Source organism: Culicoides brevitarsis, chromosome 1, assembly GCF_036172545.1.
Source record: "Culicoides brevitarsis isolate CSIRO-B50_1 chromosome 1, AGI_CSIRO_Cbre_v1, whole genome shotgun sequence".
Classification (NCBI taxonomy): Eukaryota; Metazoa; Arthropoda; class Insecta; order Diptera; family Ceratopogonidae; genus Culicoides; species Culicoides brevitarsis.
In genome coordinates this window covers 41,045,059-41,189,237 of record NC_087085.1, presented here as the reverse complement: position 1 = coordinate 41,189,237, position 144,179 = coordinate 41,045,059, and the positions used below count along the sequence as shown (strand labels likewise).

General features: G+C 23.4%; 2 protein-coding genes and 1 long non-coding RNA gene across 5 annotated transcripts in view; 1 reads left to right on the top strand and 2 right to left on the bottom strand.

The window, feature by feature from the left end:
- LOC134837844 (neuroligin-4, Y-linked) overlaps positions 1 to 49,757 on the top strand; it is a 55,688-nt gene extending 5,931 nt beyond the window's left edge. Inside the window, exons 2-8 of the mRNA XM_063853236.1 lie at positions 39,572 to 39,789; positions 41,750 to 41,899; positions 42,887 to 43,955; positions 44,954 to 45,072; positions 45,136 to 45,372; positions 47,358 to 48,227; positions 49,236 to 49,757. Of these exons, the coding sequence (XP_063709306.1) occupies positions 39,572 to 39,789; positions 41,750 to 41,899; positions 42,887 to 43,955; positions 44,954 to 45,072; positions 45,136 to 45,372; positions 47,358 to 48,227; positions 49,236 to 49,504 (2,932 nt within the window). The 3' untranslated portion in view covers positions 49,505 to 49,757. The remainder of the gene's footprint in view (positions 1 to 39,571; positions 39,790 to 41,749; positions 41,900 to 42,886; positions 43,956 to 44,953; positions 45,073 to 45,135; positions 45,373 to 47,357; positions 48,228 to 49,235) is intronic.
- Positions 49,758 to 53,951: 4,194 nt separating this feature from the next.
- Positions 53,952 to 138,815, bottom strand: LOC134827399 (protein TANC2). Of its 2 annotated transcripts, none has more exons than XM_063840020.1 (9): positions 137,890 to 138,815; positions 81,238 to 81,462; positions 73,277 to 73,401; positions 62,275 to 62,518; positions 61,305 to 61,628; positions 56,737 to 59,142; positions 55,223 to 55,574; positions 54,965 to 55,163; positions 53,952 to 54,901 (listed from the first exon to the last, which is right to left on the bottom strand). In XM_063840020.1, exons 1-9 carry the CDS (start codon positions 137,945 to 137,947, stop codon positions 54,644 to 54,646), a joined length of 4,191 nt encoding a protein of 1,396 aa, XP_063696090.1. In that variant the 5' UTR covers positions 137,948 to 138,815; the 3' UTR covers positions 53,952 to 54,643. The 2 variants fall into 2 exon arrangements, with proteins under 2 accessions (XP_063696090.1, XP_063696089.1); XM_063840019.1 differs by lacking the exon at positions 137,890 to 138,815 and adding an exon at positions 129,621 to 129,757.
- On the bottom strand, positions 104,496 to 105,171 carry LOC134827400 (uncharacterized). Of its 2 annotated transcripts, XR_010161785.1 has the most exons (4): positions 105,035 to 105,171; positions 104,858 to 104,976; positions 104,689 to 104,791; positions 104,520 to 104,622 (listed from the first exon to the last, which is right to left on the bottom strand). It is a non-coding gene; the product is annotated as an uncharacterized LOC134827400 (long non-coding RNA). The 2 variants fall into 2 exon arrangements; XR_010161784.1 differs by having other exon boundaries at positions 104,496 to 104,791.
- Positions 138,816 to 144,179: the final 5,364 nt, after the last annotated feature.

Below are 144,179 nucleotides of genomic sequence, written 5' to 3'. Positions count from 1 at the left end.
TTAGCAAGGCAGTTTCCCTTTCAGCAGGAGTTGAAGCATCTTTAGCATCATGAAGGAAAGTTAAATAAGGCATAGCAGAAACGCCATTCACAAATGTCATCGTTGAATTTTTGATTAAATCGACACTTTTTAAGATAAGATCTTGCATATGCTCAACCGTGTCATCTCCAAGAGTTGAATCCAAAGCTCTTGGTAAAAGGTAGTAAAGTCCCGTTGAACCTGCATGAGCAGCTGCCGAAACATTTGCCTTGATTGCATTTACCAAAGCATTCATATTCTCCAATTCTGCTCTCAGTTCATCAGCAACGTGAGGATCAATTAAAGCTGACACGTTGATGGCTTTTTCAACTTCATTCATCAAGTTGTTCAAATGCGTATTGATATTGTTCTTTCCCGTATTTGGGTTAGCTTGTTCCAAACCAGCGTGAAGACCATTGGCAACAACGGAGGGAACTTGAAGAGCTCCATTTAAGATAGCAACAGCATTATTGAACGTATTGGAAGTTGACTGTAACACGTTGCTACTTAAACCAGTCAAAGCATTAACTGTCGACGTCAGCAAAGTCGTTACGCCAGAAACGAGCGACCCAAGTGCATTTAAAACGCCTGAAGTAACTGCCGAAATTGTTGTCCAAAGAAATCCCAAAAGACGAGGGGATGGTTCGACTTCAGCTTGAGGAAGTGTGAATCCAAACGAGGTTTGAATCAGTAAAATGGCACAGAAAATTGCCAAAATTTTCTTCATTTTTATTTCTTTATTTTTTTCCAATTTTTTGATGTGTTTAGGGCTTGACTATTTAGAGATAACTAAATTTCAAATTATGACTAAAATGATCTTAAATACAAAATTTTTTTGTTTGAACAGTTTGAAATCTGTACAAATAAAAAAAAACAAGGAAGTGATAAAATAAAGATCGAAAATATTAAATACAGGGAAATTATTTAAAATTAATAGCAATCTTTTTTTGTCTTAAGTCCTCTTTATTAATTTTTATTAAAATAAATTGACAAAGATTTAAAACATATTAATTTATTCATTATTTTCATTTCAAAAAATAAAGATAAATTTAGAATTTAATTTGAGGCTCATATTTTTGATTTATCTTCAAGAGAAAGCTGCACGGATTTCATCCATGATAATATCTCTTAGTTCTGTATCTACTGGAAAACATTGAGCAAACTCTGTGATAACAACAGCAACTCTGTTAGCTATTATCCCAGCTTGGTCAGCTACTGACTTCAAAACAGTGAATATTCCTCCTTGGTTGGGCTAAAATAAAAAGAAATACAGTTAACGTTAGACAAATAAAAATAAAAAACTTACGATTGTGAACTTAGATAAATCAAGAGCAATTTCATTAAGGTCTTCAACCGCTTTACCTCTGCAACCGGATGATGCCTTAACAAGATATTGATAAATCATAACTAGATTGTCAATTACCAGTGGCAAAAGTTCTGGTCTGTTATCGAAATACCCAAATACTAAATCAGCAGTATCGTGAAGCGTTTTTTCAATTTCCTGAGAGTGTTTGTTTAACTCAGCATAAGCGATTTTCCAAATGCCTTCGATATGTCCCAACAAACCGGTAGGAAGGTTATTTAAATGAGTAGTAACTTCAATCGGAACTTCTTCAATAACTGTCATTTGGTTCTTGATTATTTGATGAACAAGTTCTACAATCATCTGAACACGAACTTTTCCTCTGAAATAATCTATAACATCACCCGTATCACGAAGGAGATATACAACCGTATTAAAATGAGAATTGAGGTTTGCTTCTACGATTAAGTCATCTGCTAAATTATAGATCGTATAGCCACCAGTTGAGATAAGACCTTGCATATGCTCAACCGTATCATCTCCGATAGTATCTTTCAAAGCTTTTGGCAAAAGATAATAAAGTCCCGTTGAACCTGCATGAGCAGCTGCCGAGACATTTGCCTTGATTGCAGTTACCAAATCATTCATGTTCTCCAATTCTGTTCTCAGGTTATTAGCATATAGGGGATTTGTTAATGCTGTAACGTTGATGGCTTGCTCAACAGCATTCAATAAATTGTCCAAATGCGTGTTGATAATGCTCTTTCCCGTATTCGGATTAGCTTGCATCAAACCATCGTGAAGCCCACTGGCGGCAGCTGATGGTACTTGAACAACCTCATTAAAGGTATCAACAGCATCACTGAACGTATTGGAAATTAAATATAACTCGCTGCTACTTAAACCAGCTAAACCGTTAACTGTCGGCGTCAGCAAAGTCGTAACGTCAGAAGCGAGCGACAAAAGTCCATTTAAAACGCCTGAAGTAACTGCGGAAATTGTTGTCCAAAGAAATCCCAAAAGACGAGGGGATGGTTCGACTTCAGCTTGAGGAAGTGTGAATCCAAACGAGGTTTGAATCAGTAAAATGGCACAGAAAATTGCCAAAATTTTCTTCATTTTTTTTTCTTTATTTTTTTACCAATTTTTAGACGTATTTAAGGCTTGACAGTTTAGAGATAACTAAATTTCTAAAAAATTATGATGAAAAATGATAAAACGACCTTAAATATGAAATTTCAATGTTTGAACAGTTTGAAATCTGTACAAACAAAAAAAAAACAAGGAAGTGATAAAGTAAAGTAGGGAAATTTAGTTACAGAGAATATTATTTCAACAAACTCTTAATTTTTTTTAAATTTTTTCGATAAAAAAAATTAAAATATTTTATTATTATTTTAAAATTAAAATTAAAATTATTTAAAATTAATTAATTTTTTTTAATTTTTAAAAATTCGTAATGATAAAATAAATAAAAATTAATAATTTTTAGAAAACAAAAATAAAATATGATGAAATTTTTAAGAATACTCTGTACCTAAAAATTTCTGTATTCTCAAAAAACAAGCCTCGTGTCACCTCGTTACAAAGTAAATTTGCGTCATTGAAAAAATTTGTGTTTATCTGTTTCGGATCTTGATATCACCAAGCACACTATTGTAACAAGCGTACAGCAAGTAAAACGTCACAAGGGTTGCAATTAAGACAAATATGACAAAGGATAATTGCAATAAAATACAGGGAAAATATTAGAAATTCATAGCAATTTTTTTTGTCTTAAGTCCTCTTTATTAATTTTTATTTAATTAAATTGACAAAGATTTAAAATGTATTAATTTATTCATTATTTTCGTTTAAAAAAAATGATAAATTTTGAATTAAATTAGAGGCACAATTTTTTGACTTATTTTGAAGCGATTAAATCCAGTAAGTCCTCTGCAAAATTCCAGATCGTATAGCCACCACCTGAGATAAGACTTTTCATATTCTCAACCGTGTCATCTCCGAGAGTATCTTTCAAAGCTTTTGGCAAAAGATAATAAAGTCCCGTTGAACCTGCATGAGCAGCTGCCGAGACATTTGCCTTGATTGCAGTTACCAAATCATTCATGTTCTCCAATTCTGTTCTCACGTTATTATCAAATAGGGGATTGGTTAATTCTGTAACGTTGATGGCTTGTTCAACAGCATTCAATAAATTGTCCAAATGCGTATTGATAATGCTCTTTCCCGTATTCGGATTAGTTTGCTCCAAACCATTGTGAAGCCCACTGGCAACAACTGATGGAACTTGAACAACCTCATTAAAGATATCTACAGCATCAATGAACGTATTGGAAATTAACTCGCTGCTACTTAAACCAGCTAAAGCGTTAACTGTCGGCGTCATCAAAGTCGTAATGTCAGAAGCGAGCGATAAAAGTCCATTTAAAACGCCAGAAGTAACTGCGGAAATTGTTGTCCAAAGAAATCCTAAAAGACGAGGGGTTGGCTCGACTTCAGCTTGAGGAAGAGTGAATCCAAACGAGGTTTGGATCAGCAAAATGGCACAGAAAATTGCCAAAATTTTCTTCATTTTTTTACCAATTTTTGAAGTCTTAAATACTTGATGATTGAGAGAAAACTAAATTACTAAATTATGATAAAACGACCTTAAATACGAAATTTCAATGTTTGAACAGTTTGAAGTCTGTACAAACAAAAAAAAACAAGGAAGTGAAAAAGTAAAGTAGGGAAATTTAGTCACAGAGGATATTATTTCAACGAACTCTTTTAATTTTTTTTTACCATTTTGTTAAAATATATTTGATTATTATTTTAATTTAAAAAAAATATTGAAATTTCAGCCTTTTTCAAATTTTAAGATAATTTAAAATTTGTTTTTTTTACATTTTTAAAATTTTTTAATAATAAAGTTTAAAAATATTTAATTAAAATTAATAATTTTAATTAATTATTAAAATAATAATTAAAAATTAATAATTTAAAAATAAATAAAAAATATATGATGAAATTTTTAAGAATACTCTGTACCTCAAAAATTCTGTATTCTCAAAAAACAAGCCTCGTGTCACCTCGTTACAAAGTAAATTTGCGTCATTGAAAAAATTTGTGTTTATCTGTTTCGGATCTTGATATCACCAAGCACACTATTGTAACAAGCGTACAGCAAATAAAACGTCACAAGGGTTGCAATTAAGACAAATATGACAAAGGATAATTGCAATTTTATTTCCCATGAGATGTGCTCGTGGCGACATATGAAACGCCAAGTAATATGCAAAAACAACACACATAATTCTCTCTTTTTGAAGTTGCCTTGCTTTTGACGCGTACTTGCCATGCATTCACGTGAAAAGTATGAAAAAGTAATGAAAATTTATGAGAAACACGATGCTAGAGAAGAAATATGCGTTGGAACATATATTATGACAACGACAATGATGATGATGATGATAAAGAGAACGTAGGCAAAGTAATCTACATAAGATGTTCTTATTAAAAGGAGGCAACAACAGAATAGTAAAAAAAATATGTTTTTACATCATAGAATTGGAGCAAAAGTAACTACAATGAATTATTTTCAAAAATTCGAGAAAGAGACCACCCGAGGTGTAATGACATGCCTTTTGACACATTCTTACTTTACAAGTTGTTCTTCCTCCATCCCTCCCATTCGTATCTCATAAAGACTTGTCTCGATTACTTTTAGCTATTATTTCATCTTTTATGTTCTCTTTCCTGTCTTTTTGCTTTTTTTAAACAAAGCAAAACTAAAGAAGAAAGTTTTCAAACATAATATTTTTATTTTAAACCACGTGACCATATTTAAAAAATTTTAAATTTTGGCGGGAAATTACATATTAAATTTTTACTTTTTAAAATTTATTTAAAATTCAGACTCAAAACAGATTTAAATTTTTTATGCCAAGATACATTCATAAATTTTAACGAAACAATTTTTTAAATTTTAACCACGTGACCTTTATACCCAATGCATATTTTTTAATTATTTCACTCAAAATAATTTTTAATTTTTTTTTTCAAATCACATTCTGTATTAAGTAAAATTTATTTTTTTTTTGTTATGAAAAACCAATTAAAATTAAAATTTTTATTTTAAACCACGTGACCAATATTCATATCCCAAAGCAAATTGTAAAGTTTTTGACCCAAAACACATTTTAAATTCATAAATTATTTGAAATTTTGACACAAAATAAATTTTAAAATTTCATCTTAGTTCATTTTAAAATGTTAAAAGTATATATTTTGAAAAATTTAACCACGTGACTAAAAAACCGCATTTTTCATTTACATCAAAAAGTCGTCAAAAACGTCTAATTGATTGGAAAGATGATAGAAGAACATTAACACATGATGTCTTTTCGAACACACAAACATTGTCTTTCATTATTCATTTTATTCGGATGAAGTCATGTAGATGATGGACTTTTCTATACAAGACACCGCATACCGCACACACAAAGCGATCTTTTGTCTTTTCCATCAATATTTGTTCAACGGAAATAAGTTTTCTACTTAAACGAGTGTAAATATTATATTTTATCGACGTTGATGAGCGATGGTTGTTGTCATGAATTGTCGTCGTTGACATTTGACAATTCCTTTGTTTAGAATTAATTTTTCTTCTTTTTTGTTTTTACGTGAGCAAAGAAAAAAATCATGAAGGACACAATAGTTTCCTTGATTATTTCCGAACAATGTTCACTTCCGCGAATTACAAAAATATTTACCGGACCTCATTATTATTTTCTATTTTGAGTCAAATTCAATTGTGTGCTGCGACTTGACCAGAAAACTAAACAAAAGTACAAACTAAACAATACAATTTAATGACCCCCCTATTTTAATGGCAATCCTTTTAATTAAGTATGTGCGTTGAATGGTTGTTTTGTTATTTTTTGTCCATGTTGTAATTGTTGTACGAAAAACGAGTGTAACGGCATTATTTTGTTTGTTGAATAGAAATTGGGCATTATTAGAGATTATCAGTCAATAAATATTTTTCGGGACAAACGTTTCCGTGAATTAATTATACATTAATGAGGATGTTAGTTGTCGTTACAAACAAAGAGCGGAAATTATGTGTTTGACACAAAATTGGAACATGAAAATTAAAAGGAAAATTGGAAAAAAAATTAATTGGTTTTATATGAAGAATGAAAAAAATAAGAATTAGTAATAAATTTAAAATTTTTTTGTTAATTTTTTTTTTATTTTATTTTAAAAATTTTAAAATATATTTTTAAAAATATTTATAAATATTTTAAAAATCCAAAAATATTCAAATTTAATTTTTAATAATTTTAATTTTTTTTTTTCAAAAAATTAAATAAATTTTAATATTTTAGTATATTATTTTTATTTTAAAAAAATAATTAAAAGATTTTTTTTATTTAATAATTTTATTTAATATTTATTTTTTTTCCATTTAATTTTTTTAACTAATAATTTTTTAATTTATTTATTTTTAATTATTTTAGATATTTTTTTAAATTACAATTTTAAGTAAATTTACATGAAAAAAATTAAAATTAAAAAAAAATATTTCGCAATAAATTATACTTTTAAAATTAAATTTTAATTTCTTTTATCTTTTAAAAAAATTAGAAAAGAATTTAAAAAAATAAATAATAATAAAAAATATTAAGTTAAAAATAAATAATAATTTACAAAAAAAATGAGGCTAAAAAAGAATTTAATTTTTTTTTAACTTTTAATTGATATAAAAAAATATTTATTTATTTTTTCTTTTTTTTCTGCAACTTACGTAACTCAAAACGATAAATAATCTAAAAAAAAAAGAAAAAAACTAAATATCTCAATTAAAAAAGTACACAACGTTTAAATAATAAAAAAAACTACAATGTTCAGGCAGAATTTCAGCCGTTATTTCTCATTGCTCTACTTAAACCAAACGAACAATTTATGCAATCTTCTTTTCGCATTACTGCATGCTGCACGAGAATTTTTCTCCGGAACAATGCAGCACTGCAAGAAAAAAATATATAATAGAAAAATAAATAGAAAAAAAAAATAATTATAAAATGATACGTAACACGTACGATCCATTGCATTTTTGCAGCATTTACCGATTGCGATTTTCCCTTTTGTGTGGGTTGGATTAGTCGAGAAATGCTTTCCGAGAAAAAAAATTAAACAAAGTTAAGATCGGAAAAATCCACTCAACATGTACTTTAGTGCGGTTTAACATTTGTTACATTTTTTCTTGCTATTTTGCATGTAAACGTTTCAATTTAATTAATTATTATTCATAGTTTCAAGTGTTTTCCATTTTTCTAATTTTCCTCTTTCCCTCCCCTTTTTTTATTCGGAATTTATTAAAATTTAAAAAAAAACTTAATTTAAGCTGCTAAAATATTTTCTTTAAAAATGCTAATTTTTGATAAATTAATTTTCAATTAAAATTTTAATAAATCACAAAGAAAAATCAATAAAAAATATTTTAAATACAAGTCAAACAAAAAGATTGTCGACAAAAGTTTGAGAGTGACACCATCAACGACAAAAGATAATTTTCAATTGAATAACAAAGTTATTTCGCATGAATTGATGACAGGTATTTTGTTTTTTCATATTTCTCCTTTAACTTTATCTTGAATGCAAATTTTCAACAGAGAATAAATTTTTGAACGAAATTTGAAATAACAATAAATTTTGAAAACAAGCAAAGATATAATGAATTGATGAATCATATTCATTCATTTAAGTTTGAAATTTTCGTGCTGTCTTCCCAAATGTACGTTATTTTGACATAGAAGTGATGATAATAATTGGTTTTATGAAATAAAATATTGTCGCTTTAAGTGAAAAGACAAAGCAATCAAATCAGTTTTGTTATAATGAACGGATATGAAAATCAAGAAGTGCTTGAACTAGTTTTGAAAGTTTATTTTAGTTATGTGAAAGCCAGTCGTCTCCATGTTTTTTTTTTTGTTAAATTTTATTTTATTTGTATTGTAAAATTAAATAAATTTTTAAAAGTTTTAAATAATTTTTTTTTAATAAATCTTAAAATTAATTTATTTAAATTTTTAATTTTTTAAATTAATATTTATTGTAATCTAATAAAATAAATTTTTAATTAAATTAAAAAAATTAAAATTGATTTTTATTATTCATTTTAAATACTTTGCTCTAATAATAAAATTTAATTATTTAACATTTTTAAATTATTTTTTATATTTTTTTTTTGATTTTTAATTAAATATTTTAATTAAATTTAAATTAAATTAATTAATAAATAAAAAATTAAAAATATGTAAAAAAAATATTAATATTTATTTAATTAATTAATTTAATAAAATTTTTAAATACTTTTTAAATTATTTTTTAAATATTTTTGAATAAATTCAAATATTCAGAAAATTTTTAGAATTTAATTTTAAATAAATATTTATTTTAAATATTTTGATAAAATGAAATTTTATTTAAATTTTATTTATTTTTTTTTTGTATTAAATTTTTTTTTACATTAAAATCTTCAGAGTCAAATTAAAAAAATTTAAATTTTTCTGTTTTTGCATTTATTTTTTTTTTGAAAATATTTTAATAAAATTATTAAATTTATTTGAATTAAAAATTAATTAAAGTTTAAAATAAATAAAAATTAATTAATATTTTTTTAAATTATTTTTTTAACTTTTTATGAAATTTTCATATTCTTTAAATTTTTATTTATTTATTTTAAATTATTTATTATTATTAATTTATTTATTTTTATTTGAATATTCAACTAATATTCAACAAATTTATTATTTTATTTTTATTTTCAGAATTTTTTCTCATTTTATTTAATTTTCAACTAATACAAAAATTTTATTTTTTCAACAAATATTTGTTCAGACAGACAAAAATAAACAAAAAACTTACCACATTTTTTGCGGTAATGCGGTAAAAGGAAAAAAATATTAACATAAAGGACATCCTTTGCTGTCTGGTCATTGCCGTCACATCTAAGCTTTATATCTCAAATGCATCGCTAACTAAGGCGTAACACATGTACGAGACTAAAAAGAACGAAACATGTCACAAAATGTTTGTACAAGAAGCTTAGAGAGATTTTCCTCTTGCGATATAGATTCAATGTGATGTGAAAAGCAAAAAAAAATGCACAAAAAATAATAACAATAAAGTTTGCCCGTTTGCTGTATCGTCTGCTTACTCGTCTGCCTGCCGTCAGGGTATTGCTTCAGTTTCTCCGTCAGAGGTGAAAAAAGTTAAACTTATGGCATTTTTGTAGTAGTAAAACTTTTTAGTTTTGCAAAAAGTAGTAAACTCTCGAGATTTCCATTTTTTGCATATACTGAAACTTTTTTTTTCGAATGGATTCTCACACATCACAGATTTTGATTACAGCTTTCTATCTAATGCGCGAGAATAACTTTTGCAGAAGTTGCAGTGCATAGCAAAAAGTAACAACAACAACAAATATTTCAATTGGCATTTGCACCAACGCTTAAATTGTCCGCACAAACTCCGGAGAGACAAGATAACACTTGTCGTATGAAAAAACATAAAAAAGTAACAACATTATTTCTGTTTTTTTGTGCACCTCCATAAAATGATGGAAAAACCGCCACAGAGACACAAACTGCATAACATGTAGAAAAATCATAAATAAAAACAAGCAACAAAATCAATTTGTGCCAATTTTTATCTTCGTCGAATGTTCCGTATGTGAAGCTAACGACATCCCAAGCGAATGTCAGGCAACCAGAAGAAATTTTCCAGACGGCAATTCTGCTGCTGCTGCTTCTTCTTGCCTAAATTGCCAATTATTTTATTTCCAGTGTCACTTCCGTGCCTGCTTCATGTTCACATTTTAAATGAAATAAATACAGGAGAACGAAAAAAAACAACTGCATAAAATATTTAGATATTATTCCGAATGGAAATACATGAACTTTGAACAACAACAAGAAGAAGTAGACGAAGAAGAAGCAAAGTGCGACCAGAACAACTTGTTCTCTCTCGCTGCACCTATCTTGTATCTGCAGAACGAAATGAGAGAAAGAGATAGTTTTGTTGAATTTACATCGTAAATACATTTACGCTACTTGGCTCTGCTGCGTCGAGTCAGTTGGAGAGTTGTATAATAAATTGCAAATGATAAACAAACAACAACTAAGTGCTGTAAAAATATGACTTTCTTGAGTTAGAATTTTTTTATGAATTTTATTAAATTTTATTTTTTGATATTTAAATAAAAAAAAATAAAAAAAGAAACAAATTTAAAAATTAAAAAAAAATAAATAAATAATAAAAAAAATAATTTTTAAAAATATTAATTTTTTGTTTTTTTTAAAAATTTATTTTTATCTAATTTTTAGTTAATTTTTTATTTTAATGAATTTAAAAAAAAATAAATTTTTAATTTGTAAAAAATCCCTAATTGTTGCAAAATAAAAAAAAAATAAAAATAAATATAACAAAATCTATAAAATTAATTTATAGATATTTTATTTTTAAATTAAAAAAATTATTTAATAAAAATTTAATTTTTATATAATTTTGTTTTATTTTCATGAATTTTTAAAAATCAAATTTTATGAAAATCCTGAATAGTTTAAAAAATTGTTAAAAATAATAAATTTTTAATTTTTAAAAAAATCTTTAATAGTTGGAAAATATAAAAATATTGAAAAAAATATTCAAAAATTAAATTTTATCTAATTTTCTTTATTTTTTTTTATATTTTTAAAATTTTATAAAATATAAATAAATTGATTGATAATTATTTTCAATAATTTTTAAATTCAACAAAAAAATCTCAGTCAATTAAAAAAATCAAAAATAATTTTGACAATAACTTTTTAATAATAGATATTGACAAATTCATCTAAATAAATAGAAAAAAATGAATAATAAATAAAGTTTTTTTTTTTAATTTTTATGAAATAAAAATAATTTTAAATAAATAATTTAAAATTATTTTTTTTTAATTAAAATTTATTGAAGAAAATATTCAAATATAAATAAGCATAAAAAAAAGAATCTAAAAAAAAATTAAAAAATATAATTTCTATAAAACTTACGATCAATGACAATGACATAAATTTCAATGAATACAAATATAAATTTAAATTAAATATTTTCTTTAATATATTTCAAATTAAATTTACTTATGTTTTAAATGTCATTTCTGCCATTCAAGGCAATTTTACGTCTGTAAGATTTTTTTAAATTTTTTCAAGGATTTATGAATATTATTAAATATTTAAATTATTAAATTTTCTCACAAAAACAGATTTTTAAAATTCATTTATATTTATTTTCCTTGAAAACAAAAATTTAATGACCTCAAAAAAGTAATTTTTTCAAAAATAAAAAAAAACATCCCACTGTGACCTCAAAATTTGAATATATGACAACAAAAGTGAATTTATATTTTATTCTATGTATCTCTGCTCTTTGGGCAACACAATCATACAAAAAAAAACATAAAAAGCCTTGCTCTTGTTTGTTTGCATTTAAAATAAATACAAATAATAACTACAAACAACCCGAGTACCTACTTGAGTTTGCGTTATAGCGGAATGCTGATAAATGGAGTAAAATGTAAATAATGCGCTCTGACTCTGTTTCTCCTTATTTTTCTCTGCATTCATTGTCATCATATTTTTTTCACAATTTTTTACAACAACAATCATAAAAGGTATTGAGTTGTAAAAAAATATAAAAAAAAATAAGTTTAACGAATGTGTCAGAAAGTAAAGTTTTTTTTTTTTTTGAATCATGACTATGGAAAATATTTCGAAATAACAACCGAGTAATAATAGGTCAAAGGATGTTTTAATATTAAATGGACCATAAATTGTTTATTTCGAGTATGAAATGGAAACGCCCGGTACTTTTTTCCGAAATTTTTTGAAGCAATCTATTTTACGATGACTACGAATATAAACAAAATCTACAAACAAAAATTGATTACTTTTGCTCTACATTGCACTTTTTTGTGTGTTGCTATCAATATTTCAATGCTAGAAAGCTAAATTTATATCTGTTGGTTTCCATCAACTCAAACATTTGCGAACGCAAAAAAAAATGATGACGAAATATAAAAAAAAAATAATATTTTGCCAGAGGAGCATAAAAATGAACATCGTTGATCATAATAATAATAAAAACATAAAAAAATGGTAAACCAAATAAACTTTACTTGAACACGAACATATTTTTTCGTCTTTCATTCATTTACGGATAATAAAAAAATTGTACAACGTAACATTTATTTTGTTTTTTTTTTATATTGAACAAAAAAAAATATAACAAGGGCGGCAATGAAAAATCCAAATATTTGGTAATATTTCACGATAAATTCGTCAACGTAATGGTTTTATGTTAATTATATAATTAAAAGTCTCGAAAAATCTTTATTTCAATTTAAAGCGGAAAATTTTCGTAAATAAATATTTTTTTCGGTAATATCTCTGAAAATGAAATAAAACGAACAAACACACATACACGTCAGTAATAAAATAAAAATCATTGCAGTAAAAAAAAAATTTTTTTTTTGTTGAGGAGAAATAGCGCGTGGATGTGAACAAACACAAGCGGGAGTAATGAGAAAATGCCTTAGCTCTATCATTTCATTATTATACAACGGAACAAAAAAAAAATATAATAAAAACAAAAGGAGCACATTACTGGCTTGAAATATTGAGCTATAAATCTGTGTTCAATAACAATAATAATGAACGCCCCAAATAAATATCAAAAGCAGGCTTTTATATGTAGTTTGTTATTTTTTTTTCTGCTCGTGTGTGTTTCTCCTTCGATCCACCTACGACTCGGAGGCTTTAATATAATAAGGAAAGAGCCATAGAGTCGCGCACGAAAGAAATGAAAAAAAGTACAATAATAATAACAGTAGTAGTAGTAATATGAAACACATTGTTCGACAAACAGTTTCACATCACTTGAGAACGACCAAACTTTCGTCGTTTTAATATTTAGAAAAGAAAAAGATTTTCCGACAAAATGTTTTTTTTTTGTTTGTTGATCAATTACGGTATTGCGAGTAAATTATTACCTCATCCTTGTAAGAAGTTTTATTGAGAATGGACATGGATAATATAATTATGGACTTCATAAAATATTTTTTGGGAATTTTTTTTTTTTTTTTGGGCTCAGATGAAAAATTTTCAATATATTTCGCATTTATTTAATAGATTAATTAAAAAATTAAATTAATAAAATAAATGAATTTGAAAAAAAAATTAATTTTAATAAAAAAAAATAAATAATTTATTGTAATAAAACTTAAGTTAATTACAAAAATTATTTTAATTTAAAAATTGAAAACAGAATTTGATTTAATAAATTTATTTTTTATTATGATTAATTATTTTATTTTTTTATAAAAATTTTCATATTTTTTTTCGAAATTTCATGATCAAAAAATTTTTATTAATCAAAATTGTGACGAATTAAATTTTAAATTTTTTTTTAATAGAAAAAAATTTTAATTGACATTTTATAAAATTTTTTTGAAAAATTAAGTGAAATTTAAAATAATTCAAAAAATATTATATTTAATATTTTTATATTTTTTTTTAAATTTATTTAAATAATTTTAAAATATTTTTAATTAATCATTTTATTTATTTATTTTTTTTTTCATTTTTTTGATAAAACAAATTAATTTTTAAATAATATATTTTAAATAAAAAACAAAATATAAATAAAATTAATATGAATTAAATAATTAAATTAAATAAAATTATATTTTTAACTTATTTTATATTAATTTTTTATTAATTTTATTTTTTTATTATAATATTATTAAAAAAAAATTTAAAAAAAAAAATCCGCCATCTTTAATTTAATATGAGGAGTACGAAATTGTAAAAATCTGAAATTAGTGATCGCCCTAATGCACTAATTACTTCTTTTCCTGATCATCCCAATGAAAATTTAAAAAAATAATTATTTATTGTTAATTACCACGTAATAATAAGCATGTTTGAACAATTATTAATTAAAATTACACATTCATAATTTCACCCTTTTACCGCTCGCAAATTACTAAACAAAAATAAAAAAAAAAATAATTAAATGTCTGATAATAATTATCAACTTTGTCATTATTATTATTATAAAACGTCATTTCGCCTATTGTAATTATTTATTTATTTGTTAATATTACCACAAAACCAATATCGTCGTATAAAATGATTCTACAATAAATTATTGTTATTACAAACTGTAACACAGGTAGAAACATATGTAAATATTTTTAAGCATGTTATTTATTGGTTTTCGTAGGTATTGTGTGTGTGACAAACAAGAATAATAATTATTATTACTATTTATCGAGTTATTCATTAATTTACTACAGCCAGGAAATATGATGAAGTGCGTATCTATGACGAAAACGTGTAATTTGTGGCTTCATTTCTGTCTCTCTTCCTCGCTTGTCTGTTGACAAAAGATGAATTATGGTGCGATGGAGACGTCTGTTTACTTTCAATTTCTCCAATAAAATATAATTTGCATTAGAAGCAGCTTTTAACCATGTTCATATATCATTTGCATGGGCTTGTTACCGTTGCTGCCGGTCCGCTGGCATAAAATAACACACACATAATTACATTAAAACGGAAAATGACGCTTAATCTGATATTATCGGGCAACGGGAGTTTAATTATAATATATATAAGTGGTTGTATATGAAGAGTTAATAGGAAAAATCGCACATATGCATTTTTGACAATCTGAAAATAAAATAAAAACTTAAAATATTAAATAATTTATAAATTAAAAAAAATAAAAAAATTAAACTAATTTAAAAAATTTTAAAAAAATTTTAAAATTTTAAACAGTTAAATATAATAAAATATAAATAAATTTTAAAAAAATAAATAATTTATTTTTTTTAATTAATTAAAATATTTTTTATAATTTATTAAATTAATTTAAAAATATTCTTTTAACTATTTATTCTATAATTAAATTTTTTAAAAGGTTTTTCCGTAAAAAAGAATTTTTTTTCACTCTTTTCTTTATTTTCAAGATCTAAATAATTTTTTTTTTTAAATTTAATTTAAACTTTTAAATTTTTTTACTTTGAATATAATTTAAAAAAAAAAGTTTTAAGATTTTATTTTACAAAAACACCTTTTGAAAAAAAAATTATACAAATTAACTTAAAAAATTAATTAAAATCAAAATAAAAATAAAATTTAATTATTCATCAAATATTTTTTATAACAAAAACATTTAAATATTTAAAAAAAAATATCAAAAAATAATTAAATAAAAATTTATTATATAAAAAAAAATTTCGAAGATTTTCAAAAATTTTTATTTTTTAATTATTTATTTAAATTTTATTATGATTTTATTATTTAAATTTATTTATTTTTTTAATTAACATAATTTTGCTAATTTCTAATAATTGCTAATTTAAATATTTATTTCTTTTAATTATTTTATTTTATTTTTTTGTGTTAAAAAAATTAAAAACATAAAAAAATTGAAAATGTGCAATTTATCCCATTAACTCTTCATATGTACTTCTGTCTATGTGATAAACGAAAAAAGATAATACGGATAATATATAATGCTGCTTTGAATGTCTGATACAATTATAAAACATGCAAAAACGAGGAAACGGCGATAATTTATACCGTATACAAAAAGGCATGGATTTAAAACCTCCCTCTCTATTTTTCCATTAGGCAATTTGACGTTTAGAATATTTCTGCCCGACTCGCACTGCGATGGTCATCGTCACATAAAACGCGATTACTATGATTTGATATGCGATTCAAATTGAGCGTGATATGCATCGGGTATCTAATTAATCTAAAATGCGTACACTATCATCCCGCCAGCGATATTTGTTGTTGTTGTTGTTGTGATTTGAGGTTAGTTTTTTTCGTCCTCGTGCACAAACAACGCGCTGAAAAGTAATTTAATAATATGGCGCAATTGATCTCGTTTGGATGATAAAATTAGTTTTTGCGTCCCTTTTTACGTAAATGACTTTATAACGTTTAATTTGGCTAATTGAGCGTGTTTTTGCACAACACCTACGAAAAACGAGGCACTTTTTGCGTGTGCCTTGATCAAGATAATCAAATGGAACCGATTGCGCCTTGATAGAAAATTTAAATTAACAGAAGCCGCATCTGAGTTTCATGTATCGTGTCGTAATTGTTTATTTTTATTACTTCTATTAATTTTATCATTTCATCTTTTTCCTTCATCTTGGTTTACGTAATTTAACGTCTTCTTGCATGACGGAGCTTTTACTTCATGCAAAAAAAAAATTAGGTCTTCATGTCTTTGTACCAAAAATAAATGGAGACACGAGCCGAAAATGAAGACATGAGCCATGAATCCATGTTTGCACGAAAAGGAAGGAAGATGAACGTTCTTCACTTTGTTTTATATATATTTGCATGTAAATTATGATACACATGTTCATTTGACCGTGTCTTTCTAATCAACTTAGGATTATCAACTTACTCATGAAACTTTGTGTTTTTCCTCTTGTACATCGGCATTTTGTGGGCACAGTCAATTTATAGTTATGTTTAATGGAAATTTTCATTTATTCTTGTGCTTCAGATTTTAATACGATTAAAAATATTACAAGAAGAGCTTCAAAGATATTTTCCAGATATTTTTTAATAAGCTTACAACTTTTTGAGAATTGAAGAAAAGGGAAAAAGACTTTGTTACTTTAAAAGCGTTGAGGCAAAATGAGCTTGTTTTTATTCATGCACATGTATTAAAATTACTTTGAAGAATATTGAAATAGTTTAGTGCATTTTTATTCTGAGAATTTTATATTAGAAAGTTTTTTAGTATTAAAAATATTTTTTTATTAGAATTCTTTTTAAAATAAATTAATTTAAATTAAATAAAATTAATTTATTTAAAAAAATAAAAAAAATAATTTAATTTAAAAAAAATTATATATTTCATTTTTATATTCAATGAAGAATTATAAATAGTAGGTAAAATTGAAAAACAAATAAAAAAATAAATCAAATTAAAGTAATTTTAATTAATTTAATCAATTAATAATTTATTTAAAATTAAAATTTTTTAAATTAAGAAACAATAATTTAATTTCAAAAAATTAAAAAAAAATATTTGATAAAGTAATTATATTACATAAGAAAAAATTAATTTTTTATTTAAAAAAATATTTCGTTTTATAAAAATTTTATTTTAATAATAATTTTATTTTAAATTTAATAAAAAATATTTTTTTGTAAGTAAATAATTATTTTTTAAAACATTAATATTTAAATACCTAATTATAAATTAAAAATAAATAAAAAAAAATAAATAATTGGTATTTAAAATATAAATTTTGAAATAATATAAATGAACATTTATTTAATCGTATTTAAATAAAAATCTTTAAAAAATAATTTAAAAAGAAACAATAAAGATTAAGTTTTTAATTTAAGTTCATTACAAATTAAAAAAAAATAAAAAAATAATTAAAAGGTATATATTTTTTAAATTAAATAATAATGCATTTAATAATATTTATTAAAAATCTATTAAAATTAAAAAAAATATATTAAAAAAATTAAACTAAAAAATATTTTTTAAAATTGATTATTATTGCAATAAATAATATTTTTAAAAATAAATTTAATTTATTTATTAATTTTGATTTAAAAATTTTAATTAATTTTTATTAATTTAATTTAATTAAAAAAAATAATTTTTTCTTATCTTGAAAAATTTTAAATTAAAAAATACCAGACGTTCCCTCGTAACAAAAATTTAAAATGACTCAAATTTTTTACTTACCTACAAGGTTATTTAAGGACATTTTCTGCCCATCCATTAAAAAAATTTTCACGCTATATAACTGTGAACAAAGCAACACAAACGAGGATCAACGACGCGTAGAAACAGTCTCTCTCTGCAAATTCCATTAAAATCAATTTCATTGTTAAAACCTTAATTAAAGATCCGCACCAATTTCGAAAAATGTCAATTTATAGCCGAGCCAGACTTTTTTTTTTGTTTTTTGTTCGTTAAAAAAAATGTGTTGATGGTCGGCATTTTAATATGTTTTTTTTGTTCTCTTTTATAACATTTTATTTTACTGTTTTTTGTTCGGGCGAATGAAATATTATCTGACAATTGAAAACAACAAAAGTCTTATCAACTTTTAATACAAATACAAAGATAAATCGCACGTTTGCTGATATATTATGGTTAAACTCCATCCCCATCTAACTTTTCGTCTTATTCTTCTTCGACGAAGACACAAATTGATTGTCACACCGAAAAAAACATATTGGACATTCCTCAGGCGATAAATTTCGATCCAGGTACCATTTATTTACTCCTTCTTTACCGACTGTTGAAGAGTTGTTTTTATTTTTTTTTATTGTACGTGGGTGACTTTCTGTAATTGTCAGCAGAAAAAAAAAACAAAAATAACGATAAAAAGTTCGAGATAAAGGTAGTGCTAAATGGAAATGTGATAAATAATACAGGCGAATTTTTTTTTTCATCGAAAATCGTCGAGTGCGAGATAAGAGACATTTATTATGAGAAGACAATGGCAATAAGATGAATGGTGCCGAAGAAGACAATATTTTATATATTGACGTTTATATATTTTGTTTTTCGTGTCTCTCGTTTTGTTTTTCATTATTTTTTTTTTGTTTCGAAAAACGGAGAAAAAAGTGTGAAAAATAGATAATTTTGTTTTTGTTGTGTCTGTGCCGTGTAAGAAATGTAAGGAAAAATATGTTAAAATGTTGTCGCTGTCAATAAAATCGATTCGTGTGCCATTTGTCGGGCGAATTGCTTCCATAAAATCAATAAATCACGCAAGTCTTGGCAAAGGCAGGCGAAGGAAAACCCAATTTTCGATGAAAATTTCATAACCCATTATCAAGACTATAATATTTCAACAATTTTAATTAAATTACCCAATATATTTTATTACTCTCTCTATAGTTTTTGTTGATTTTTCTGTTCCGTTTCTAAAAGTTGCGGGAAATTTAAAATAAATGAAATATTTTAAAAAATTATTTTTTTAATTTTTTAAATTTAAAAAAAAATTAATTAAAAAAAAATGTAGAAAAATTTAAAAAAAAATTAGTTTTATTAAATATTTTAAAATTATTTAAAAAAAAAAAAATTTCAAAATTTAAAAATTTAAAAATAATAAAATTATATAATGAAAAATTAAAAAAAAATAAATTATATTTTTTTTAAAATTTCAACTTGAAAATAATTAAAAAAAAATATTTTTGAATTTTTCAAAAAAAATTTAAAATTTTTTTTATTTAAAAATAATTTTAAAATATTTCAAATATAATTTATTTTTTCCGTATTTTTTAAATATTACTTAAATTTTTTAATAAAAATAAATTAAAAAATCTAAATAAAATTTTTATTTTAAATTATAATTAAATAAAAAAAATAAAATTAAAAAAAAAAATAAAATTTAATAATTTTGAAAAAAAAAATAAATAATTAATAAATAAATTTAAATATTAAAATTAAAAATCAAATAAAAATAAAATTTGAATAATTAAAAAAATAAATAAAAAAAAATAAAATTTAAAATTTAAAACAAAAATTTAAAAAAAAATCTAATATATTTTTTTTAAATTTCCCGCAACTTTTTGTTTTTCTACCGTTGCGTTGTTACCAACGCCGTTGCTGAAACTCACCACATCCATAATAAAACACACATTCACGAAAAAACCCTAAAACTTTGTTATTGCAATTATAAATATCTAGCTTGTTACGTATTCGAGTGTGCAATGTAAAACTTCATACCTCAAATTGTTACGAGCGCAAACACTTGAAAATACACAAAAAAAATTAGTTGGAAAATTATTTTGGTGCATCCACAAATGTTTTTTCTCTCCGTGTTCGCAGTAAATGCAGGTTTCCCTATACTTTTTCGTAATTTTTGATGACGACGACGACGCCGGTGCACCATCCAAAGCGCACACAACACTAATGATAATGACAGAATAATATGAAGAACTGAGGTAAGAGCGTAGATAAATAATGAGGCGGGCGGCATTGTAGCAAAAAGTTTTTGGCATCCAAAAAGTGGGGAATTGTTGCAAAGTTTCAATGCAAGTCCCGGGAGAAACGAATGGAGAACATGAAACAAAATTCACCTAAATAGGATGCAACAATTAACTAACTGAAAGTTGGTCGTTTTGAACTTTGTTGTGTGCTTGTGTTTTGTGTTGTTGATCATGTAGCGTTGTTATAGGTGAAATAAAATAATAATTGGCAAGTCATGCTAAATATGCGCACTTTTGGAGTATCTTTAAATGCATGTGAAGTAATGGCGAAATAAATTTAATAATTACAATGAACAAAAGGTTTCATAAATGGGCAGCGAAAAATTTTAAACATGAAAAAAAATTTTGAAAAACATGTTGAGAAATTTAAAAATGTAAAAATATAAAAAAATAAAGTTTTAAAAAAAAAAATCAAGTTTTAAAATATAATTTTAAATTAAATTAAATTAATAATAAATAAAATATTTAATTAATTTTATTTTGATTTTATTTAATTAATTATTTAAAAAATAATTAAATAAAAATAATTATTTAAAATAAAAATTATTAAATCGATAAAAAATAATTAAATAAAAATAATTATTTAAAATAAAAATTATTAAATCGATACAAATAAAAAATAAAACAACAAACGAATTATTAAAAAAATAATTTAAAATTAAATTTATTTAGTTTAATTATAATTTTAAAAAATAAAAAAAATGATAAAAAATAATTTATATAAAAATATAATAATAATTTTAAAAAAATTAATGAATTATCAAAATATTAAAAAAATTAGATTGAATATTTTCTGAATCATTTTTAAGCCAAACATATATTTTTTTAATTTTTGTATTACTTTGAAAATCTTTTTTATTTAAAAAATTATTAATTATTAAAAATTATTATAAATAATTAAAAAAAAATAAATTAAAATATTAGAAAAATCTTGATATTCTCTCGATCAAAAATTATTATTTTATTTCTGCTAATAAATAAATTCAATGAAAATATTAATCTAAAATAAATAAATGACAAAGAATTATTAAATATTTTTTTTAATTAAAAAAAAATTTTTAATTTAAATTATTTTTTAAAAATAAAAATAAAGGAATTTGTGGTTCATTTTAATTTTTTATTATTTTTTTTTTTTTTTTTTATTTTAAATTTAATTATTAAAAAATAAATTTTAAGCAATTAAATAAATATTCAACTTAAAAAATAAAAATAATTTTGTTACCTCATACAAAAATAAAAGTCTCTCCCATAAATAAGAAAAAAAACTTTTTTTTGTAAATATAAAAACCTCTTCAAATTATAATTAATTTAAATATTTTTCTACATTTTTCATTCTAGGTAAGAAAAATATGCAAAAAAAGAACTGTGTCAACATACATCAACCCGTACAACAAAGCAGCATCCGGTCCCGACTCACACACGAAAAAAAAACATTTGACCTGAATCACTCAATTCGTAAGAGTACATTTAAAATGCAAATGTCATTTTTGTACGCGTGGAGCACTTTAAACAAATATCATATTTATTTTATTCAAATAATAATAAAATAATAACAAAAAATAAAGAGAGAGAGCGAATTAATGATAAAATAATAAAAATATATTTAGATAGGACGAATTATGTAGTTTTTTCACAAACTCATATTTTTGAGTGATGCGAGGGGCTGTCAAGATATCATTTGACATGCGGGACATTTTTCCGGGAAAACGACCCTCAAGGACATGCAAAAAAATAAAATTAAACAAATTTAACCAAAATATCCCTAGTTGGTCTGGTTTTGAGCAACTGCATGACGCCACACATTTGCTTCGACATACAAATTCAAATTTTCGGGAAACCGACCGAGAAAACCAACTGTGGCGATAGAAAATGAGAGAGCTAACCCCAATTTTGAATGTGGCTTTCATAAATTTCGTCATGTGTGTGTCATAAACAAGAAGGAGCCTCGTTGGTGTTTTACCGAGGCAAATTTTTGGAAGCGCACAAAAAAAAAGGTAACAGAACACACAAATTTCTGTGCCTTTAAAATATTTAAAGTTTCCTTTTTGTGTTCAACGTATGGAGCAAACATTTTATTATTATTATTATTAACGCTCTTTTGATAAAAACACGTATGCTTTTTCCCCATTTCTCGTGTGCCACAGAGAGAGACAGAGAGATATGGTTTATGTTCGCACAATTGCTGTGCTGATGTAGAAAAGGCCTCGTTTCAGTAAATTTTAATTTCTGAAGCAAACTCTGAAATATTTTATTCACCGAGAATAAATAAAACAAAAGGGATATGTGGAAAATTCGTTCGCTTGTTTGTTCGCTTTTTTCATTGTGCGCCGCTACCTTTGTTAGCGAATTCTTTGCTAATCGCATAAATTAGCTAATGGTCGTGTTGTCATCATCGTTTTTACGATAAAAAATAAATTGTTAGGCGGTTAAATTGAAAATTTTATATTTTTTTTAATTTTTGGGGGAGGAATAATAAAATAATTTGAAAAATTGATAAAATAATTTTAATTAAATAAAATAAAACAATTAAAATATTTTTTTTATTAAGATTTAAAATTTTAAAATAATTAAATTTTTATTTTAATTTTCAATAAAAAAAATAATAATTTTTTATTATTTTAATTTTTTTTAAAAATTATAAAATAATATTTTGAAAAATAAATTAAATATTTTTTTAATTAAAAATAAATTAATAATTTTATTATTAATTAAATAAAAAAAAAAAAGAAAATGAGAAAAATTTTAAATTATATTTATTTTAAATGAAAATTATTTTTTTTAACTTTAAAAGTTAAAACCGAAGTAATAAAAAATTATGAATGTTTTTTTTTATTTAAATAATCATATAAATTAAAAATGTTTTATTTAAAAAATATAAATAATTTAATTTTTTATTTTATTTTATATTTTATTTGAAAATTACCGAGTTGAAAAAAATAAAATAATTAACCAAGTTACATTTTTTTAATTTAAAAATTACAAAAATTCTTTATGATTTTTTTAAAATTAAATTAAATTAATTTTTTGAATAAAATAATTTTTATTCTAATAAATTTTTTGAGCGATTTTTATTTATTTTTTTTCTTTAAAAAATAATTTTTATAAAAAAAATTATAAAAATTGGCAAAAATATTAATTTTTAAATTTATTAAATTATTTATAATTTTTTTTATTTATTTCTTTTAATTTTATTTTAAATTTTAAAATTTTGTCAAAAAAAAAAAATTAAGGGAAAATTACAAAAAAATAAAATAATTAAATTTATCCGCCTAAAATAGTTTGTAATTACAATAGCACACGTGAAAAGAACAAATTTACCAAAAATTACAAAAATTCCTATTCAAATTCGAAGAATTTTGTCTTTTATGTTAAAACGTTTTCAGTTTAAAACGAATGCAAATGGCATCTAAAAACTTATCAAAATGGATGCTTTCACTTAAAATTATTTGTTTTGCAAATGCATTTTCCCCCTTTTTTGTTTCTGTCTCTCTTTCTCGTTTTGCATTTCGTATTTCGTTCATCTCCAAATGTGTTTATTGATGCTGTTGAATCACATCACAATTTCAATTGTTTACAGAACTGTAAATGTAATGGAAAAAGCAAAAAGTGGTTTTTCATTTGCAATGAGTGGAGTTGAGTTGGTACTTTGATGTTCTATTCGTTTTCTGTATTCTGTGCAAAAATTCAAATTGACTGGAATTCAGCAACATACGAGAAAATTGGAGTGGTTTTAGATTAATTGGAGCAAAAATTGTAGCACATCCAGACGAAAATAGTTGAATTTTGGGGCAAAATTGACCAACAAATCGACCAAATTTTCAAATAAATGACGACAAAGCATAACTTACTGCCAACAAATTACAAAATTTAACCCATCTATCAATTTACGGTATCCTCAAAAGGATAAAATTTGCGACGAAAATACGAAAAATCAAGCCGTAAAATCCTTTTCTCCCCCAATTATTTATAATTAATTTACAAAAACACGAACCGAAAATGGATTATTGTTGTTTTTGTCGCAGATTTCATTAAGAGCGCGATCGTTTCAATCAATATTCCATTTGAAATTAATCTCCTCCGTTTTTTTTTTGTCGACATTAATAAATAAACGACATTTTTTTGTCATTAAAGGACGAATTAAAAAACTCGATTGAAAAATGAAAAAAAAAAAGGAAAAAACGAAGGACAAAGCGCTTGATAATCAAAATCGCTTTCACTTCACGTCGCACAAAAAAGAAAAAAAATGAAGAAAAAAGGGTAATTTCATTTTATATTTTCCTGTAATCTTCTCGAACGATATAAAAAAAGAGATACTTGATGATTGTTGGATGGCGATAAGATTTTGTCTGAAAACGATTTTTTCTTATTTTGTAGAAAATTGCTCAAAAGTGGTTCATCAACGATGGACTTGCCGATGGCGGAAAGCCATATGCTTGTAATTTTGCCTTTCATTAACTCATTTTTATTATTTTTCTTTTGCTGCTAAATTTTTATCTTGACGGGAAAAAAATATCATTGAAATTAATTGACGTGAACCCTTTTTTAAGCGATTTTTTTCTTGGCAGATAAAATGTCAAGTTGAGGAGTCAAAATGTGTTTTTTTTGTGAAAGCGATTAATTGTCTTTCTGATAACTTTCGTGTTGACAAAAAATTTTAATTTTTTCTTTAAAAAAAATTTATTCTTAAATTTAGAGGTTTAAAAAAATTGTATGAAGGTAAAATTTAATTTAACTCAAAAAATAAAAGATTAATAATTTTAATTAATTATTAATAATTTTTTTGCTTAAATAATTTTAAGCAAATTTAAATTTAAAAATTTAGTTAAAAAAATAATAAAAATTAAATAATTAAATTTAAATAAATTAATAAAAAAAATCATTAAAACATTAAAAAAAATTAAAAAAATAAAATTTTTTCAAATTTTTGCATTTTTATAAAATTTGCTTAAATTTAATTTTTTAATAATTATTTAACTTAGTAAAAATAATTAAAATTCAATTCAAAAAACTTTAATTTTATATTTATTTTAATTTTTTTTATTAATTTTTCATATTTATTTTAAATAAATTAATAATTTATTTCTATTGACTCATTAATAAATTTTGAAAAAAAATGTAAGATAAATTTAATTAAATTTAAAATAAAATATTTAAAAAAATTAAAAAAAATCAACATAATTAAATAAGAATAAAAAAAGAAGAAAAATTGAAAAAAAAATTATTTAATTTAAATTAAATACCTTAATTCAATAGAAATAAATTATTAATTTATTTAAAATAATTATAAAAAAAAATAATAAGAAATTAAATTAAATATAAAATTAAAAATTTCTTCAATTGAATTTTAATTATTATTTATTAAATAATTTTTTTTTAAACATTTTTTTTTTTATTTTTTTTTTTAATTTTTTTTTAATTTTTCAATTTAATTTTTTAATGTTTTTTAAATATCGCTTTAAAGATAGAAAATATCATAAAAAATACTTTTCGTAATTAAAGACTAAAACATTCTTATTTCTCAGAATTTTTTGATCCAACCTTTTTTTTGACAGCTCATGAAGCCTATAGCAATTTTCGTGTTACAAAAAAAAAATTCCCTAAAAATAATTATTTATAACTTCCTCGAACACACACACACGAACGCCAAAGGAAGCGCTCATGATCGTTGTAATCACTCAGAAACCGACACACAGGGTGTTATTTCGGTAAAAGCTATAATTTAATTTAGCGTTGTTTATTTTAATGAATTCCCTAAAAGCGTGTGAAAGACAATAACTAAATAAATGGGAGTAAAGGGCGGATCATTTACGGTTTCTTTTTTTTTTTTTTTTTTTTGTTTCTCTTAATCCATAATTTTTAGCATGAATATTATTATTACACATTTTACACAAGTCATAAATTCGGGCGAAAATATTACTGATTTATTGCTGTAATTTCATCAAATTATACGGTCTTTAAAAGCGTTCTTTTTTGAGCTTTGAACCGCGCGCGCGATACAAACACACGCCATCATCGTCATAAGTAAGACATTAAAACGTCTTAATTTTTCCTCTGTAGAGTCGTTTTTTATGTGCCATCCTTCTCCTTTTTTTCCTTCTTTCTTTATGTTTCGACTACTTTTATGAATGCTAATCAGAATTTTTTTGCTAAAAAATTCATAGAACTCCCTTTTTTTCCTTTGCTCAGCTCGAATAACGGTAAAAAAAAAAGTTAAACCCAAACCCCGAGAATTGCAATAAATATGAGGTAACAAAAGTAAGACATTAACCAATTTGATTTATGATTTTGTAATTTACTTCATACACATTTAATTCTGTTGTTAAGCATCGTCGTCGGGCGCTATTGTTCACTGAGCCGCATAAAAAGCACACACACAAGAAATAAAACAGAATTAAGGTCCTGGAATGTAGCTGCTACCCCCTTAAAATTTACTCGCACACGCATAAACAAAGCAAACATAAATCTTACTCTCGAGGAAAAGACGAGAGAGCGAGAGGACATCCGTTAAATTATGGCATCCTTTTGGAAAATTTTTGACATACACTTTGGTCTCTCGTAGTCTTTATCATTACTTTTTAACAGACACACTCCGCGCACAATAATAACGGTTAAGCTGATTATTTGTATATTTTGGACGAATAAAAGGGAGTTTAAAAGTGTTTACATTTGATTTAATGAAATTACGTCGTTTTCGCTACCTGAACAACATTTCACGAGCGAACGAACCGAAGACGGAAAAGGCATTTTTCATTATAACATAATTTTTAATAATAGCGAAAAAATGTTGAGGAGGAAGAAGTTTATGACACGTTATCATATTTTAAATACTTTGTCGAAAAGAGAGCCGAAAATTCTTGATAATAAAAAAAAATGTATAATAAAAAAGTTTTAGTACAAAAAATGAATAATTACATTTTTATAAACATCAATTAATTTTTTTTGTTACTATGCGGGGATTATTATTATAGAATAGGGGTGTCGAAATTTTTTATTTATTTTTTATGTGTTTTTATTTATTTTTTTTATTAATGTTTTATTTTTTTAATTTTAGTTTATTTATTTTTTATTTTTTTTTAATTATTTGTTTATAAAATAATTTTTAATTTAAAATTTGGAAAATAAATAAAATTTTATAAATTCAGCTTATTTTAACGATTTAAATTTCATTTTATTAATTTTTAATAATTTTTTTCAAATAAATTTTTTTCAAATTAATTCCTGATTTTTAAAGGCTTCAATTATTTTATTTTAATGGATGAATTAATTCAATTTGATATTTTTATTTTTTCAACTCTGATTGGTTGTAATAAAAATTTTCCGGCTAATAATGACGTACGACAAACCAATAATACCGCATTTTATTGAAATTTTTAAAAATTAATTTTATTTAAAAATTATTTTAACAAATTTAATATTATTAAAAATTTTTAATTTTTAATTTTTTATTTAAAAAAAAATTATTTTAAAAAATTTATAAATTTTATTTAAAATTCTCAATTAATTTATTTAAAAAAAAATATAAATTTAACTTTTAAAAAATTATTATTATTGAATTCAATTTTATTTTTAATTTTAAAATTTATTTTATTTTATATATTTTTTTCAATGCAAAAAATTATTTTTTATAAAAATAATTTATTTTTTAAAATTTGGAATTTTTTATTTTTTATAAAAAATAATTTTAAATATAAAATAAATTATTTTTATGTTCATAAGAAAAAAATTAATTTATTAAATTAATTTTGTATTGAAATTTGTTTTTTCAATACGAAAACATTTTTTTCAAATTTTTTTAATTTTTAAAATTATATTTTTATGAAAAAATTATTTTTTTAAACAAAAAATTAATTATTTTTTTTTCCTTTACAAAATTCTCCCCAAAAATTTATAAATTAATTTTACATGAAACAATATTTTTTTCAATAAAATATTGTTTAATATTTTTTCCTTTAAAAAAGTTAAATTAGTTTAATATAAATATTTTTTTAATTTTTTTTTATATTTTTTTATTTTTATTTTTTTTTTTTGCAAAATAAAAATATTTTTTACAATCCCTAATAAAGGATAAATAATTGCTCTTTTTTTCCAAGAAATACTTTTAAAATAATTTTTGTTTTATAAATTTTTAATAATTAAAACAAAATTAAAATTCTTTCCGGAATATTTTTAAACAAAAAATTATTTTTTCTAACAAAAAAAAAATATTTATTATCAAAACAAGCAAAAACATTAATTAAGCAAACAATCAACGAAATAAAACAATTTTCATACCAAATATTCATTTAACATAAAAAAAAATAATTTCATACCATAAAAGTGCACCTAAATTAAATAGTTTTAGTTTTCATACAAAAACTTGTACAAAAATTAAATAAAATTGATGAAAATGCATTTTATATTGCAATGTAAAACATCATATCAAACTTTTTTTTGTCTGGCATTTAAACATATCAAACTTAATTAAAATAAATATTTTACATACAAAAAATCACTCGAAATATTTTTATGAATGTGAAAAAAAAGTAATTAACTCATGAATGTTTTAAGTGTTAAAAAAACAAAAATCACATCAACGATGACATGTTAATATGAATAAAATGTGTTCATAACTTCCCAAAAAAATTTTTAATGACGATTTAATGTCATATTTTTCATTAAAATGAAATTTTTCACATAAAAAATGTCGCGGTTTTCGATCCTTTGATCCTCGTTTGACATTTTTTTTATTGTATTAACATATTTTTTGCACTTTATTTCGCACTTCAGTCCCGCAAATGGAGAGATACACTTGACTAACATTATAATTAGAACGGCGAAAATTATGTAAAAAAAAATGTAAGAAAAAGGGGGAAAAAGTTGGTCAAACCACTTGATATTAAGTCGCACGAAGAAGAGTCGAGATGAGATAGTAAGAAAGCAAGTGGTACAAGAAACTTTTTTTGTTGTACTCGACGGATGTTGTTTTTTTTTCTTGCTAGATGTTTACTTTGCGATAAAAATATGGATCTTTGTTCTTTATCGCACGAGACGAAGTGAAAGCAGAAGAAAATGTTCAAAAAAAAAATTTGTTTGCGAGAGAAACTTAGCAACGAAGGAAAATATAATTAAAATGGAAGGGGGTTGATTACGACGACGACAACGAAAAAGAAGAAGACGTTGACGGAAAAAAGAACGTAATTGACTTTTCTTTGTTGTTTTCTTCTCTTTTCTGCCTTTGCTCAGTCCAATTTTTCCTTGTATGGGATTCTGTGAAACTAAAATTGTCGTTTTTTGTCGCATTTCGAAGAAACAAAGAACTTCAGACTGAATTTTTTGTGATATTTGAGATTGAGGAGTAAGAATTTGTAAAATGAAGCATATTAAAATCTGAAAAAAAAAATATTTTTTGTCATCAAAAGAATAAAATTTTAGTAAAAAATCAATTGTGGAGTATAAAAATGTAAAAATTTTAAGCTGAGAAGTAAAAAAATGTAAACATTTTTAGCTGAGGAGTATAAAAATGTAAAAATTTTAAGCTGAGAGGTAAAAAAATGTAAAAAAATTTAGCTGAGGAGTATAAAAATGTAAAAATTTTTACCTGAGGAGTATAAAAATGTAAAAATTTTTAGCTGAGGAGTATAAAAATGTAAAAACTTTTAGCTGAGGAGTACAGAAATGTAAAAATTCTTAATTGAGGAGTACAAAAAAGTTAAAATTTCAAAAATTTCTTAATTGAGAACAACAAAAAAAAATAAATATTGGCTTTATGTTAAAAATTTCTTATCTTTTAGGTAAAATTGAATATTAAATCAATTTTTTAAATGATGAGGAGTACTAAATTGTGAAATGAGGAGTACCCAAATGTAAAATCTCAAAATCGTAGAATTAAAATGCGATAAAGCTGAATAAAAAATTTATGACGAATACTATTGATTCTCCTTGCTATTCCAAACACATGTCGTCTCTTGTTGTTGGAATGTGGAAACGCATGGTCTTGCCTTTTAATAAATTTTCTCATATTTTTTTCTGTATTTTGTCGTGCGCTGCGACATGCAATATTATTAGATTGCATAATGATATGTAAATGTTCAACAGAGAGACAACGACGTTATTTTTACTTATTATTAGGAAAGGCAGTAACAAGTTGCTAGACGACCATGACGACGACGACGATGATGATGTCGACAAAACCAACTGACGACAAAATTGTCTTTTTTTGTTGCTTGTTGAACGAATTTCTTTTTTTTTGTGTTTTGACGAGGACGACGAGAATTTTTTTTATTGTCATTTTCAGACAGATATTTATTTTGCTTTTTCTCGTTAAATAATTAATGAATGAAAAATTGATCCTGCGAAGCGTGAAAAATAGCAAGGAGATAATCAGAGCATTAAGGGAACTCGTAACCAAAGGCGGCGGCGAAAAATTTAACGAGTAGCTCTTAATTATTTAAGTACCTTTTGAAACCGTAGTTAATTAAAGTCGTAAAATTTGTAAGGGGCTCCAAGCTCGTTTTATGATATTTTAATATTATTTTAGTTTAAACATTATTAAACCACAGCCGGAAATCACTTTTTTATAGTAGTAAATAACCTTGCCCGGTACCTTCTTCAAAAAAACTTTTTTTTATTTTGTTCTTCAGTTTTAAAGCGAAAGCCTTTTTATTAATAAATGATAATAAATTTTCTTGCTTGCTGGAATTTGTAGCGAGCAAATTTTGTCCCTCATCAAATTCTTACATATATGTAGATATATTTCTATTTTGCATGCATTTGAATGTGAATCTCTCGCAAATGGCATAGAATATTCTCTCTCGGAGACGATGATGATGACGAAAATAATTTATGCGAATTGAAATTTGAATAAATTGTTGCTGTTGCTCGGTCTTGAGATTCGTACGAATAATATTTTCCAGGCAGGCAACAATAGCAAATAACTTTGATTTAGATGAATTTTCTTTCGCTCCGCTTCTTGCATGCTGAGGGAAAGGATGCGAACGAAAATATTTGATGATGATTTACATACAGTCCATAAATAAAGATGAGAACTTCGAAAAATGTGTTGGGAAAATTTAAGATTTCGCACATTTTTTGAAAATTTGAAAAAAAATAATTATTTAAAAATTTTAAACTTCTTGAAAAAAAAAATAATTTAATTCAATTAAAAAAAATTATTCAAATTAATTAATTTAATTTTATTTTATTTTTTTAAATATTATAATTAAATAATTAAATATTATTTTTTAAATTAATTTTAAATAATTTAAAGTTTAATTTTAAAAATAAATTTTTTTTATTTAATTTTTTAAATTAAATTAAATTAAAAATTAAAAATAAAAAATTTTTAAAAATTAAATTAATTTAATTTAAAAAAAAATTTAAAAAAATAATTTTAATAATAATTTTTTTTTCTAAAAATCTTATTTTTTTCAAAATAAAATTTTTTTAGGTTAAAAACTGAATTTAATAAAATAAAATTAAAAAAAAAAATTTTTCTAATTTATTATTTATTTTATTTTTTTATTTAATTTTTATTTATTTTCTTTTTTTTAAATTATTTTATAATTATTTTTTTTCTTAAATTATTAAAAATACTTAATAAAAAAAATATTTTTTTAAAGAATTTTTTGAAAATTGCGAAACATAAATTTCTTCCATTCTTAAAAAGCTAGACAAATATTTTACAAAATATGTATATGTGAGTAATAACGATGTAATGTAGAACAGAAAATGATATTGCATGACAAATTTTTTCATGATTATGTAGGAAAATTGGTGTCATTAGAAGAAACGTCTCAAGGGGCTTCGAGCCTTTTCTTCTTTTTTTTTTCTTCACGCACACAAAAGAAAATTCTTAATAAATAAAAAGGGACGTAAAATTCTTTAGAGATCTTTTGTTCACTTTGGCTTTTTTTCTTCTCCGCATGACAAACTCAAACTTGACTCAATCTATATGCAAACTTGAGTCAACACTTGCTTCCCCTTGCTGCTTGCTGATTGACCCAGATAAATATAATCTTTTGTTGTGTGTTCAATGGACTCGGATTTTCAAGATGCTATATTATTATTTTCCACTCCAACCCAAGATCATTATTATTATTCATGCATCTTTCCGACAAACAAAACATTCTTTTTCCTTTCCATTTAAGCCTTAAAAGGGTGCAGCAGGAAAGGCACATAGAGAGAAAAAAAATCCAATAACTAAAACTTTGATATTGAATTACTTTGCATAAAGTAGAAAGAGGAACGATGGAAGAGCATGCCAAGAGTATGTCATCATCTAATGCACTTTTCAATACATATTTATTTATAATTTATTTTCTATTCTATTTTTTTCCTTGCCTGCAGGACAACCTTCGTTTATAGGAAATATCAGGGATGTACTGCAAAGAATTTTTAAATTAAAAAAAAATTATTTAATTTTTATAAAATAAAAAAAAAATTAAATAAAAAATATTAAAAATTATTCGGAAAAAATGTTGGATTATAAATTAAATTAATAAAAATATTTTTTAAAAAATTTAGTAATTTAAAAAAAAATTAAATTTACAAAAAAAAAAATCAAATAAAAAAATCAATATTACAAATTAAAAAATAATTTATAAAATAATAAAATAAATTAAAATTTATTAAAAAAAAATAATATTAAAAATTAAAATAAAATTCATGTAAAATTAAAATTTAAAAAAAAATAAAGTTAAAAAAAATTTACGTTTTAATTTTTTGTTAACTTCAAAAAATAAACAAATGAAATAAAATAATTAAAAATTAAAATTTAGAGAATTCAATAAATATTTAAAAATTTATCTGAAAAAATTAAAATTTATAAAAACTTTATAAATTATAAAAAATAAAAGTTTAAAGCTTTTAAAAATAATAAAATAAAATTTATTTTAAATATTTTTAAAAATTAAATATTTTTTCAAGCAATTATTTTCTTATGCTTACCTAAAAAATTTTTGTAATTAAATAATAATTAAAATATAATTATATATTAAATTATAATTAAAATTAAAGTTAATTTAATAAAATTTAAATTGATTTAAATAATATTTTTTTTAAATTATTTTTAATTAAATTAAATTAATTTTTAATCAATATTAAATAGCTTAATTTAATTAAAAAAAATTAATTCCAAATTAAAAAAGAAAAATTTTTTTAAAAATATTTAAAAATAATTTTTAATATTTTTTTTTTTAATTTTTTAAGAAAAAAATTTCTGTATCCGTCACTGCCTCATATAATAAACTCAAGTCCGAACAAAAAAAAATTAAATGATATTACTCGTCTTTTGTACTTTGCACAAAAAAAAGCCGAACGAAAAATAATGGAAAAAATCTAAAATGAAAGTTATCAAAGCATAAATGATGTTGATAGGGCAAAAAAAATAAATACAGGAAGAGGAACATTTCTTGGCATTCTCTCGAATCGAACCGAATAGACAAAACGTGACTTCACTTTTATTCAAGCTCTAATTTGATTTATTGCCGTATTATTTGTTGATTTGCGTCGTTGTTGCATGGAGTTGATGATATGACTTCGCATGCATTCGTTGCGAGGATTAAATTTTTGTTGTCTGGAAGGCAAAAAGCATTTTAAAAGAAATTTTATGTGATTTTTTTTGCGTTTGTGTGTTGTTGCGAAGTCATTTGTCGACATCAATAGCAATCAATTCAATTAAGGAAAATCAAGGGAAAGACATAAATTTTCAAACCGTAAAAACCAGACGTCTCCTCGTGGTTTGGCATTTGAACGTTTCCTCAAGATTTACGTTCGCATCGCATGCAACGATGCATTCCTGAGATTAATCTATTTATCTTCCTGTGATTTTGAGCGATATGTTACTACTTTGTGCCCTCTCTTGAAATAATTGCCTTTATTTAATTCCATCGATGTACGTTCGTCGAGAATATGCAGAGAAACAACAATAATAACAGCAACTAAAGGATATAAATTAGATTCTATGCTCAAACAAACGCAGTGGTTTTATGCTTCTGGCAATGCTGTCGGAGTTACTTGCATGGTGTTTATTGAACGATAAATATTAGATTTCTCCGGGAAACGTTCAATAGATTATCGGCATGCATAAAATCTTTGCGGAGCTGCTCTTCGTTCGAATAATACTTGATTATGTTTATTTACAGATTATTTGCTCAGTATAGAAATTTTCGTATGGAATATCCAATCGAATGATAATAATAATGATAATAAAGAGTCTTCTTATACAAATTCTCTCGAAATGTACGAAATATATCGGAAGTTTCGTTATTTACAACAAAAGTAAATAAATTTAGATATGGAATGGAATGTAAATAAATAAAATAAAAAAATATTGCGAGAATATATTGCAAGTAGGAGGAAAAGTAACGAAAAAAGAAGGAAATTCGGGTAGAAAAAAATGGTCGGGTTTTTAAAATAAAAAAAAAAAATATTTTTTTTTACCCTTCAAAATGTTTTTTTTATTGAAAAAAAATCAATATGTTAGATTTTAAGATATTTTTGCATGATAAAAAAAATTTTTATTAAATTAAATTTATATTCGATTTAAATTTAAAATTAAATAAAATAGCTATAAATTTTTTTTTTATTATTTTGGAAAGAAAAAGAGGCATAAAAAAATTAAAATTTAAAAAATTTAAATAAATTAATTATTAAAATAATGAATTATCATAATATCGATCGTTGATATTTTATTTAATAATTCGATATAAAATAAATAAAAATTACAATTAATTTTAATTGAATAAATTTTATTTTATCTGTTATATTTTTTTATTTAATAAAACAATATTTAAATAATATTCATAAACAATAAAAAATTATTAATAATAATTAAATATAAAAAAAATAATTTTATGTTACTTTTTACTTATTTTTACTTACTTACTTTTTTAACCTTATTTTTTGTTATTTTTTTAAATTCAGAAAAAATTTTCTTATAAAATTAATTTAAATTTTTTCTTTCATATTTTTTTAATTAATACAACAATGTTTAATTTAATAATTTTATTTAAAAAAAAATAATTAAAATTAAATAAAAATTTATGTTATTTTTAAAAAAATAGTGCAAATTTATTTAAAAATTTTTGAATTCAGAAAAAGTTTTTAAAAATTAATTTAATTTTTTTTTTACTTTTTTACATTTAATTACATCTAACTAATTCAAAAATAAAACTTTTAATAAAATTATTTTTTTTTAATAACAAGGTTCTCATCATTAAACAGCGGCAATTGAAAAAAATGCTTTTGAATAAAGAGAAATCTTAACATAAGAAAATTTTTAATATTTATTAAATAATTCATTTAACATTGAACATCATTTAAATTAAATAAATAGAACATGAAAATTAAAATTAATTAAAATCAATTTCTTTTAAATTTCAATAAAACCATGAAAAATATTTTTATTACAAATTTCTTTAAACATATTTTCTTGAAAAAAAAAATCCACTTTAAATTTATTGCACACAAAAAAAGTTGCAAAAAAATCAAAGAACATCATTAAAAAATGTTTGAAAAAGTTTATTTTTATTTTTCTTTCAAGGAGTTTTTCTTCGAATTTTTTTATTGATCAAAATTTTTCCTTGTAACAATTTTTTTTTACTTTTTTTTATACTGCTATGTAATAAAAATTTCTTGCAATTATATTAAAAATCTTTTTAAAAAAAATCTTACCTTGAGACACATGAATATTTCCATAAATGAAGGTCAAAAAATTATTATTCACCAATTTTAATTCAAATTCCTCATAAAATCAATTTTGTAATCCGCTCAAGTCTCCGCTTAATAATATTTAATCACATTGTTATAATTCCCTACACAAAAAAAAATAAATAAAATGATTGAAATCCAATTTAAATTCGCAAAAAAAAATAAAAGTTAAACAGAAAATCTACTTAAATGCTCTTCGGCAGCCTCACCTCGTCATCATCATCGTGCGAAATAAGATAAAAAAAAAAGAGAAATATATCGAATCAATCATTCCGAAATAGGATTTGCCACTTTTCAGTCTCGCATTGGCAAAAGGAGAAAGTTTTCCGACATAATGAGGACGACACACACACGAACAAATTGACAATTTGATAACATCAATCAAATATGCAAAGAAACTCTTTTTTTTTTCATCGCATTTTATTTTTTGAATATACATCAAAATTTTTACACGAGCGGCACGAGAGAAAAATCAGAAAAAAAGAAGAATAATCCGATTTGTTATTTGCTTTATTACAACATCTTTTCGTCTACCTGTCGAAACGAATAAAAAAGGAACAACCTTTTTATATTATATTTGATTGTTTTATGTGTCTTGTACAATATGATGACACTCAACGTGGTGCTTTTTTGTTAAATGATCAAAAAAAAATCGATTTAGTGCGAGGAAAAAATGTCAGGCGAAAGGATTTTTCTTTTTTATTATTTGACTTTTGAAGTAAAAAAAATATTCCATATGCGTCTCCCTTTATTTTAATGGCTCTTTTCGGATATTATTATTACACTTTTAGGCACTTTAAAGCACTCTTTTGTCTGTTCCCACACACACTTTCCATTGTTATATTTTTCGTTATTTATATTTACTTCGCCCGCTTTGTGTTTTTTTCTCGTTCTTTCTCTTCGTTCGTGTTGTTATGGAAAACACTCGATTCATTTATTTTTCCTCTTCTTTGTGTGTTTGTTTGTTATTTAAGAGCAGAACTTGTCTTTATCGCTCTTTGAATAATACAACACACACACACACGACCACGTATCGTTGCTTAATTTCGATTCTATCTATATTATTCCCACAAGACAAATAAAAAGAAGACTTTTTTTTTCACTCGACTCACTCCTCTCGTTTAGAGAATGGCAGAACAAACAGGATTATTTACTGCCCGAGTCTTATTTATCGAAGGGCATTTTTGCGTTGTGTGTTCATTATTAGACTCATTTTTACACAATTTGGAGACTCTTGAAATGATAAATAAATAAAATTCCCTTAAAGAGGTTTCGGAATTTTATTTTTGGATAATCCGTGTTTTCATGCAAGACTTTTTTTTTATTTTATTCAAAGAAGGAAAAATATTGGGAGCAAAGAATAAACAAAGAAAGTTTACGCCTAAAGGCTGCTAACCTTTATTCTCTTTAGATGAATGGAATTTTTTAAACGGTTCCTTCCGAATTGTTTTTTTTTCTTCAAAGATCGTCTTTATTTTTAAATTGTGAAAAATTGAAGTTTTTCAAAAAAAAAAAAAAAAGTTAAAGATATAAAAAAATTAAGATTTTGAAATTAAAATAAAATCCAATATGAATTTTATTAAAAATTAACAAAATTTTTTTAATTTAATAAAATTAACTAATTATTTTTTTTTTTTAGTTAATAAATTATTTGAATTTAAAAAAAAATAAAAATTGATTGAAAAAAAATTAAATAAAATTTTTAATTTTAATACCAAATTTTAAAATTTATTTTTAATATTTTATAATTTAATTTTATTTATTTATTTTTTTTATTTTTCTGTTAAAAATAACAAAATTTGAATTTTTTTTTAAATTATATTTTTTTTTAATTATTTGAAATGAATATATCTTAATTTAAATATTCAAATATTTTTCTTTAATTTTTGAATTATTTTCAAATAAATAATTTCATTAAATATAATTTTTTTTAAAATTTTCAATCAACAAATTTTTTTTAATTTTTTAAATTTAATTTAATTTTGAAAATTTTTAACTTTCAACGAATTTTTTTAATTACCTAATTTATCATTATTATTTTATTTTACTTTATGAAATTATTTTTTATTATTTTTTTATTATTTTTATTTATTTTTTCTTAAATAAGATTTCTTTTTTTTGTTATTTAGAAGAATTTTTTTTAATTTTTTATTGTTAAAATTTAAATTCAAATATTTTTGTTTATTTTTTGAACTTTTTTTATAAACCTAAATAATTCCATACGAAAAAATAAAAAAAATTTAGAAAATCGTCAAGTAACAAAATTTCGACAAATCAAGTAATAATTTTTCTTATAGAATTAATAAAAATAAATTTTCAGAAAAATATTCATTATTCAAAAAAAAATTTTTTTTTTTAATTAATTATTTAACTTTTAATTATTTTATATTAAATATTTATTTTTTAATTTTCAGAAAATATTTATTTTTTTTTTAATTAATAATTTAATTAATTTTTTTTGAGGTAATAAAATTTTTTGTCTTCATTAAAAATTAATTTTTTTTTTTTGTAAATTTTATTTTTTAGTTCAAAAAATTAAATTAAAAAAATGAATCTTAAAATATTTTCTTGCAATTTCGAAACACAATTCCTTCACATTGCACACATTGTTTGGTACCCTTTCATCTGGTTTTTACGATTAATTAAACTAAAAGACGGAAAAAAGGGATCTTCATAATTTACACGAGTCATTATCACAAGCACACGCACACAAAAACAATTATTACATCGGGTAACGAAGTTGTTGTTGTTGTTGCTGACTGCCTTGCTGCTTTTTCATGCGAATTGAGCAAAAAGGGCAGTTTTTTCTTCTACTCTTTTTTTTTCTTCTTCGTGTCTAAGACAAAAGCGCCCACATTTCACACAAATGACAAGACAAACGGAACAAAAGGAAGTTCAGGTAACGAAGGAATTTTAGTTTCTGCGAAATTGCTCAGAAATTTTGCTACTTTTGCCCCGTTTTGAGTGATGACGCTCGTATATCAGCGGCTTTGCTCGTGTGCAAAAGACATGAAACAAGAGAGATTTATTGTTGAAGGAAAATTACATTTCCCGACGAAGAATGAGTGTTGGCAATAAAAAAAGGTATTTCACATCATCAACTTTAATTTCTCCGTAGTTCGCTGATGTGACCGTGATTCTTGTGCATTGGCCCATCAAAAGGCGAGAAAATAAAAGTTTTTTCCCTTTTTTGTCAAATATGTGAAAAAATCACTATAATAATAACAATTTATTGAAATTTAAGTGTCTCATTTGATTTTATCTTCTTCAGCTCGTTCAGTTGTAATTTCTGAAAAAAAAAGAAAATAAATAAAAAAAAAGATACAAAAAAATAATAAAATAAAGACGTCGAAAGAAAAAATGTAAAATTCCCATCACATCGACGATCCGATCCTTTTTTCATGCTGCGACTTCTATTTGGTTAAAAAAATATTTTTCTCATTTTTTCGTTTTTTTCTTTCTTTTTTTGCAGATTTGCACCAACACGCGCTGCAGATCCTTGGGATGGCGTGCGAGTCGCCGATAAATTTAGTCCTGTGTGTCCTCAACGACTGCCAAATATCTTAAATGAAACGCTGGCATTAGAGAAAATGCCCAAAGGACGTCTCGAATACCTAAAACGTTTATTGCCTTTTTTACAGAATCAGTCGGAGGACTGTTTATATTTGAATATTTTTTCACCGATGCATGGTAAGTAACTTTTTTTTCCTGTGTCCTTTTCCAACAACAACCTTCGACGTGGCTAAAAAATATTTATTTAAGGCTTGTTAAGCTTTTGCCGGAAATACGCAGCTTAGAAAAAATAAATTGAATTGTAAAACATCCAATTGGGCATTACAATCACGAACATCCGAATGCGTCGTCGTAGTCGTGCCTAATCCTGCAAAAAAAAATGAGAAAAAATATTATTATTATCATCGCCTTACAATGCACTTTTTCGCCCCTTTTTAGACGCTGGAGGAAGAAAGAAAAATACCCGTTTCAATTGTCATTGAGAGACAGAAAAGCGAGTAATTGAAAATTTTTGCAGTAAAAATGTTTACACGAATTGCATTTTAACGAGAAAATCCCTTGGAATCGAATGCGGAACCAATCCGGACAAAACAAAAAAGAGCGAGAAAAACTTTTTTTTTATCCTCGCCATAAAAATAGTTTTGATATAAAAAAAAATCTGAATCTAAGCTGGTAATTTTTTATTTCGCAAACAATTGAAAAAGTTAAGCCTCCTGCATGCATGAGCGAATAAAAGAATAAAAAGCAGGAAATTTTAACTTTCCCTAAACGTTTTTTTTTCCTGCAATACCAACAATAATAATAATGAATCGCATTCAAAATCACGAGTAATAAATATAGGAGAACGCTCTCGCACGTCTCTAATTGAACGATTGTTGAAATCAAATCGGAAAAATAACGGATTTTTATCTGTTTTTTTTTAACGTGACATTAAAATTTTATCGCTTTTTTGTGGAGACGGATGGTAGTTTATTTTTTTTTATCCCTTTGGGAAATTTTTATTTATTTTAGTTTTTTGCGTTTTGAATTTTTGTTGGAATTTTTAAAATAAAAATTTAATTTTTTTAATAAATTTAAAAAATTTAATAATTTTTTTTTTTTAAATTTTTTAATTCATTTAATTTATTTTAATTAATTAAAAATTAAATTATTTTTTAAATAATTTTTTTAAAAAAAAATATTTTAAATTTTTTTTGTTTAATATTTTATTTATGAATTATTAAATTAATGAAAATTATTTGAATTATTTAAAAAAAAATTTAATTTTTAAAAAAATTATTAAATTAACAAATTTTTTTTTTTTTTATTTTAAAAATTTATTTATTTTTATTTAATTAATTTATAAATTTATTTTTTTGAATTTTTAAATATTTAAATTTAAATTAATTATTTAAATTATTTAAAATTTAATTTAATTTGATTAATTTATTTAATATTTTAACATTTAAACATTTTTGAAATATTTTATTTAATTTTTCGAATATATTTATTTTTAAATTCATAAATTTTTGAATAAATTTTGATAATTCAATTTATTTTTTTTTTTTTAATTAATTTTTTTTTAAATTTTTTCAAATAAATTTTTTTTTTTGAAAATAAAATTTTAAAAAAAAAATTAAATTTATTTTTTTGACAAAAAAAATTTTATATTTAAAAAAAATTCTTAAAAGAAGCAAAACACGAAAAGAGATAAATTTCGTCGAAACTTTCAAGGCACGACGAAACTTTTAATCTATTGTGTCGTTAGATAGACCCATTAAATTGACGTCATTTTGAATTGTTCGTTTAGAATTAATTCGATTTATGTAAATTTTTTTGCCATTCAGAAATAATGACAGTTATGACGATGACATTTAACGACAGAACAAAAAAAAAGTTTTAAACGGAAAAATGGGAAAATTTTTATTACCTCGATCAGATAAATTTCCAATTTTTGTCCACCCCGTCGATTGCCAACCAATTTATCAGTAGATTTGATTCTGCTTCAATTCTTACGGAATAGTTTTATTTTTTGTGTCTTCAGTGAAAAAAAAATTATCTGCGCTGATTGCCATGTTCATGTCGAGATTTTCAATAAGACAATTTCAATTGATGGCTCTGCAATAAAATATCTCTTTTCTATCTCATCCATTTGCAGCATCATCGTTAGAACAAAAATTACCAGTAATTGTATTTCTACATGGAGAATCATTTGAATGGAATAGTGGCAATCCATTTGATGGTACAGTATTAGCCAGTTACGGTGAAGTGGTTGTAGTTACTATAAATTATCGTTTAGGTATATTAGGTGAGTATATCCAACGTTGATTAGCTCTGCTTTCATTTAGAAATTGACTCTGTGAGACGAAAAAGAGGGAAATTTGAAACATTTTATTATTTTAAAGTTTTAAACTTTGTCTTAAAAGTTAAATTTTTACCTTAAAATTTTAATTTTAGAATTTCAAAAAATTTTCAGAACTTGAAAAAAAAATTTTTTGATCATAAAAAGATTTAAATTTTTTTTTTTTGCTTTTGAAGCTATTGCAATGCTAATTTTGTACCTATAAAAAAATTAATCAAGACAAAATTTATATTTTATTTTAAAAAAAATAATTCAATTTAAAAATTTTTGAATTTATGAACTGAAAATTGATGAAAATTATTATTTTTACTCAAAAATTAAAAAAAATACTTTTATATTAAAAATAGATTTAAATTCAATTTTTTAAATTATTCTGAGAATAATTTTTTGAAAATATAATTTAAAAAAAATAAAATATTTTAAGTTGAAAAAAAAATTTTTTATAAAATTAATTTTTGAGGTTAATATTAATTAAATTTATTTAAATTAATTAAATTTAATTTTTAAAATTAAAAAAAAAAAATATATTTTGGAAAAAAATCAATTTATTTAATTAAATAAATAAAAATTTCAAATAAAATTAATAAAAAAATAATTAAATTTTTAATAAAAAAAAATTATTTTAAATAATTATTTAAAAATTAATTAATTTTTATTTATGAAATATTTTGAGATAATTTAATTTTAAAAATTAAATTAAATTATTTCATTAAATTTTATTAAAATTAAATTAATTAATAAATTTAAAAATTAAAATACCTGAAAATATTTTATAAACAAAATAAAAGTAAAATTTACCTCTTTTCGCTTCGCAGCGTCGAGTTGTTATTGTAAAAATCGCAAAACGACCGATAATGAAAATCAAATAAATTTATCGGAGAATAGGGAGTAATTAATTGCATGTTTTTCCATTCATTCTCTCTCCTTTATCAGGTTTTTTAAATGCCAATCCAAGCCCGCATATTCGCGCGCGCGTAGCAAATTATGGTCTCATGGATCAAATGGCTGCCTTACATTGGGTCAATCAGAACATCAAGTTGTTCGGCGGAGACCCGTCGATGGTAACACTCGCGGGGCACGGAAGCGGCGCCGCATGCATCAATTTTCTTATGAGTTCGCCAACAATGGTGCCTGGCTTGTTCAATCGCGCAATCCTCCTTTCGGGCTCGTCGCATTCGTCATGGGCGCTGGTCGAGGATCCCGTCATTTATGCCCTCAAGTTGGCAAAGGAACTCAATTGCAGCGTGCCCGACGATCTGTTTCGGCATCACGAGCAAATTGTCGATTGTTTGCGCGACGTCCCGATCGAGAATTTGTTAGCGATCGACATTCAACCACCGAGTTTTTTAAATGCTTTTGGCCCGTCGGTAGATGGCGTTGTGATACGAACGGGGCACGTGAATCAAGAAATGGATGATGCGCCGGCACGAGGTCCCACGAAACGATCGCAAAATCAACCGGGACGCTACGATTTGTTGTTTGGCGTCGTGACGGGCGAAGCGCTGTGGCGTTTTAGTGCGCACGACATCCAAAACGGGTTCGAGGGCGAACGGAGAGACAAAATCCTGAGAACGTATGTGAGGAATGCTTACACGTATCATCTTAGCGAAATTTTTTATACGATAGTCAACGAGTACACAGACTGGGAGCGCACGAATCAGCATCCGATCAATACGCGAGATGCGGCGGTGCAAGCCTTATCTGATGCACAATTTGTGGCGCCGGTTGTTCATACGGGCGACACTTTTGCTCCGACGCCTCCGCAAGGTCCGGGCAGCGAAGACGATGAAAGTCAAAAATGCTTTTTTTATGTCTTCGATTATCAGACGAAAGATGGCGATTATCCGCAACGCATGGGAACTGTGCATGGCGAAGATTTGCCGTATGTCTTTGGAGCGCCTCTCGTCGAAGGTTTCAATCATTTTCCGCATAACTATACGAAATCCGAAGTTGCGTTATCGGAAGCGATGATGATCTATTGGAGTAATTTTGCACGAACTGGGTGAGTTTTTAACTTTTTTTTTACTCAAAATATTTTTTTCGAGATCCAAAATTATTACCAAAAATTTAATTTTATAATTTTTCTACCTAAAAATATTAAAAAAAAATTAATAAGTTTAAATAAATAAATTAATTAAAAATTAAATAAATAAATAGGTTTAAAAAAAATTAATTATTAAATAATTAAAAAATAATTAAATTTTAATAAAAAAATTAAAATTAAATTTTTAAATAAAATAAATTATTGAAATTATTTGACTTTTTAATAAATATTCTAAATAAGAACAATTTTTAAAATAAATTTTAAAAAATTTTTTTTTTAATTTTATTTTTAAAATTTATTTATAAAAAATCTAAAATTTTGAAATTTTATTTTACTGTAATTTTTTTTAATTTTGAACTTTTTTATATTTCAGAAAAAAAAATTATTTTTTTTTAATTTTAATTTTATTTTTATTAAATTTTATTTTTTTTTTTCAAAACATTAAAAAAATTTTTTTTAAATTATAAAAATTTATTTAAAAAAAATAAATTAATTAATTTTTTATTTAATTAATAATTTTGATTTAATTTTTTTTTCATTTAAAATTTTTTATTAAATTTTTTTTAATTTTTTAAAATTATTTTTAAATAATTAATTTTTTTAAATTAATTTTTTTAATTATTTAAATCTTCATTATAGAAAATATTTTAAAATTTAATTTAACTTAAATTATTTAATTTTTTTTTATTTTATTTAATTTTTATTTAATTTAAATTATGATAAATTTTTTTAAATATTTTTTTTTTAAAATAAAAAAAATAATTTTTAATAATAATAAAAATAACTTTAATTTTGAAATTTAAAATAATTAAATTAAAAATATTTCTCAAATATGAGCAAAAAAAAATTATAAAAAAATAATTCTTGACAATTTCTCGGAAAAATATTTTTCATTTTTCCGCAGAAAGATTCGAAACCAAAGAAAATCTAATTTTAAACGAAAATTTCCATTTCAGTAATCCCAATGAGCATCATCGCCAAGACTCTGTGTTGCCCGCATCAAAGGAAAGAAATCGTTACCGAAGCGTCACGTGGGAAGAATACGACCCAGTTCACCAAAAATACTTGGAAATTGGTAATTTTTCTCCTCTCAAACGCAAAAAGAGACAATTTTTAATATTTTTTTCTCTCCTTTCAGGCATGAAGCCACGCATGAAAAATCACTTCCGTGCGCATCAACTCTCCATCTGGCTCAAGCTAATTCCCGAACTACACAAAGCCGGCATGGAAGATGTCATCGCCAGACATAATTTATTCAAGAATCACGACGACATGAACTTGTACGAGGGAATTGTAAAGCCGGATTCACGATTTGCCTTTCTCGACGACAGCTACAAGCGACGCAACAACATCACGGAGCTCGTACTCGGCGCAGGTACGTGTCCATTTATCATCGATTAACGTTCGATTTTGCACGAAGGGAACTTAAATTGACCGATTTTTAATTTTTTTTCTTTGTGTCACGGAGTTTTATGACTTTTTCGCAGCAGAAAAAAAGCTCAAAACGGAGATTTGAAGAATTTTCCATTAAAATAATATTATCGTCATTGTCATCGTGTGCCATTTTATAACGAAAACGTCGACACTAAAAATAGAGAACATGAAAATTAAGCTCAAACGTATTATTACCAATGACCTTTTTCCTCTTAAAATATTCATCATTTTGCATTTATTATGAGAGGAGGCGCGTTTGCTCATGTTTCATTGTCATATTTCATAAGTTTCCAACTGCTGACAATGAAAAGCGAGCGAGGATGAGCAACGTAGAAGAAAAAAAAAGCAGAAATGCAAACAATCCATTAATAATATCTTTAGTAGCTGTACTCTTTGGTATCCCGCTAGAAAATGACGTACTTCGTTACACACGGAGAAGCGAGAATGAGTGAGTGTGTCTGGAGATTGGAGAATAATGATGAAGAATATGCGTGATGATGTTTGTGATTATGCTGACGATGATATTTGTTGGTGCGGTGTGTCGCTTGTCGCTTGTGAAAGATGACAAAAAAGTTTGGTGTCAAATTTTAAAGTTTTAAACTTTTTTTTTGCTCGCATTTGGAGACACTTTTTGTTGGAAACGAACATTTATCGTGATGCCGCAACAATATTTTCATTGGAGATTGCAAATTTCAACATATTTTTTTTTTTTGAGAAAAATATGAAGCTTCTCATTTTGTTCGAATAAAAAAAAACATCTAAAAAATATTTTTTATTATTTTTTTAAATAAAATACCTATTAAAAAAATTATTTCAATTTAATTTAATTTTTTTTTAAATTTTTATTTTTTTTTATAATATTTTTTTTATTTCAATAATTTTTTTTCAAAATTTTATAAAAATAAACTAATTTAAAAAAATTAATTTTGATTAAAAAAAAATTTAAAATTCAATTAGAAACAATTTTAAATTTAGTATTTTCCAATTTTTAATAATTTTTTGAAAGCGTTTGAAAAATTTACATTTTTAATTTTTTAATATATTTTTTTATTTTTTATTTTATTTTATTTTTTTTAATTTTTTAACACTTTTAGACGAAAGAAAAAATTATTTAATTTTTAATATTTTATTTTGAAAAAAAAATTATTGCTTGAAAAAATTTAAAAAAAATATTTTTTTTAAATAATATTTATTAAAAATAATAATTTAAGAATGAAAAACAATTAATTAAACATAAAATTTAATTAAAAACTTAAAATTCAATTAAAAATTTTATGAATTTAGTTTTCTAAAATTTAATTAATTAAATATGAAATTTATTAAATATTTAATTAAATTTAAATATACCTATTTGTGAAAATAGAAAACCTATTGCAAAAAAAAAAATTTTTTTTGAAAAAAAATTAAAAAAGAAATATAAAATTTTATTAAAAATGTTAAACTTATTAAAAAAATTAAATTAAAAAAATTAAAATAAATTAAATTAAATTAAAAACTTATTTAATATGAATTTAAAATAAAAAAATTATAGTTTAAATGAAAAATTAAATAAAAAAATATCGTAAAAATATGAAATTTTGAAAATTAAAAAAAATTATCTGAAAAAAATATTTAAAAAAAAATTAAATGCAAGGATAAATTATAATAAACTTACCAAATTTCATACTCGAACTTTTGAAAAAGTCAACATTTGCAATCTCTTAAAATAATAAAGAAAAAAAAACAAAAACTTTTTAACAATAAAATATGATCAAAATTCACTTTACTCCCTTCGCGCAACGCCGTAATAAATCAAAAGAGAACGTTAACGATTTTTTGAATAAACAGAATTTTGTCATATTATTTGTATTAAATTAAAGGATAGTTGCCAAAAACTTTTTTTTTTCGTTTTTGCTAATATTTATTTTTGTTTCTCTCTCGTTTTAGGAATAACAACGATGGATCCGCTGCCATTTACCACGTGCATCCCATTGGGAAATTATTCGGGTTACGGCGGCGGAAATGCACACGCAACAACCAACATTGCCAATTCCACGCAAGATACTTTAGCGGGATACGAAGCAGCTGGTTACGCTGCCTACTCGACTGCCTTATCGGTAACGATCGCCATCGGTTGTAGTCTTTTAATTTTGAACGTGTTGATATTTGCCGGCGTTTACTACCAACGTGACAAGACGCGTTTAGAGGTAAAAAGTTTGCAAAAGCAGTACGGTCAACAACGCCCGGGCCATCAACAATCATTCGATCCCATTAAACATGCTCATTTTCACCTCGGGCACTCGCAAAGCGCAAATGTCATCGTCGACGTAGAAAATCACGATACCGGCGCACTCATCCTCTCGAGTACGGGGGAGAAATCGCCGCACATTTGTTCCAACTCGATGCAAATTAATGTAATGAAAACAAGTTCGCCGGGGCACGGAGGCATGACAACGGGTTGCATGACCACGACGCAGGCACAAACGAAAATCCCCAATAACGCGTGTTACGCCAAACAGCAGCAGCAGCAGCAACAAAAATCATCGGAAACGCAAATGCCGATCACAGCGGGCGTTACAATCCCCATCAAGACGACGCAGAATTTCAGCGGGAGCAATAATAATCGGAGTATTAATACGAATGAGTCGTCTTTTACGACGTCAGTGCCGAGTGCGGGCATGATGACACTGCCAAAATCGAGTAATTTGTCAATGCAACAACATATGATGACGATGCAATATAGCGGGAATGGCGGGAACACGAATCCTGCGTCGTGCATGACGCTTCCGAGAAATCCAGCGACGTTAAATAATACAGGTAAGGCTCTTGTTTTGACACTCAGGGTGACAAATTACTTTTAAATTTTTCATTAAAACTACAGAAAAATAAATTCTTTAAAAAAAAAATTATAAAAAAATATTTTTAAAATTTTTATAAATTTTTTAAAAATTTTTCATAATTTTAAAGTCGAACTAACTTTATTAAATTTTATTCATAAATTTTAAATTTATAAAATAAAAAATTAAAATAAATTAAAATTAAATTAAATTAAAAATAATCTTGAAAAAATAATTAAAAAATATTTTTCAAAATTTTATCTACAAATAATTTAAAAAATAAAATAAAAAATTATTTTAAATAATATTTTTTAATAAAAACAAAATTAAAAATAATTTAAAAAAAATAAAAAAAATTATTTTAAAATATTCTGAAATAGGTAATTTTAATATATTTTTTTTATTTTAAAATATTTTTTTAAACTTAAATTTACTCTTTTAAAAAAAAAATTAAAAATTTAATATTAAAAATTTATGAAAATGTAAATTGTAAAGCATAATAATATCAAAATTTTTAAAAATTAATTTTAAAAAAATTAAAAGTATAAAAATAATATTTAAACAAATAAATAAAACTGCAAGAAAATAAAAAAAAATTAAACAGCATCAATTTCTTCATTATATTCGTTTAATTTAAAAAAAATTTATTAAAATATTTATTTTTAAAATTTTTCATAAAAATATTAAAAAATCTTAAAAATTATTTTAATTTAAATAAAAAATTAGAATAATTTTTATTTTTTTTAACTCAATAATTTTAATTTTTTTTTTTAAATGAGTTATTTTCATTAAAAATTTACTCATTTTCTTGTTTCAAAATTACTTCTGAAAAAATTATAAAAAATTGTCACCCTGTTTCGCACAACTCGATTTACATTAATTACACCTCTTTGTGTCTCTTTCGCTCGTTTCTCGTTTTTTCTTCCACACACAAACACAAAATTGAACCTTTTCACAGAATTCTGAACAAAAAAAAAATGTTTCACAGATTTGCAGCAGAAACAACCGCCAAATGGAAGTGTCATCGGCGTGCATACGCACACATTGGGACGACATCCGCACTCGCATTCGCGCCCGCAACAAATAATTCACCAATCGAGTAGCTGTAGTCGTAGCAATAGTCCCGCAGATAATCGCCCTCTGTTATCCTCTTCCTCGCAATCGTCGTCGGCGACAACGGCAACGATCTCGTCGCAGCAACAACAACAACAACAAACCCCAATCCCGAAGGCAGCCATGGATGAAATGAGAGTATGATTTGATTTTTAGGCACCATCACCGCCAAAACCAACGATAACAACAACATCGCCATTAACAAACATAAACATTGTTTTGTGGCTTCAACAGGCAAATACGATGATGGTGTTCTTCTATCGCGCTCGCTCCCGACACATTTTGTTATCGTCGCAGGTAAACCATCTCCTCTAACCATCGCACACCGTTCAACTTTATCAAATTTCACTCAATAAAATTTATTTTTCTAACGCGGTGTTGAAATAACACGCGCACATCCACGCAAACCTCTGCAAATAAAAATACTAAAAAAAATTAGGTTGATACAATTATTAAAAATGTTTCAGATTTCATGAACTTTCAATTTAAAAATTTTATAAAATTTAATTTTAATAATTTTGTACATCTAAAAATTAAAAAGGATTTTCTTTCATCCTTTCATCCAATATAATTAATTTTTTTTTATTTTTTTCAGATAAAAGATTTGACTTATTTAATAAAAATTAATTATTTAAAAAAAATATATATTTTTAATAATTTTATAAAAAATTATTTTAATTATTTTTTTTAAATTATTGTTAATTTTAGTTTGTTTATTATATTTATTTTATTAAAAATTATTTATTTTTTATTTAATTTTTTTTTTTGCAGCAAAACTTAATTTTAATAATTTCTATTTAATTAAAATAAAAAAAATTATTTGAATAAAATTTTGCTTCAAAAAAAAAAATAATAAATAAAAATAAAATAAATAAATAAAATAAAATAATTTTGATTAAAATTAATAATATAAAAAAATTAAAAGGAACAATAATGTTTTATAAAATAATTAAAATAAATTTTTATAAAATAATTAAAAAAATATAAATAAGTCGAATAATTCTGAAAAAAATTTTAAAAGTAAAAATATTGAATTAATTTAAATTAATTTTTTTTTTTTCATAATTTTTGGGTCAAAAATTAATTAAAAGTTGAAGATTTTCTTAACTTTTTAATATTTAAAAATTTTTTAAAAATTTCATATAAAAATACGAAACACTTTCAATAATTGTATCAACCTGAATCCATAAATTTTCAGTGTCATCAAGATTTTATTACTCGACACTTCTCTCATGAAAAATACAAAAAACAAAAAAAAACTGATGTCAGATTTGGTCCTTTGATAACACGAATAAAAAAATCTAAACGTCAATAAATTACTTTTGAAATGTTTTTTCATGCATTTTTCGTGTGCGTTTCCATTGAATTGTCAACATTTCTGTGGTTGCCGCTTCAAATCTGAATTCCGGGTCATTTTTAATTAAATTCAAATCAACGGAAATGTAAATAGAGCGTGGTACTAACATGCTGCGATTTTTATTAAATAATTTCATTTCGTTTCAAATTTCGTGTTTATTTTTGCGAACGGTGCAAAATAATTATGGAGACGCCTGCTTCATATTTAATTAGTGAAAAATATTATTTTTTCATTATTTCAAAAAAAGTGAAATAAAAGCCATAAATACATATCAATAAATGCTGTTTATTGTCAGAACTTTTAAAAAAAAATTTTTAAATAAAAATCCTCTCATTAAAAGTTTATTTTGTTTTCGTCAAAAAAAAAAAGACATGAAAAACTGAGTAAATGTAACAATATAATAATTATCAGATTTTTTTCCTGCTCAGTTGACGACCATTAAAAATACAAATATTTTTTTAATTTCCTGACCTACAAAAAAAAAAAAGTTTTTTTTTATTTTTTTAATTAATAACATAAAAAAAATATTATTTCTGTACTTTTGGAACAATCAGTGCGCTTTACAACGCACATTAATAATAATAAAATATTTTCCGTGTCTGTCCTGTGTGACAAAATAGCGCACGTTTAATTTCCATGATGAGAGTAATTTATAAAAAAAAAAGTTTTCTCACATTTATTTTTGTTTTGAAACGAAAACAGGCGTGTGCCGCCATCAAATTAAATGAGTTTCGATTAAATTGAAGGATTTCATTTCATTTTTGCGCACTTTTCGTCAAAAAGAAGTTAATTAAACTTTTTTGTTGTCTGAAACAATAACAGACAGAAATCAAAAGATGTTGCAAAAGTCAAAACCAACGAAAAAATGCGGAGAAAAATGTTTTTTCTCGTGAATATCTCTTTCGTGCTCGTGAAAGAGGAATGTTGTAATTAATGTACAAAATTTCTGAGAACAACAGCATGCCAGTCGGCTTTTCAAGTGAAATTTCACAGTTGATTCTGTAATTTAAGATAAATTACAGTCTTTTTGTAAATAAATATAAATAAATTCAGTAGAAGGAGTCATTTTGTAAATATATATCGTATTGTATTGAAAATGGAAGAAAAATTTTTTTTTAATTTTTTTTTTTCTAAAAATTAACTTTGACTCTTGTTAATTTGATAAATGAACTAAAAAATATCAATAAATTGCTTAAAGCAACTGTAAAAATTTTGTAAAAAAAATTAAATTAAATAAATGATAAAAAATTACAATTAAGAAATCGTCGTCTCTATTACCAAAGAAAACATGAAAATATAAAAAGTAATTATAATGCCTCTTTAGGTACCTAATAAACAAATTTATAGACTAAAAATACAAATAAATAAATTTAAATTGGTTTTTTTGTTATTTTATGATTATTACACAACAACTCCCAAAACAAACAACTTTTTTATCCGAATTTTTGCTCGAACAATTTTTTGTTTGTCAATTAAATTCATACAAAAATAGGAACGTTTCAATCCTAATAAAACATAATCAAAAAGGATATTGATTTTTAAAATTAAATTATAGTCGACTGAAAATTATTATTATTTTTTATGTGAATAATGAAATTGAAAATTGAACATGAATTGAACAATTTGTATTTATTAATAAATAAATGAGAGACAAAAATAAAAATTAAAAAAAGGAATTGATTCCTCTGTTATACAATTTATGCCGATACTTTGTTGACGAATATAAATGAATATTTTGTTGAATTTCTATGAACATATTATTATTATTATAGACGAATGAAGAAATAATTTCTTAGCAAATTGTTATATAATTATTAATTAAATTTGAATATTATATAAAACAAAAATGGAAAATGATGAAAAACGTAAAACGGACGACAATTTATTATTATTAAATTATTGAAATGATTGCATCATATATGTTTAAGTTACTGTTTTTCAATGATGATAAAGTATAAATATAATGAGAAAAAAATTATAAAAAAATTTAATTAAACTTGTTTTATTTTTTAATGAAAAAAAAATTTAAATGATTTTTTCGAAGGTAAGTTATACATTTTTTTCAAAGATATTTTAAATTTAAATTTTAAAAAATTAAAAAATTAAATAAAAAATTTTTTAATAAATAAAATTATAATTATTTAAAGATTTTAAATTTTATTTTATTTGGAATAAATTATTAAAAAAAAAATTAAAAAAAATTATTTAAAAAAATACATTTTTTAATTTTATTTAAAATATTTTTTAATGTTTAATTGTGTTAATAAATTAAAAATATATTTTTTAAATTAATTAAATTAATTTATTAAAATTAAAATATTTTTAAAAGAATTTTTTTTTTAAAATATTTTTTTTCGTAAAAATATTTTTATATTTAAAAAAAAAATTAATTAAAATTTAAAAAAATAATTTATTTCTTATACTTAGGTATTTTTCAAATGAATTTTAATTAATTATAATAAAATAATTTCGATTAAAATATGTATTAAAAAATTATTTTTAAAAATGATTATTTAAAATTTTAAAAATAAAAATTGTTTTATAAACGGAATAAAATAAAAAATAAATTTGCTTTAATTTTAATTTTCAATTAAATAAAATTAGTTAATAATTTACGGAAAAAATTATTTTTTTTAAATTTTTTATTTTAAAAATTAAAATTTTTAATTCTTTAATTTTTAATTAAATAAAATTATTATTAAAAATAGTTTTAATTTTTTTTTCGATAAGTTTATTATTTTTATAATTTTATTTTGCTAAAATTGCGATTAATTACAAAAAATTAATTAAATTTATTAACTAAAATATTTAATTTTTATTTAATTTAATTAAATTAAATTAAAATATAAATTATTTAAAAAAAACTAAATTTATACAAACCTTTAACTCAATTTCTCAACTTTAAAACAAATAAAACTCTCATTTCACTCTATTTAAAAAAGGTTTTCTTTATTTATATATTTACTTTTTGTCTATAAACTATAAAATTTGATTACAAACATTTACTTCATATAATAAAATAATAATAATAATATTTTTCATACACTTTAATTTAATTTTAAATATGTAACATAAGCGCAAAGAGTATTTTTCTTACAATGAATGCAATAAAGAATGGAAGCTCTTCTTACAATTAGATACTTTATTACAAAATTTAATAAAATAATATTTAATATTAAGTTTTACTTTTTTTTCGTGGAAATATAAAAAGGAACAAACATAGCTCTCTGTCTATGTTTAAAAAGAAGGTAAGAACTAAAAATAAAATTTTTACATTTTTTTGTTTAAAACTATCTGAATAATATTTTTAATACAATATAAAAGATATATTCCACATGAGTTTGTAAAGTTTTTGGAAAACTTTTTTGTATACATGTGTTCTCTGCGCGTTACCTGAACAATAAATAATATTTTTAGATGAATTTACGTGTAACGTATTGTACAAGAGATTTTTCGCATAATAATATTATTATTTTAATGGTTTTTCATTCTTTTAAAACTCTTAGGCAAGTTTTTAATAAAATTTCAGAGGAAAGCAGGTGAAGTTTGTTTTTACAAGAAATTCAAGTGTTTGTTTGAAATAAACAAAAGACGCAAAATGTGGCATTTTGCATCGAGATGTGCGTTAATTACAAAGTCAAACTTCGAGTTGGTTCAAACTTTTACGCAATCAGAATAGAAAATCAGGTAAAAAGTAACTTTTACTGCTAAAACATAAGTACTTTGCATTTAAAATGCATCAAATAAGTTATTTTCTCTTAATTAAATATTTATCCTATTCCCACAAGCATCCTAACTTTCAAATAAAAAATTACTTTTAATCACAAATTTCACTAAAAACAAAACTTAAGACAAAAATTTATCTACAACGTCTAAAATACAGACAAGAAAACTTTTTTTTCTCGTTGTAATTCAATTTTAGTACTTTATAAATCTGTCAATTCGGTATAAATGGCATTTCGTTCGAGATTTCGTTTACTCAAGTCTTCGTGCAAACGAATCAGGGCGTCTTTGATTTCGATTGATTGATTTTTGGAGCGTTCCAGCGCGTGTTTGGCGTCTTTTAAGGCATCCGCGGTGTTGTTAACTTCCAAGAGAGCTTTGGCACGAGCGTAATATCCGTCGTAGCTGTTTGGTTTGAGCTCGATTGCTTGCGTCGCTAAGTCAATGGCTTCAGTAGCGTCCTAAAAAATTATAAAAATTTCATTAAAATTGATTTTTTTCAAAAATTTTTGAGAAAAACTTACATCCATCTTACGCTTACACCTTGAAAGATTCAGTAAAAAGTTGAATTTGAGTTGTTGGAATGTTCCAGCGTTCTCAACTTGCTGCTCAGGTACCGGAATTTTCTTCAAAGCATATTGATAGCGGTGTGAAGCTTCCTGCAAACGATTTTTGCGGTACAGGGTGTTGCCGTCTTCGAGTAATTTGTTCAATAGAATTAACCTAAAAAATTATTTTTTATTAAAAATCAATTCAAAAATTAAAATTTTTAAATTTCTTACATAATTTCGGGTTTTCCAGCTGCCATTGCCCATGTTGCGGGTCCCAATTTAGCGCCGCGTTTCAAAAATACTTGCACAACTTGAACATTTCGACATGCGATTGCTCTATCGAGGGGTCTCATGCCGTTAATGTCGACATGTTCAATTAAGGCACCCGTGTCGATCAATAATTGCACCAAAGCAGCTGAACCTTGATACGCAGCCAAGTCGAGAGGAGTTCTTCCTGTGTTGTCGGCATGTTGTTTGTCGGCTTTTTCTTCGAGAAGTCTTTTGGCAGCTTGTAATTTGCCGCGTAAGCAGGCCCAACAGAGAGCTGTTAATCCGTCGTTGTCACTTTTGTCCAATGTTGCTCCTGTGAAAAGGTAAAATATGAGTTAAAATATTAGTCTTAGCACTTTTAATTCAATTTAACAATTTATTTTATTTAAAATTATAATTTTTAAAAAATATCAAAAATCTCTTAATTGCTTATTATACAAAAAAAAAATTTATTTTTTATTTATTTATTTATTTTTTTTTTTTTATTTTATTTTTTTTTTTTTTATTAGTTTATATGAATTTTTATTTTAATCTTATCTTTTGAGTATTTTTTTTTCAAATTTTTATTTTACTTTTTTAATTAAATTTAATTTTCAAAAAAAAAAAATAAATAAAGTTTTAAAAAAATAAAAAAAATTGTTCCAAAAGCCAAAAAGCTAATTAAAAAAAAAAAAATCAATTGAAAACTTAAAATTAATATATTTTTTTTAAACTTAAAAAAAAAAAACTTCATTAAATTAATTTATTTTTTATAATTTTTATTTGTATTAGTTTTTTATTAATTTTTATATTATTTTTTTTTTTTCAATTTTAATTAATTTTTTTTATTAATTTTTTTTAAATATAATTTTTTTTAAATTTTTTTTATTCTTAAATATTTTTAAAAATTTTAAATAAAAAACTTTTTTAAAAATTTTAAATTTAAAATATTTTAAGAATTTAAAATCATTAGAAAAAAATAAAAATCTTAGAATTTTTTTTTTATTTAAATTTATTTTCTTGCACAAAAAGGTAAAATTAAAACAAAAATATAAAAAAATCTTAGGTTTTTATTTTTTTATTGGTATTTTTTAAATATTTTCTTAAAATTTTAGACTTTTCGTGAAAATAAGCAAAAAAAAAAAATAAAAAATTAAATAAAAATAATTTTAAATGAAATAAAAGAAATTTTAAAAAATGTAAATCCAAAAATATTTGATTTTTTTTAAATAAAAGAAAAATTGAACAAAAATTAAAAAGTATTTTTTTCTTTAAAATTTTTTAAATTTTTTTTAAATAAAATTAAATAAAATAAAAAGTAAATTTTTAAAATAAAAAATAAATAATTAAATAAATTTTTTTTATTAAAATAATTCTTTGAAAAATAAAAAAAAATGAGAAATGTACGATTTAAAAAAAAATCTTTTGTCAAAAATATTCAAAATTATTTTTTAAAAAATTATTCTTATAATATTATTTTTTTAATTAAAACTTACCTCTCGAGAGCAGCAACTCAATAATTCCAACATGTCCTTCTTCCGCAGCGATCATCAAAGCAGTTTTCCCATTCATATCGGTTTGCTCAACATTACACGAATTTTGCAGCAATCTTTCTACAATTCCCCAATGACCTTCTTTCACTGCAAGCAACAACGCCGACAGTTCTTTCCTATTTCTCACATCACAATCAGCACCTCGTGAGAGCAAAACCGCCAACGTATCTGTTCTACCATTCATCGCTGCACTCGTAAGCGCCGTTTCTCCCGAAATTTGTCCAACTGCATCAACTTCAACTTCCGGCATATCCAAAAACTCCTCGACAATTTCCGTATGACCTTGACCCGCAGCGACGATACAAGCTTGTTGCGCCGCTTCCTTCAACGTGATATCATTCGAGTTCTGCCGCGTATTCCAATCGCATGCTATGAGATATTTCACGACTTTCAGATGACCAAAAGTGGCGGCATGAACCAAAGCTGAACGTTGCGTGATGTCAACTTGCCCAACGGCACTTCCGGCAGCAACGAGTTGACGAACGACGTCGGTATGCCCCTTCGCCGCCGCGAAAATTAAGGGAGTGCATCCTTGGCTGTTGGTTTTGTGAACATCAGCTTCGTATTCGAGCAACAAATTTACCATGGAAACAACTCCTTCATGGGCTGCGATGCACAAAACTGGAGCATTTCCCAAAAAAGGCGTTATAAAATCAGGAGAAGCTCCTGCGAGAAGCAACAATCTCGAGACTTTTACATTCGGGTTATATACATTTCGTAAAGTGCATAAAGCGGATGACGCACATTTCGTGGCATTGGCAACCCAAAAAGCCTGTAAATCACGCGGCGACTGATTTGGCGGCGCATTTCGATATAAATGAGCTTTCAAGATGTGATGACCCAATTCCAAGGTTTGTTCCGGATCGAGGGGAATTTGTAAACGACACAATCTAAAGGCAATCGCAGCATGTCCCGTTCGGAGATCAATCAAAAATTTCGTAGATTCACTTTCGTCACGTCGAATTAACCACTCCCTGAACGACGGATGGAAAAACATGTAAGTATTGTCGAGCCTTTTGATCAAAAATCCCGTCAAAGTCTTGAAACGATCGAGAAATTCCTCCCATTCCAAAGGCATTTCGCACAATAAGGCATTGACGGAGTAAAATATCTCGACTAACGTCAACGGGTACAACGCCGCCAAGCAAACACTCAAAATTGGCATCACTTTGTCATAAGCCGTGGTCGATGGGAATCTCAAATTAAAGTTTAACAAGTAAATTTGCGCCAATGAAACCGGCAAAACCTTATAACTTGTGGATTTTATGACCAAATTTCGTCGTTCGATCAAGTCTAAAGTGAGTTTTGCGAACAAAAATGATCCTTTAGTGAGACTTAACAGATGTTGGGTGAATTTCAACTGAGCCACACTCGAATCTTTCGAACTGCTTCCGACATTTCCTTGAATTGAGGGACTGTGGTTGACACGAAATGAGATATAATCGAGCATATCTTTCTGTAAACAGTCGTTGGCGGTCCAGGCATCCAAATTTATCTTCGAAAAAGGCAAACATTTCGTGAATTCCATCATTTGGGTGCGAACGGAAGCGATAATTTTCAGCCACGGAGGGAAATGTTCGACAATTCGGGCGAGAAATGAGGCAATTGTGTCGCCGTGATCCGGTTTATGGTATTCCGCTTCACACAAAGCATCGATCAGGATGATGTAATTCTTCGCGGGGATCTTTCCAATGCGTCTTAAAGCTGCCAGGGGTTCTAAAATGCCTTGTTTTATCGCGCGATCGGGATCTGCGATGCATTCTTTCATCGTCAATACATTCTGCAAATGCGCTTCTGACAGCAAAAATTCGTGATATGCCGCCAAAGCGGGTGCTTGACACAGCTGAGCTGCTACCGAATGAATAAAATCCGGAATAAAGCACGTTGTGTTGTACTCGGCTTGGCAAAAGTGATAAGCAACGACTTGCGAAGCCAATAAGCGAATTCGATCGATTGCGACGTTAATTTGGCAGTAAATTCCATCGTTTTCTTGGATATCGGGGATGTCACGACGTCGTCCGAAACACGAGTAATCCACGAGTTGAAGCATTAATGCGGTTTTTCCGGTGCCTAAATTGCCGTTTATCAGAATTCCAGATACTTCGGGAGCAGCAATTGTTGTTGTGAGTTCGCGAATGAGCCATTGACGCCCGATGAACAAAGGATCAGATTCTTGCGAAGGAACTTCGAAGAAAATTGGCTTCAAGTTGATCTGCGGTTGACGAAATTGGGCGAAACGAATGCGGGGGTCGATGGGTCCTTTGACTTGTCCTGAACGAGCGGATCGGCGCGCGGGGATTTTGCGGTTTTTGAAGAGAGATAATTCCTCGACTTGACCTGCTTGGGATGCTGAAATGAAAAAAAATAAAGAAAAAATTAATTTTTAAAATAATTCAAAAATTAAAAAAAAAAAATTGAAAACGTTTTTGATTTTTTAAAAATTAATTTTTTTAAGACAAAATTTTTAAAATAATTTATTTTAATTTAATTAATTATAAAGTTTTTAAATTTAAATTAATTTATAATTGCTTTGACATAGTTTTAGACATAGTTTTGCTCTTGATTTAGTTTTTAAAAAAAACTATGTCAAAGAAAAAATTTTTTTTCAGTTTCAATTTTTTGGCAGTTTTGAGTTATAAAATGATTAAAAATGATAAATTAGAGCCCTCTGACAAATTTTTATTCATTTGGAGCAAGATTTGACAAAATTGGCTTTGACACAGTTTTTGACACAGTTTTTTTGCTCTTGATTTAGTTTTTAAAACAAAACTATGTCAAAGAAAAAATTTTTTTTCAGTTTCAATTTTTTGGCAGTTTTGAGTTATAAAATGATTAAAAATGATAAATTAGAGCCCTCTGACAAATTTTTATTCATTTGGAGCAAGATTTGACAAAATTGGCTTTGACACAGTTTTTGACACAGTTTTTTTGCTCTTGATTTAGTTTTTAAAACAAAACTATGTCAAAGAAAAAATTTTTTTTCAGTTTCAATTTTTTGGCAGTTTTGAGTTATAAAATGATTAAAAATGATAAATTAGAGCCCTCTGACAAATTTTTATCCATTTGGAGCAAGATTTGACAAAATTGGCTTTGACACAGTTTTTGACACAGTTTTTTTGCTCTTGATTTAGTTTTTAAAACAAAACTATGTCAAAGAAAAAATTTTTTTTCAGTTTCAATTTTTTGGCAGTTTTGAGTTATAAAATGATTAAAAATGATAAATTAGAGCCCTCTGACAAATTTTTATCCATTTGGAGCAAGATTTGACAAAAATTACTTTGACACAGTTTTTGACACAGTTTTTTTGCTCTTGATTTAGTTTTTAAAACAAAACTATGTCAAAGAAAAAATTTTTTTTCAGTTTCAATTTTTTGGCAGTTTTGAGTTATAAAATGATTAAAAATGATAAATTAGAGCCCTCTGACAAATTTTTATCCATTTGGAGCAAGATTTGAGCTTTGACAAAATTAGCTTTGACACAGTTTTTGACACAGTTTTTTTGCTCTTGATTTAGTTTTTAAAACAAAACTATGTCAAAGAAAAAATTTTTTTTCAGTTTCAATTTTTTGGCAGTTTTGAGTTATAAAATGATTAAAAATGATAAATTAGAGCCCTCTGACAAATTTTTATCCATTTGGAGCAAGATTTGACAAAAATAGCTTTGACACAGTTTTTGACACAGTTTTTTTGCTCTTGATTTAGTTTTTAAAACAAAACTATGTCAAAGAAAAAATTTTTTTTCAGTTTCAATTTTTTGGCAGTTTTGAGTTATAAAATGATTAAAAATGATAAATTAGAGCCCTCTGACAAATTTTTATCCATTTGGAGCAAGATTTGACAAAATTGGCTTTGACACAGTTTTTGACACAGTTTTTTTGCTCTTGATTTAGTTAATCAAATGAATTCACCCGAAATTTAAAACAAAACTATGTCAAAGAAAAAATTTTTTTTCAGTTTCAATTTTTTGGCAGTTTTGAGTTATAAAATGATTAAAAATGATTTTTCTGACAAATTTTTATCCATTTGGAGCAAGATTTTTAGCTTTGACACAGTTTTTGACACAGTTTTTTTGCTCTTATTTAGTTTTTAAAACAAAACCATGTTCTCAACTTCCTTTCAAAATTTTAATTTAATTAAAAAGTTCTCATGAGAACTCAAGCCCTTTTTTATTTAAAAAAATTTTTAAAAAAATTTTTATTATTTTTTTTTAATAAATTATTTTTTTTAATTTTAAAAAAACAAAAAAAAAATAAATAAAATTTATCAAACAAAAATTAATTAAATTTAAAAAAAAATTTATGAATATTTATTTTTTACTTTAATTTTTTTAATGCAAAAAATTAAGTTAACATGAAAAAATTAAAGGATTAATTAAGAGCAATTTAAATAATAAGATAACATAAGATAATGGAAAAAGTGTAAAATATTTGAAAAAAATTAACATCTTTAACCTCTTTAAAAATTAAAAAAAAACATTTTCAACAATAATTTCTTATTTCTTTAAAACTTACTCGTCACAGAATGTCTCCTACTCAACGGACTCGACGAAGCATTACTCTGCTCCGACACCGAAACCGACATCAACGATCCAATTGAATCGCATCCTTGCCCCGATTCTTGTGTAACTCGCGAGACATCCGCTTCCGAAGATCCCGTCAACGTCGAAATTGGACTAGTATTCGCTGACGTAAGAGAACTACAGGATTGCACAGGCGCTCGCATATTCCTTCTCGGATTATTTTCCAAGAAAAATCCCAAACGCACTTGAAGCTCATCTTGACACGCTTGAGATTTGTTCTGAAGATTAACGGGCTTGACATTTCCGCCTTCGTCATCTGCAAAAAAAGCAAAAAAAAAAATGAAAATCAAGAAAAATGAAGAAGGAAAAAAATTTAATGGATTAAATCACTCAAAAAAATCACACAGGTGTTAAAAATGAAAAAAAAATTCGTGCAAAATGATAAGAAAACCACGGCAAACAAAATAAATCATAAAAAATCACGACAAATTATTTTTTTTTATGAAAAAGAATCATTGCCTGCGAGTAAATTGAGTCCAACGCCCGCAGATGTTTCATCCGCCGACCACAGAGATTTAATTTTGCCAAAAACGAATGACGAGAGTTGGGCTGGCGTGCTAATGGCACCCAAACTTAATCTGTTAAATTTATTCGAGTCCGTTGATGTTGTCGCTGCTTCGCCTGCTTGCGCCTGTTTTCGACGTCGGCGACAATTTACCGCAAGTTCCGTACTATTATTTGTGGTAACACTATTGTTACTGGTTGTCGATGTGTTTAATTCATTCGGTAAACCTTTAATTATTATTATTTTATTTTATGCATATTGCTTAAATGGTGCGTAAAAATATTTATTTTAACCCGCGTCACACATGTGTGGTCTTTAATGATATTATTGAGCGCGGAAAGTGCATGTGAGCGGTAATTGATTTTTTTTTCGCTGCATAAAATTAACAGAAACTCACCTGAAAGTGTCGAATTGTCATGCACTGTGGCAATGTGACGTTTTATGCTGAAGGGATTACGGAGATTTTTCGGAAGGAAAATTCGACGACGCGTTGGAGGCGTTGCGACATTAGATGTGAGCTCAGCTAAACCTCGAGATGGAAGACATCCATGAGATCCGTTGATCATGTCGTTTGATCCTTTGACGGGACGACGTTTTAATTTTCCCAATTCGGGCGATGGGGAAGACATTTCACTTCGACTCTGAAAAGAAAACAAAAAAAATTAATTAAAAAAAAATATTAAAAAAAATTTAATTAAAATTAATTTTTTAAATAAAACGAAAATAAAACAAAAATAATAAAAAAATAAATCTCAAAATAAAATAAAAAAAATAATTGCAAATAATATTTAATTATATAAATTTTATTTTATAGAAAAAAAAATAATTGAAAAAAAAAATTTAATTAAATTTTTCAATAAAAAAGAATAATCAAAGATAAATTTTCAAATAAAAAAAATATTGAAAAAAAAATATTGAAAAAAAATTATCAAAAAAAAAAAATAATAATTTTAAATTTAATTAATTTTTTTTTAACTTTTAAAATAAAAATTTAATAAAAATAAAAAAAAAATAATTACAAAAAGTTATTTTAAAATATTAATAATTTAATTTAATTCAAAAAAATTAATTTAAATAATTAATTTATAAAAATAAACTTATTTTTGTTTTTAATTAATAATACAAAATAATAATAAAATTTAAAAAAAAAATTAATTAAAAAAAATATTTTAAATTAAAACAATTTAAGCATAATTTTTTTTTTGTAGAAACCACACTTGAACGAAGAACACAAAAAAAAAACAGAGCGAAGCCACACATACACATGTCAACCTATTGAATTACTTACGTCAGACATCATCGGTCCAGTGAACAGTTTCAGGAAACTGAAACCACCTGAACGCCAACCAAATATCTGAAACATTCATAGACACGTGAAGATGCGCCGTAAAGAGAGAGAGGAGCAATAAACTATAATAAATGGCATCGTGTAACATCGCACACATTTTTCTGCATCACCTTTTTATATTCGCCCATTCACTCGATTTCGAGAACAAAACAACAGCCATAAAAGTTCATGTTCCGAGAGCAACAACGAGCAACATCGCAACAATGAACGGGCAGAGAAAAAAAGGACGTGCTTTGCCCTTTTGACTGTTCAATTCATTTATTTCGCATGCACGACGACGACGACGAGCGAAAAGTGTGTTATCAAATGAATGCTATCTGTATCAAGACAGCTATAATTTATTATACGCCTGAATGAGCATATGACCTGACCACTTGTGAGCGCTACGAGCATCGATAAGTACCGAGAGACGAACAGCAACGATGATGATGATGTTGATGAGAATTTTTTGCATTGCACGCATTTTTACGTTGTCCAGGGCAAGTGATAAAAAGAATAATAATATTGAAAGGGAGGAAGTGGATTTCACTGATTTTTAATGCATTTTTAAGAGAAAAAGTGCTTTTTGATGGTTTGTTTTGTCTGTCTGTTAATGTTTCAAATTTATTTTTAACTATTTTGAAATATTTAACAAATTACCGTACAGTATATAATTATAAAAGAATTTAAATAATTTGATCTCTTATTATTTTTTTTGTTTATTTCAAATTCATATTTTTGAAATTTTTTTTATTAAAAATTTTGAAATATTAACTTATTTTGTATTTTCATATATGTATTTTATTTTTCATATATTTTAAAAATTAAAAAATTACAAAAAAAAAAAAAATAAAATAAAAATTGTTAAGGTTACTTTTAAGTTTTTGACTTTTTTTTAAATATATTTATTAATTTTTATTTTTTTTTATTTTTTGTATTTTTCAACACTTAAATGATATTTTTAAGATAAAAATGTATGAAAATACAAAATAAGTTAAAATTTCAACGTTTTTAGTTGAAAAATTTCAAAAATATTTTTTTTTCTTTTTGAATTATCTACATTACGGTAATTTACGATTTTTACCGCATTTCGAAAAAAAAACGAAGACTTGTTTTAATTTAAAAAATTATATTTTTAATCGAAATAAAAAAAAAATTGACTTGACTATTTGAATTTAAAATTATGGTTAATTTTTTATCTTTTATTATGAGCAATGAAGATTAATATTTAATTATGTGGTTTTATATTAAGACAACTAAATTAGTAATCTTTAGAAGTTCACTTCAGCTGAAAGTTTGAAATGCAATTTGAACTGCTCAAAATATAAAGTTGTTGCGAAAATTTTGCTCTTCAAACCACAAAATCAAATAGTTTACCAAAGAAGAAACTTTATGGGAATTATGTCGAGTATTTCTTGCGAAAATCTTTTACTACAGCTTAACGATTTAAAGTAATGAAAATTTCTTTGCTACTGTTCTCATCGTTTTTCATCATTTTAGCTTAGGTTCAAAGTCGTATCATGAAACTTTCCTTTCAAGATTTTTTGTGAAGTTCAAACTTGATCTCATTTTATTAAAATTTTTTTAAATTTTCACAGATTTAATGAAATTTTTTTCAACGATATGAAATTTTTTATCTTTCTTTTTGAATTTAAAATTCAAAAACAAAATGGAAAAATTTAAATAAATTAAGAGAAAGCTATTTTCGAAGTTAAAAAATTTTTTGAAGTTTTTTAAAATATATTTTAATTTTTTTTTTATTTTACTTCTTATTTATTTTCATTTTTTTTATTTTATTATTTTTTTTAATATCAATTAAAAATATATAAATAAAAAAAAAGTTGAAATTTTAAAATTTTTAAAAAATTAAAAAATTCAAAAATAAAAACTTAAAACAAAAATTTTAAGAGAACAGATTTTTAAATTCTCTTAAAATTATCTACTTTACGGTAATTTGTAAAAAAATTTTAATTCCCTAAAAAAAACATTAACAAACAGACAAAATCTCATCATTTTTTATCTTCAAAAAAGACAAAATATTCAAAATGCGCTCAATTTACTTTTTTCATCAATTAAAAAAAATATTTTTAAAAAATAGAAACTTTTTCTATGATTCTTTAGAAATGTTTTTAAAAAAGACCAAAGCAAAGCTACACGCAATTGCAAGTTTGAATAGCAAAATTCTTTTCAAAGCAGAAAAAAAAACAGTGAGAAAAAAAAACAATTTCAATTTCGAAATCCATAAGCTAGTTGCCATTAAAAAAAATGCAAACACAAAGTAATTTGATTTAATTAAGATGAAAGGAAGAAGGCGTTGCGAATATATGCACACCATGCAACATTTCTTTTGCGCTTCTCCGACGTCGTCGTCCAAGCAATTATCCATGCATGCTCTTTGCATTTATGATTTTCTATTGCATGCCGAGAGAAGCGAGAATAAGCAACAATAATCCAGTTTGTGTCAATATCAATAGACTCGGTGTGCACACAATTTATATTTATTATGATGAAGAATGTCGGCTTTTGTGCACAGCTCGGCAAATAGTAGATTGCAAAGTTAACGAACAATGAAACAGGTCGTTAATGCATACACGAGCTTCCGTAGATTTATGCTGCAGATTACAACTCGATGCGATAGAAAGTGACAATAAGCTTTAATAACGATCGGAAAACATTTTTTGCCCTGAATTCCCTCTGTTGCTTGACCAAAATGCCATTGACCACCCGTTACTTGCGAAATTTTTCTATAAATTTAATTAGATTTTGATCAATTATCTATTAATTGACATGGCAAAAGCTCAACATAATTTATTGCATCGCAGCCAATTACAATATTGATTGCCGCCGTACGATATTTATTCACTCTTTGTGTGTTTTTATTTATATTTATTTACGAAGAGTATCGGCACTGATGCCAATAATGATGAAGCATCGAGATAATGTGTGCAACGGACAAGAGAATTGCAATGGTCAGAAAATGTTTGTCGGATGTTGCCATCTAGAGTTTTGTCGTTTCTCGAAGTTTAAAAGTAACACGAACCCAATTTCGTGTCATCAACGCCAGCAGCGCGCGATAATTAAATAACATCGTCGATCATAAATGCTAAACGACGACGTAATTATTGTTGACAGTTTGATCGGACTTTTACTATCGAGCTCACATATTGCATTTTTCATCGTAATTGTCGTCGTCAGCATTATCATCATCGGCAGTAAAAAGAAAGTTTAAGCCGTTATTGATGCGAAATAAGTAAGCAAATACCCGCAAAATACTGATTTATGAACTTTGTTTGACAGTTTAAGCAAATTTTATTTATTCTTCTTTTGCTTGATTTCAGAAAATTTCAGGAAGAAGTAGGTTAATTGAAAATACTTAAAGCTTATTTTAAGTAGAAGACGAGAAAAAAAATGCTGTATTTTGAAGCGGTTATTTGTTCAAGTACTAACTAAAAAACGAGATGTTGCTTAACTTCAGTGATTAGACGAGAAATTGTGTTTATAAAATATTTAGTGTGATCGTTGAAAATGATCTGTTTGTTTGTTTTTGTTTATGAATTTACGCGCCAATGTAAAGTGCATTGCATAGATTTGTTTTGACGTTTTGTCAAAAATGTAAACAAAGAGATTTCTAACTAAATTTTGAAGGAAAAGAAATATTTTTTTTTAAAATTAATTAAATCAAATTATTTTTATTAAAAAATTATAAGTTAAAAAAATAATCAAATAAAAATTTAATTTAATTTTTTTTTTTTAAAAAAATTTTTTTAAAAATTAATTAAAAAAATTTAATTTTAATAATTTTTTGGAAAAAATTTTTATTTTTTATTTTAAAAAATCAATTAAACTTAAGTTTGAGAGTTTAATTAATTAATTTTTTTTAATTTCAGACCATTTTAGGGAAAAAAATATTATTTATTAATTTTATTTATTTTTTTTAATTAAATTTTTTTATTATTTTATTTTTTTGTATTTTTATATTTATTTTTTTTTTAACATAGTTAAATTAAATTAATAAAATTAAATTTTTAATAATTATATTTTAAATAATTAAATTTTAGTTACTAAAATAAATGTTTTAAAAAATTTTTCGACTATGAACATTCCAATTATAGGTGAAATTTTTTGTAGATTTAAACATTTTTAATTTAAATTAAATTAAAAATTAAATTAATAAAATAATTATTTAAATCAATACGTAAAAGTATTAAAAATTAATTAAAATATAAATATTTTAAAAAATTAAATAAATTAAAATAACAGATAAGGAATTTTTATTTAACTGTCTTTCAAATTTTAAATATTTTCAATTTTTAATTGGCCAATTTATATTAAACTTTTATTTTGAATAGAATTATTTTTTTATTATTTTTATTTAAAATTATTTTTTGATAATTCCTTTCATAAAATTTAACCTAATTAAAATTAATTAATAAATATTTTATAATTTTTTATTAAAAAAATTTTGTTAATTTAAATTTTATTAAATTAACAAAAATTATTTTAAAAAATTAAAAATCTCAAATTAATTTTTAAAAAATGTTAAATTATTTTAAATTAAATTTCAATATTTTTTATCAACAAAAGCTTAAACATTATTCCCCCCATTGGAAAAAAGTAAATGAAAGTGTCGCGCGAAACCCGCTTTCGAGATCGATAAAGCCAGACATTTCATGTCAACACCTCCATTCAGCGCGAAAAAAACTTTTTCCTGGCACAAAATCAATAAATTGAAATCAGGTAGAAGCAAAAAAAAGAAAGCGCGTATTTTTTCGACACATGTAAGTTGTAAAAAACATTTTATTGTCAATCTTGATTACAAACAAGCAGTCGACGACACTCAGTCTCGCGAAAAATAACAACATTGTAATATTTCATAAATTACATCGCATTCTCATGTGTATTAAATATTAATATTAAATATTCATTCAATGATTAACTTTTGCACAGCACATAATTTTCTTGGGTAAACAAACAACATACCAACAAATTCTCAGGTGACAGTCGACTGGCACGAAAATTGCAATCAATACGTTGTCTGTTATCAGCTTGTTAGCGTTAAGTATTCGCATGTGAGAGAAAAAGAGAGTCTCTGGCAGTAATTTTACACTTTACAACAATAATCATGTAAATATCACATGTCTTACGGTTAATATTTACAAATTTTCCAAAAACGACGAGCAAATAAATTTTCTGTGAACATACGTCAAAGCGTTCAATTTAACACCAATTCCGAAATATATTAACAAAGAGAGTAAATTAACTGTCTGCTTGTTATTGATTCTAGTTGAGATACGGCTGTTTTGCCTGCCAGCGTGCCATTTGTATCGAATTTGTGCAAAACACATGGAATTTACACCAAAAACATTGTACTCATGCTGCTCTCTCTTATCATTTGCGCAAAAAAAAAATTAAATAGTATTTTATTATTTTATTGCACACACACACACACAGTATGAGCGACAACTCACATAAGTCATGTTTAATTTAATGTGGCTTGAAAACTGCAATAATAATCATAACATTGGCAAAAAGTCGCTCAGCTGGTCAGATTGCACTGGAGGGGCTCTCTACTTAGCATTAGACATGAATGCAAATCGACACTTTGTTGGATCGTGGCAAATGCACGTCGTACAAACTTTTAATTAGATTATGTCAGACGTAATCAGGAGGAATGGCAGTTAATGTTTTAAGAAATATTTTCTTGAGGCTAATAATCGCAAGTGTATTATTTGTTCTATCTATGCCGCCCGTTAAGTAGTTTTGTGTGATATTGTGCAATATTTTTACAGTGTGTTTAATTATTTTTTCGTTACTATTTTATTTTTTTTTAATTAAAATATTTTTTTAAAATAATTTAATAATTTTAAAATAATTTTAATAAAATATATTTTATAAAAAATAAATTCTTATAAAATTCTTGAAAAAATTATTAAAATTAAATTATTAAAAAAAATTTAAATATTCATAAAAATTAAATAATTTATTTTTTTTTATAATTTTAATTTTTTTAAAATCTTTCAGAGGTTGATAAATTAACACATAATTTATTTTTTTTAGAATTATAAAAAAATTATTAAAATAATTTTAATAATTTTTAATAAATAATAATTTTTATTAATTAATATTTTTTTTAAACATTTATGCGAATATTTTAAAAAAAAAATATATATATATATATATAAATTTAATAATTAAAATTAAATATTTTTTTTAAATCTTTAGGGTTTAAAGAATTTAAGAAACTAATATTAAAAAAATTAAATTAAAATATTATTTATTTAGGATTTATAAAAATTAAATCAAATTTAAAATATTTTTTTTTTATTTTTTTAATAATTAAAATAAAAAAAATAAATTTATTAAATAGAGGCACAAAAAAAGTTTAAAATAATTTATAATTAACTAAAAATTATTAAAAATTATTTTAATTTTTTTAAATAATTTTTTTTAAATACATTTATTTTTTTTAAAGACAAATTAATTAACAAAACGAAAAATATGAAAAAAAATTGAAAATTTTTTTATAAAAAAAAAATATTTTTTTTTATGAAAAATTAATCAATGTTCAGTTAAACAAGTTTTAAATAAAATTTTAAAAATTAAATTATTTTTTTTATTCTTATTTTATTAATTTAATAATTTATTGTTAATTTTGACAAATATTAAATTTTATTTTAAATTTTGAAAAAATATTTTTTTTAATACCTTTTTTAAATAATTTTTTAATATAAAGTTAAAAAAAATAATTAAAGACACTGTAAAAATATATATTTCAACATAAACAACGGTTTAGTTTTTCGAAACGGAATCACTAAATAAAATACCGTGCAATAAAAGGCATTGAAATCCAAAACTTTTTAATTAAAATTCATTGCGATGCTCTCGATATCGCTCTCTCTGTGTGTGCGAAAATATTTGACCGGACCATTTTCTGGTTAATTGTTATACTAAAAGTTTGTTCCTCCTTTTGTTTTATTATTATTATTATTATTTGCAACAAGCAATCGCACCATTGATTTTTGTCTGGATGTCGCGTATTCGCGAGCACACGACGTAAACAATAATTTTAATTGCTTTTGCATGGAATCACACAACAAAATATAAATTACAATGCATTTGCCGGAGTGCAAGCGATCATATTGTAAATTTTAATATAAAATGAAACATAAAACCTTTGGCACTGTTTTTGTCATTTTTGTCGAGACTCACGTGTGTGTATTGGTTTTTAATTGTAATTGATATGTGTTTTGTAATTATTTATTTGAGCTGGATGTAATTATCCGACCTCTTTTTGTTTCGAGTGTGTCAAAGTGACATAATTGAACAGCGATAATGCACTCCAAATTTCCCAATGGCAAACAATTTGAACTCAAAGTGCTTCATTGTGATTTTTTTTATTTATTTAAAAAAATAAAAAAAAAATTTTTTTCAAACAAAAAAAATTACAAAAATTTTTTTTTTCATATTTTTTTTATTTTTTAATTTTTTTATTATTTTATTTAAAAAAAAATATTTTATTTCTCAAACAAAAAAAAAATATTTAAAAAAAATTTCTTTCATATTTTTATGAAAGTAGCAACAGAAAAGAACATTTTCCACTCGAACACTTTTATGATTTTTATTGCAAATTTACAACTGAATAAAGACATTAAATTTGCAAAAAAACGGAGGTTTGTTATTATTTATTATTTTTAACAGTAGTTTAATTGAATGCCAAAAGAAAGAGTTGAATAAATTTTTTTTTTTGCTCTTATTAAATTTTTTATGAGAAAAAGCCTTTCGTCTCACTCAAAAAACAAAAATTAATGACATTTTTATTAAAATTGAAACCTTTCTTTACAAAAGTGCAATTTGCAACCAAAATCAAAAATCCAACTTCATCAACTTCAATTATTATTATCAACATTCGCAACGTTACCTCATTACGTTAAATTTACTCAGAGATGCGGAATCAAATTTTGCGGTTTACTTTTTGAGTGTTTTTTCAACATTAACTGAACGCAGAAAACGAGACAATCAGCGTTCTACATGTTTTTTTTCGCAAAAAGTCATTAAAAGTTCACTTTTAGCCACAAAGAGCGGTGTCTTTTTTCTCGGGCTTCCTTTTTACAAAAAAAAAAAAAAAAAAAAAAAAAAAAAAACAATTTTTTTTATTGTGCGAAAACTCGGAGAATTAAAATAAATATTAAAATAATTTATAAAAGAAAGGCAGGCAACCACAAGAATTTTTTATTTGGGAGTTCGTCTCGGTTCATTAGTGCGTAATTAAATAATGAAAATACACAACAATTGTTAAGCAGATTATTATTTTTTTTTATTTAATTTTTTTTTTTTTGAGTGTGAAAATCTCGCATGATACGCGGAAGATAAATTTTTATAATTTTTTTTTATTTATGATAAAAAGACACGAAGGAAATGCATCAAGCCACAGATTTTTTTTTTTTTTTTTTTTTTTGAAAAATAACTGGAGCAAGGTAATGATAAAATAATAATAATTGAATGAACGCTTTCGTCGTTCATGGGGATGCTGCTGCTTTTGCTACTGACGCTGCGTAAATAAACGCAATAATATGTTTTAATCATGTGTTCTGCTGTGCAGTTTTATCAAAAGCAACAAAGCCATGCAGATATTTTATAATTTTTTTTTTGCACACACGTTAAAATAATTATAAAGCAAGCGACAAGAGATAATTGTTCATGGTAGGGTTGGCTTTGTGTGCATGTTACATACAATTTTTTATAAAAAAAAATAAAGTTTTATCATAATTACAGACTTTTGCGTAAAATTCACATATTAAAAAAAATAATTTAAATAAAAAACCGCAAAATTTGGGATGCATCTTGTTCGGTGTCGTCGATAAATAATGGGAATGTCACTTCTAATTAAGGTTGTTTATCACAACAAAAAAAAATGCTTGCGAGACGAATTGTATCAAGTGTCGAACCCCTTGCGGCAAGAACGACAAAATAATGACAATAATTTACATTCTTGCACCCTATAACGGTCACTTGCTCACACATTCCTCGTCTTATATAGTACAACCATCCCAAAATTCCTTGACTTAATTAAATTTTTTTAGCAAATTTTTTCCGCTTTAGTGTGAAGAGTTTGTGTGTCGCAATTTTAGTTGCATATTTTTTTTTAAATAAAATTATATTTTTTTATAAATTTAAAATTTTTTTCTTTTTTTTCAAATCAAAGTTTAAATATTTCTTAATTTTTTATATTTTTTTAGAAATTTTTTAATATAATTAATTTAATTAAATTTTTTTTTTTAATAAAAAAATTTTATTAAAAAAAATAAATTAAATAATTTTTATGTAATTTTAAACTATTTTCACAATTTTTAAATACAAAAATAATAAATTGTTTAATATAAAAATAATAAAATTCATTTAAAATAATTACTAATTATTTAATAAAAATTTAAGAAAAAAAATAAATTATTTGAAGAATTTTTTTAAATTTATTTTATTTAAAAATTGTGAAAATAATTTTTAATAACATTAAAACTATTTAATTTAATTTTTTTTTATTTTTTATGTTTTTAAAAAAAGTTAAAAAATTAAAAAAGATCTCAATTTAATTAAATTAATAAAATTTTAAAAAATATAAAAAATTGAGAAATTTAAACTTTAATTAATAAATATTATTTAATTCTTTTCATTAAATAAAAAAAATAATTATTTTTAAGGAAAAAATTAAATTATTCAAAATTTTAAAATTAATATTTTTTTACTTAATTAATATATTTTTTTAAAAAATAAATAAAGCTTAATTTAATAAAATACATAAGAATTTTAAAAAAATTTTAATTTCAAAATGAAATTAATTTATGAAAATTTAAATTTAAAAAAAAATTAAAGAAACATAAAAATTTATAAAAAAAAAAGAATTATAAAAACATTTTTTTTTTAAATTTAAAATTTTTGTATTAAAAAATAAATAAAATTCTTGAAATGAAATAAAAAAATAAATTTTGGTTCTCAAATTTCTAAAAAAAAAAATTATAAAAAATTGCGAAACACAAATTTTTCACAGTGCAAGAAGCACAAAAGAAACATCACTTACCTGCATGTAGGACGAAAAATGCCCGTTCGTTTTAACATGCGACTTGCAAGCTGGTTGCGGTGAACCGATGGGACTCATCAAAGTCGTTGTACTTCCTATGCCGGTATCGTAATCATGTTTCATATCTGAAAGGAAAAAAAATGAAAAAAAAAATTAAAAAGAATGTCATGAAACGGGTAGAAATGCATTGAAATTTGATTTATTACAAAAAGAGGCGAGACTTTTTCACCTACTAATCGAACGGAATGGACAATAACAAAGACTTATTTATTGGTCGAAACAGGTCAATGAATTATTAATAGATTACGAAAAAAAAACGTTGTAAAAAAATATCTTCGTACTTTCATCGAGAGCAGCAAAAAAAAAAGAAAAATAACAAACAACAAAACCAACCTGGAATGGAATGAAACGAAGTTGAAATGTAACTAACACACAACGTGTACAATGGAGGAGCATCGCTCGAAGGTCTTTCGGTGTGAAAGATGAATATGCAAGTATTTCTCTTTTTTTTGTGTGCAAGTTTTAAGTGAGACAAGGTAAAAGGTAGAAAAGCATCGTGAAAGCAATTAAAACTTTTTAACATAATTTAACGCGCGTTCTTTGTTTCTTCTTCTCTCATTCACTCGCTCACTCCGCGCGTTTGTTTATTTACGAAGGTAAACAATTTAAAATAGAACGAATTTACATTTTAAGATAAATTTGAACGAATTTCAACTGATACCGTAACTAATGAGTGTTTAAGGTTTTTTTTTTTCGAGATGCGCACACACAAAAAGTTCATTTTGATAGAGTGATTAATTTAAAATGAGCCCTTTTTACATCAATCATACGTGCATGCATGTTGGGCGAGACACAAAAAACGAGGTACATTACTTAATGTTCATAAATTTAATAGAGCTCTTCTAAATTATGATCTGTAACAAAGTTATTACGACCAATTTTTACAGACTATTAAGCTTATTATCTTCCAAAGTTTATCTTTGGGGGTTTTCAATGTTTTTTGATGGCGATGAACATAAAAATTTTTTGTTTTTAGTAAACAAAGAAAATATTTTTATTTACTGAATTTGTTAATTTTATTTTGTATTGAATGCAAATTTTTAAAAAGCTGAAAATAATTTAGTTCAATATTTATTTATTTTAAGTTTGAATTTAAATTATAAATTAAATAAATAATTTAAAAATTTATTTTTTTTAATGTAATTTTTTAATATTTTAATTTTCTTAATTTTTTTTTAAATTAAATTAAATATTTTTTAAACATAATTTTTAATTTTTTTCATAATTTAATGATTTTACTTAAATTGTGAATAAATTAAAAATTAATAATTTAAAATAATTAAATAATTCATGATTATTAGTTTAAAAATTCTGAGGGAATTACATTTTTTCATAATAAATTAAGTATTCAGAATTAATTATTATTTAAAAATTCAAAAAAAAAAGTATTTAAATTATTAATTATTTTAAATTAATTTTAAAAGACGTATAAAAATTATTATAATTTAAATTTTATTTAAAACAAAAATTATTAAATTAAAAATAAAATTTTAATAATGAATTTTATAAAATAACAATTCAATCTAAAAAATTTAAAATAAAAAGAAAAAAATAAATATATAACATGAATAATTTAATACATGAATAAAATATAAAAAAATAGTTAAAAATTAAATAAAAATTTAACTTATAAAAAATAAATTAATTAAATGACAAATAAAAATTAATCATTTGAATATTTTTTTTAAAATAAAAATTTATTAAATTTTATTAATTTTTTAATTTTCAGACAATTTATGAAAAATAATAATTTTTGTCATAATTAAAAAAAATTAAACATTAATTAGTTAAATTTTTTTTTTAAATAAAATTTAATAAAAATAATAAATCAATTTTAATTATGAATTCAAAAAAAATTTCATCAATATTTTTTAAATAATTCTAAATTAATTGTAATATAAAAATTCATTTCAAAAAAATACATATAAAATTTTCATTTAATAAAATTAATTTTTTTTATTTGAAATTTAGAAAGAAAAAATATTTTTTTATAATTTTTAAAGTTTAAACTAAAATATAAAAATACGAAAAAAAAATAATTAATTAAATGACAGTTCATTGACACTTTCTCAAAAAAAAAATTAATAGTCTCCAATATACTTCTCAGCAGCAAATCCGCAAAAGATGAGTGCAATATGCAAAATAATAAAAAAAAATTAAAATAAAATAAACATTCTACCAACTTCTCGGTATTCCTCTTTTTTTTTCTTCCGTGTGTGCATAATCTCATTAAGTGCCAATATAATATCTTGTGTCTCATCTCGTCTTTCACAATAAAATAATAAAACGATAATGTTTGCATGTGCAACTTAAGGCACAAACTATGTAAATTCCCGAGAAAATGATTATGAGTTTGCATTAATATCCATTTCGCTGTCATCCGCGAATCTTTTGGGCTTGGAAATCGCAGGTGATGACAAAAAAAATTGTTATTGACTGGCGCATGTTAATCGATTGTCATTATTTGATGTAATTTTATTTTATTTCAAACATATTTTTCGCGCAAATGTCATTTTAAGTGCAAATCGATGGCAACAATGTTTTAACGAGTGTCAATATTTTTTAAACTTACACGACGCAAAATGTTTTCCTGATGTTTCTAATAATTTATTTTTATTATTTTTTTACAGAAAAATTTTTGCAGTAAAAAAACAATGAAGACATCATAACCGAGAGTCTCGCAATTAATCACTCTTCTTTCTTGTTCGCTCTCTAATCATCCGTTATTTCTCTATTATTAAATCTGGGATTATTATTTAATAATATCATCATTCCACGCATAGTTTCTGCAAAATTTTCCCATTCATTCATCAACTTGGAGCAGCTTTTGTGTGAAATGGCGCAAAATTATCATAACATGACTTCGTCATCGCAAATCAGAACAAAACTTTTATTCGTTGCAAAAAGAGCTGCAGTCCGTTTGTCTTCTTCCGATCATTAATCATCATCGCAGAAACAAAAAAAAACCCTTTTTTGAGCATTCTCTTTCATTCACTCAACTTCACGTCGTTAAAATAAATAATAAACAGCTCAAAAATCAACATCATCAACTTTTTTTTTGGGTTCGTTGCTTCAATTTTATTTTATTTTTATTTTTTTTTTGCTTTTATGGCCTTTCTTAATGTTTATTTTATTAAAAAAAAAATTTTTTTTGATGAATCTGTATAAATAAAATTTACGAAAAATCCTAATAACTGTCAACGTTTCGGGTTTTGTCTCTTTTGTCTTTTCTTAAATCTTAATTAATGCATCGCTCCGTGGAGAAAATGATTTATTCATTTTTTTTCGCGGAGGGATTTGATGTCTTTATTCCGTCGCTCAATCATTTTTCGCTAATTATCTTTTCGGGTTAAATTTTACCGTTCAACGAAATTGTCTCATGTTTTGATGTCGTCATCACGTCTCACACCTTATTTGTAAAATTTATTAATATTTTGTTCATGTTTAAAAAAAAATTTAAAAAAATAAGGCACGATAAAGGGAAAGTACTTTTTATGGTACAAAACAAAAAAAAAACGTCGAACCTTTTATTATTATTTTTTTTTTAATTTTTTTTTTTAAGAAAAAATGAATAATTTTAAACATCTGCATGAAATTTTTGCGATAAAAATTGCAGATAAAAAAGTGCCAAATGTCCTCTTCCAGCTATTTGTCTTCGTCGAACGTCGTCTTTTCGAATTTATTCGATTAATGTCTCATCATCATTTGTCAAGAAAAGGGTAAAAGGTAAAAAAAAATGCTTGACCCACTTTTTGCTTTTATTTAAAAACACAAAAAAATGATTAAATTTATGCATTTTTCTGTGTTCTACGTCGACGTCGTTGCAGCAAGAAAGAAACCAAGCATGTTAATTTAAAATAAATTTTGACCACTTTATGTAAATATAAAAAAGTGCATGGAGGAGAGAAAAGAAGATAAAAATAAATAAAAGAGGTATCAATTTAAATTAACCGTAGCAAATGGAAATTTAAACAAAGAAATTGTCAATGCGGAGTTCGTTCACTTATGACGAAGGCTCAAAATAAATTTTAAAAAAAATGATACAAAGTGACACGAAATTTAAAGAAACGTGAAAATATAACTGTAAGCCAAATCAATCAATGTCACGATGCACTTTTCTGCATCATCTCACTCTCTTGATAACTGGACTAATTTACAGCATTTTTTTTTTGCATGTCAAATATTTGACATTTGAATCCTTTCACTGAATGATGGGTAAATATGCGAAAAAATAAAATATTATTCATTATTTTTTAAAAATATTTTTTTTTATTATTTAAATGCAAAAAAAAATAATAAATAAAATTGAATAATTTTTTTTACAGATTTTTTTTTCCAACAAATTTGCGGCAGTTCTATTTGTTTGTCGATTACAAACTCTTTTTCCGTTAATAATTCATGGAAATCTGGAATGTTTATTTATCATTTATTTACGTATTGTATATGACGCAGTTTTCGGTAAATATTTTTAATTGTGCATGTTTTCGGACCAAATTTGGCGAAAAAATTGTTGTTTTAAAAATAATAAAAAAATATTTTTTTACACGGTGTGAACATGGAAGCCAATAAGGGCTTTTGTTTTGTTTTTTTTTATTGTTTATTTATTTTTTTTTTATCAATTTATGGAATTTAATGAATTTAATTTTTATTGTAAAAATGCAAAAGTGACATTTTTCTTAATTTTTTTCTTTAAAATATTTTAAAGTAATTTTTGATACTTAAAAAAATTAATTAAATAAAAATTTTTAAAATAATTATTTACATTTTATAATATTTATTAATTTTTTTCAAAATAAATTTTAATATAATTTTATTCATACGAAAATTTTTATAAATAAATTTTATTAAAATTAATTAATCAATAAAATTTATTTGATTAATTTTTAAAATTAAAATTATTTTTTTTTTTATTTAAAATTATTTATTTTAATATTTTTTTTAAATAAAAATTTTTTAAAAATTAAATTAATTAAATTAAATTTAAAAATTTATTTAATTAATTTTTTTAAATTAAAATAAATTTTTTAATTTAAAATTATTTTTTTATTATTAATTAATTTAAAATTTTTAATTAAATCATTTTTTATATTTTTTTTTATTTATTTATTTTTTTTTTTTTTAAATTAATTTTTTTTATTTTTGAAATTAAAAATTTTTATTTTTTAAATAAACTTAATTTTTAAATTAAAATTATTATTTAATTTAAAATTTTTTTAATAATATTAAAAATTAATTTATTAAACCTTTTAAGTTTTATATTAAGTTAGTTTTTGTTTAAATTAATTTTTTTATAAATTTTAAAGAATTTTAATTTTCCCATAATTTTTATTTTCTTCTCTTTTCAGAATCCTTTCACCTTTCCTTTTTATTATCGTGGGTCAAAAAGTTCAAATTTCGCCTTGATATTTGAATCATTAAAATTTCGATCAAAACCCGTTCGAATTTGCATGCGAGCAAGGTGTGTGATCAAGGTTACGATCTCGTAAAAAAAACAAATTTTTGATTATCGGTTGTATTGTAATGGGCCTTAAACATGAAAATATCGAACAAAAAAGAAATTAAAAACACGAACCCGAGTAACGGACCAAATTTATACGCGACAAGCGAGCAAAAACCAGCGAGAACAGGTCAATAAAGTATCCAGTCTCCGTGCGCAGTCAGTAAGTTACAGGTGAAACTTTATTTATTTACGTTACATGACACCGCTCGCGAACGGCTTTTTTTTTATTTATCATGAGTCACAATCTCTCTCTTCTCGAACTCGTATCGATAGATTTTAAAAATTTATGATGGTTTTTAATGATACGTGCTTGTGGCGTCTTTGCCCTTTAATTTTATGGAAATTTTATGCGTCAAATTAAAACTTTACTAATTTAACGCGGGAAGATTCGATGCCGATAATGATGATATGAATGGTGATATTTTAATATTTTATTGGTTGGCAATTAATCTTCTTGTGTTTCATCTTTTTGTTGCTGCTGCTGCTGCCAAACAGTGTCAATAACACAAATCAATATTCTGGTTGTTGTTTTCGATTTAACATCATTATCAGTTTATCAATTATGAATATGCTGCGAGTTTCACTCCGATGAAATTTTTATGTTTTGAACACGCATGGTTTTATGTTCATCTTTTTTTAAATTGTCGTTGTGAAGATTTTGTGTCTCGCAGTCGCATAAAAAATTTTTTTCTTATTTTAATTTTTTTAGATATTTTAAAAAAAAATTTAAAATTGCCAACTAATTATTTTTAAAAATTAATATTTTTTAATTTAAAATAATATTTAAAAAAGAATAAAAAAATAAAAAATTTTTTGAATTTTTTAAAAATTATATTTTAAAAAATTTAAATTTAAATAATTTTTTTTTAATAATTTTAAAATTAAATAAAATAAGTTTATTTTAATAAATAATATTTTTTTTTAATAATTTTTCTAACGCAATATTTTTGAACGTTTAAATAATTTAATATTTGAAATTTTTTAAAATAATTTTTAAAAAATTAAATTTAACTTTAAATACGAATTTTTTTCATATATTTATTTTTTTAATTTAAATGCTGTAATTATTTATATGAAATTATTGTACAATTTTGTAATATTTTTTTTATTTAAAAAAAATTTTAATTAATTATTTTAAACAAGTTTATAAGTTTTTTATCATAGATTTTTTTAAATTCTTTTTTTAAAATAAAAATTAATTTTAATTGAATTAATCGTAGAAATTATTAAATTAAATTATTATTGAAAATTTTTAAATAAAATTATTTTAAATTTAACATCCTTCAAAAATTTAAAAAAAAAAATTTAAAAAAAATATTTTAAATTAAAAATAATTTTTTAAATATTTAATTTAAAAAAAATAATAAAAATTTATTTAAACGTTTAAGAATATTAATTTAGAAAAATATTTGTAAAATAAAAAAGTATTATTTATTAAAATTAACTTAAAAAAATGTTTTTAATTAAAAAATTATTTTAAAAAAGTATATTAAAATTAAATTTATGTTAAATTAAAAAAATAATATAAAAATAAAAAAAAACACAATTTTTATCCCCAAAAAAATCGAAAGCATAACATGAATTTCTCACATTCAACATATAGCGTGTGCTTCTGTTTTTTAACTTTTATTGGAATTCAAAGACTTTCAAAACCGTTAAATGCAATGACGACCTTTTGCATTTTATAATTGATTTCTTTCAATCACTTGGGCACAAAGTAAGCGTGATCGTTATCAAGACATAAAAAGTTACATTTGACAAGACCCATCAGCTAGAAAGTTGCAAGTAAAGTACCCATTAATCTAGCCGCCTGCCTTAATTTGTCTCGAATCTGCAGTTAAAAAAAGGAAATTAAGAGTTTTGAAGAAATTAAATATTTTTTATCAATTTGCGTGCGGCGTGCATGAGATACAATTTAACGATAATACTTAATAATAATAACAACAACCGTAATTTGAATGCCAGAAGCGCACAAAAATAAAATATATAAAATGTAATTACATGGCAGTTATGAGTGAAATTCAAACTGCACTCGATGCTGATGTCGCGTCGCCTGCCCGCTTAATTATCTTCCATTATCAAGTCAATGACTTTGCGTGAAAATCTTATCATTTATTTTCTTCTCGGAAAAGTTGCTGTTTAATAATAATTATTATTATCATCGTCGTCGTACAAACCGAAAAACCAGCAAGTCATGAGATATGGGAAGATTGTGCAAAAACAAACAAATAAAGAGAGTGCGAATAATGTTTCACTAATTGGCTAGAGAGTTGTAATAATAATAATAATATGCAATGTTGTTTCAATCTTCGAGACACCAACGAGCAACGACGGGCAAAAAATTGTTGTTGATACTATTTAATGACAACTAAACATGCAACAACAATAAAATGTCACTTACTTGTGCTTGTTGTTGTTGTTGTTGTTATTGCGCCGGATTGCAAGCCACCATTGTTGGTACGACAGATTGGACACGCTTCATTACGGAACATACACGAGTAACAGCGTTCGTGTCCGCAAGTGTCAATTAGTTTCCTCTTCTTGCCTTTGTCGAATGGCATTTGGCAACTTGGGCACAGCGAACCGCCCGTTTCATTTTCGAGAATTTTTCGGATGGCAGCCAGATCTAAAAAATAAAAAAAATCATGATTTAGTACAATGAATAAAAATGAAAAAAAAAAGGATGATGCAAGTAAGAATTTTTTTTCCTTTGCTATTTGATGATTTTTAATTAATTAATTGACTTTTTTTGGTAAATTTTAAAATTAAATTTTAAAAATAATTAAAAAATATAATTATCAAAAAAAAAAAAATATTTTGAATTATAATTTTTTTAATTGTTGGCAATTTTTAATTTAATAAATAATTTTTAATTATTAAAAAATTATTTAATAAATTTAATTTTTCATTTAATTAAATTTTTTATTTTCATAATTTTTTAAAGAATTATTTAATAAAATGAATTTTAAATAATCAATGTCAATTCTAAAAATTTCCCTTAAAATTTGACTTTTTGATCATAAAAATTTAAATTAAAAAATTAATATATTAAATATATTGCTAAAAATATATGAAAATCTATTAAAAATGTATTAAAATTATTTTTTTTAATTTTTTAACAAGAAATTTGTAAACGTCAATTCAAAATTTGACCGTTAAAAATTAAAAAAAAAATTTTCCGTAAATAATTTTTGAAAAAAGTTGCTTAAAAATTACAAAAACTAATTTAAAATGATCGAAATTAAAAATATTTTTTTTTAAATTAAAAATTCTTTAATCTTAAATTTTAATTTTTTATCAAAAATAAAAAAAAATAAATTCTAAAAAAATTCGTTAATGTCATTTCAAAAGTTTTAAAGTTAAAAAATTTAAAATAATAATTAAAATTAATTTAAATTAATAAAAATAATTATTTGTTAAAATAGCAAAAAAAAAATTAATTAAAAATTAAATTAATTAATTAATTAAAAAATTTATTAAATTAATTTTTAAACAATTATTGTAAAAAATTTTTATCGATTAATTTAAATAATTAATTTAATTAATTTAAAATAAAAATTAATATTTTAATTTTTAATAAAATTAATTAATATTTTAATTTAAAACAAAAAAAAATTAGTTTCAAAATGAATCAAACTTCAATATTGCTCCATCCTGACACTTAAAAATATCACCTGCTGTCGAGCATTATTTCTTTTTATGCATCTCAAGACAGGGTTTAAAACTTTTCTTGCTGCTTTTTTATGTAATAAAAGTAATGTCAAGAAATGCGATACGATGTAAAGTTTTATTTTTTGCACAAAAAGTAGACAATAACAACAACAGCATGTCATGCACCTGAATCTTGCACAAAAAAAATTTTTTTTTTCAAGTTGTTATGAATAATTGAATTTTATGATACTCGAGATGAGCGACGACAGCCAATGTTGATGATAGGTAGAATAATTTTAGCAACAAGATTGGCTTGACATTCTATCGTAGATCAATATCTTAAGTCACACCAAATTAAAATACTTAAAACTCATATCTGCATAATTTATCCCGACACACAAAAAATAATCAGCTATTTATTTCTATTTTCGTGCCATTTATGGCAACTCATTGCTAACGACTGCAATATTATTTAACAAAACGACAACAAACAATTTACTGATCTGTGGTTTCTCGTACAATGGACAAAAATTTTTTTTCTATCGTAGCATAAAACAATTTAAATAATAATTGCTCACGTATATTTTTTTCTGTTTGTACAAAAAAATCGCGATAATTGAGTTAAAAGAGGCGGTTTTGTTGTGACGGCGAGTGGTTAATTTAATGAAACACTTGCAAAAAAACAAACGGAATAGAAGTTGGTCGATACTTAATTAAAAAACATATCGCTGTCAAAGATATTGATGACTGTCATGAGAAAAAGCTTCGTAACTGACTCAATAGATGGCGCTGTTGACTTTTCAATCCAATCTTTGAAGTGATAAACACTCATATAGACAACGGGAAAGCCTTTGGCACTGCAATTCACTCCAAAAGAGACAATTCCCGTTAAAACTCCGCCACAGACAAGTCCTGAACCGGAATCGCCGTTACAAGGTTCTCCAGCGCCATCTCGTGCCGTCGCGCAAATCATTTCTTTTGTGATTGATAAAATTTTTGAAAATTTCTGATCACAGTTTTCATGATTGTCGATGTGAATTTTTGTGTATAAAAGTTTATCTGATGGCTTTGGATTTTTTAATGAATTGTAACCGAATCCAGCAACTACACATTCGTCATTTTCCTGTGAAGGAACCGAAGGTAAAGGAACAGCTTGAACAAATTCATCAAAAACGAAATTTTTCTCGACAACAATTAAAGCGACATCAAATTCAGCAGATCCTGACGGTAAAATCCGATATTTTGGATGAACGCTGATCGAATGTCCTCTCGTGAATGGGCGCGAGTTTATGAAAACACTTCCAACCGTGACAAAAATCTGTTGGGCAGGAATTTTCTTGCGAGATCCAACGACGAAACAATGTGCCGCCGATAAAACTTTCTTTTCCGTTAAAATTGTGCCGCCGCATAATCTGTCGATGCTTTTCAGCAGAGCCACGTACGGAAATTGTCCTTGTTCAGCTTGATTTCCGTCGATGATGTAAGGTGATGTGCGTTTAACTTTTGTCGTCATCGTCGAACTTTGAAGGAAATTCACGAAAATTAGCACTGCGATGAATTTCATGCTATTGGCGATAAAATGACGTGAATGCCGAGGATTGCTTTGATTCACACCTAAAAGTATATGGAATTTTGTTGTCCGCAAGGCATGAAGCCCACTAATTGTCCGTGTGCACACTCCCAAATACTAATCGTTATTTAATGTAATCAGCAATGTTAATTGTGTTCATGTCAGGGATGGGTTGTAAAAAATTAATTTTTTTAAAAAGAGCCCAAAAATTAAAAATTGCATCTTTATCAATTAATTCAAACCAAGCAAAAAAATATTTATTTTATGTTTAATTTAATTTTTTTATTTAAATTAATTAATTTGTATTTTATTATTTATTTTTCGTTGAAAAATTATAAAAAAAATTTTATTATTGTAAAATAATTTTCCTTTTTTAAATTAAATTTATTATTTAACTTTTAATTTTTTTAAATAATTTTTCAAATTAATATTAATTAATTAATTAAAATTAAAGAAAATTATTTTTTTAAAATCAAATATTGAATAAATAAAATATTAAAAATTAAATTATTTTTCTAATTTATTTTATTTTTTTTTTTGTGCAAAGAAATGTTTAAAAAATTTTAATTAATGTTAAAAATAATTAAAATTAACTTTCAAAGAAACATTTAAAAAAAATATTTTATTCATAAATATGAATTTTTATCTAAATGAAAAAAATATCAGTTAAAATTTAACTAAATTTAAAATTAAAAAAAAAATTCCATTTTTCAATCTGATTTTTGAATAAAAATAAATTATTAATAATTTTTTTATTTTTAAAATTCTAAATAAAAAAAAATTAAATTTAAATTAAATTTAAATTTTTTTTTCAATATTTCAATTTGATTTTTGAATAAAAAATAAATTAATTTTTCATAAAAAAATTATTTTTTAATTTTTTTTAAATTTAAAAATTTTTAATAAAAAAATAAAAAAAAATAATAAAAATTAAATAAAAAAATTAACTTTTATTTTCAAGCAAAATAAATTTAATCTCGCCTCTGATTCTTCGTGGAGTAAAATATGCAGAAAAAAAGTGTCGAAACATAATAAAACAGTTGTACTTCATAGATTTTACATTAAAACGTTGTACGATAGCTGATGCATTGTTAATTAATGAAATTCAGTAGCGAGCTCGTTCATGTGGATAACATACTGTTAATTACCGCAAGTAAGTAGTTTATAGCTTACACATTATTTTATTATTAATAAATGTTTATTTTTAACCAAACAACTTTTAGAAATAAAAAAAATTGATGACAAGAACTGGTTTTACGCAGCTCGCAAGTCTAGACTCTTGTCATCGCAAGAAACCTTTTCAGACGAAGCAAATTCCGAATTATGAGCGCAACAATAAATTAATGCGGTAGCCAAGTAGGTCAGATCTGATCTCATCTGACAGGTTTGCGTTTGTTGAATTACTTGCCGAGAAAATTTATGAAGTGAACGTGCATAAATCAAGGATGAGGGAAATTTATGACCTCCGATCCTTTAATCCAAAATTATTACCAAATATTTTTATTATTTTTGTTCGCAAAAACAAACACGAATGCACGAGAGATTTGCAAATTAATTTAAAAACTCCTCGAGGAAATTAATTTGAATCACCTTTCGTATACTGCTACGATGAGAGTTGATAATAATTGATTTCCACGAAAATTGGATGAGAGACGTTTTGTTTACATTTTATGTTATAATTATCGCGAAACGAAGCCCTTGGCGAAAGAATTTTAAGAAAAATTGACTTTAATAATTTTTTTATTTAAAGCGAAAGATAAACCTGACATTATAAAAGCAATTAAACGTTCGATATTATTCACTTGTTATTTTAGTTATTTTTCTGTGTGCGTTGGACCGCCCATATGCACACTTGTCCAGTTTTTTGTTCAAATTTGCTGAAAGATGTGACTTGATTACTGCGTCGTCGTGTCGTGCAAGTAAAATTATTGTAAAAGCAGCATGAATTTCGCATATATCGACTACTATGAGTTGCTAACGACGACAATTTCGTGGAGAAAAACATGTAATAATGTCCCATGCTGACTCTGTGATCCTAATTCAAAAAGTGGCAAATATGGGTTGGAGATTAAATTTGATGTTAAAGCAATGAGAAAAATGTGTTCATGTTATATCTTAAAAAATTAGTTGAAAATTCATTTTTTAAAATTATTTTTCAAAGTTTTTTTTAAGTAATTTTAAATAATTCTAAAAATTTTAATTAAATAAAAAATATCAATAATTTATTCAATTTTTTAAAATAATATAATTATATACATAATAATTAATGTTAATAAAATTAATTATAATAAAATTTTATTTATTTAATAATTTAAATCAAATATAAATCAATAAAGTAAAATAAATATTTAATAAAATATTTTTTTAATATTTATTTATTTTATTTTTATTTTTTTTTTTAATTAATATTAATTTATTTTTTTATTAATTTAAAAAAAAAATTATCTCAAATTAGTTTAAAATTAATTAAAATTAAAAAATATTTTTTTTATTTAATTAAAATTAAAAATAAAATAAATTAAATTAATTAATTAATTAAATTTAAATAAAAAAATTTTTTAAAAATTTTAAAAATTAATTTTTAAAATTATTTTTTTCTTGAAAAATTAATTTAAAAAATATGAATTTTAAAAAAATTAAAAGTATTTTTGAAAAATTAAGAAAAATTGTATTTTTATTTTTAAATATTTGAAAAATTTATTAAAAAATTTATTTATTTAATTTATTTAAAAAAAATAATTTTTTTATTTATTTCGTAAAAAAATTACATAAAAAAATTAACGGTCATTTTTTAAATTGACATTTACAAATTTTCAATTAATTTTTTAATTAAAATTTATACATTTTTGACAAAAATTGTCATTATTTTTAAAAATATTTTTAAAATAATTAAAAAATTCTTCAATTAAAAATAAAATTTTAATTTTTTAAAATTTTAGAACATGAAAAAAAATTTAAAAAAAAATTAAAAATACGTTAAAAATGAAAAATCTAAAAAAAAAATCATAAATCGTTCCATCCTAACTGAACAAATTCATGCATGTGTTTGCCTTAAAGCTAACTGTTCGTTTTATCATCGAGACGACGTCTGACGTAACATTTTAACCACATTTAGAAATCATGTTTGCATTTATCTTTTTCACGGAATTATCGGAAGATACGCGCAAAAATTAATTACACGCTTTCATTATTTTATCAAATTCAGTTTTCGGCAGCATTCATCGCGCTCCCGTATTTGCTCATATCGCAAAGTAAGATGGATCAACGTCATATTTTGCGTATAGAAATATTTGTAAAGGAGATTATTTTGCTGTTTTTTTTTGTGTCATTGTCACCGCAGCAGCAGCAGCGCAAAGAACGTGTTTACTCATAAAAATGATAGATTAAGATTCTTTAGAATTTTGTACATTTTGCATGAATGACATCACAAATAATTCTTTTTTTCTCCAATTTTTTTGATAAATAATGAACGTTGATGATGATGCTGATGAGCGGATTAATATTAATCTGATTAGCAAGCGTTATTACCCCGAATATGCACAAAAAAAAAGAGATTTGCGATGGGAGGCATTATCACATCACGTCGAGCGAACAAAGGGAAAGTTTTAATTAAAAGAATTTCGAATGCATTTTTGATAAGGAAGCACTAATGACTCAATTGAACGGCAAAAAAACGACGAATTGGAATGCAAAAAAGGGATTGGTCGTGCTTTTGTGAAATGTTTATCTTTTCCATTCATTTGTACTTTTCATTAACATTTCACTTTCTACACACACGAAAACTAAACCACACGACGCGCCGCCGGTAGAAATATAATTCAATTACCGTGGCATATCAAAAGCAATTCATCTGTATTCATGTTCGCTCATAACACGAATTTTTGGGAACAAGGTCTTATCTAACACAACATTCGCTCTCTAATCGCGCGATGTTCATAATAATACCATAATTTATGCCATAGTACACACAACAAAGTCAGTAAGTAATAAATTTTAAAATAATATAAATTTAAATGAGTATACGCAGTAATTTTAAAGTAGATGAACAAACATGACACGAAACGGCAGTTTAAGGCTTCGACTCAGGTCCCGAGAATTTTTAAAAAATTAAAAAAAAAATATTTATAAAAATTTTTAATTAATTACAAGAATTAAAATTTTAATAAATTAAATTAAATTAATTATTAATTAAATAATTTAATTAATTTAAATAAATTAAAAAAAAAATAAAATAAATTAATAATTTCGTAATTAGTTTAACTAAGTTAATCAATTATTTAAATTTATTTTAATTTATTTACCTAATATTAAAATTGTTAATTAATTTTTTTAAATTTAATTATTTTATTTTTTTTTATTTTATTTATTTTAGATTTTATTTAATTCAAATTAAATTAAAGTTTTAAAAAATAATCGAATTTTATACCTAAAATTTATTATTTAATTTTAATTTTTTTTAATTAAAATTAAATTATTTTTTTTTTATTTTTGTTAAAATAAAATTTAATTTAATTAAATTTAAAAAAATAATAGAATTTAATATTAAATTTTTAATTCATTTTACAATTATTTTAAATTAATAATTTATTTATTTATTTTTTTTTAATTAATTTATTTTAAATTTTATTTTATTTAAAAAAATATTTAAATTTAATGTTAAATTATTAATTTATAGAAATTTATTTATTTTTCTTTTCTATAAAATTTTTAACTTTTAGTATTTTAATAATTTTTAATTTTTTTATTTTTTTTTTAATTTTAATAATTTAATTTTATAATTTAAATAATTTTTTTTATTATTTTAAATTTAATTAATTTTTTTTTATTTTTTTTAGATGACTTTAAATCCTTAAAAAACTTAAATCCATCCCTGCACGAAGTCAATCACTTTTAATATTGTTCATAAAATCATAAATTTTTCGCAATGACGACAACGAGCAACATTTTGGTAGTCATATTGGGGCCGTTTTATGAATGAATTAATTTCAGCAAGCATCATTACTCTTTTTTGAGCAAGTAAGAACGCTGGACACGATTTTTATGTACATACTTCCAAGTTGATCGTAATCATCAACAAGTTACTTTAAAATGATTTATTGCGCAAAAGTAACGATTTTAAGGATAAATTTTTCATTAAAAAAAAATATTTAAATTAATTAACTTTATTTTTTTTTAGTAAAATTCGATTCTCACGATATGAAAAATTTATCGAAAAAAAAACTCGTGACGATTAAATTAAGTTGCATTCAAATAACACGCAAATCAAGTAGATCACTAAATAAATAACATAACAAGTCTTAATGATATATCATTATGTGACTTCTATTTTGAAAAAAAAAATAGAATTTAAATTTCTGATCATTATTATTATTATTTGTTTAGCTAAATTATTATTATCATTAAAATTCAGAAAAAATTGCAACCCAACCTCGACTCACAGCAGCAAAAGTTGCAACTGTACCTGTTCAATTTATTTCAATTTTTTTTTTCTAGTTGCAACAAATACTTAATTTATTATGAGGCATATTAAGCAGTGTAGCGCAAGACACACCATTTAGCATAAAAAGATTTATGGATATTTTTTTCCAACTTTTTGCGATTTTTATTATTAATTTTTTTAACATTATTTTTGCTTGCCTTTTATTTTTATTCATTCCTCGAACACACACACAAAAAAATAGATTATAACTTTTTTAATATTTTTATTATTAGTTGTGCGGTAAAGTGCATGTTTTCTAATTTCATGCTTGTTATAAAATAATTTTCATAAATTTGTTCTTTTTGCATAGTTACTTTGTCTTGTCTCGCGCGTCATATTATAGAAAAATAATAATAACTTACAAAATTAACACAACACAAAAATATTCGTGAAAAATGATAATAAGTTAAAAAGAGTTGATTAGCTACAGCACGACTTTAGTGCTTTAAAGTAAAAGTAAAAAAAATTATTTAACTGGAAAATTTTAAATAAATTTTAATTTAGGAAGAATATTATATAAGAAGATTTATTTTATTTTTTTTTTTATTTTAAACTATTATTTTCAAATAATAAAAAAAAAATATTGAAAAATAATAAAAAAAAAACACTTGCAATAAAAAAGTAACAAATGACATAATATAAATCCATTTTTAACTGAAAAATAAAAACAATCAACATAAAAAAACGGCAAAACATGTCAAACATATTTATTATTATTATATTTATTTTCCGCACTTGTAGACATTCCGCATACATTTTGTATTATACTTTAACAAGACAAGCAAAAAAAAATCACATATTTGATGCAATTTTACAAGAAAAACAACAAATCTCCTATTATTTACAACACACTGATCGACTTTTATGTCGACTCGAGTAAAGTTTAAGACAAACTCGTGACTTGAACATTTCCTCCCTGCGAAAAAAAAAGTATTTCACAATTTTTTTCATGCATCAACTGTTTCGACAAAAATAAAAATAATAATAATAGTAACATTATAAATATTCAAACTTCAATTCTGGAAAATGTTTTATTGCTACTCTATGGAAAGGAGTGTGTGCATATTATTAGCAATATTATATAAAATATTCGAACTGATACTATATTGCTAATATTTTGACACTATAATACAAAATGTTCGACAGAGTTAATATACAGTGTGTTTAGTTAATATTTTCTCTAACAAATATTTATTTTTTTTATTTTTTTAAAAAAATAATTTAACTTAATTTAATTAAAGAAATTAAATATTGTACATTTTATTTATTATTTTTTTATTTTAATAGTTTTAATTATTTTTTTTTATTTATTTAATAATATTTTTAACATATTTTAATTAATTTTTGACTTTAATTTTAGAATTGTTTAAAAAATTTATAAATCTATGAAAAATTTATCAAAATAATTATGTTTTACAAATTTATGTTTTAAATTTAAAAATTATTTAAAAAAAAAATTACTAAATTAAATATTTTTTTTTATTTCAATAGTTTTTTTAAATATTTTAATTTAATTTTTAATAATTTTTAAAATATTTTTTTTTTAATTTTACAATTCAAAAAAAATAATTTTAAAAAATAAATTTTATAATTTTTTAATTTAAAAATAATTAAAAATTTGTAACAAATTTTTTTTTAATTTCATCAAAAAAAAAATTCTAAAAAAATTATAAAAAAAATTTCGCAATAAATTAATAAAAAAATTATTTTTAATAAAAATCAAATTTTATTTATTTTTTAATTAATATTTTTAATTCAAAAATATTAAAAAAATATTTTTTGTAATAAATTAATAAAAAATTTATTTTTAATAAAAATTTAATTTTATTTATTTTTTCAATTTATTTAATTATTAAATTAAAAAATAATTGATTTTAATTATTTTTTTTAAATTTTATCAAAATTTAAAAAAAATATAAAATTAATTAATAAATAAAAAATATTAGAGAAAAAATTAATTGAACACCCAATATACACAATTTAAGTTATTTAAAAAAAATAAAAAAAGAGTAAAAATTTAAATAGCAAGCAGGATTTAAATGGGACTTGTTACTGTTATTATTATTTGAAAAACGAGAGTTTTGTAATAATATACATGAAAATATAGAATGTGGATATTTTATTTATTTATATTTAGCAGACACTCTCACTGCGACACGACATCAGCAGTAGATTAGTTAAAATTTATTGCCCTTTCTTTCCATTATTTTTATTATATTTGTTCGGATATATTTAGTACTTGTTATTTACGGTTCACGTGTGTCTCTTGAAAAAATTTAAATTTTTATTTCCTGTTGATTCAAGGGTACTTTAATTACAAAATTTTATGGATACGCAAGAAAAACCTCTAATAATATAAATTATGTTATTAAGAAAGGGATCAGATATTTAATCAGATATTCTCACACTGATAACCTTTCTTCCAAAATTATTCGTCTAACAAATAAATATTAACACGCACCACAATTCACACACAAAGAAACAATCTACCTGACCACAAAATATTGTTCTTCCCTTTTTGATTGTTCAAGAGACACGTACAGGTACTACACGGTATAATTAACGTAACGAAATAATTTTTTTCAAATTCATTCATTCTTCAAATTCTTTCTTAATAATTACGATGAACGTTAATCGAATACAAATACGGAACAAATTCTTTTGTTGTTATTTTTTTTTTGTTCATTTGATTTTGCTTACATGCATTTAATAATAATAACGAAAAAAATGTCCGATGGCAGTTTTGATAAAAATTTTATGTGTCTCATCGAATTATGATGAAGTCACCGATCGTTGCAACAAATAAAAAAAAAAACATAAACAAGTTTAACACCTTTTTTCCGTTGTCGTTGTCTCGTCTTCTTTCTTGTTCCTTTGCTCTCGTAAACACTTTGCTAATTTTTTGTGCATGCCCTCTGAGCAACATTGAAACACAGACACTTCTTTTCTATATCCACAAATAAATCATTTCGCTGACTGTGGGCTTACTTGCTTGTTTTTTTCTTGCATTTTATTCGAGAGAGATAATTTTTTAAGCGCTGTTTCTTGTACAATATAATTCTCCTCTGGACTTTGCATTTTATTTGAGTTGATAAAAAAAAGGAATAAAAAATTAGAAACAACGTGATGCAAAAATGGTAATAAAGTTATATATGACAAAAAACACGTTTACTACTAATTTTTTTCTGCTAAAACTCATAAATTTTAACGTTTTTTTTGTTTTTTTTTTATTAATTTAGTTTTAGGCTGTTACAAGTTTTAAAATTATTCTAAAAAATTCTAATGTTTATGTTTTAATTTAAAAATTTTTTGTTTATTAAAAATTAAAAAACAAATTTATTTATTAAAAATTCAATAATTTAATTATTAAAAAATATTTTCTTAAAATTATTTAATTTATAAAATTAAATTAATTAATTAAAATAATTTCCATTTAAATTTTATTTAATTTGTAATTAAAACAAAATTTCGTTAATGTGCCCAATTGTCGTTGATGTTCATTTTTAAAAATAAAAATTTGTTTTTAAATTTTTTAAACAAATAAATAAAATTATTTGAAATGATTTTTTAACTTTTTTAAATAAATTTTGTCAATTTTAATTTTTTTTTTATTTTTAAATGTCGTCGTGTCAGTATGATTTAAATTATCGTCGTGTCAAAAAAATAAAATAAAATTTTTTGCCAAAAAAAAAATAATTAAATGAAAATACGAAATGCGGTAATAATTTTAAAATTATATATTTTTTTTTTAATTAAATTTTAAAATTTTTTTTTATTAAATAAATAATATTTTTCATAATTATAAATATTAAATATTTTTTATTTTAAGTCATTTATTAATAAAAAAAATTTACAAATTTAAAAAATTTAATTTTTTTTTATTTAAAAAAAAATTCAAAAATAATAAAAAAAAATTAAAATAATAAAAAAGTAGAATAATAATTAAAAATTCAAATATTTTTAAAAATTATAAAATTAATAAAAAAATTTTAATTAAATAATTAATATATTTTATTTTAATAACAGAAATATTAAATAAATTATATAAAGTTTATTTTTTTATTAAAATAATTTTTTTAAAAATAATTTATTAATTTAATTTTTTTCAAAAATAATTTTAAATTTTCATTTAATTTTTTTATTATTTTAACTAATAAAAAAAATAAATTAAATAAAAAAATAATAAAATTTTTTTTTAAAAAATTTAAAATTCACATAAAAAAATTTAAAAAAACAAAGGCAATAATTTTTAAAAATTGTTCCAACCTAATAACTTGCAAATGCACCATCGCGAGAAAAACTTGTGCAATTATCGTGTATCATTACAACCAGAGAAAAACAACACGAAAAAACGCACAATTGTTCCTTCAAACGATATGACGACTGACATTATGACGTCCATTCCCAATCCATTCATTTTATGATTATTAATATTGTTATAGACTTTATGATTGTTTTTTTTTTTAAATGTTAATTCTCGCGTCTAACACTCATTTCGTCGTCGTTTTCATGAAAATTAACATTTAACACAGAAAACGAAAAGAGAGAAAAAACGATTGTCATTAAGAACAAGACAACTAAGATTAAAGGTTACTGCGAGCATCATTAAGAAAGGAATGTCATCAACCTTTTGCGCTTGATATTCGATACATTAAAGAAAAAGAGTTTCAAAGAGCTTTCATGGAATTACATGAAAATGAGTGTCAAATGTAGTGATTATTAACCTTGACACGACTTTTAAACGTCTCCCTGCAGAAAATTAGAAAGAAATAGAAAAGTAGTCATAAAAGGTGTTAATGTTAATTGAAAGATATTAAAAATCTCATTAGTCGGTATAATTGTTAAATTACAAAAAAAAGAACAATTAAAGTTGATATGACTCGAGAAATGCCTTTAGGACATTTTTTTGCAACAATAAAAAAATGCTGAGTTCAATGTTCGGCCTACATTTCAACCGCAATAAAATAATGATTTTCAATTAAAATCTTTTGTCTAAACAGCAAAACGTTATGCAACAAATTCCTTTTCAGCAGCTCGTTATGTATACGCTTAATAATATAATAACACACTTGTCAATTTATCATTTTCATTCCCATTTCAATGGAAAAAATATTGTACCTCCTATCGCTCCTTCTCGCGTTACAAAAGCTTTGATCTAGTCTACTTTTTATTTTTTTTTTGTCGCATTTCGAAGAAAAAAATTGTTTTATGCTAAAAAATGTTGTCCGTGGTTCATTTCTTTATTGAAATTTTCATTTTTTATTTATGAGGAGTATGAAATTGTAAAATGAGGAGTAACAAAATGTGAAATATAATTTTTTAAGCGAAAATTTCAAGTGAATTTAATTTTTTTTTAATTAAAAGACAATTTTACAAGCTATAAAAAGTAAAAATATGAAATGAGGAGTACAAAAACGTGAAATATTAAAAAATTAATTAAATAAAATTTGTATTGAGGAGTACAAAAATGAGAAATTTTAGATATTTTCTGTCAAAATACTCCTGAGATTTTTTAAAATATTTAAGTTCATTTTTTTTAAATCAAAACACGAAAAAATGGTGAAAATTTGTTTTGAGGAGTATTAAAATGAGAAATTTTAGATATAATTAAAGAAATTTTGTACAAATACTCCTCAATTTTTTTAAAAATTATTTAAGGTTAATTAAGCGAATTTTTATAATCAGAAAAGTTTTTAAAAAATATTTTGAGAAGTACGAAAATGATAAATTTTAGTCTTATGAGGAGTACTAAAATGTAATTTTTCTTTAAAAATTTGGGAAAAAAATTTAAAATGCGGTATAGTTGATCGTATTTTAAAGCAAAAATCGTTTTTTTAATAATGCCAACCAATAACAAAAGCATTTTATTTTTTATTCGCAAAGAGAACGTGTTTTCCCTATGAAAGCATGTGAGTAAAATATAATCATTATTATTACACACTCTTGTTATAAATATTATTATTATTATTAAATATTATACAATGGCACACTCACTTCATGCCCATATAAAATAAAAATAATAAATAAGATTAGTAACCGCTTCTCGGGTTATCTGCTCACTTTTAATCCACTCGACTACGGGAATCATGTCGCTTGTCGCGTCTCTCGATCCAACAACGACACAATAGAGAAAGATTTCTATTTGATTTAAAACAGTAGCGAACGAGTGAAAAAAAAATTGAAGCAGACATCAATTCAACAACAATAATTTATTTAAATAGTCGTCTCTTGTTTTATATTTTTGTCTTGAAGTGCAATGCAGACGATAGATGAGCAACAAACGAAGTCGACAAAGTAAAATGTAAATTAAATTGTCGCAGTCATCAACGTTTCTAGCATTCTTGTCTTGTTAGTGTTACTTTCGATTTTTAGTTGCATCAGTTATTTTTTTTTGCACTTCAAGTGATGATGGGAGAAGAGAGAGAAAAAGAAAAAGTGAATGAAAAAAAACAACAAATCAGGTGTATGTCGTGATTGTTATTCTTTTTTGCTGGTTCACACGCAGAAATTTTAATAATGCATCTTCCCATATATTTAAATAATTTTGAATTGACAACGAAGACACCTCTGCAAAAAGTTTTTGAATGAAATATGAGAAATACTGTGGTTGGAAAATAAATTAATTTAAAAGCGAAAAAAATAATTTTTAAATTTTTTGTAATAAATAAATAAATTAATTATTTTAAGGGTAATTTTAGTTTAAGTTTAGTTTAATTAAGTTTTTAAAAAAAATATTTTTTATAAAATTTAATTTTAATGAATAAAATTTTTTTAAATTTTTTTTTTTAATTTTTTATATATAATTTTTAACTTTCTAAGATATATTTTTTTATTTTACAATATTTAATAAAAATTTTAATTTAATTAAATTATTTATTTTTTTTATATTATAAATTTAATAAAATAAATAATTTATATTAAAGTTAATTGATTAAAATAAATTAATATTTTTTTCTTCAATTTTAAATTAAAAATATTTTTAAAAAAATCTAATTTTTAAGTTAGGTATAATTTTTTATTATTATTTAATAAAAAATTTAAATAAAAAAAAATAATTAAATTAAATTAAGTAATTAATTAAATTAAATTAAATATTTAAATTAAAAAAAAAATAAAATAATTTAATTATTTTTATTTATTTTTTAATATTTAATTATTTTTTTTTTAAATTAAATAAAATTGAATAAAATAAAAAATAATTTGATAATTTTAATATTCAATTTCTTAATTCTTTTTATAATTTTTATTTTTATTAATTAATTAAATATTTATTTTTTAAGCTTTTTACGTGTAAAATTTATCAACTTTTGATCCAATAAAAATAAAAGTACCTGTATGAGCAAAATTTCATTAAAACGACAATTGAAAAAAAATCGACGCGTCGACAATGAATTACGATGCCGGTGAAAACTTCCACAGAAGTCTTCATGCTGGTCTTTGATTTATATCTTTCGCTCGAAAACGCGTAAAATTTCATATTTTTTTCTATATATTGCTCATGAATGAACGCGCGCACAATCTAGATCAATGTGGGTGTTTTATTAGAAAAAAGTATTAAAAATCCATAAAATAGGAAACATGTTTTAAATAACTTTTTTTTATTGATTTGATAGATGACCAACCCAAGCTTTGAGCTTTTCCGCTATTTACTGTAAAATTAACGTCGCAGATAAATCAGCCTAATATCGCATAAAATATTCGATTTTGTTGCAATTTTAAACGAAATTGGCATCATTGAGGAATTTGCATGCATTTAACTCGGCGATGATTGAAATGCAATAGTGTCGAAATGTCGATATAAAATCGATAAAATTCATTATTTAACAGCTTTTAGACAGATATTTGTTACGGTCTGCGTTCTGATGATGATGTGCCTCGGGTGTACTTTCACTTTTTTTTTCGCATTATTTTCGACGATCATATGGTTACTTTTTTTTTTAATCTCCGCCTTGATTGACATGTCAAAATGTGGCCTTCCGAGAGCTTGAGTTGTGACTAAATTTGTGTAACGAACGTAAAATTGGTGACATAATCCGTGCTATTTCTGCAGGCAAGCAGCCGCCTCTTCGGCGAATGAATGAATGAATGAGTGAGCGACAAAATAATGAATGAATCGAAAAGATGAATGAAATTTTACGCTGCACCATGCAAAAACTGGATCAATAAAGTGCGTGGGTGAGATTTTTTTCTCTTTTTTTTCGCGTGTTGTTTGCATTGCATGCACTACTTTTACTCTATGGAGTGCGGTGCAAAGACCGAAGTAGGTGAAGAGAATTATTTGAAAAGGTACTTCAAGTACGTACAAGACGAATTCTGCCCACTTTTGTACAAATATTACACTTTTACACCGGAAAGCATACGAGATTTGTTTTTTTTTTTTGAGATGTGGGCAAAAATTTTATTCTTGTTTTATTTTATGTCGCGTGGTCTCTGTGCTGCATAAAACGGAAACAAATGTCGGAGTATCTTTCTATTTATTTTACTTTTTTTTCTACAATTTTTTTATTTATTTATTTTTTTTTGCGTGGTTAATTTTTTTTAAATAAAATCTTAATTAATACGTTTAAAAATTAAAAAAATCAAAAAAAAATAATAAAAATTATAATTTCAAATAAATATTTATTTAAAAATATTATAAATTCAATTGAATAAATAATTAATTTTAAATTAAATAAAATATTTTGTTAAGAAATATTTAAATTATTTATTTATTTTTTATTAATTTTTTTTTATTAAATTTAATTTTTTTTTATTATTTTTTTTTAATTAATTTTTTTTAAATATTTTTTTAAATTTTTTTTTTAATAATTTTTTTTAATTTTTTTTTTAAATAAAATCTTTAAAAAAATAAAGAAAATAGAAAATAAAAAAAATAAAAAATTAAAGAATAAAAAATTAAAAAAATAAAAATTTGAAATAAAAAAATAATTTTAAATAAATATTTATTTAATACGTTGGAAAAATATATATAAAATTTTTTTTTTTTTGTTACACAATTAATTTACAATTAATTACTTCGAACCATATTATTACAAAGTAACTTTCTTTCATAACATCGATTAAATACAAAAAAAAATAGAAAAAAAAACTAATCGTGCATTAAAAATTTTTTATGAGCTCCAAATTTTAATAACATGATTACTTTTCAATATAAAAAATTAAAATTGATCCGACTTAAAAGCTTTGCTTAATTTAGATAAGCGAAAAATCCATTATTGTTGTTATACATGTCGGCATTTAACACAAAAGTAAATATATATGTGAACTATTAAAAATGCACTTAACTCGTAAATTTTCTATCTAAATATTGCACATAGTTTAGATATTTATTTTAAGAATTTTCTGATCGATTCGTGACCTTTTTAAAAGACCTTTTTGTGTAATAATTTTTTTTTTATACATGTTTAATATGAAATTTAATAATGATGATGATGATGATATGTAATTTTAAATGTTGTACAATTTCTTGTAAAACATAAAAGGTCATGCCATTTGTTTTCACTTTTTCGACTAACAACGACCATTATTTGCTTATAATGTTACAACAAATATATTATATATGATTATTTATAATATATTTGCTCATGTTACATAAGATGAGACAAAGATGAACTTTTGGCGCGCAAAATAATAATCATAAATATTTAAGGAATATATTTTAATAATTGCGATTTAATCAGCTTTTAACCTGAATAAGAAAACAAAACAAAGTTTTTCAATCAGCACACAAAACAATTCATCATCCTATTTATTTCATAATTTTCTGCCTATTCATAAAATAACACTTTTAATGATTAAATCATGTTTCCCTCTCCGATATGTATGTTTGTGCATTATGCGAAAATTTATATCTATTATTATATTCTGCACGTTAGGATAACAAAAACAAGACAAAAATAAATATCATATAAAATTAATCAGAATTTCGCAACATTGTACTCGACGTTTTAAAATGTTACTATATTCATCAGTATGAAGTCAGGTACCTCCGTCCCGAACGAATGAATGAATAGAAATAATAAAATATATAATAATATATGGAAATTGTATCTCCATTCCACTCAAAACTAATCAAATTCATACACAATTTTGTATCTGACACACAAAATTTCAGCAACAAAACATGATACGACCTGTCCGATTATTACAATGTTCGGTTTTTTCGTACCGACCGATAGTTTAACATGCTTGCATGAATTTAAAATGTACATGCAATTTTTAACAAGAGATATAAATTGTGTACGGATTAAAATTTGCAACAATTTTAGAAAAGTTGCGTATTGTTGATAAATTTATCCCGGTTATTGTTATCGAAATGGTATTAGAACATTTCAATATTTTATGAACAAATTATATCGATGGAAATGATTTTGATAGAAATTATAATTTTTTTTTGTATAAATGTTCAAATTTACAAATATTTGTTACAAAATGTTTCCTATTTATTATTTTTTTTTTAATTTTATCATTATTATGTTATTATTAAAATTATTAATTAAAAGTAATATTAAACAATATGTATAAATATTACACAAATATAATGAAAAAATATACAAGTTATTATAATAAATAAAATTTTAATAAACTTTTGTTGTGAACAACATATATAATTCATATATGTTAGCTATTTATAATACAAAAAAGGCTAAAACGAAAATCAAAAATATTTTTAGTATTCAAACAATAAATAATTTTTATATTAATTTTATAAAAAATTATTAAATAAAATAAATTAAATTATTAATTATTTAAATAATTATTTATAAAAAAAATTATAATAATATAAACAATTTCAATTAATTCAAACCAAGCAAATAATTTTCAATTTTTTTTTTTTGACATTGAAAAAATAATTTAAATATTAATTAAAATATTATTTAATTTAATAAAATATTTATTTTAACTAAAACTTATAAATTTATTATAAATTCAATTAAAGTAATTAGATTTAGAAATGCATGATATATAAATTTTTATATTTAAATTTAAAATAAAAATTTTGAAAATTTATCAATTTTTAATTTATTAGTCAATTTTTAATTCATTAATGAAATTAATTTAATCTTTATTATTTTCTTTTAATTATTTATTTTAAATTAAATCTTTAAATTAATTATAAATTTAATTTAAATCTTAAAATTTTAAATAAAATTGAAATAAAAATGTTTTAAATTTAAATTTTAATTAATTAATAAAATTTGGTTTTTATTTTATTTTTTATATATAAAATTAAATTTATTTTCTTTTCAAATTTTTTTTTAAATTTATTTATTTTTTTTTATTTTTATTTTTTTTGCTAAATTATTTTTTTTTAATTTCATATATTATATATTAAATTTCAAAATTATAAAAAAACGAAAAATATTTTAAATAATTGCTTTGGCCTATCAAACAATAAAGTTAACAATTACTTCTAAGTGCATTCATGTTAAAATCCACAATTGAGAGAACTAAGAGAACCAGAAATCAATTATAAGTAATGACTATTAAAAGTATAAATTATTACAGATATAAAATTATTGTGATTAATTGAGTCAAGTTACATGTGCAAATTTATTACATTTCTACCATGATTGGATTTCACAATGATTTGATCCAATTTCATCAACAGATTGAATTTATTTTGTCAATCAACTAAAAATACATCTCATTGAACAAAATTCAAATACACACAAAGACTGTAAGTAGGTATCACTAACTCGTTTTTTTCCTTCTTTCAACTTCAATTACCTTTGAACGAATATTTTACTATTATTATTATTATATTAGCATATTCAAAAGATACAGTTTCAAAGTTCTTTTATTATTACTTCTTGAAGATAAGAATCAGCAGCTCCGTAGCATCAAAAGGCTTAAGCTCTACGATATATTGCATAACTTCTATTTTATTACCATTGTATGCCAGTTTATTATTATTATTTATTATACATCGGTACACACACGAGGTAAGAAGAATTGTAGCAAAAGAGCACATAAATAAATTTTGAATTGATCTATCTATCGCATCATCTCACAAATACACACAGAATGAATGAATGACTGAGTGCCTTTTGATTCTCTTAGAAGTAGTATAAATAAGATACATTTACACTCGAGCATTCTTTGTGCCTTTTGTTTGCATAACACTTTGAACTTTAACGTCAATTGATTACTTGTCTTTGATGCGATTTATTTGAATAGAATTTGCTCTTTTTTCGGTGTCAATGAGCTATGGCGCTCGAAAATTCTCTGAGGGAATTCACGCAGTGCATCATAGATGAAGATTCACTCTAAAAATAAAATAAAAGAAGATGTCTTTGATAACAACGACAAAAAATTTCTTTTTCATTGCCTTATAAAGATCAAATCTTGTACGAGTTTTTATTATTTTTTCAGTTGTTTGTGTTTAATGTTTACATGTTGCTACGATTTGTAAAAATACAAATAAAAATACAGTGCGATGATCTACTTTTATCGTGACTCGTTAAACATTGTTTACTTGTTTCACCTTCTTCCAAATAAAGACACCTTAAGAGACATGAAAGGCGAGACATGTGCGATGCTCAACTTTTTTTTATTGTTATTCGTAATATTTTTTCCTTGTTTGCAATTGCTCCGTTATTTGAGTGATTTTCTATCACTTCTAATACTAACTTTTAAAAAAAACTGTTGTTTGAACTTTTTCACATTAATTTATTTAATTTTTTAAATAATTAAAATTTTAATTAAATAAAATTTAATTTTTTAATTTTATTAAAATTATTTTAATTTAAAAATTAAATTTAATTTTAATTAAATTAAATTTTAATTTTTTAATTAAATTAAATTAAATTTTTTTCATTAAATAAAATTTTAATTTTTTTATTAAATAAATTTTTTTTATTAAATTTAATTAATTAATTTAATTTTTTTTTAATATTTATCAAGAAATCTGTCAATAATAAAAAAAAAACTTAGAAAAAGACACAAAAAGAAAAAAAATCAATCAAGAATCGCTTTTCTCATTGATTTTAACTTTAACTCAAGAAGAAAACATCTTTGATTGACAAGGCATGAAGACAAATGAAATTTTAATGGACAATCGTTATTTATCTCCATTATTTATGCCTTCTTTGCATTATATTAGTCATTTTAAGCGTTTTTTTCCTCTACAACTCGCTCTTGATGAGTGATAGATGCCTCGAACGAACGAACGAAACATTATCATAGGAAAAGAGTTAATTAATTACAAATTCATTTGAAAATCATTAAGAAACCTTTTAAAATGAAATGATCATTAACTCATTTCGAAAAAGTTTTTTCGAGTTGAGCACAAAAAGTGCATTAGGATGAACAATATAAAATGCATGGCAAATGCAACGCTAAAAATGGACATCGCACGGAAAGTCACGTCATCGTGAAATTAATCAACGAATTGAGGGAACTTGGATAAAATTTAATTTTCTCTTATTTGATGTTCTAATTGGAAATATCTTGATTGTGAAGTGAAAAGAAAACTCATCAATTTCAATCTTGAAGTAATTATTCCTTTGAATTATAGTAAAATTAATGATAAATTACAAAACAAAAATTAAAAAAAAAACACCTGAAATATTTTTTCAAATAGTATTTATTTTTAAAAAATAAATTTAATAAGATAATTACAAAAACTAAAGAAAATTATATTGTGCAAATAAAATTATTAAACATTCAATATTTTGTTATTCCAACTTCTCAAAAAAATTGAAAAACTTAAATTTTTATTATCTAATAGAATAAGTGAAGGCAATTTATATATTGCAAATAAACTAAATTATTTTTTTTACATGATTTTTTCCGAACTCTCAAAAAATACTTGAAGAGTTCTTACAATTACAATTGTAAGATATTTAATTTATTTTAACAAAAATTTTAGATAATCTTAAATGATCTATTTACAAAAATTCTAAAACGTAAACAAACAATTCATATATTGCAAAAAGCTTAAAATGTTTTTTAAAAAACAGTTTTTCCGAAGTCTCAAGATTTGCTTGAAGAATTCTAAAAGTTATAATTCGCTCAATTTTTTAAAATTTAATTTAAGTTAATCAAACAACGGATCACAGACATCGTTTAAAAGATATATTTTTAAAAATTTAATTTATTTTAAAAATTTAGTCCGAGCTGTAAAAAAATTTAACAACTCAAGCTCAAAAACGTACAACGATTCGCATTGAACTAAAATGTATAAAAATACAGCACGAATTGTCAATTTGTTTCATTAAGCAAAACATTATTTTTCCGAACTCTCAAAAAATACTTGAAGAGTTCTTACAATTACAATTAGTTATTTTATTTTAACAAAAAATTTAGGTAATCTGATATGATCTATTTACAAAAATTCTAAAACGTAAACAAACAATTCATATATTGCAAAAAGCTTAAAATGTTTATAAAGACATGTATTCCGAAGTCTCAAGATTTGCTTGAATAATTCTAAAAGTTATAATTTACTCATTTTTTTTAAATTTAATTTACGTTAATCAAACAACGGATCACAGACATCGTTTAAAAGATATATTTATAAAAATTTAATTTATTTTAAAAATTTTATTCCGAGCTTTAAAAAAATTTAACAACTCAAGTGGGTTTAACGTTTATAAGCGATTTATATAATGCAAAAAATTAAAATGTTTTAAAAAAATATTGTTTTCGAAGTCTCAAGATTTGCTTGAAGAATTCTGAAAGTTATAATTCGCTCACTTTTTTAAAATTTAATTTAAGTTATTAAAAAAGTGGATCACATACATCGTTTAAGAGATATATTTTTAAAAATTTAATTTAATTTAAAAATTTAGTCCGAGCTTTAAAAAAAATTAACAACTCAAATCGGTTCAACGTTAACAAACGATTTATATAATGCAAAAAAATATGTTTTAAAAAAGAGTTTTTCCGAAGTCTCAAGATTTTTTTGAAAAGTTCTAAGTTATTGTAAATTACTCAATTTTCTTATATTGATTCTATAAAAATAATCTAATTTAATTTAAGTTAATTAATTTTTATGAATGAAATGGAGGACTTTAGACAATGCATTGTTTATAATGCACATAACCAAAAAAAATTATAATTTTAAGTTTAATCCGAGCTCTCTAAAAATTTTAAAACTCAAGTTATATTTAATTATTAACTCAATATTTAATTCGATGTCTACAAACGTTTTAATAATTGCAGAAACTTAAAATGGCATTGAAAACAGTTTTTCGAACTCTCTTTCTTGAAAGCTCTTTGAATAAATCCATCGCTTGATGCGAAGAAATTCTATAAAAACAAAATAAATAAAAATTATTAACTTATAATAACTTCGACTTTAAAAGAGTTACTTACACGCATGTGAAATTTCATAAGGAAATGAAACGAATGAGTTTTTGTTCCTTCGTTGTTTACGTGAAACAAATAATTCCAACATTACATCTCGTTTTCGCCTCAAAAGTTCTGATGTGTTGCTGTTTCATTAAATGTTTTTTTTTAGTCAAGTATTTTAAGTAATTTACAACTGTTTACCTTGTGATTCACTGATTTTAACATTTTTTGAGCTTGTAAAGTTAGATATTTCTGAAGAGAATTTAATAATTTATGAGCTACATTCTAAAATTTCAGTAAATGTCACGCACAAGTTTTTGCGGGAAAAGAGACGTCAAATCATCTCTCTGTTTGACGTTTATAATTCATGCTCGTTTGCTAATTCAAGATGAAATATTCAAATTGGTTGTTAAATTTTGATTTTAATTTTTTTTTTGACTTCTTAAGATTTTTTTGTTTTTACTATTATTTTAAATTAATATAGAAATATTTAAATAACTCATCTTGCTTTCCAAGACGACACTAATTTTCTATTCTAAAAATCCTCAATATTTATACCAAAAATTCTTGATGCATCTCTACTATGAATCATCAGGAAAAACCCAAAATGTTCCATAAAATCTTTCCAAAATGAAGTAATTCGACAAAAAATTGCATGGTGTGTCACCATTTTGTCTGGCGATAAAAAATTACAGCATTTATTGAAATTTCCTGTCTCTAATCTAGACAAGTTTGTACATTTTTTTTCCTTTGCTATGCAAATATACGCTTGATATACGCACAATAAAAGTAATAAAATCTTACAATTTCTTTACAATTTTTCGCAATAAATTTTATTAACAGACACCTACTTAAACTTAAATATACAATTTATCACTCGTACAAGCGAAAAATTCTCCCGAAGTCTCAGACAGACAGAAGTCGCAAAAAAAAAGTTGGCAAAGTGGGTCGACAATAAATCCGTCACGAATGTTTTCTCCCCTGTGTAAAGTTTTTTTTTTCATGTATATCCAATATTTTGCAGTCAATTACTTCTTGCACATGCAACACGAGAAAAAAAAGTATTACAACCAGTCTTGATCAAATAAAATTCAGGTTTAAAACTTTATAATCTTTGCTAATCCAAACAAATATCTGGGCTTATACAAAGTTTTTAAACATACAAAAAGGCTCTTTCATTCATAAAATGTAGAGTTAGCTACATTTACTTACAACACGAAGATTAAACCGTTTTCATGAATGAAAAATTCGCACATTTAGTCATTCATGAAAAAATAAACTAAACTCGTCTTTAATGTGTGGGATGTAATAAATTTATGACCATATTTAGAATTTTTTCCGAGTCTCTCGATTTTTTTCAAAATTTAATTACAAACAATTACGTATCAATTCCTTCCCAAATCAATTTTTTATAAACTTTTTCCTTCGTTCTGCTTTTTTTAAAAATAATGTCAAAAGAACTCCGTTGCAACTTTTTAATGGAAAAAGTACAGGAAACGACACTTTTAATATAAAATAATTACGTACGTGTGCTTATTTGATGGCAACTTGTAACAAGAGTGCACTTCTTGTTGGTAATTTTCGTAAAATGCAACGCAGAGACGACTGCAATCCCCTGACATTTGCTTTAATGACAGAAAAGTAAATTTATCTCCGAGCATATATGTTTAAAACGCTCGTAAGAGACCATTGAGCGATGCCTTGAGAGAAAAATTTAAAGTTCCGCAAAATTCGAAATTAATAATTATTGGACGAACCCCTTAATTTTGAGCTTTTTGCAGCAATTTAATTATCGTTGATTGCTCAATCAAACGAGATCGACAATATGTAATAAAAAGTATGCAAAAATATCGCATGCGAAAATAAAACATGCAGCTACCGTTGTAACACTCAGCAGTGACTTAGAAACTGTTTATTATAATGTAGCTGAATCAAGTTTCAAATTAAATTATCTCTCTTTGTGTGTTAGAGACTCTCGTTAATATTAATGGATTAAGTATGGGTGCGTTTAATGTTTGTTGTTGCTTGTTTGTTGTAAAGCATAAAAGTGCAAGTGTAATGAACGAGCAAAGTGGCACAATGTATTTTAATGGCACGGAAATGAGCGAGACGAAAGGAAAAAACGGTAAAGCTAATGAGAAAATTGCTAATATTGAGGACGATCCTTGCTGGTTAAATTGCTTCAAATTATTTTTTAGCTTGTATGAGCTATAAAACGTAAAAATTTTCGAAGATAATATTTAAAAAAATATTTTTTAAAAAAATTATTAATTATTAATTAAAAAAAAAAAAAAAAATTAAAAAAATTAATAATGCACTAAATATTTTTTTTATCAATAAATAAAATTTTTTATTTATTAAAAAATAATTGAAATTTTAAATATTTATAATTTTTAATTAAAAAAAAAAAAAATTTCTTTAATTTTCATATCTTTTGTTAATTAATTAATTAAATAATAATTTAATTTAAAAATAATTAATTTATTTAATTTTTTAAAAATTTAAAATTAGTAAATTAATTAACTTAATTTAGTAGAATAAAAAAAAAATATATTTATTTATTTTTTTCATAATTTTAAAAATTATTTCTATATTTTTTTTTGTTTGTCAAATAATTATTTAAAAAAATGAAATATTTTCAAATAAAAAAGTTTTAAAATTTATTTTTATTTATTTATTTAAAATAAAATTATTTTATTTAAATTATTTTTTTATTTAAATAAAATTAAAAATAATAAAAAATTATTAAATTTTCTAAAATTTTAATAATAAATATATTTTTTTTATTTTTTCAAGTTTCTTAATTTTACGAAAAATTAAAAAAAATTAAGATTAATTTTTCTTTTTTGCAAAAATTCCATATAAAATATTTATTTATTTAAAATTAATTCTAAAAAAATTAAAATTGAAAGTAAATTTTGTTGATAAAATCAAGATCATATGAACGTCAAAATTGCTCAAACTAAAAAAAAATTAATAAAAAGAGGTCAAAAATGACATTTTATCTTCTCTAAATCACAAAAAATACCAAAACCTCATTCCACAGCTCGTGCAGGGTCACCTTTGTCTGTCTGTCAATTCCGCTTATCACGCGATATAACAAAACCAATTCTTTTATACACTCGATTTTTTTTGTGCTCGCAATCAAAATAAACAAATTAATTCCTCTCATTTGCAGTCAGAGGTTAATTACTGTTCAATTCACTGCGCCAGCCTTTTGTTTATAATCGATCAAGCGTCTCACCAACCGACAAATTCAATAAAACCGAGCAAAAAAAATATTTCGCACATACACGAACAATGCTCGGTCAGGCCATATATTGACTCAATCGATCATCAATTATTTACGCTCATTTTTAACATTCATACTTATCTCATTAAGTCTCTATTAGTGCTGAATTAAATGATCTATTATACATAAATTGCTTATTTTTCTGCATTCCGCGTGTTTGTTCGAATGAATGTCTTTGTTAAAACTAAGAAGAATATAAATAATTAGATATAATTTTTGGATTGAATTTATTGATTTTTTTTTGCTCCTTAACTTTTTCGCTCATCGAATGTCAGTTTTTTTTTCAATTACTGACAAAAAAAATTTTTGCGGATATGTTGACACAGAATATACAAAAAATTTGTAATATTGAACGTCAGAGTTTGAAACAAGTGAAGAAAAAAAATGTGCAAAGTCATTTATGGGGTATGATTGATTGTTTATTGATTCCGATCGGATACAGATAAAAAAGTATCGGAATCGATAAAATAAAGAAGGAATTCTCGAAAAAGGGAAAATACAGTAATTAGATGTCGAGTTCATGCTGAGGAAAGTGTGCGGATTAACGAAATTAAGTTTTAATATTTGATGTCGAGATGAGCAGCTGTCTGTTTGTTTGTTCTGACAGTTTTTCACGTTGGTAAAATATTAAAGTCCGACATCATTCACAGGGAAGAAGAGTGACAAGATGTTTTTTTTTTGTATTTTTTCTGTTAGAGATGTAGAAAAAAAAATAAAGTTAAATAATTTTTTTTAATATTCAGAAAATTAATTAATTTTTTTTTTAAAAAATTTTTAAAAAATTAATTATTTAAATAAATAATTTTATAAAAAAATAATAAAATAATATTTGATTTAAAAATAAAAAAAAATTAATTAATTTTTATTTTATTTTAAAAATAAATTATAATTTTTAAATTTTAAAAAAATATTTAAATAATTTAATTATTAAACAAAAAATATTTAAAAAATAATTAATTTAAATTTTTTGGATTAATTTTTTTAATTAAAAAATTTTTTAAAAATATTTTAAAAAAAAATATTTAATAATTTAAATTAAAATTTTATTATTTTTTAATTTTTTTTTTTTAAAAAATTAATTATTTTAAATTTTAAAATTTTTAATTAAAAAAATAATTTTTCGGTAATTTTAAAAAATTAATAAATTATTAAAAAAAAATTTTTTTAATTTAAAAATTAAAAATAAAAATTTATCACAATTTTTAAATTTTTTTTAAAATTTTAAGTGAGAATTTTTTTCAAATAAAATTTTTGGAAGAAAATTTAAAAAAAAAATTTTAATATATTAATTTTAATAACATTTTATTTAAATATTTTTAATTTTTTATTTATTTATTTATTTACCCTCAAAAAAATTTTTTTTTTAATAAAATAAATGAAATATCTTTCAAAAAAAAAAATATGAGAGTCCATTCAAGCAACAAAAACAAGAAATTGTAGAAGGAGAGAGGTGCTTGTAAATATTTAATCATCCTCAATTGTCATAATTGTCTACTATCTACTTGAAAAATCATCCGAAAGCCTTTTCTATGTAAAATTTTGTCTCTGCCATTTTCTTGCGTTCATGCAAATTGAATGCCACAGTAAAGGAGAACGGAAAAGGAAAACCTTTACCAATTAAAAGTATTTCTCCTCATACTAACTTTGGTATTTATCTTCGTCTTCCGAGCAATACTGTGAAAGATGACGATGATGATGACATTAAACTTTGTTTGAAAAGGGTCTCATTGAAAACTAATTGATCATTAAAAGTTTAGTCAAAGAGTACTTTTCTCGGAAAAATCTCCTCCCGAAAATTGTTTCCTACCTCGAAGATATTTGCGTTCGAAATGACAATTGCAACCGCAATATTTCATTAATTATTCGCATTTACGGCCTTCAATCGTCTTCCGATCCAACAACAACCTCACACCCGTGCGACAACTTCGCCCCGTATTGATAAATAAATGTTCATCTATCATGTTCCGATGCAAACATGGCACAACAAGCAAACTATCTTATCAAATATTTACAACCGCAAACTACATGCCCAATTTATAGATTTGGCATGGTGTTGTCTCGTCGAGATGATTTTCCCATCTACGCCGCACTCTCTCGGATCAAAGAACATTTTAGTCAACCACAAATTAAACCAAGTCAAATATTTGGCATTGCTGCAGTACGGAGGAGATCGGCGTTCATTAAACAATAAATTGAACAAATTTAGGAAATACATCATTATCACACATTTCATTTACGCTTCATGGCTTTTGCTTTCTTCGCTTTACCGTTAAAGAAAAAAAAAGACGCGATGAAAGTACGAAACTCTCTCACAACTTCACACAAAGGAAGTGTCGTCGTCGAAGAGGCAAAGTGAATGTATTTAACAAATAAATTTATATTGTTACGCTTCACCTGCGAGACTTGACTTGACACTCACCTTTAGTACTTTTTTTTGAAGTGCATTTTCAATGAAAAATGCAATTCGAAACGAAAATTTTGAGTCTGAGGGTTCAAAAAATGTGCATTGGGCTCTCAGATTTTTAAACTATAAATTTTTTAATTTTTATAATTTTCAAATTTTTAATACTTGTTTGAATTAATCCAATGAGTAAAAATTTTAAAATGTGCATTGGGTCAAAAAATATTAAGCTAACTCTAAATTAAAATTTTTCCAAAAAAATCAAAATTGGCATTGGGCAAAATTTTTTTAATCAAAAATAATTAACTGAAGCTCAATTTGAAAAAAAAATAAGAAAAATTTTTATTTATTTTTTTTCAAATAGGTATTTAAAATTTTGAATGAAAAACAATTTTTAGAATTTGCATTGGGTTTAAAATTTTACAAAATTTAAAAATGTACATTGGGTCAAAAATTTAAAATAAAATGTAAAATACCTCTAAGCTAAAAATAAAAATTACAAATTGGCATTGGGCAAAATTTTTTAAATTTTGTCATTTGGGTTTCAAATGTAAAATTTAATAAAAAAAAAAAGTTTTAAAATGTGCATTGGGACAAAATTCCAAAATTAATTTTTTATCAAAAAAAATGTAAAAAAAATCAAATTTCGCATTGGGATAAGTCACGTGGTTACTTAAAAAATTAAAATGCAATAATATCTTATTTCATTTCTCGACGAAAACTTTTTAAATTTTTGTTTGTTGTTTCGACTTGGGCAACAAAAAGGCGTGCAAAAAGGAAATCAACATATTTGTCGGTGCATTCAAAGTCAACTAAATAATCATCAAAGCAAATTCCTTCGTACTTACATTCCATAGCAAGTCTTGGCAAGTCTACAAAGTTCTGAGAAATTCACATACCTGGAAGTAAAGAAAAAAAAAGAAAAAGTTAATAAAATATTCAAAGTGTGTTATCTAATAGAATTTGTCAGAAACTGGTCATCGTCGTCGTCGTCAAGAAATAAAGAACAAGTGCAACCAGACAACTCCACGGAACAACGACGACGACGACGACAACACGACACGATTATAATCTAGACAGGCATTATCACAACAAACAAGCAGCTTATATTTGTCGACAACTGAAGTACAAAAGGACCGGAGCCTTTTAATTAAAAATTCCTTGAATACCTTTACGTGCTTCGTACGAAGACGACGACACACGAATGAAGATGACCAACCTGGTTTTTTTTTATTTATTTCTAAACTTGGGTCCACTCTGCGAGACAAGACAAAAACAATTTAATGATAATAATAATAAACATTAGCATTTTAATATTACTACCGAGCAACGACGACGACTACGACGACAGGCACACAGTTTGCGGTCTTCGTTCGTGAAATGCTGCACGTAAAAGTAGAGAATTCGTAGAGAAAATGAATGGACTGAAAGATAAACCACAACGCAACGCAGTAAATACAGGAGATATTTTATTTAATGAATTTGTGTAGGACGTTTTTTAATTATCTTGCATTAATAATAGAGGTGTTTATGCAAAAAGTTGACTCTCGATGCATTTCTCTCGGTTCTATCGCCGAACGCAAACTTAAACGATAGAATAAATTAGACCGGTAATGTCCATTTTGTGGCAATGTAGCAATTAGTCATGGAGATAACTCGAAAAATAATAACATTAAAAAGTAAACACACGTTAATGGGATAATAATTTTATCAAGGACCTGTTGTTGTTACTTCAACCTAATTATTACCGTTGAGCACTAACGATGGAGATCAATTTTATATTGCTTTAATTACTGCGACGCATAAAAAAGTGTAATTTTACAATATTGACGGTTCAACATCCATCCGTTTATGTCGGCTAGACAGTGTCATAATATTTTAGTAAAGCAGCTTATGCATTTTATTTTATTGTGTGCAAGTTATGAGGCAGCTTAGCGAAGTGCGTTGGTGTCGAGATCTACTGACAACTTATTTACATATTTATTTATAAATAAAAATTGTGATTTGTTATTTTTTTCTTGCAGAACAAGGACGTTTGATGTGAAAAATTTGACAGCTATAAGATGACGTTGATGAAAATTCTGTTATTAAGTACATCAAAAAAGCTTAAAAATGGATTATTTTATGAGAAGTTTTGTTGAAAAAAAATTTATTATTCAAAAAATGTAAAAAAATATTTTTTTTTTATTTTTTAATTAAATTAATTTAATATTTATTTTATTTTTTCATAATTTTTTAAATTAAAAAATTTTTTTAATAATTAAATTAAATTTTAAAAAATTTTTAAAAATTTAAAATCAAATAAAAATATTAATTAAATTGAATTTAATTTTTTTAATTTTAAAATTGTGTAAAAAAAATTTAAATTTAAAACTTAATAAATTATATTATTTAATTTTAAATTTAAAAACTAAATAAATTTGTAAAAAATTTGAGAAATTTGCAGTACATTTTTTTTTCGAAAAATATATTAAAAATTAATTATTTTAAAATAAAAAAAAATATTTCACAATTTTCTTACAACTTTTAAAAATTAATTTTGCTTCTCTCTATTATTTATTTAAAAATAATTAAATTTTAATTAATTTATTTTATTTAAAAAATCAATTTAAATTTCGCGCCATTTTTTGTATTTCCCGCCATTTTTTAAATAATTCCCGCCAATTTTTTTTCCTTTCAAATCTTGAGTAAAATATTAAATTTTGTCAAAAAAAAATCTTTCAATTACCAATTTATCATCGTGAGTAACTTACGATACCTGTCAACAAGATTTGTTGCAAGAGCTCTAACGTACGAAAAAAAAATCATTACTCACAGATTTCAATTAGAGATTAAAAAACAAAAAGTCGTGCAGTCTATTTTATTTATTATTTTCATAATTTACGACTATTGAAAAGGAAAAGTTTTGCACACGAAAAAAAAAAGTAAGTCTCTAAAGACTTTGAACGATAAAGAAAGGTTATGATCTCAGGTGTTTTATTTGCTCTTCTTCATCATTATGAATGCTTATGATGCCACTGACTATAAAAGAAAACTTTTTATTTCCTTTTTCTTTTCGTTCTCTCACTCTCATGGATTATTATTATCATTATTCGACTTTTACGTAATCGGGTCTCAGGTGCTACTTTTTCTCTTCCTCTTCCTTTCAGAACATGACTTGCACTGAACTTTCAATTGACCCGGATTGTTTCCTTTTTTTCCATGCAGGAAAAAAAAAAGTTTTGTGTATTCAAACAAGAACAAATTAATAATTAAACGCTCAATACGGATGAACGACAACGAGACACGACAACAAAATAATAATAATAAAGTTCACAATGTTTAATTATTTTGCATGAATTTTTAAAATGAAAAGTTGTAAAGTGCTCGTACAGAACAAAAAAAAACTTTTGCTATGCAATTTTTTTGCGAGTGTTTAATTTATAAAGATCTACAACATAAAAACCGGGAGAATTGATGACGATAAAAAATATTTGTGTTGTATATGTCATTCATGTAAATTCTTTTTTTTTAACTCAACAAATAAAATTATTTTTTCTCCCTGCAATGTTTTGTGGATGGAAGTTATAAACTTTTACTTGTTCATTTTGTGTATTATTAAAATACCGCTGTCAGGTTCGCTCTGCTCTGTTGTAACAGTTTTTCTGGATAATTGAACATGAATAAAATATAACTTTAAGCGATGCTGCAGTTATGATAAAATGTTCAACAAAAGTGCTATTTATGCGGAAATTCAAAAATTTCTCAACTTTTTTTTTCGAACTTCATATTAAAAGTAAAACACCTTTAATCATCACGGATGATGTCATTTTGCTTCACACAAAAAAAAGTCGTTCGCGATAAAACTAAAACGAAATTAGCAAAAACAAAGCAAAACCAAGCATGGCACATTTCTTCACACATCTATGCTAATTATAATATCAAATATTAAATACTTATCTATACATTTTTTTTTCTATTTTAAATTTTTGCTTTTTTCAACAAAACCATTTATTTTTCATTCAAAAATATTATATGATTAGTCGTCGTTTAGTAATTAACATAAACTTGTTAACAGTTTTTTTCTTCATTTTTTAAAAATGATTTTAATAAATTTAGAGGATATTGCGCATTTATGGATATCTAAATGTATAGCGAGAGATCGTTGCAAAGAGGTAAGAAGTCGGGTCAGCACATGCAAATTTATACTGGTTGAACAAGTCTTGTGTTTTTCTCTTTTATAAAGGGTTTCTAATTTCTTGGGAAGTTTAATGCTCGAGTATCGGATTTAAGATCAAAATTGATGAGCGGTGAATAGAGAGATTTCTTCTATGAATATCATTCATCGTTTATGGCTTTTGAAAATTATTTCTTTGTTACTTTTATCATATTAAAATGTTGTTCTTTTTTCGTTCTTTGTCCATCTTTCTTAATTTTTTTGCTTATTCAATTTTATTTAAGTTTTGCGAAAATAGTAAAATACTTTAATTGAGCTTTGACTCTCGCTTCAGTTGTACCAATATTTTAGTTGCCACGAAAATGATTTCAAGTCTAATATCCATGTTGGATTCACATGTTGGATTATGTTCAGATACACTTTCGATAAATATATGTAAAGTCAACTTTGCATCCGCATTAAAGTTTGTTTTAGCCAGGTGCCTATGAGAAGTTTATTTGAGAACTTTCTTATGGAAAATTGCAGGAACTCTTTCTTATTGCCTTTGATTCTTTGCTCAGCCATTTGGCAGTTAATATTTTGTTGAAAATATAGGCCTTTTCGTTTTTTATCTTTCCTTTAAACATCATTTTCAATATTGCCAGTTCAATTTTTATCCTCTGACGGGTCATGACGTTCTTAAATATTATTGACTCTACAAGATTCAAAAATATTTTAAATTATAGTTAGTTAATTAGTTTGAAAAAAAAAAATAAAAAAAAAACTTATTCTTAAATAACATAAAAAGTTAAAATAAAAATATATTTTGAAATAATAAAAATAAAATTGAACTAAAAATGATTTTATTAAAAAAAAAAATAATTAAAAAAAATTAACTTTGAATAAAATAATTTAATTAAAATTTAATTTTATTAAAAAATTAAAATTTTTAAATTAAAAAAAAATTCTAAAAATTTAAAAAATTAAATTTAAATTCTTTTATAAAATCAAAAATATTTAACACATAAAAATATAAAAAAATACTCGAGCTTCATTCAAGCCAAAAATAAAAACTTGCCACCCCCAAAAGGTGTCATAATTGCCTCAACCTTAAATCATTTATTAATTAACATATCACAAACACATAAAATAACAAGATATTGGAACAAGTGTCACTGCATGCATATTAACTACCATGCGACAAAGAAGAACTTTCAAACAAAACTAATAATAAAAATAGTTATCATAATCGTACTGAACTCCGAACAACAAACTATGCAATTTTATAGCATTTCAAACCATAAAACAGGATTTATCAATTACTACTTTGACAGAATTCCGGATTAAAATACAAGTTTATTCATTAATTCTTCCAAGTATCGACTTGAATAGTAGACATAAAACTCAGAATTTCAATAAATAAAGTCAATTAAAGGTTGCAACCGAGCAATTTGTTTAAGTTTTGATTCAATTGATAACTTTGAGCATTTTGTCTCTCTATTTGAAACGAGTTTAAAAGTTCAACAAGGAAATTGATATCCAGACAAACAAAAAAACATCCGAAATTCCTCACCATATGGCTGACTAATGACTTTCGATGTTTTTTTCTTTGTCGAAAAAATATACCAAAACAATTCCGACAAAAACCAAAAGAAAGAAAGAAAAGAAACAAAAATCAGCAGACAATTGTCTGCCATATTTTGGAGCAATCAATGCCGAGCATTTGCCAAGATGATTGCTCCAAACTTATGGATTTTAATGTTCTGACACGTTGTTGCTGCTGCAGATGATGATGATGATGATCATGTCGATAACGATGATAATAGTGCAAAAATATAATATGAGAGACATAATAATGCGAGAAATGTGAGATGATTCAAACGAAAAAAAAATATTTAGTTCAACATTTTACACAAAAACTACTCTACATGTGTTAGAAATTCCCACGACGACTGAATGTGCAGCGAGAATAAATTTAAAAGACAAAAGAGAATAACGAAAAGAAAAAAGAACTTACGATAAAGGAATATATTATATGGAGAAACAGGTAAACGAGAGATGACGACGTGTTTTGTTCTTAATACATCGGTTTGGTTTTGTGATTGCCGAGCAGTGAAATTATATGTTCAAAAGGGAAGTGAAGAAGAGTCTATCACGATCATTTATAAAAGTCGATCAAAACGGGTTTTACTTCAAACAAGTTGAATCCTTATACAAAAAAAATCATTCTAGGCTAGATTTCACACATTTTTTTATGTTGTGACTTCAAAAAGTGATGAAACCGCAGTTACTCATATTTCACTCAAAATTCGAGGAAAAGCTTTTGTCGGTAATTTGTTCCCAGAAACTTTTAGATAATTTTTGTTTTGATAAGCGACCAACCGATCGTTGAACAGTGGCGACGAGAGCGACATAAAACCGTTGGTTGAATGAATGAAAAATAAACAAAAAGTTGTTTGCGAGAAACAAAGAAAGGCACTTTTTCTTACATCATGACGCGACAACATTCATAATCTTGTGCAAGATGGGAGCACAGACAAGAGAAGCCAATTCAAATAACAACAACAAAAAAATAATAATCCATAACCTTGTTTCAAGTAATAGAGAAATGTTGACTATGTCGAGTGACTTCTATTCGAGCATATTGTCTCTCGGTCGTTGTTTTGTCAACAAAAATGATGTAAATGCGAGATAAAACTATTATTACCGCAGGTGACATTCATGGTGCGATTACAAAGTGTCACCGCATCTTACGTGCGCCATTTAAATGCATACGGTGTTCCAAATGATTTTATTGCGGGATATCAGCAAGTGTGTTAGACTTGCCCAATGAGTCGATGAGGAAAGGAATTTTACTTTGTATAGTTTGAAAATTGTTTTTAAATTTTAATTTTATTCATGAATTTAAATTAATTTAATATATTATTTAATTATTAAATTTATTTTAAAATTTAAATAAAAATTTAATTTAATATACATTTAAATTTTAAAAAATTTTTCATAAATTTTAAGAAAAATTTAATTTAATTAAATTTAAATTTATTTAATATTTTATTTAATTTTTTAACTTAAATAAAAATGTAATCAAATTTATTTTAAATTTTAATTAGTTATTTTTTTCTAAATTTAAAATAATTATTTGATTTAATTTTATTTAAATTAAATTTTTTATTTAATTTTTATCAAAATTTTCTAAAAAAAATTATTAATTAAAAATTATTTTTAAACAATTTTTTTTTAGAAAAAAAAAATATTTTGATCTATTTTTTGAGTCAATATATCATAATTTAATTTTTTCTAAATTAAAAACAATTTAAATGTATTAAAATTTTCAGTTTAAGATAAAAAAAATTATTTTAAATGCAAAATTTATTTTTTTTAAATAAATTTTTATGAGTTTTAATTTGATTTTATTTTCAAGAAAAATAATTTTTAATTAAAAACCCAAAATTTTCTTAAATTAAATTTTAATTAAAACTTTACTTATTTAAAAATTTAATTTTTATTTATTAAAAAAAAATTTTAGTATATTTTATTTTGAATTTAAATTGTATTAAAATCTAAGAAATAAAAAATATATGAAAAAAAAAATTTAAAATATTTTTTTTATTTATTTTTTAAATTAGAAAAAATAAAAATTTTATAAAAAAATTGTGTTAAAAGCTTGGGTTAAAACAAAAAAAAATTAATTAAAATTTTTGATTTTTTAAGATTTTTAATTTAATTTTTTTTTTATTTATTAATTTTTTAGGAACTTTTGGTTAAAATTCATTAATTTAGCAACAAAAGAAGCTGAATTCCCTATTTTTCGATCCAAAGGACACGCCATTGATGATACTTGCTCCGAAACAGCTTTGATGCTCAGAAGTGAATGGAAAAAGGGTGTCTCCCCATATAAATAAATAGATGTTATGATGATTGAGAATATTGCCATCGCTTTCTCCTACAATGCTTCGGAACATATCAAAACGTAAGTGATAGTAAACGTAAACAAAATAAGAGGCAAAATCCACTTATTTCGATGGTTTTGCATGACAATTGATATTTTAATAAGGTATGCACCATGAAATAATAACAAGGAACTCGACAGTCAACGACAAGTGCGACTGAAGAAGAGAATTATATTTGTGGTTAATTAGATTATATAAGGAAATTATTATCTCCTTTTGTTATGTGAGGTGCATGTTTGTTCTTATAATGGTCATTGTCAACGCGTACAATAAAATAATATTATTGGTGTGTCGTTTTGTTCGTAGAAAATGACAAGTAGATGACAATGAGCTTTACGTGCTTTATGCTGTGTCGTTGTTGTTGAAGAAGCGATGAGCCGCATGATATTTATTGTTCGATCACCTTATTAGAGACACTTGAACATGTAAATTTCCGTTTATTTTGGATGATAATCGAATTACCGGCTTGTTTGTGTTTTACGCTTGAATATTAATTTTAATTTGCTTTGTTGTAATTATTGACAGAAAGAGGATTAACGAAGCCATAAAAATACTTGAAAACAATTTGAAGAGAAAAATTCTGTCTGGACCAGAAAATATTGTCTCGTAATATTTAAACGTCAACTTTCATGTAACAACGAAACGGCAGTAAATTATCAGGCTTGACCCCTACTGAGCTGTGTGAGACTACAATTTCATTATTATTATTATTATGCATGTAAGTATAAACCGCAATCAGTCTTGCCCAATGTAATAATTTATTTAACCTGCTTTTGATTGCTGATAAAAAAAATATTTTTTAAAATAAAAAAAAAGTAATTTGATATTTGTGCAGACTGTGAAAAATTTAAGTTTCTCAAGATATTTAAAAAAATAAATTTATTAAAATTATTTTTTTTTTCAAAATAAAAATATTTATTTTAATTCAATTTATTTTTAGTAATTAATTATTTAATTGATGAATTAATTTTTTTATTATTCATTTATTTTTCAAATTTAAATTTAAAAAATTAAAATAGAAAAATATAATTAAAAAAATAATTTATAAATTAATTAATTATTTGTTTAAATTAATTTTTAAAATAAAACATATTTTTTTAAATTGATTTATTTTTTAAAAAATAATTATTATTTATTTTAATTTAATATTTTTAAATTAAAAAAAAATAATTTATTTATTAATAATAAAACATAAATTAAATAAATATTTTTTTTAATTTATTATTTTATTTTTTTATTTTATTTTATTATTTTTTTATTTATTTTTTTTAATAATAAAAATTTAAAAATTTTATTTTAATTAATTAAATTAATTATTCCAATTAATTCAAACCAAGCAAAAAATTTTAAATTTAAATTTTAACTCATAGCGAGACACAAATTTCTCACAAACAAGCGAACAAGTGCATTTAAAAAAAAATCAACAAATAATTTATTATTTGACAATAAATTCACTGGATACTGCATTTTTTTCGGTTTTGTTTCCAGGTTGCTTTAATAAACAAAAAAAAATATTATAAATATTTTAAAGGTATTTTTTTCTCCTAACGACATATTATCATGTGATTATGATATCATGATAGCACGACTTCAACTAGAGGCTGCTGCGGTGCCTGGTTAAGTAGATCTAATATAAAAATTTATAGTTATTTAAACACGTCGTATAACGAGTCTTTTGTTAGTTTTTTTTTTTTTTTGCTTCTGAATAGTTGGTCTATCGCACCGGAGAAGCAGGAATAAAGAAGAAACATAATTTTATTTATCACACACTATAGATTGCCCGACAACATACATCATCGTCGTTGTCGTCTTAGCGCTGCAAATGGAGAGAAGATAGTAGAATCGGGCGACAATGAATTTCACTTCAGAGAGCCATATACCATAAAGCACGTTCTTAATTTTTATTAGTGTTGAGATGATGTTGTGTGCTTATAAGGGAATTTTTGTGAGGCATCTTGTTGTACATTTTATGACGGAGATAAATATTCCATTAAAAAAAATATAGTTTGTGGTGATTTTTGATGAGGTAAGTGTTTTTTTAATAAAAAAAAATTATTTAAGCGAAAAATAGAGCATTTAACAAAATTTTAATCAAATAAAAAATTGAATTAAATAAATAAATTTTATTTATGAATAATTATTAATTAAATTAATTTAAAATATTTAATTTAAAAAAAAAAAATTTTATTATTTTTTAAAATAATTATTTTTAAATTAAATATTATTTATTTTTAAAAATAAATTATTTTAAATAAAATAATAAAAAAATTAATTAAATAAAAAAATATTTTAATTTAATAAAATATTTAAGATAAATAATTAAACTAAAATTGAATTAAATTATTTTAATTAATTAAAAATAAAAATATTAAAAAAATAATTTAAATTAATAAATATTTTTTTTTATTAAATAAATATTTTAATAATTTTTTCATAATTTTTTTTTAAATATTTTTATTAAATTAAAATTAATTTTTATTCAATAATATTTATTAAATTTAATATTTAAAAATTATATTTGATCAAGCAAAAGTGAATAATTTAACAAAAGAAAAAATGAGAAAAAAACAAAAGCGCATAATAAAAATAATAATAAAGAAAATATGGCTTCCTTTTCACCTCATAATATATATTTTTACGTTTTATCATGATTATGTTCTTGAAATATGATCTACATTACAACAACAATAATAATAAAGAAGAAGACATTTTGAGCATGGATGAACTCAACTCTCCTTCAGTGCTCTTTTTTCTCCATGCATTATTGTGCAAAAAATGTCTTTTCAACGCAAAAAAGCATTAACAACAACAACAACATAAAAACGTCCATGATGCATAAAATTTTACTGTTTGCTACTATCATTTTATTACATTGACGAGCAAAAAAAAAAGTTTGAGTGCACAACAAAAGCAAAAAGTAATAATTGATTCGCAGAAAAAATGACATAACTCGCCGTCCTGCGCCTCTCGTCATCAACAAAGGATCGATTACCTCGCCTTCGAGACATAATTTGCATCGAAAAAATCACTTCCGAAGAAATATTCGCCAAACCGAGTGTCTGAGAGATCTAACGGGATTTCTCGCAGAAGAAAAAAAAATAATTAGTGTCAGCAAACTTAGTCAAGTCGAGACAAATTTGGTTATTTTATTACAAGTTCTGTCTGTGGCAACGGAGATAACGCACCGAAGACGAAGAAAAAACTGAACTTGAACTTGATGCACACACGCAACATAACACAAAACGTGAAACAATTATGGTGTGTGAATACAAAATAATAATAAAATAATATAAAAGGAAATTTTAAACCTGTTTTCTACGCGATGTTGAGAGGCAGCGGTGCGTTAGTTAGCGAGTTTATAATGATGCTAAAAATAATGAGTGAGTGAGAAACTTCATCGAGATGGATGTTGTTGATGCTGATGAATGTAAGATAAAGAGTGAGTTAGATTGACGCATGAACACTTTCGCGAGTGTTTAATTAAACTAATTTTGACGTGAATTATATTTTATATGCGTTTTGCGGATTGCATGACACTAATTGTGTGCTTTCCTTTTCATTTTAGTTTTTTTTTAGATTTTTGTTTTTTTAATTTCAAAAAATAATTTTTGAATAAAATTTATTTAAATTTATATTTAATTATTTTTAATAAAATTTTATTTATTTATTTTTGTTTTTATTAAATTAATTAAAAAAATATTATTTTAAAAAAAAAACATTAAATTTTCATCAATAGAAAATTTAAAAAAAAATGTTTTTTTTTAAATTATTAAAATCAATAATTTTTTTGTTAATGATTTTTTTTTATTTTATTAAAAAATATTTATTTTAATTTTTTTTTATTTTATTTATTTATTTTTTTGTTAAATTAATATTAAAATTAATTAATTAATTATTGTTAAATTAATTTTTAATTTTTTTTTTATTTTTTTCATAATTTATTTTTTAAATATTTATTTATTTATTAATTATTTTATAAATATTTTTATTTTAATTTAATTTCTCAATTTAATTGAATGGCAATTTTTTCCTTTCCAATTCCTTTTTAGTTCGCTTTTTTGCTATTTTTTTTATTAATTTTTTTTAAAATAATTTTAACAAACAAAAGTCTATAAAAGAATTTAACATCATTTATATCACATAGTAAAATTTTTATGCTTTTCATTACGCCAGATGCCTCTAAGATCTGTTTTATGATTTTGGTTTTGTTGCGATGTTATTACCTATATTTATTTTGAAATAATAATATAAGAGTAATGCAAAGCTCTGCACTAAAAAATATTATGAATATTGTTTTGTGACCATCCATTTCCAATTATAAAGCTGTTAAATTTGTCATTCAATTTCATTTCATTTTATTTCACGAGTTTATAAACTTTGTAAGATAGTCGTAAATGAAACCCGTACAAAAAGTTTAAAAAACATTAAATCAAGAGAGTCGTAAAATTAACGAGATTTTCTGATTAAAACAGATTTCAATCTGATTCTTGTGGGAAAATGTCGTTGTTTTGTTGGAAAGATAGCGAAAAAAATAGTGACTTGACATTTTATTTGGAATGAGATAGCATGGAGGTCAAGATGTGACAAGGTTATTGATCTTTGATTCAAAAAATAATTAATTTATTCTAACATCCTTAAAAAAATTTAAGCAATTTTTGACCAATTAAGTTTTCAAAATTTATTTAAAAAATTAATAAAAAATTCAAAATATATTTTTTAAAATTTAATTAGTCGATTTTTGTTCACAATTTGATTCATTGGGTGCTAAATTAACACATTATTGAAGGAAAAAATAATTTAACATTTTTTTTATTTATTAAAAATTTTTACTTTTATTCTGAAAAAAATATTAAAATATAAAAATCAATTTATACTAAAATAAATTTAAAAAAAATTATTTAATTTAAAAAATAATAATAAAAAAAAATAAATTTAATTAACAAAAATATTAATTTTATAATTAATTTAGAAAAAAATAAAATTAAATTAATTAATTTTAAAAAAAATAAAATAAATTAATTAATTTAATAATTTTACATCAAAAATTGAAAAAAAAACTTGTTTTTACGATGGCAAAAATTAAACCGACACAAATTGATAACAAATTACTCATTTATTCTACTTTTTTTGCAATAACTACATCTAATGAATTATTTTCATGTTACTAAAAACCAATAAAATCCATGAAATAATAGCGCAGTAAATTAACTGATAATTACAGAAATTTCTCTCTCTCTTGCAGTTTGAAATACTCGCCGAAACATTTTACGAAACAATTTTAATATCACAAAATTACTGATGATTTCCTTGTTTAACAACGCGCATTAACGAACATTATAAAATTGCATTAATGCGAGAGAGCGATTTGCATGGCAAGCAAGGCATCAGCAGACGACGAAGAAACAAGAAGAAAAAAAATGAGAAAAAATTGCAATATTTTTTAAAGAGCCCATTAAAAATGCAAGAATGTCGTTGTTCTGTGCTATTATGATCATCGCTGTCGTCGTCGTCGTATTTTTTATATACATATTTATCATTATTATTATAAATAATAAACATTTACAATGAAGAAAAGTTGCGACAAGAGATTGTGGACAAGAATAGTTACTCTTGAAAATTAATTAAGTATAGATAATGTAATTGATAATTGTGACAAACGTCAAGGCAGAAAGAGGTCCGTTAACAGAGCAATTTGTAGGGAAAACACTTGACAGTCCTTTATCTCGAGAGAGGACACCTTTTTTCAAGTGTTCGGCTCTCGAAACAGTGATTGACAAACGAGACAACGACGAAAATTGCGAAACGTGCCTTTTCTTGTTGTTTTTTTTCTCCTTTAAATATGGTAATCACGCACTTTTATTTCCATATTTGGAACGGTTGTTGACACTTTTTTCTGTATTTTTAACAGTAGCGGATTTATTAAAAGGTTTCTGGCAACAAAAAGAAACAAATTTCTCAAAAATAAAAAAAAAAATTAAAAAAATTATTCCAATTAATTCAAACCAAGCAATGATTGAATAATTATCAAGACAGCTAAAATTTTAAAGTAAAAATAATAATATTTTTATTAAATAATAAAATTTAATGAAATAATAAAAAAAAATGTTTTTAAATAAATTTTTATATTGAATTAAAAATATTTAATTTTTTTTTATTAATTAATAAAAATTAAAATTATTTATTTGATTAATAGAATATTTTATAAAAAAAATTAATTAAAAAAAAAAAAAATTATCAAAAAAAAATTAAATTCAAAAAAAAATTATTTAAATTAAAAAAAACTTGATTAATTCAATAAATAAATTAAAAATTAAATAATTCAATTAAAAATAATTAAATTGAAAAAAAAATTACAAAATATTAAAAAATTAAATTTAAAAGAAAAATTGAATTAAAATTAATTTTTCTTATAAATTAAAATATTTTTTTCTAAATTTTTTAATTTAATTAAAAATAAAAAGAAACATTTAAAAAATATTTAAAAAAAATCACAGGAAAAATTAAAATAAATAATTTAATTTTCCTTATGAATTAAAATTAATTTTTCTTAAAAAATTAAAATCTCAATTTTAAACCCGTCTCTGATCAAAGAAACTCCTTGTTACTTGAACTTCTTATAAATGCTCCAAAAATTATACGAAAATCGGAAATTGCCGCTCCAAATCGGTAAATATACTGTTTCCCTTTTGTCTGGCTCGTCTCATTTGCATAACATGCCGAAAAAAATGCCAAAATACGTGAAATACTTCCCACATTACATTACTCATTCACTCGACTCCGTCATGAGAGAGAACTCGGTTTTGTTTGCTACGTATTTATAATAATTTTAATGAGCAAACATGCAAATAATAAAACACACGTCTTTTGCATACGAAATGAGGTAGGTGTCTGTAGTGTGGCACGAAGTTGACCGGAATCGTAAAAGTACATATTTAGTCAATCAAATGAGTAATATTTGTCTGTCACAGAGGTGACTTAACATTATGAAATTTTTTTGAAATTTTTTTTAGATTTTGTTTTTTTAATAAATTTTTAAAAATAAAAAAAAATATTTTTTTTAATTTCAAATAAATTTTTTTAAAATAAATGATTCTTTAAAATTTTAAATAATATTTTTAAAAATAAAAAAAATAATTTTTAAAAAATAAAAAAATATTATTTTATAAATATTTAATTTATTTCATTTTATTCTGATTTATACTGAAAAGAAAAATACTTTTATTTATTTATCAATTTATACATCATTGATAAAAAAAAATTATAGTAGAATATTTACTTATGGGAGCGTCGTTGACCTGTTTGAAAAAAAATTTCAAGTCACACAAAATTTATTATGATTATTATTGGGACATTGACTGCATGGATAAACCTCGAGTCTTATCAAGCTCTTCATAAAAAAAATAATTTTAAACATTCATTTCCCATTCATCCGATTCCATATTCCCGATTCATGGGAAATAAAATATATTTTTTATGCGTTTTTTTATGATTTTGATCCAATATTGTCTATCAAAAGGCACAAAAACCGTCAAACAAGATATTAATGTAGTGAACTGGTGCAACTACTTTGCCAGAGAGCGAATTCGTACAATCATCAGATAATATTGTACATATGAATAAACAAACATGTGGTAACCAAATTTTTTTTATGTTTATTTTTTTTTTATTTTTTGGAATGGTCTCTTTTTTGGTACACACATTTTATTTTTGTTTTATTATTTTTTATTATTATTGTACAAATGTGACATGCACGAACAAAAAATTGAGTGATCACTTGCAAATTTTTTTTTTGTTTGTGACAACTTGCTTTAAAATGTTTTTTTTTTATTTTTTTAGCAATTTGTTAATTTTATTTTTGTACTTGTAAGACAAGCTTTACATGAAAAAGCGTGGGATGACACCTGTAAAAATTTTTAAATTTAACATTTTCCGAGAACTTTCACGTGATGAGTCACAAAATGCCACCAAAATCGTTTTTTTTATATTTTTATGTTCAATTCTTATGATTTTTTTTTTTTTTTGCTACCGAAGTAATTTCAGGATTTTTAATAATTACTTTTTTTTTTAAATAAATTAAATTAATTATTTAAAAAAATTAAATAAAAAAATTTAAATTAAAAAATTAAATTTTAATATAATAAAAAAAAATTCAAAATGAAAAAAATTCATAAAAAATTGAATATAATAAAAAATAAATATAAAAAAAATTTAATAATAAATAATAATTTAAATAAAAATAAATGATTCATTCAAATTTTAATTATATTTAAAAAAAAATTAATAAAATAAAAATTCAAATTAAAAAAATAAATAAATTTGAATTAAAAAAAAAATAATTTTAAATTAAAAAAATAAATAATTTTAATTAAAAAATGTAAATTAAATTAAATAAAAAAAAAATTATTTTAATAAAATAAAATAAAATAAAATTCATAAAAAATTTAAAATTAAAAAAATAATTTAAAAAAAAAAAATAAAAATCAAATTAAAATTAAATTAAATTAAAAAAAATAAAACTAAACATTTTCCGAGAACTTTCACGTGATGAGTCACAAAATGCCACCAAAACCGTTTTTTTTATTTTTTTATGTTCATTTCTCACGATTTTTCTGCTACCGAAGCAATTTCAGGAATCTTAATAAATATTTTAATGTCCTCTTTGTTCGTCTTAACGATTTTCGGATATTTCAGGTTAAATATTTTTTTACGACAGACAGATAAAATTATTATTTTTATTTTAAATTTATTTAATTATGGGAATTTAGAAAATTAGTGCATTAAAAAAAAAACATAAAAAATAGAAAGGGAGACGAAGTAACACATAAATGTTAAAATTATTTACCGCAAACGACCCCTTTGATGTGCATTTGTTGTGCAAATCAAACAAAACCACACACAAAAAGGACCACCCAAAGATCAACCTTGTAATTCAATTACTCACAAAAAGCTCGCTTGACCAAGCAAACAAATGAAATTGATGAAAAAAAATAAATATCTCTCAACAGATAATCAAATATTAAAAAAATATAATAATCAGCTTGTCAAAAAACGCCTACGTAACACGAAAAAAAAAATAAATTTATTATTATGATTAAGATTCAGTAGCGATTTTTTTTTCAATCAAATTTAAATGAAAGCGATTAAAAGAGAATTAAAAGCAAACAAATTGCTCGCGATAATTTTTATACCTCGCAGCGAATTAGATATATCATTGTAGCAACTAAATAATAATAAAAATTAACATTTTTTGATTAATCGCACACACGCAAAATCCGAACAAAAAAAATTTCAGACGACTTTTTTTCGGGTAATTGGCGTGTTTGTATATTATTAGCAAAAACATTTCACTCGCAATAAAATATTCCGTATGGAATTTCGTGAATGTTATCATGATTGTTGTTAAAGATGTCGTCGTCGGAATGTGTAGACTTCGACACCGTTTAACTACAAATATGACACATTTCGAGATAAGGTCTGTTCAAATATTGAATCAGTTGTCGAATGTGTCGTGTCAAGTGAGCGCCACGAAATTTTCCTTATCAGGTGCTTGCTTGACTGATTGTTATGACATAACGCGTTGTCATCACCGGAAGTCAAAAAAAAATTTGTTATCTTAATTCCTTCCTTCTTTTTTTATTTTTAAAGAAAAAACAAGAAATTGCTTTAAAAATAAAAAAAAAAAATTGGAGAAACGGCGCTCATGTCCTTTTTTACACATGTTTGTCATAAACACAAAAAAAAATTGAAAGAAGAACCAGGTCAGGTCAAATTTTCATATTTTTACACTGCGTGAGAACTTCTTACATTTGCAAATGAACAACAAGGGAAAGAAAAACATGTTTTTTTGAATATTCAAATTTTTAATGAGATTGTCAATGTAGAAATTTATGTTGGCATTACATGAGAAACGAATGCTACTTAAATTATATTTTTTTGCAAGTTTGTGCACGTTCATGCATAAAAAAAGAGACTACTATTATATTTTTCTGAGAACAGTTGTTACGTTCTTTTATTTTCTTCCCTGTGTAGATGTTTATTGCGGAGAGTCCTTCGAAATGTGCAACGATGCAAAAGGACATTAGCTTAATACGGTTGATATAAAAAAAATATAAAGTTGCTTTTTAACTTTTAGGATTTTTTATTCAGTGAAAATCCTCTTGTGATTTATATGAAAATGCTTTTACTCGGGAGGAGATTTATTTTTTAACAAAAGGAATTAATTTAAGGTTTTTTTTCGTAATTTAAAAAAAAAATTATTATTCAAGACTTAAAAATAAAAAGTGAATATTTAATTATTTATTATTTTATTAATTAAATTGAAATTATTTTATAAAAAATATTTTTAATTTTAATTTTGGCATTTTTTTAATTTAGGAATTTAAAATAATTAAATAACTTTTATTTTTAACAAAATTTATAAAAAATTTTTAAATATTATTTATTGAATTTTTTTATGATTTTTAATGTAAATAATATGAAAAAAATAGTTTTTTATTTAAAAAAAAATATTTTATTCATTTTTTTTTACATGTACTTATTATTTGATGAAAAATTTTTTTAAATTTTATTTGTCAAAATGTTATTTATTAAAATTAATTTTAAATCAGCTAAAAATTTTTTAAAAGTTTTTTTTTGATATTTTTATTAAAATAATTATTTTAAAAATAATGAATAAAAGTTTTTTATTTATTTTTATCTTATTTTATTTATTTATTTATTATATTTTATTTTTTTTTATTTATTATTTTTTTTTTTTTGAAAAAATATTTTTTGTATTTGTCGAAATTTTATTCGTTTTTCTAATTTTAAAATTAATATAAATAAAAAAATTTTTATTAATTTAAAAAAAAATAATAAATATTTTTTTTATATATTTTTGGTTAAAATAATATAAAAATTATTTTTTTAATTATTTGAGAATTTTTTTAAAATTCTATTAATTTTAGAATTTTTGATTTTTTTTTAATTAAAATATTTTAAAAAATTTAGAATTTTAGTGAAGAACCTACCTAATACACTTAGACTTAATCCACTTCCCGGTCTTCCATTATGTAACTTTTGTTGCAAATAATAATTGCTATTAATATTCGTTCCTGTCTTTGTTTTTTGTTGCACTTCATGCGATGATGACGATGGCATTTTTATACTTTTTTTTATTTTTATTTTTACTTCAGAGCATATTGAACACAATAAAACTTAATTTTCATGAAACCAGAGGCTTGTTCGTAACATCTTTACCATTCACTGAATATTTAATCAACTGTAACATTGATCTCTGTTGATTTATTTGTTTTGTTTTGCTCTGCGAACAATATCGAGAGTTCATTTGAATGACAATCATTGAATTGTGTAACACCGCTCCGGATCGATATTCCTCTGTTTTTACATTCTATTTATTCCCAAAGTCAATCGAACATAATTATTACAATTTTTAGTCTACTTCACTACACGAACATTTCATAATAAAATAATATGCATACAATCAATTGCATGTTTTACATCTATTTGTCATGTATTGAGTGTTATCATCACCAAAGGTTGTGTGTTTTTGTATTGTCTTAACATTGCATGTGTTCACAACTTATTTTTTTTTTAATATTTTAGTTTAGTATTTTATTGAACCTGTAATGATATGTAAATTTAGAAAATAAATACGATACAAGATGTCTTTATTACCGAAGTATTAGACATTTTTTTTTTATGTAAATCATCATCATCATCATCTTCAACAGAAGCTTTTCATCGCGCACAAAACAGACACTAAACAGAAAAAAATATATAAAAAATACGAGGTCGGCATAAAAAAATTATAGAAGATAAAAAATTATATGTTATATTGAAGTAGCCCCCAAAATACATAAAATAACTTTTTTTATTATCAAACATATAGAATACAAAAATAAAGAAAAATAAAATATAAACCAGTTAGAAAAGTTCTTTGCTACTTCTTTTGAAATTTTGTCTTAAATAAATGAGAAATTTTTTTATTATTAAATATAAATTATTTTTGCAAATTTTATTTAAAATCCTCTGAACGAGACTTATGAAAAAAAAAAAGATTGACTAACTTTTTAGTTTTTTTAAAGAAATAAATATCTGTTTAAAAAAAAACAAATTTTATTTATTAATTTATAAAAAAAATTATCTATTAAATTTATTTTAATTTTAATTTAATATTTTTTTAATAAACTAATTATTTATTTAATTTTTAAAAGCTTATTTAAAATATATAAAAATTTGAAATTAATAAAAATTAATTTAAAAAAAAATAATTTAATAAAAAACAGAACTTGGAACTGAAGACTAAAATAAAATATTTTTTTTAATAAAATATAATTTATTAATAATAAATAATTAAATAAAAAAATCTTAAATGGGTAAGATAATAAAAAAAAATTAATTTTATAATTAATAAAAAAATATTTTTAATTTTATTATTATTAATAAAATGAGAAATAAAGAGAAAAATATTGAATAATTTTTTTTGTAAATAAATAATTCAATTAATAAATAAATAAAATTTTTTAAAATTATTTATAATAAAAAAGAACCAATTATATAATTATTAATTTAATAATAATTATTATAATAATATTATTTAAACATTAAATAATTCAATACAAATTTTTTAATAAATACACAAAAAATCATGGTATTGAATAATAATTTTTAACATGTGCCAATAAATAATTTATTTATGCGTTTCAGGTTCTAGCCATTAAAATATTATAATTATATTTTTTTTTATTTTAAATAAAATTCCATAAAAGATATTTTAATTAACAAAGCTGGGTAGATTTTTCGCAAAAATTATTTTTAAAAATTTTTTTCAAATGATGATGATGATCAACATGTCCAACTCATATCGTTTTATCACAAAACATATCACTCACTTTTATTACTTTTTATTCATTCACACCTAATCCATGTTCGGTTATATTTTATATTCCATTATATATATTTATTTATTAATATTATATTAAATTTTATTTTAAAACACGAACATTTATATACAATTTTTTTTATATATTTTTTCAGTACCGCTCTACATTTGGCTGATACTGATCCAATCAATTAGATACATTAAATTGCAATAAATATTAAATTATTCCATTTATGGTTGCTATCAACACTATTTTATTGCATTTATCCGTATTTTTCCTCCGTATGCAGCCAGTAAGCGGAATAATAATAATAATTGAGTAAATATGGTTTTTCACAAATATAATTATTTTTTATTATTATCAATTCAGATGAACGTGTGTCATGTTATAATTGCATAAAAATTAATCCAGACGTTGTTTTTTGCTTGTTTTATTATTTTTAATTCACATAAATGGGCAGTATTATTAGAGATTGATTGAAAAGTGATTATTTTATTGCAATTTCTTTCATAAATATTTTATTTTAGTTAACACACTTATTTTTTTTATTTTATTTATTACTAAAGTTGTATTTATTTATTATTTATGGGATGGCTTATCTTTTGTTTTAATCACTTTTATATTAAAAACACGTTAGAAAATTTTTATTTTTTTTTTTTTTAATAATTTTATGTTATATAAAAATTTAAATTAATTTTCTAATTTTTTTCTATTACTTCCTTTTAAGAGTAATAATGATAAAAATTAATCTTTCGTTTAGTTTTTTATTAAAATTCACTTTTAAGCCACGCGAAATATGGTTAAGTAAGTGCGCATGGTCTCAACGTAAAACACCGACTGACTATGATACGTTATTATTATTTGTTTTGATACTTTTTGTAAAGCATTCTCAGTTACTTCATTCATAACAAGTTATTTAAAGTTGTTCATTTCCGTTCATTTTTGTTCATTTTTCGGAAATTATTTTTTTTTGCATTGGGATTTTGTCGGAAATTATTTTTTGTAACTGGGGTTGAGTGGCATGAGTGACTCTGAGTTACTGTGAGTGACCATGAGTGAAAATGAATTTAACGGCTTAAGTAAACCAACACATGCGCATTGTATTCTGTTATTATTTCAATCTTAAAGTTAATTTTAATACATTGGGTCAATGCGATTTTTATGTGTATTTTTATATGATGCAAAGAAAAAAAACCGGTAAACAATGTCGATTATATTTGCATAAAAAAAATTGAAATCAGATGAGAGGAACTGGTTGCATTGTGCAGAAGTTCAAGAATTTTTCATTATTTAAATATTTTTATTTTTTTAGAGGAAGTTGAGGGCGTTACTGTTTCTCACGTAATATTTTTTATTTTATTTTTTTTTTTTGAATTAAAATTAATTTTTTTTTTTAATTTTATTTTTTTTTAATTTTATTTTTTTAAATTTTATTTTAATATTTTTTTAAATATATTTTTTATTGACTTAATTCAATTTATTTTTTAAAATAATTTTAAATATTTTTATTAATTTTAATTTTTTTTAATATTGTTTTTTATTTTTTTTATTTTTTTTTTTTTTTTTTAATTTTTTTAAAATATTTTTAAATATTTTTTTAATTTTTAATTTTTTTTATATTATTTTTTTTAATTATTTTTTTTTTAATATTTTTTAAATATTTTTTTATATTTTTTTTTCTGCGGAAAAAAAATTCACCTGCAGCTAAAAAGTCACCTCACATTTTTTTTTTAAATATATTTTTTTTATTATTATTTTTCACATAGTGATTGGACTTTGTCGTCAATCAATCAAGTTTCAAGTGTAGTTCACGTTTTTCGTCGATGAATGAAATCATGCGTGACATTGCACACGACGATTTAACCCCTTTGAAAAAAAAAAACATCTGCGAATACTTCTCGATCAAAAAATCTCCTGTGGTTGCTTTTTAATTTTTTATTTCACAAAAAAAAATAATAATCAATATTATTTTGTATTATAAAATGAAAAATCAAATAAGAACACTCGAGACAACCGTTATTTAATGTCAATTAATCAATGTGTGTGTTTTTATAAAAAAAAATATAAATATATATTATTAAATATAATACACATAAAATTTAATATGTTTAATTAACTCAACGCGCACGCTGGACAGAATAACTGCGACTTTATTTATTCTGTTAAATTTTTTGTAACTTTTTTTTAATCCGCAAAAAAACACGCTAAATGCATAACAGGAAAAAAATGAAGAAAAAACTTGAAATAAAACGTCAAAATACTCCAAAAGTTGCTACCATATTTTTTTTTAAATAAAATTAAAATTTATAATATGATTATTGCACGGTTTGCACACCATTTGTCGTTGAATTTGTACAATTTACAAGATTTACGTTGATTTTATTATGTTGTAAAATATTTATTTTTTTTAATGTGATTTTTCATGTAATTCGATAAGCTCATCAGACAGAGAAAAGTTTAATCAAAAAATTCGATTAAAACATAATTTTTATTTATTCGGCGCAATTATCGTGTTACTTTCCAGCTATCAATAAAATACAATTAAATCACGAAAAATTGTCAGTCCATGACATAATTTAGTTTTTAGAATTCATTTCGAACGCATTCATAAAATAAGTCATAACTGGCACATAATCTACATGAAATGCGCTCGACTCGAAATCACACAATAAATGACCAGATCATTGCACTCATCCCACGCTCCAATATTTTCAATCAATTCATTCACAATTTTATGCTCGATAATAATAATAATGTTAATAATATTGAAATATACATTTTTAATAATGTTGCATGCAAATAACTATCCTATCAATAACTGCTAAATATAGAGATATAATCATAAATTTTCGTTGCACACGCATTGATTTTTTTTTATTTTAGCTGTGAACCCAATTCGAGCATAATATAGAGATTTAAAATAATAATAATTAATATTGTGGAAGATTGGAGTTAGAAAATAATTTTGTCAATGCATGAATTAATATAATTTATTTAATAAATGGTTGAGATGCAGCTTTGATCGAATTTGTAACACGCAAAATTTTGGCATTAATTAGGGGTTTTTTTTAGCTTGTGGTGTCATTAGTTTTTAGTGTTATGAAAAATTGCACGCTATCATGATAATAATAATAATTATAGCTTGTGACATAAATAGAAGCCGTCATCATCGCAATTTTTTAATTAATTTTTTTTTTTGGTTCAATGTGTAATTTGGGATGATACAATTTTAATTTTTTTTATTAACTGAGGCAATATTTAAAAAAAAATAATAAATTTAAAAATTTTAATTAAAATTTAATTTAAAATTTTTTAATTAAAATAAAATTTAATATTTTTTTTATTAAAATTGAATTTGAGAAAATAAATTAAAAATATTAAATTTAATTTTTAATTAAAATATTAAAATTTTTAATTTTTTGTCCCAATGCAAATTTTTTCATAATTTTTAAAAAAATATTAAAAAAAATTTTTTGAAAAAAAAAATTTAAAATTTATTTTTTTGTTTTTGATATTTTTAGAATACTTTTTTTTTAAATATTCTTAAAATATTTTTTTTATTGTGTAAAATTCTTATCATCAAAAAATTTTATTCGATATTTAAAAGTCAAAATAGAGTTAATTTTTGTTTTTTGATTTCATATTTTGTAAATTTTTGAAACTTGAACATTTTTATTTTTTTTTTAAATCAAAATTAAAAAAAAAAATTAAATTAAAATTAAAATTTAAAAAAAAATAATTTTAAAAATTAAAAAAAAAAAATAAATTAAAATAATTCTAAATGTCAAATTTAAATTGAATTTTAAATTTATTTTATTTATTAAGATGCTTTTTTGAAAAAAACAATTTTTAAAAATTTAAATTTATTTTAAAAAAAATGTTAAAAAAAATTATTAAATTTTTTATTTTATTTCATTTAATAAATTAATAATTTTTTTAATTTTAATTTATAATTAATTAATTAATTAGGAATTAATTTTTAGTTTTGGAAACTAAATAATTTCAATAAATTTAATAAAATTCAAACATTTTTATTTTTTAACAAAATAATTTTTAATATTTGTAACGTGAAAAACTTTTGCTCATAGCTTTATGCAAATTTTATCGATTATTTCCTATTAAACTACATTTAAAACGTAATTTATCCGAAAAATTTCAATCAAAGTCAAATAAAATTTCGTCGGTCAATCGATAAATGCCTTCTAATTGCAATAATCTCTTTTTAATTGATTTTTCGTGATGTGATGCAGTAAATAACCGCTGCAACGTAATGTAATAAAATCCCGTTGATGAAACTCGTTTGTCACAACGCATCATAAATAAATCTATGCAGAGCTTTACTACAAAGTTGGTGCGAAGAGCGATAAGTTGTCCAAACAAGAAAACATTGAAAATTATAGTAAATCACTTGTCTATCGAGATTCTCGGGTTGCGATTAGATATCGAGTGCGTGCCTGTCTTTCATGCAAATAATTTAAATTTGTGTCGTCGTATGGACAAGTCCATCAATTACATCATCATAAAAGTTCTAAAGTGCTGTAATTATTGTTTCTTTATCACTTTTTCAGTCGCACAAACGAGTTATCGTGTCGAGTAAAGGCAGTAGCGATTCCAAGGCGATAATTTTTCTTGTTCTACGAGACTTTTTTTTTGTGAAAGACGGCGCCTAAAGGAACATTTACATCGCCAGGAAGAATATTTAATTAAACTTGTTCAGCGAAATTTCTACGAATATCTAGAAAAAAAAAATAAAAACAGAAGCAACTAGTTATCGATACCATTCGTCGTCGTCTTCCGTTTTACTTATTTTTTTTTCCTATCGTTCGAGAATCGAGCAAAGTAAACATCAGGTGATTTTGATGTATTTCATTCGATGCAATTGAACGTCCCACGACTTCCATCGACGAGACAACAGCGTCTCGCAAAAATTAACATCCATATCCAATTGATTCTTCGTCTATGTGCCATATACACCTCCAACATTTCAATTGATAGTAATAAATTAATTGATGTCAAGTTTAAAGACTTGATACCATTTATCCGATATGTACAGAGAGAGATATACAAATCAACCTACTGAGCACTATTTATATCTTCCTCATGAATCGCTTTTCTTTCATTGATTCGCATTTTATTTATTTATTTATACTTTTTTTTTCTCTAAATAAATAAATGCAATTTAATCGACAGTTTTTGAACTGATTTTGCTCTGGCTTGGCAAGGCAGACGACAAGTTGGAGTTTTGCTGAAGAAGGAATATCAGTAGAAGATGATCTACGGTGATCTTTACATTAAAAAATTGTCGAGAAATTAAAAATTTAAGCGCATTTTACACAATTTTCAATTTTTCTTTGACAAATAATTAAATCCCAATGCACATTTTAATGAAGTTCACAAATTTCAATTAAAAATTATTTTTCCCAATGCACATTTTAATGAAATTTCACAAATTTCAATTGAAAATTATTTTTCCCAATGCACATTTTAATGAAATTTCACAAATTTCAATAAAAATTTATTTTTCCCAATGCACATTTTGATGAAGTTCACAATTTTCAATAAAAAAAATTTTTTACCCAATGCACATTTTAATAAAATTTCAATAAAAAATTATTTTTCCCAATGCACATTTTAATGAAGTTCACAAATTTCAATAAAAAATTATTTTTCCCAATGCACATTTTAATGAAATTTCAAAAATTTCAATTGAAAATTATTTTTCCCAATGCACATTTTAATGAAATTTCACAAATTTCAATTGAAAATTATTTTTCCCAATGCACATTTTAATGAAATTTCAAAAATTTCAATTGAAAATTATTTTTCCCAATGCACATTTTAATGAAATTTCAAAAATTTCAATTGAAAATTATTTTTCCCAATGCACATTTTAATGAAGTTCACAAATTTCAATTGAAAATTATTTTTCCCAATGCACATTTTAATTAAATTTCACAAATTTCAGTTGAAAATAATTTTTCCCAATGCACATTTTAATAAAATTTCAATAAAAATTTAAATTTCCCAATGCACATTTTTAAGACAAAAATTTGAATTTAACACTTTTTCATAATTTTTTACATTTAAAATTCAAATGCCTTAACACAAATCCATAAAAATCCACATTTTTCGCGAAAAAAATTCTTCAAAATGCCTCAAAGTCCATTGCGCTATATCCATTTATTTATTCATTCATTCACAGAAAAATGCCAAATAAGGGCATGCCACGACAAGACAAGTACAGGTTGCTTTATTCCTCTCTCGATTTACGTCTATTTGTGTCTAAAGTAGGTGCATGCACTTAAAATGCAGAAATTCATCAGAAAATAATCCGATATATTAAATCGTCGTAATAACATGTTTCATGGAGTGAATATTGATGCATTAAACTTACCAAAAAACTGTATTTGATCGGTTCGGCGGACTCCGCCTTTATTCTTCCTTATCCACATTAATTAATGATTTTTTTGTTTTTTTGAGATGAATTCACGAAAAAATCGTATCAGTAGTCACTCCTCAATTTTTATTGTTTTATTTTTATCGGGTTTCAATCAAAAAAGACTAAATAAGAGATTATTCTTTTTTTTTTGCAATTTTTTAAATAATTACAGTCTTTGTAATTCTCTCAAATTTGTATGTTTTTTATGGGATTTTTCCTCCATAAAATTGGTTGGACACGAACTGTAACAGGTTTCATCGCAAAAAAAAATTATTTACATTTTAATTGAATGCGGGTCATAACATTTCACTTTTTACACTGCAATTTTGTTGTTGACGAAACACCAAAAAAAATATTTTTTAATCTTTTGCTTCAGTAATTGTATTTATTTATCACTAATTGATGGACTTTTAATGCCTTTTCCCCGAAAAAAATTTCTCCCGTTCGGTTTTAATGGTAATTTTTATTGCTTTTTATTAAAACAAATTGATTAATAACGAAAAACCCATCACTTCCGATCACATTTTAATCATACTCGAGCAATAATTTTAAATTATTTGCATTAAAATCATCAATCTAGATTGATTTTTGCTCGCATATAGGCCTCACTAACACACTTTTCCCTTTTTTTATTGCCATTTATTGTTATTTATGATTATCGGTGTCGTGTAAAAACGAAAAGTAAACTAAACTGACGCCACACCGTGTCGGGCTCTCGTCTCGACATCGGGAGTACATGACACATGTATAAACAATTTATTGATAAAAATAATAAAAATCGCAGAATCAGTTAAGAATTCTTTTATATTGCAAAAAAAGTAATTAAATTTTTTGCAATATTCAGGTCTCTAAAGTCGCAAATCCGCAAGAAGGTCGATTATCTGACAATGTATTTAATTCACTGCGCGTAACGAATGCCGATCGCTTACTAACCTTTAAAAAAATAGTGAATGAAACGACATGATTGAGCATGACTGTGACTGATAGAAAACTTATACAAACAAAACCCTCGAGTAGACACAATTCTTATCAGTTTTTTTGCTACGTAATTGGCGCACAGAGTCTTATCACGGATTCTTTAAATAACTCGTTCAGTTGGGGGTTTCAGGTATCAACATGTTGCAAATTGGCTTTTTTTTTATTGTGACATACTTAATTTTGAATTAATAGAAGTTTATATGGGGAGTTTTAGTTTCGCAAGTGTAAGAAATTCTAAAGATATGAAAATAAAATTAATTTAAAAAAAAAAAATTTTATTATTTTATTAAAAATATTAATTAATAATTAATTCAAAAATTATTAATTTAATTTTTCAATTAAAATAAAATTTATTAAAAATATTAACTTATATTTTTTTGAAATTAAATTAATTTTATTAATTATTTTTTTTTTCAATTAAATTAAGTTTTAAATTAATCAATTTAATTATATGTATTTTTTTTAATCTAAATTAATTAATTATTAAAAATTATTTTTTTAATTAAAATTTTAATTTTTTTATTAAATTAATTAAATAAAATTTTTAATAAATCAATTGAATTTTTTTAAAAAATCTTAATGAATTTAATTTAGTTAATTTGTTTAATATAAAAATATTTTTTTTTTATTTAATTGTTTTTTTATTTAATTTTTTTTAACTTAATTTAAATTAATAAAACTTTTATTTAAAAATTAATTTAATATTTTTATTATTAATTATTAATTAAAAAAAATAAATTTTAGGTTTAAAAAAAACATTAAAAAATAAAAAAAAAAATTTTGAAAATAAAAAAAAAATTAATTTCATAATAAAAAAAATGTCAAAAAAATTAAAAGAAATTTAAAAAAAAAATTGTTAAAATTAGTTATCGCATTAATTATTTATTAAATTAAAATAAATTAAATACTAAAAGAAATTTAAAATTATTTCAAACAAATATTTTTTTAGTAAAAAAAAATTAAAAATATAGAAATTAAAACACTTCACTATTTTTATTAAATTTTATAATAATTTCTATGTGAACAACTTTTAAAACTTAAATTAAATTTTTGTGGCTTTTGGTTTCTTTATATCCTCTTAAACTTTCTTTATTTTATTGAAAAGTTATAAAATTTATTAAAAAACTCATTCATATGAAAATAATTCTTATTTTTTTTTGTTTCTCGCTGAATAAATTAAATGCGAGAACAAAATTTTCTACAATCCAAAAAATTTGTTAGTAAGTGATAAGAATTTATTTTTAACAACTTTTTTGGTGACGAAACCTTTATTTATTTATGTTTTTTTTTCACGAAGGTCATTTTTTTCTATTTAATTGATTTTGTCTAAATTTTTCAATGGTAGCAAATTTTTTTTATGACTTCCGTTTTTTTTCTCATCGTCTCGCCATTTCAATTTGTTTCGTGCAAAAAAGGTAACGAAGGTAATTTATTGTTATTATTTTTTTTTTATTGGAAAATTTTCAAGAAATTAATGAAAACACTTTCGCCAATCAGTTTTAACAAAAAAAAAAAAAAAAAAAAAAAAATTGGCATTTTTCTATCGTTACAACAACAACATCATTAACGATATCTCAATCAAATAATCATCGGTCAAGCCGTATGTAGTAATAAACATAATAAATGAGCTACAAGATGAACAGTTACGGACTTACATCTGCGATAATATTGTTATTAAAATGTTTGTTGAAGAAAAAAAAAGTTATTTTTGCACTACAAGTACCTGCTTTAAAACGCATCAGATGCAAGCATAACTTTACATGACACAATACATGACATTCAATGATATATTGGCATGGATTTTGCCGTAAAGCCATAAAGCAACGATTTTTTTTTTGCCTTCTTAATTTATAAGATCATGAAAAAATCATAAAAAAAAGATCTCTCGTTGTAACAGTAAAAATTGTGATGCAATTTTATGGGCATCTCATCAAGAAATCGCGTCTTGAGAAAAATTTATATTGAAATAATCTGATGTTGCGGCAGAGGAAAAAAAAATATAAAAACATAAAGATTTATCGCTCAGATGCAAATTAAAGAGAAACCGAAAGTGAATTCAATTTCATGTTATGATACAAAAAAAAAATTATTGACTCAAATATAAATTAAAATCAATGATTCCATTAATTAGCGTCATCATAAATTGGCTGCCGATGAGAAAAAAATAATAAAAAAAAAATATTTTAAACGTGATCGATTATCACAACGCAGAAAAAACAAACACAGATCGTAATAATGAGATATTTATTGCAATTATTACTGCACTCGTTAAATATGTAAGGAACCATCAGCCAAATAAAAAAAATTTGATTCCGGAAAATGTCATTATTAACAATATTAATTATTTAAAATTTAAAAAGCAGATAACCCAAAAAAATAAATTGAAATGCTCTCATATGAGAAAAAAAGAGCAACATGCTTATTATTAATAAAATAAGGATAATTTTTTTTCTTTTTCCCTCGATAACAATCACGTTGTTGTTTTATTATTATATTATATAAAATATATTTTTACATTCACTTTCATTTAAATATTAATGGACAACAATTAAATTATCTTTGCTTTTATTTGCCTAAATAACCGTTATTACTTATTATTATTTTTTTTGTGGCATTAAGATGTGAAGTTCACATAAATAAAAATATTTTTTGAGTTCTTTTGCACAAGGGAGCCGTATAGTGTTCCATTAATGATGATGATTTTATCAACATATGAAGGGACTTTTGGATTTCATTAAAAAATTAAGTTTATTGCTTTTCACACGAAAATATTAATCTTTGAATCTTAAAAAAATATGAAAATTATTTTTGTTGAACTTGTAATTTTTAAAATTAAAAATTTAAATTAAATCAAAATTAAATAATTATTTTTTTTTAATATTTTTTAAAATTATAATTAATTAATTAATTAATTTAATTGACATTTATTTAAATATTTTTTAAAAATTATTTTTAATAAATTAAAATGTAATTTTGACACATATTTTTTTTAATTTTAAAAAGGATTTTGTGAGTTAAAAATTTTTACAATTTATACAATTTTTTATTTTTTATTAAAATTTTAAATTTAAAAAAACATTTTTTAATAAATAAATAAATAAAATTAAAAATTAATTTTCTTATTTTTTTTAAAAATAATTATCTTTAAAAATATTTTTTTTTATATATTAAAAATTTATCAATTAAATTTTTAAAAAAATAAATTTTATTATTAAAAAATTAATTTAAGTTTTAATTAATAATTTTATAATATTTATTTTTTTTATTAAATTTTTATTTATTTTATAAATTTAATAATTTTAAAAAAATTTTTTTAGTAATTAAAAATGAATTTATCAATAAAAATTGTTAAATTAATTATTAATAAATAATAGTAATAATTTGAAATTTTTTTTTTTAGTTTATTTTATTTATTTTTAATTATATTTTTTAAAAATTTTTAAATAATTAAAAAAATTAATTTAATAAATTATATTTTTTATGAAAAAAAATCAATTAATTGCATAAAGATTAATCAAAAATATTAAATATTTATTTTTAATTTATTAAATGAATTTTTTAAAATAATTTTTTCATCAAATTTAATTTTATTATAAATTTCTCATATGAATTGATTTTAATCAAAAAAAAATAAATAAAGATATTTTTGTTACAATTTCTCAAAAAATAAAATTCCATCACGTATCCTTAATTTATTCGCAAAGTACCCCAAATTATTCAATCATGTCGAATTTCTTAATTTTTTCTCTTTGCGTCTTAAATTATATTATGCTACACTCCTTAAAGTCCGAAACAAACAAATTAAAAAAAATGATTTAATTTATTGCAGTAATCAATGCTATCAAAAGAGTGCGTGATTTAACCAATAAAACGTGCACTGCAACAACAACGACAACGACGACGACATCGTCTCTGTCGCATGAAAACTGCAAATGTGCACTTTAATGCTGCGAACATGAAAAAAATTGTACAACAGACAAGTCTTATGCAAATATTTTCAGACAATTTTCTGTTCGTTTTTTTTTTGTATGATTGTCAAATAAAAGTCACAAAAATATATAAAAATTCGCAACAATGCACTTACCTTGATTCGCAATCTGTTGTATTTCAATCTCTTGACTCCTTTCATCCCACCATGTTACTCGATTTTTATCTGTTGTCGTCACTGCTGCGCCGCCTTTCTCGACAGAGGACATCAACGAATTAGGCTCAAATAGTGTGGAACTGTTCATCGAGCAGTCGTCTATGATTGAATTGGTCATTGAGATTGTGTGCAGTGTATTTTCGACACCGTACTCCGTCGTCTGTTGATCAACGCGGGCATTGAGGGAGCCATAACACGACGCTGTCATTATGTTTGGCGTCGTACTTTGCTCGGTCGTTAGCATTATTTGCATTGCATCAAGCTTTTTGCCATTATTCGTTGGAGCATCTCTCGGTTTTTTGTCATTTTTGCGAATTGTTGCATAAATTGCGATATCTGTTGACTGATTGTGATGCACGTCGGCCGTCACGGTATATTGCTGGATATTCTCGAGCGACTGGATATCGAGAATTGTCGATTCGTCGAGTGTCGTCATGTATTCGTCGGCATCTTCTGCCTCCCAATAACTCTTAATTTGACTTTCAGGCACTTCAGACATCTCAGGAGGCAACGACGAGTAATTTTCAGGTTCAATTAAATTCATCCATGGTTCGTACATTGACACGGGACGACGACGCGGATCATCGTACATCGACCCCAACACAAAACGAGGCACTTCTTGATCTACTTCGAAGGAATAATTCATGTTATCAACCCCATTTCCGGGCAAAGTCTCGTAAATTGGTGTCAATAACTTCTCCGTCGACTTATATTTATCCATAACTAAATTGGTTGCTAGCGGGAATCATCAAATAGGAACTAACGTTGATTGCAAGTCTGAAAAAAAAAAAATAAAAATATCAATTATTATTGAATTTCATCCATCAATCGTTCAACACGTTTTCGGAAGGAAGTCATTCTATTCTTGTTATATTTCCATTTTGCTGCCGAGATTTTCTGATAGATTGATCCCCCTACAGATTTTTCACTTCTTAATTATTTCGTTTTTATCTTCAACGAGAGAAAGAGAGAGTGACGTGTTGATTTAACAGGCGAGACATTTTCCACACCTTACTGAATGACGCGTCGCGTATGACAACAACGTGGTGTCTCTTTCACTGAATTGTGAAAAATTTACGTTTCGCAATTTTTTTTTGTCATATATTTAAAAATAATTATTTTA

Bases quoted from the DNA above. Each gene is read 5' to 3' on its own strand.
- LOC134827399 (XM_063840019.1), bottom strand. From the start codon at position 129,750: ATGCCATCGTCATCATCGCATGAAGTGCAACAAAAAACAAAGACAGGA. The intron at 61,629-62,274 runs GTGAGTTTCTGT...CTTTTTTTGCAG, and splicing joins TGACAATTCGACACTTTCAG to ATGACGAAGGCGGAAATGTC. The intron at 54,902-54,964 runs GTAAGTTTTTCT...ATAATTTTTTAG, and splicing joins GGTGTAAGCGTAAGATGGAT to GACGCTACTGAAGCCATTGA.